At 42.0% G+C, this 144,179-nt stretch overlaps 1 protein-coding gene and 3 long non-coding RNA genes across 10 annotated transcripts; 2 read left to right on the top strand and 2 right to left on the bottom strand.

Annotated features, from left to right (window-relative positions):
• Positions 1-46,428: 46,428 nt before the first annotated feature.
• On the bottom strand, positions 46,429-67,533 carry LOC125752747 (uncharacterized). 4 transcript variants are annotated; one of them, XR_007402915.1, is made up of 7 exons: positions 67,504-67,533; positions 66,546-66,731; positions 65,073-65,206; positions 63,600-63,630; positions 49,562-50,029; positions 47,416-47,549; positions 46,429-47,309 (listed from the first exon to the last, which is right to left on the bottom strand). It is a non-coding gene; the product is annotated as an uncharacterized LOC125752747 (long non-coding RNA). The 4 variants fall into 4 exon arrangements; XR_007402916.1 differs by having other exon boundaries at positions 47,416-47,960; XR_007402914.1 differs by lacking the exons at positions 46,429-47,309; positions 47,416-47,549; positions 49,562-50,029 and adding an exon at positions 61,801-63,040.
• A 6,424-nt stretch (positions 67,534-73,957) lies between these two features.
• On the top strand, positions 73,958-79,866 carry LOC125752749 (uncharacterized). Of its 2 annotated transcripts, none has more exons than XR_007402918.1 (2): positions 73,958-76,609; positions 77,456-79,866. It is a non-coding gene; the product is annotated as an uncharacterized LOC125752749 (long non-coding RNA). The 2 variants fall into 2 exon arrangements; XR_007402919.1 differs by having other exon boundaries at positions 73,958-76,700; positions 77,456-79,165.
• Positions 78,843-102,366, bottom strand: CDC42EP3 (CDC42 effector protein 3). 3 transcript variants are annotated; one of them, XM_049095497.1, is made up of 3 exons: positions 102,187-102,324; positions 81,494-81,581; positions 78,843-80,837 (listed from the first exon to the last, which is right to left on the bottom strand). In XM_049095497.1, the coding sequence occupies exon 3, from the start codon at positions 80,599-80,601 to the stop codon at positions 79,840-79,842; it is 762 nt and encodes a 253-aa protein (XP_048951454.1). In that variant the 5' UTR covers positions 80,602-80,837; positions 81,494-81,581; positions 102,187-102,324; the 3' UTR covers positions 78,843-79,839. The 3 variants fall into 3 exon arrangements, with proteins under 3 accessions (XP_048951454.1, XP_035556446.1, XP_025309940.1); XM_035700553.2 differs by lacking the exon at positions 81,494-81,581 and having other exon boundaries at positions 102,261-102,366; XM_025454155.3 differs by lacking the exon at positions 81,494-81,581.
• Positions 85,083-89,852, top strand: LOC125752748 (uncharacterized). Its single transcript, XR_007402917.1, has 2 exons — positions 85,083-85,961; positions 87,601-89,852. It is a non-coding gene; the product is annotated as an uncharacterized LOC125752748 (long non-coding RNA).
• Positions 102,367-144,179: the final 41,813 nt, after the last annotated feature.

Raw genomic sequence — 144,179 nt, forward strand, 5'->3', positions numbered from 1 at the left:
ACATCTTACTGGTTCCCTTAATAACTAATGAATTAAATAAAATCTTTGACATGTATTTATTTTAAATTTGCATATCAGCGGGTTGTCCTTTAAACATTTGAAAACTATCCTTTAACAAATCATTGGTGACTTGGCAACGTTTCTTTAGTGCTACATAAAATCATAGCATGACCCAGTACTGATGGCATGTTAGATGTGATCAATTATGGATCACTGCCTCCAGGAGCCAGTTAAAGGAAGCTAGTGAGACTAAATCACAAGTGTTGTGGGCATGTCCATCTCAAATATCTTGATGAAGCTTTAATCTGGAAGTACTTTGGAGTCCGCATTTGTCATTATCTTGCCTGTCCAGCATCTGAAACCTGATTCCTATGTTTGGGAATTTCCTATCTCTGATATCTTATAGAACACTGAGCTACTTTCCCATAATAGCAGCCAAACATGACAACGACTTGTTTCCCCAGTCTCCTGGTATGTGACCCGCTGCTCTAGATTTTAAATTGGAGACTGTTGCTTCAAGGAAGCAAGATTTGCGGGAATCCTGTCTGGTGGTGGCAGTGGCCGTTGTAATGTGGAGTCCTCAGGGTGCCCATGGCTGAGGCAGGAGCACTGATGTAGGTGTCTTCCTCCATATAATAACTGTAAAGCAAATGGGATGTTGCACCCATGGGAAAATGTATACATTTACTTGATTCTCCAGCCTTCCTGACAATTCTTAAGCTGCCCTGTATCCTTAAAAAAATTGTTCTGGGGCAGCCTGGGTGGCTCAGCGGTTTAGCGCCGCCTTTGGCCCAGGGCATGATCCTGGAGACCGGGGGTCGAGTCCCACGTCGGGCTCCCTGCATGGAGACTGCTTCTCTGTCTGCCTGTGTCTCTGCCTCTCTCTCTCTCTCTGTGTCTCTCATGAATAAATAAATAAAATATTAAAAAAAATTGTTCTGCTTAAATTATTTGGAGCCCATTCCATTCGAAGTGCCCTGATGCCACCATATAGGGTCACCTTCCCAGTGAATTATACCATTAAAATTAAAAATGAGAAAAAAGAAGCTATATTTTTGGCAATTGGTGTATGTATCAAAGACACGTAACTGCATTTTGAACAGAGGAAACTAGCTCCTGTGATAAAATGCTGTGAGTTTCTTTTTTTTTTTTTTTTAAATTTTTATTTATTCATGATAGTTACAGAGAGAGAGAGAGGCAGAGACACAGGCAGAGGGAGAAGCAGTCTCCATGCACCGGGAGCCCGATGTGGGATTCGATCCAGGGTCTCCAGGATCGCGCCCTGGGCCAAAGGCAGGCGCCAAACCGCTGCGCCACCCAGGGATCCCATGCTGTGAGTTTCTATAGTCACTTTGCAGCTTACCACCTAGCTAAGAGGCTGTGGTTAGACACCACTAGCATATTTGACTGATTTAAACAATGCGTGCACACCCATTTATTGGACCACAGGCCAAAGTCCTGAAGTTTGGTTGAAATTGGAATTCTGCATTATTATGGAACAGGGATCTGGGGAAACATAAATAAACCCAAAACCCCCAGGATGACTCTATTACAAACAAATAACTTAGCTTTGTATTGCCATTCCTGGAAAAATAATAACTGGCTTCTAATAGGAAAATAGTTCTAGGAAGAACAGGCATTTAGAAAATACAATTTGTAAAGAGAACAGCAAGCATACATTTAAGAGACCACAAAACTCTCTGTATAATAAATACACTTTAATAAAAAAGGGCAAAATTAAATTATGCTAAAGGAATTAAGATGGTTTCTCGTTGCTACAATGACAGAAGCCATACTTATGGAGACACTGTTTATCTTTGTTTGCATATTAGTTTATATATTTCTGAACAAAAGAAAAAATACAACTACAGAGTATTTTTTTAAAATAAAAGTCAGCAGCAACTATAGATGTTTTTCATATTCAAGCATCTGTTCATCCAACATATTTTTCAAAAACTCTTTTTTTGGGTCTAGAAAAAGCATGGAAGGACTGCAACATGAATGAAACATGGTACATTTGAGCAACTGAAAACAGTTGTTGGAGCATAGAGAGCATTAAAGGGGCTGCGGACAAGCAACAACCAGATGAGACGGTCCTTTTAGATTGCATCAGAGAAATTAGACATTATATAATGTGCAAGGCACAGACATCGAAATGCTTTAAGACAGGAACCCAATCAGTTTTATGTTTTAGAAAGATCATATCTGCCACATTGTGAAGGGATTGGAGAAGCCAAAGGTGAGTACATCAGCATCAAGTGGGAGATGGTCCAGGAGCTCAGGGCAGGGGATGAAGGCAATAGTGGGAAGGATTCAAGAGAAAATTAAGCAGTGGAATTAACAGGAATGGATTAGTTATATGTGTTTATGGGGAGCCCATATTCTGATCTGATCAGTAAGGTAGTTGGTTGGTGATACCAATCTCACTTATAAATTACACAAGAAGAACAGAATTGGCAGTGGTGTAACTGATGAGTTCAGTGCTAGATATGTTAAATTCCAAGTGTCTGCCAGACATGTGAATAAGGATGTTCAAAAGGCTGTTGAATGTATGAATCACAGAGCAGAGATCTAGGCTGAAGACATGGGCTTTGAAATCATCAACTTCATCCAACAGATGGCTAAGTAAAGGGTTGTGCAGAAGAGAACCCTGAGGAACAAACATAGCTCTATGGACTTCACAAAGGAGACAAGCCAGGACTGGGGATGCTATAGAGGTGGAAGCAAGAGAGATTCAGGAAGGGGCATCAAGTAGGCCATGGACTGAGAAGTAGCCAATGGATTGACCAAACAGACTCTTGTCTGTGAGTTGTTGCTAGGGAAAAGAGTCATACTATCTATTATAACCAGGCAATTCTCCTTTTCTTCCTCCTGCTTACTTCCTTTTTCAGATCTCCTCCATCTTTTTTTCTGTCTTCCTGCTCATTTTCCTCCTTCTCCTCATTCTCTCTCACATTCTATGACTATGATTAATGGGATATTTAAATATTCAATGATGTTCATTACATTGTTTTTTGTAGCAGCATTTTCTCAAACATATCTAGGTCAGACTTTCCCATCTAAGAACTGGGACTGTTTGTTCATGAACTGGCCTCTGGGGGTAGGGGCAGAGGGAACTCCTGAATCACAGAAGAACTGGTAGGGAGAACAAGAGGTCTATTGCAAATTTTTAAATGTAGGGCAGATGGGAGCGATTCAAACGTTAGGTCTTTAGGGAGAATGGCTATTTAGTGTTGATCAGAGAGGATAGATGAAGGAAATAGAGGGGGAAATAGGTCAGATTAAGAGCCAGGCAACTGAATACATGCAAAAGAAAGGTAAACATTCAAGAATTCTTATTTTGAGAGCCAGGGAGAAAGTTAAGTTACGGCATTGCTAACCGGAAAAGCTTGAGCAATAAATGTCAGGCGGTAGCCATGGTTGGGTAGACACCAAGAACCCATGAACGTTCTCTCCCTAAGGGCACCAAATAAAACTCTCTTCTCACCTATTGGGGTTCCTGGGTGGCTCAGTCAGTTAAGCATCTGACTTTTGGTTTCGGCGCAGGTCATGTTTTCATGGGTCATGATCTCATGGATTGTAAGATCGAGTCCCATATTGGGCTCCATGAGGAGTCTGCTTGAGGAGTCTCTTTCTGCCCTCCCCCCTCATGCTCACATGCTCTCTTTCTAAAATAATAATTTAAAAAAATTCTATAAAAAATCACAATTCTCCTCTCACCTCATTTTCTATTTATTTATTCACTCATTTATTCAGCAAATACTCGTTGAAAATTTACAATGCATTAAGTAGTAGCAGATACACAGATGGAAAGACAATGTCCTTGGCTTCATGCTATTTAAGGCAGAAGTTGAAAGACTCATCAACCATCCTTCCTACTCACTGTGACAATGTCATAGGGGAGCTGGGTACAAGTTCTGCTGAGGTCCATGCTGTTAGGAAAGACTTCAGAAAGGAACAAACTTCTGTGGATCCTTCTTCAGTTTCAACTGGCCTCTGTGATTACTCTATCCTCTCTGCTGCCCTCTCACTGCGTCTTCAGCGGTAATGGGTCTTGGAATTTTTTTGTTAGTTTTTTTTTTTTTAAGATTTTATCTATTTATTTGAGAGAGAGAGGGAAAGCATGCATGAGCAGGGGGAGAGGCAGATGGAGAGGGAGGAGCAGACTCACTGCTGAGCAGGAAGTGAGTCCAATATGGAGTTCCATCCCAGGACCCTGGGATCACGACCTGAGCCGAAGGTAGATGCTTAACTGACTGAGCCACCCAGCACTCTATGGTAGTCTTTTTTGATCCCTCATTCAGAACCTCTCTTTTTGGTATTTTGTTCTAGTTCTCTGTTAGCAGGTTGCAAGTTCTGGTCTAGGAGCTCTCCTCTCTCTACTCACTTCTTGAACTATTTCATCCCATGAACTCATTGACTCAGTCACAGAGCAAACATTTCATTCTTTCTGTCTCTTTTCTTACTTATGGAAAAAAAAAAAAAGGATTCCTAATCTCCTTGTCCTGGGTCAAACCCGATGACACTGATGATAAAGCACTGGGAATAATAATGAAATAGATTGCCACTTTATGAACCAGAATAACATCCTGCTAGGAATGTCTTCCTGCAGATATAGAAAGTGAGAATATTGCTCTGAGAACTTTAAAAGTAAACATTCAAGTCTGCTGATAATGGGGCGTTTTAAGTTAGTGGAAATCATACTGAGGGAAACAAACCAGCGCAGTTAGAAAGCCAAATGAGTTTATTAAGTGTCTTGGAAGGGTGTATAAAAGGCATTATTGTAAATGAGCTCAGATGAAAACCTGGCAGATGGGGAGTATATGCCACTGCATGCTATCCCTTTGTTTCTCTACAGGGAGATCACATTATAAATCCCATCTAATGAGCAAATCAGCAAAAGAAAAGATAAAGTCCTTCCCTCAAAATAGAGCTTAAAAATTATATTAAACCATTAAAATAAAGGATATACTAGTGCATTTTAATCAATTATTTGCAATTAGCTTATATCTATCATCATATTGTAAAAACTGATTTCTGGTATTAATAAAGTGGATGCCTATGCATTTTTCCCCCCAGGAAAGTAAAAACAGATGGCCATAATGATAAGTACTATAAAATTACCAAGAGCTTTCTGTATCATCAAGGAGATTATTTTAAATGAGTAGAGGATGTTAAAATGGGTCTCTTCCTTCTTTAAACTGAGGCAACAATATGATAGACATTAGTCCCCAAAATGAGTGTGAAACACCTTGTCATATGCAGACTTTACAAAAGTAATATCCAAGAAGCAATTCTACAATTCTTGAAACTCTTCAGCACCCTAATTTACTTTGGGAAATAATAGGGTAGATAGAGAAGAGATAGGGGAGGGAAGGTTTTATCAGCAGATAAAGCCTGGGAGAGCATTGTTGCTCTTTGTGAGTTCCCATCTGTCTTCCTCACAGGAGAGATGGAAGTTGGAGGAACTATCTCCTAATCCGAGGTCTCAGGAGGGGAGACATCAGAGGGGCATTTGGAGAGTTTGTTGTACGTTGCTTGAGGGGAACGACAGTTAGACTAATGACCCAATGCCTGGCTCAAACTTATAGAAGCTAAGGAGCCCAGTGGCAGATACATAGAGGTGGTGGCTCTATTGCGGCATTTGTCAGGGTGGAGGAGGCATGAAGGTTGCCATGTGTAGGTCAGGCAGAGAGATGAACTGAAACTGTTTTAAGTCGGTGATAAGGCAGCTTTCAAAAATGGCCCTCAACTCCACTCCCTGGAATTCGTGCCCTTATGTAATCTCTTCCCCTTGAGTGTAGGTGAGACCTAGTGAACAGAGTATGACAAAAGTGATTAGATGTCTTTTCTGGCATTAGGTGACAGAAGACTGTGACTTCTGTCATGCTGGACTCCTGTTGCACTCTCAGGTTGTGTGCTTTGATGCAGTAAGCTGCCATGTTGGACAGGCCCACATGGCAAAGCTCTGAGGCAACCTCCAGCCAAAAGCCAGTGAAGAACGAAGGCCCTCTGAGGGAAACAGTCCAAGGAGTAGGTAGAAAGAGGAGAGCTTGTAGACCAGAATTTGCAACCTGCTACTAGATAACTGAAACAAAATATCAAACTGAGAGGTTCTGAAGGAGGACCCCAGAGTGAGCGAAGGGGTCATCAAGGAAGACACTTCCCTTCTTTTCCTTCCTCCATCTCTCACATCAGACTCCAGGCAATGATTTATTATTATTTTTGTTCTGTTTATGTGCCAAGAATATATTAAATTTTTTAAAGTTCAGGATATAATCTCATGAGATCTCTGATTATAATATTTAAAAATTAAAATATTAATAGGAAAAGGAAAGAGGATTTTTTGGGCAGTGAAAATACTCTGTATGATATTATAATGATGGATACATGTCATTACACATTTGTTCAGATCCACAGAATGTGCACCACCAAGAGTGAACCCTGTTGTAAGCTATGGACTCTGCATGACTATGATGTTTCAATGTAGGTTTACTCTCTGGCACAGGGTTTTGATAGTGGGGGAGGTTGTGACATGTAGAGCCAGGGGTGTATGGGAAATCTCTGTACCTTCTCAATTTTATTGTGAATCTAAAACTGCTGTAAAAATAAAGCCTATTTAAAAAATATTTTGTTTATTTGAGAGAGAAAGAGAGGGAGCATGCTCAAGATATATAGAGAAAACATGGGGGAGGGGTGTGGGGGAGAGGCCGAGGGAGAGACAGAAGCAGACTCCCCACTGAGCAGGATGAGGTCAAATGCCAGGACCCTGAGATCATGACCTGAGCCAAATGGAGATGCTTAACCAACTGAGCCACCCAGGTGCCCCAAGCCTATTTTTAAAAAAATTAAAGTAAAATAAAAATCTCTCCCTTCCTGGCCATATATGTGATGAATTGGTAAATATATAATAAGTTTGTAATATCCCCAGTTAACAGAGGGAAGCATTTGCTTATTTATATTTTAATTAGTAAATTGGCTTCTATTATCGAGCTCTTTTGTATTCAACAATGAAAGTAAAGAAAACTGAAGTCTCTTGAGAGAAAGAGAATGCTCAGAAGATAAACAGAACATAACTAGTCTGGCCAAATAGAGAAAAAAGAGAAAACATTTGCATACAAGGTACAGACAGTACTGTTTAATTAGGTGAGATGGTAAGCCAGCCAAATCCATTCTCTGCCCTGCTCTGTGCTCCAAGAGACTGGCCTCAGTGAACTGTATGTCCCAGAATTCCTTGCCTTCTGGTTTGTAGTGGGGTTTGGCCACTGGGGAAAAGTGTTACGAGGTTGAAGATTAGAGGACAGGAAGAGATAGGTTGAGGTATGTTCCTCTTGCCTTGGCACCAGTTCTGACAGTGGCCACTGTCTTCCATGGCCACAGATCTTACTGGGCTGCCTCCTCTTCTCGCTGCAGCTCTCACCACATTCTGGTAACAGTATTGTCCCCATTGTTCAGGTGCAGGGATGGTAACAGGTAACAGCTTCCTGTTATTGCTCATCTCTGGGTTCTCCAACAAACATCATGGTTCCTAAAGAATTCAATCAGTAAAACTGTCTTTCAAAATATCAGCAGAATGTACTGTTTGTTTCCTGCAAGAATCCTGTCCCAGGTAGGAGCGAACTACCTGCCTTAGAGGTCCAGAAACTTCAATGTAATCATTTGAACTTTCATCTGGGTCATTGTCCTTTTGCTTTCTACATTGTAGAATTATACAATCTGCTTAATTTTGCTACAGAATCATTTAACAAGGTAAGTGTCCACCTGACCTTCTTTCAGCACTTTGTGATTAGAGGAGCTTGTTTTCAGGTTTGGTCACCAGAGTGGATTCTGAGCTCTCCTCTTGAGCTGACATTTGCTATGCACAATACACCAAGGCCTTGAACCTGGCCTCTGACCTCCTAGGAATTGTTGGCAGTGGCTCCTTTTAATCTGTATATACCTAATTCTGCTGTGTTCAGGGACTTTTATGCTTTGAAGTCTGGATTCAGCAACCCTAAGCTGGTTGTAGAAATTAATAACAAGGAAAGAAAGTTGAAACCACAAAATCACCCTAGCCCAAATTTGCTAATGAAATTTCCTCAAAACACCAGTGTTAATTCAATCCTCACATGAAGGCCAGGGTGACAAATGAATCCTCTGTGTTGTGGAGTTGACAGGTTCAGACCTTATGGAAAAAGGAACTAGAGCCAGTCTCAAACCTGAGCCCTTTCCAAAAAGAAAGCTGTGTCTCCTGGCACAAAACCAAATTACTCAACCAGGATTTTGTCTTATTCGTTTCTATGGCATTTTGCCTAAGGTGAATGGCATACACACACACACACACACACGCACACACACACACACACACACACACACAATCTGTATTTGGTTAAAGTTTCAGATGAACAAAGGTTTAAATAGATAGAACAAAATCTATACTTATTCTAATCTGATAAATATGTAGCTGTTTGGGGCCCCTAGGTGGCTCAGTTGCTTAGGAGTCTGACTCTTGATTTTGGCTCAAATCATGATCTCAGGGTCCTGGGATTGAGCCTTACATTGGGCTCCCCACTCAGCAGGGAGTCTGCTTGTCCCTCTCCCTCTGCCCTTCCTCCAGCCTGTGCTCCCTCTCTATCAAATAAATAAAATCTTAAAAAAAAAAGAAGAATAAAAGTTTTTTTTAAAAATGAGAGACCCTACTTCCAAAACAATTTTGGTAGGTACTGGGCTTAGTCACCAATATTCTCTCTCCTCTTTAGAATTGCATTTCCTTCCTGTCTCTTTAAGGTTAAGCATTGCCACATGGCTTGTTTTGTCCCGTGAAATATGAAGGAAAGTGGCATGTGTCACTCTTGGGTGGAAGCTCTATGTATATGTGCCACATTCTATTTTCTTCTGCCATGACACCCAGCAAGGTTCTGATAATGGCTCCTCCACTGGCCCCAGTCCTAAGTGAGGAGGCGGGGGGACAGAGCCCCCAGCAGCCCAAGGTGTTATATAGAATGAATGAGCAACGCAACTTTGTTGTTTTAAGCTACTAACTTTCTGGAGTTTTTGTCTACTGTAACTGACCCCACCCTGATAGGGAAGTAGCAAGTTCTGAAAACTTTACTCCAAAGCATAAAAAATACAGTCCCACAGAAATACTAGATGGAGAATAGTATAATTGGAAGTCCCATTTCTAATCAAGGATTAAGCAGCAAATAAATATAACAATAATGCATACAACTTGCAGATGTTGTAGATATAAGCAATTTTATACGAGATATAGATGTAGATGTTTATAAAAATAAAAATGCAATAATTATTAACTTTAATTATAATTTAAAATAGTCCATCTAATGCAATGTGCACTGATTCTGTAAGATACCCACACTCTTATGTCATCAATTTTACCTAGCAGAAATGACTTCATTTTTGAAACCTGATTTCAGTGATGTTTTGCTTGCTTCCTCAAGCTTTGAATGGCTGTTTTGGAGATCAGGGGATGGTGATGGCAGGGAATGGAATTGATTCAGATGGTCCACATCTTTTTAAAAAGTTGATGACTTCTTTATTTGATGATAAATATGTATTCTATGATACATCATATGATAAATATGATGATAAATATGAATTCTAAAATCATTCAACCTTTGGGGCACCTGGGTGGCTCAGCAGTTGAGCATCTGCCTTCGGCTCAGAGCATGATCCCACGGTCCCAGGATGGAGGCGCCACATCAGGCTCCCTGCATGGAGCCTGCTTCTTCCTCTGCCTCTGTCTCTGCTTCTCTCTCTGTGTGTGTGTTTCTCATGAATAGATAAATAAAATCTTTAAAATTAAAAAAAAATCATTCAACCTTGGAAATATGCTCAAAATTGCTTTGTCTTTTTCAAAAAAAAAAAAGAAGAAAGAAAGAAAGAAAGAAAGAAGAAGAAGAAAAGAAAGAAAGAAAGAAAGAAAGAAAGAAAGAAAGAAAGAAAGAAAGAAAGAAAGAAAGAAGAAATCATAGCATCCAAATAGTTGCAGGCTTGCTGGAGCACTTTAGTTCTTTAGGCATTTACGGCAGGGGTTCTTGGCGTGAATTTGTCTGGCCCATTTGCTCATCAGGTTTGCTTTCCTCTTCTCTTGTTCCCATTAATGTAACTGGATTATATTTAAGGTGAAGAAATTGGACCAAGGAGTGAAGGCTGCATGGAAGCAGGGAGAGTGATAATTGTACCTCTTAGCTTGAAAGATAGCTGTGGACATTTGCTTCTTGATAAACATTTCTGGATCTTTTTAAAACTGTTTTTTAGAGCAATTTTAAGTTCACAACAGAATTAAGAGAAACATACAAGGATTTCCCACATACCTCTCCCGATGAGCACCCTTCCCACCATCAAAACCCTGCACTGGAGCGGCACGTTTGTTACAAACTGGTGAGCTTGCATTGACACGTCATAATCACGCAGAGACTAGAGTTTACATCAGGGCCCCCCTGGTGCTGTACATTCCGTGGTTTGGGACAAATGTATAAGGACATGTATCTATCACTATAGTGTCACATGGAGTATTTTCCCAGCCAGAAACAGCCTCTGCACTGTACCTATTCATTCTCTTACAAACTCTTGGCAACCACTGATCTTTTACTGTCTCTCTAGTTTTGCCTTTTAAACACTAGGTGACAGAGACTTTGCTCCTACAGCCTTTCAGGGTCCGTTCATTGTTCCAGCACCAGAGAGCTTTCAGAAAGTTACCAGTAACTTCAAAGGAGCCAAAAGGGAGTCCTGAGTGTTTTCCATGAAGTACTGGCTTTAACTTTCTATGGGTGGCCTATTCTAAACCTCTATGGGGACAAAGGTTAACTTTGGATCTTTTCCAAAAGAGCTGCCAAAAATGTTCCTGTCTAATGGAAAAGATAACCCAAGAGGTCTCTAGCCCCATAAGACACTGACTAGCTGTTTGTTTGTTTTTGTTTTTTTACATATAGCTAGCCTGTCAAATGTTTTTTGAACCAGTTCTAATGTCTTTCTGTTTACCTCATTAATTAACTAGTTAAATAAAACAGTTGACAAGTATTCTTTTTACATTTGCCCAAGAGCCATGATTTTACCTTTTTGAAAATTATGTTTTAACAGATCCTATCTCTGTTACAGGCACAAGGAGGGAAAGCATTGATAGGGCTCTGTGAATGGAAAGGTGGCTGAGCACAGACACTCAGCTCTTACTCGTATACTTTATTCTTCTGATGGGACCATGGACTGTTGTGTTATGAAAGCGGACAGCTCTCTCTAAAGGTGGCAGCTTTAATTGAAAAAGATGGGCTTTGGAAAGACACCAATAAATGGATTTTATAATCAGAGAAGGGTTATGGTCAGCAACCTGCTCAGCCCCAGCTCTTGTGGCTCTGTTAGATAGGAGTAACTGTAAATGAGTGAGCCCAAGTCAAATAAGGGGACCATGGCTTTGCACATCTGCTCTGTGTCCCCCCCTCACTGTGCTGGACGTGTATGCATGTTACGTACGTTACCCACATTTATGTGTGCTACTTGATAAAGTTTCCTTGTTCTACCTGGAGGGACCAACGGCTTTAAAGCCCTGAGAAAATAGGTCAAAGGAATATTAACTTGTAGGGTAGAAAGAAGGCAGAAGACAGACCTAAAAGTTCTATAAAGCCGGTAGATGCAAAAGGCCTGTGGTTTAGAGTCAGAAGTCAGCAGGGTCTGAGCATCTGAAGGAGTGGGAGACACATTTCTCTGTACCTGCCTAGCACAGTGTTTGGTACTTTGAAACATAACCATTCTTTTTTGATGAATAATTGGCTAGTTGCCCATGTGAAAGAGAAGGCTAGAAATGAGGACGAGCAGAGGTTTTCAAAGGAAAAATAATAGGAAAAATGTGGCTAAGGAAGTCTTCGGAGGCTGAGCAGAAGACAGGGAAGTGCTGGAAGGGAAGTGCTCAGAAGACTTGTCACCCGACCCAAGCTAAACCCTGTGTCCTTTTCGGGCTCTTGAAAGACCTTGGTGCTGAGAAGCGTCTGAGCTCCCGTCCATGACTCCGTTGATATGAACAGAATCTCGGAACTTCTCCCCAAGATGGAAACTGGAAATAACTCCACCTGCTTTAACTCCATCACAGAGAGGTTGAGGCCTAAGGAAACTGTGTGAAAGCGCTCCATGAGCTCCCAGCACTGCTTAGCTGGCATCACTTAGCTCGGGTCTAAGTATTTGTACACTCAGGCGGGGCAGCAAAGGTGGGGAGCCCGGCACCCCCAGCCCATCTTCATGTTGGACCATGCATGGCAGAAATGGAAAGCCCAAACCCTCGAGTCTCTTAGGACTGGAAGCAGTTTTCAAAGGATCAAATACATTCTAGTAACAGGGAAACTGAATTCCTTAAGAGCAGTTTGGGTGTCCCCCGATGGCAGCAGCTCCCCTAGGTTTCTGACTATTGTTGGATCAAGAAAGGTGTTTGTGAAGGGAATGTCAGCAGGGTTCTCCCCTCACCCAGGGGCTGTATCCACTCTCTGGGATCTGTTTTATTTGGATGGAGTTTGCTGATATTCTGTGACAACCAGTTCCGGATGTTTTATAAACAATTATCCCGACAGTTTGATGGACGAAGGTAACATTTGGGTATCATCTGCACAGGCAATGAAAGACAGATGATTGTTTTTGACAGAAAAAAAAAAAAAGCCACTGGCAATGGAAATGGAGAAGCCAGAGCCCTGAGGCTCACACTGCCTTAAGATATGTGGCCAGATCCAAACCCACTGGAGATGGCCCTACAGCCCGGGTGACAGTCCTGGTCTGGACACTGAACGGAGCCTCGGGGCACACAGCTTGTTTTAGAAAAGACTATGTTTATAGTAACTCATCTGAGAAATAAGGAGAAAGGAAAGCAAGTTCAGTTGAGGCAATAGTAGAAATCAACAGGCCAGCCTGGGACCTGGGATTCACTTGGACTCACTTTTTTTTTTTTTAAGTTTTAAGTCCTATTTAATTCCATAGTCAATGTTTTGTTTTAGTTTTTTGTTTAGTTTCAGAGGTAGAATTTACTGATTCATCAATTGCATGTAAGACCCAGTTCTCATTACATCAAGTGCCCTCCTTAAATACCCATCATGCAGTTACCCTGTCCCCCCCACCTCCCCTCCAGCAACCCTCAGTTTATTTCCTAGGTATCAGCATCTCTTATGGTTTGCCTCCCTCTCAATTTTCATCTTATTTTATTTTTCCTTCCCCTTCCTGATGTTCATCTGTTTTGTGTTTTAAATTCCACATATGAGTGAGATCATATGGTATTTGTCTTCCTCTGATTGATTTATTTCACTTCGTGTAATACCCTCTAGTTCTATCCACGACATTGCAAATGGCAAGATTTCATTCTTTTTGATGGTTGAGTAATATTCTATTGTGTATATAATTCGATAGTCAATTTAAAAATTCATATGTTATTCACATAACATAAACCTCACCTATCAAAAATGTACAATTCAGTGGTTTTTAGTATATTCACAGAATTGTGCAACCATCACTACTATCAAGCTCTGGAACACCTTTTTCATTCCCAAAGAAAACCTTGTACACATGAACAGTCATTCCCTATTCCTCCTTCTGCTCCAGCTTTTGGCATCCATGAATCTATTTGTTCTCTATGGATTTGCCTATTTTGGACATCTCATATTAACATAATCATGTAATATGTGGGCTTTTGTGTCTAGATTATTTTACTTAGTATCATATTTTTGAGGTTCATCCATGCTGTAGCATGTATCAATACTTCTTTGTTTTATGGCCAAATAATATTTTGTCATACGGATATACTGCATGTCAGTTATCCAAAGCAACATTATGACATTTGGGTTGTTTTTACTTTTTGGCTGTTATGAATAATGCCACTGTGAATTATCCATGTGCAGTTTTTTTGTGTAGATGTATGTGTTCAATTCTCTGAGGTATATACCTGGGAGGGACTTGTTGTATATGTGGTGACTCTATGTGTAACTTTTGGAGGAATCATACCTTATATTTTTAAATGAACCATGTAAATGTCTGTGTGTCTCCTCATCCTCTGTAAACTCTGAATTCTCTGGGAAGAGGGTAGTGCTAGTAGAGAAACATGTAAGTCAGGTGATTTGAGGAATGACATGAATGGGAGCTGCCCATTCAGAGGTCTGAGTCTCTGAAGGCAGCAGAAATGCTGGTTTCTCTTTAGAAGAAAAGCATATCCATGCTGTGGTTGAGGAGCAGGCACTCCTGATATTAGCCAGGACTGCCAGTGGGGATGGAGCTGATGATTTGACAGCTGGAGTGACTGGTTTCCCTATTTTCTTGTTCATATCAGGCCATCCAGTAAAATAAATTCACACCTACAGTGTACCCAGTACATTGTGAGATTGCTCTGAAGGGCACACATGGCCTTGGCTTGCTAGGACTTAATAGGTTAAACCAAGGGCCATGTCAAGTAAAAGCTTTTGAACAAATACCATATTATGTGGTATAGATTATAACTTACCAGGGAACAGAGCATTCAGTGTGGGCTGTGAATATATGTGGGGGCCCAAATTCATAGACTCCCCAGGGAAACTGACAAGAGAGTAAGTTGACTCCAGTTGTACATATGTAATTTATCTTGGGATGGAAGAGGCACCTACTTTGCTCCCTTTTCTGTCCCTAGACGTGGTCTGCCACAAAAGTTGTTAAGATCATGAACTCCGCTGCAGTAATGATAGTATTTGTTTTGATCACACGATAATCCTGAGCAAAAGGGCCTGGAAGACATATGGGCCTTGTTCTAATGTTCTACAAAGAGCAATGAGTCACCTGGGCAAGTCACCCAACTTTCTAGATTCTGGTCATAGTAAAGAGTGAGTCTTTCTGGACACCAGATGCCTTCATGATGTGATTTCTTTCTGGTATATGACTCAAGTGGAATGATTTTTAAAATTGCTGTGGACTGAACAGTCTTTCTGTTCTTGTCTGTAGCTAAATCTGGGTATATGGAACTGAAGCTGAATCAGTATTTTTTTCCACACTTAATGCAATTCAGCACAGCAGGATCTGGATGAAGTAAGAAATCAGGAAGCAAAGGAACCCAGGCTGAAAGTGAGAAAGGAAAGTTCTGGCTCAGTTTAAAGTTAAAGCAACACCAGGGGTAGACAAGGCAGTATGCTAATCAACATTTTGTTTGTGAATCAGAAACATAGATGTTTGGAGTAACAGCAATAGGAGGCATTTGAGCTGCTTCCGGGAGTTTGTTCCAAAGGTCAAATTTGAATTTCCTAGAAATCGCTGTTCCTATCATTTCCCTAAAGAACAAAGACAGTGAGGGTTTGACCTTCTAGTAACCAGTGATCAATTTAATCGTAGGTTAACAGGAGGGCAGCAGTTTTGTAAGAGGTGAAGAAAAAATACCAGAGTCTTTTGGATTTAATAACATAGTAACTTAGAGCAGATACAGTCTATATCAGTATTCAAGGGCAGATACATATGGTATAGAATATATTTTGGGGGTCAGTCAAATCCCACACACTTGAAAAATAAGTGAATTTGGCATAAATTTTTGAGAGGTGCAGAGTCATAGGGATGAGACTGCAGCATGGTGGAGATTGTGCTTGGGGCAGCTAGCAATCACTAGAATTTCAGATGCCTGTAAAATGAACCCACAGGTCTAGAAAGGCCTTTATTTATTTTTTAAAAAGATTTTATTTAAATATGGGGCTTCACATCAATCAGGCAGAAGAAGAGAGAGAAGCAAACTCACCACTGAGCAGAGAGCTTGACATGGGGCTCGATCCCAGGACCCTGAGATCATGATCTGAGCTGGAGGCAGCTGCTTAACTGACTGAGCCACATAGGCACCTCTAGAAAGGCCTTTAAAAATCAAACATAAGAGTTAGTATTTGATGAGAGTATATTATGTTATACCAGGCACTATTTTGAGTATTTCATATGTATGAATTCCTGTAATCCTCAGAAACAATCCCGTGGGCAAGATGGCAGCAAGTTACTCTCAGATATTTCAGAAAAAAAAAAATAATAAAGCAGAGGGTAAGAAAGAGAATGGAAGAGAAAATGGGGGAAATCCTCCAAGGGATAATCTGAATAAAAAATAATATGGGAGTGCCTGGGTGGCTCAGTCCATTAAGCCTCCAACTCTTGGTTTCTACTCCAGTCATGATCTCAGGGTCATGAGATTGAGGCCCTGTCAGGCTCTGTGCTCAGTGTGGAGTGTGCTTGTTTTTCTTTTCCTATCTCACTTCCTCCTTCTTCCTCCCCCCTCAACCCCCTTAAGTAAGTAAATGAATGAATGAATGAATGAATGAATGAATAAAATCTTAAAAAAAGAGAGTAATAGGATTTTTTTTGTTTGATTCCAGCAACTTTTCTGTAGGCTTTAAATGATCACAAAATACACATGTAGCAAGAACACCCCTCTGAAGAAAAGATATTATTATTATGAGATGAGAAAACAGAGGCACACAGAGGTTAAGTAATTTGCTCCTGGTCACCTGATACTACATAATGAAAAAACCAGGATTCCAGATTGTTAGGGAGACTGACAAAGTGAGGGACATAGAGAGATAGAAACATTGTTAGTTGTTCAAATGCTTGTTTGGGTCTTTGTTACTCCAGAAGCATAATAATGTTGACCTGGCAACCAAGCTCAGCATTGGGCGCTGGGGCCACCCAAGCAGAGATGAAGGCAGGAGTTGAGAGGAAACTTCCATATTTTCAAGTCCAATCCCCCCCAAAGTGTGGAGGAGCTCCTTTGGTTAGGGTACTGTTACCTGAGCAAGAGGAGATAAATATGGCAAGTGAGGGTAGGTATGGAGAAACATTTATAGCAACTTGACATTGCTGCTGTATCCAAACATTATCATTTTTCTGTAAATTCTTTGTTTTTTTTTCTCATTAATTCAAACATTTATTAAGTGCCTACTGCAGGCTCAATATTGAATGAGACTTAGGTTTGTTAAAGACTAATTTAGGGCAGCAATGATATAATGTCCTGTGTCAAATATGATAGCAATTTCAAATATATGAAGGTTTTTCTTTTCTACATTTTCTAATGTGTGTTTTTTTCACCAAGATATGCTTGAAATATAACATTATATTAGGTGTACAGCAGATTGATTCAATATATGTATATATTGCAAAATGATAGTTAACATCTATCACCATCAATAGTTACAGGTTTTGTTTTGTTTTTTTCCTTGTGATGAGAACTCTTTAGATCTACTCTCATTATCAGGCTTTGTTGAATTCAGGCTCTAGGCTTAGGGAGAGAGATCTTTCTAGAAGCATTGCTTTGAAACCTCCCTGCCTTCTCTGCTCACTCGCTTGTTGTAGCTTAGAACAGACTGATCACTGGTGAGAGTAAATAGGGATCCAAGTTATTAGGATTGTTTCCCAAGGATATAACACCTTTTTAATTCCAAAGTAGGTCATAAATTGTCCAGCTGTGCCTAAGGCACGTGGTTGCAAAGGGTGGAAGCCAACTGGCATTCTAAGTGGAACAAACGGAAAATTTTGGCTGTGGAAGCCAAAGGGAATTCTTCACCTTAATTAAGGGAAAAAACCTCTGCAATACTGAAAGTCTAGATGGAGAAGGCAAGACCTGGCTTCTGACTTCATTAAAATGAACCCTGCTTAATTAGAACCTAGCTAACACAAATTGGAAAGAACCAAGGCCTGAAGCCCATTGAAGTTGGTCCAGTTTGGGAATTAAAACCCCATAGTTCCAATCCTGCCCTTGAATATAGTCCTCCACTTTCTTGGGTTATAGGTAACAAATCTGAACCCCTTCCTAAAGGAGCAGGAGTAAGTTACCTGCTTCCTTCTGAGAATGAACTCTGGTGCCTTTGAAATATTACAGATAAAGGACAATTTTTATGGCAACTTCTCTAATTCAATAAATATAAGGCTTCACATCAACCACGAGCTTATTGAGAACGATTTTTGCTGTCTGCCTGCTTGCAAAAGTCAAATTAGTAAACTATGCAGGACAAAATGTTACTCAGGTCGGGTAACTTCATATTAATGAAATGTAAATAAATCCAGAGAAAGGGAGATTTTAGAAATGCAAATAAACATCCTTCATGTGATTTGTCTTCCCAAACAGTTTCTCAGATTCTCTTTTCTCTGTGGTCATGTCTCAAGTGCCTTTTAGTGATAACCCTGGACGCTCCACATTTCAGCACAATACAAATATCTCTCTTGTGTTCTTGTTTGCTATTTCTGTCAGAAACATGAAAGCCACATCAGCTAGATGGAAATCCTGGAGGGATTTAGGAAGAAAAGGTCAATTGTTTGACAATAAACATGGCAAATCCCATGTGATTAAATAAATGCTTATAAACGAAAAGCAAGAAGATTGTACTTTGAGTTGTTAACCGTGAAGCGAGGACCAGAAATGACTGGGCAGGCGACCTGCCGGTGGGGGGACTCGTATTCCAACACAGAATCCAAAAAATCTGGACAAAGCAGAGATCAAGAGACATGTGAGAGCTGACTTTCTATTACCGAAGTTGTTTTGTTCTTGGCTTAAGAAAATATATCTGGGATAATCTAGTTTTTATAAACTCCCACAAATGAAGTGGCTTTGGTTGTGTTGCCATTGTTGAAAGGGAATGACCCTTCTGTGTAACTTTGATGTGCAGTGCGAATTTGGGAAATGGAACTTAGATTTGTCTTTCAGCGCTGACAGGCTGGAGATGCCACTGGCCGGGCCCAGGTATCTGTCAGAAAAATCAGTTCTCTCTTGGTAGAGCACTCTCTGTCTCAGGATCATGTGAAATTCACCATATGATGCTCAGAAAACATGAGATCATCTTTACACAGTGAGAGGAGAGCTGGGACCTGATTTCATAGGTTTTCCCACAGATTTTGTTTTCCACTCCTGTCAGTCATATCTGAAAGGCTGACAGTTACCAGGGGCTGTGGCCAAGCATGAGGGAGAGCGTGTCATTGCTGGCTGTGCTGGCCATGGCAACGTGTCTGCCTCAGGGAAGATCCCGTGTGGACAAACAGAAAAATGTGTCAGAGGGTATGCAACTGAAGTAACCAAAGGCGAACGCTGGGGCCATCCATCAGAAGCTTCCAATGACCAATGATAGAGTATTTTCCCCGTCAACTTCCTCTTCGATAAGTTATTAAGTTGGCCAAGAAATAATTGATGGTGGCTTATCACTAGTTGCAATTTCTCAAAGTGTCTATGATGAAAAAGAACCCCCATTTCTGTGCTGAATTATATCTGGAAGTATGTCAATAACCAAGAGGAGTGTGCTAGTGGCAGCCGAGGCATCAAATACAAATGAGACATGTTTCTTATTTGCAAGAGAAGCTCAGCTAGTGGAAAAGATACGTAAACAAGTTCTTCCAATGCAGTAAGATGAGAGCTATAGTGAGCATATGGAGAAGGCGCCACAGGAACACAGAGTGTCAAATTGATTGTGTTTGGGAAAGTCTGAGGAAGTATCACAACAGAAGAGAATTTAGTTTCCTGGAAGGAGGAATAGAATTTACCAAAAAAGAAGGATCTAAGTAAAGAAATATATGAACTGTGAAGCAGGAAGTCAAGGGTGTGCTGAGCATTTTCAGTGTATAAGTGCAGAGCAGTTTCATTACCATGATTTCTGTGTGTCAAGTGGTCTATTCTTCCAATAAATTCAAGTTTAAAGACCACTGTCTCACTTTGGACTCAAAAATCTTTTTCTTAAAAAAGATGTTTATTTATTTATTCATTAGAGAGACAAAGGCAGAGGGAGAAGCAGGCTCTCCACAGGGAACATGAAGCAATACTCAATCCCAGGACCCCAGGATCACAACCTGAGCCAAAGGCAGACACTCAACCACTGAGCCACCAGGCGCCCCTGGACTCAAAAATCTAACTTGAAATGCAGTGGCCTCTTTGTTCTGTCTCAGACTGCCCCTTGGAAATGATGGACCCATTGTCCCACAAGTGGCATTATTGCTGGGGAGATGTCAAACCTCACAGAGGAGCCCCCAGAGCACTGTGCCCAGTCTTGAATAGGAGCAGAGAGAAGTGCCTCCTCCAGTGTAGCATCACATACAGGGAAAGATGGAGAGTGGCGGGGTGGTTGGTCAGCCAGGCCCAGGTCAACACAGAGAGGTAGGGTCTTGCGAGAAGCCAGATCCATGGTCATCAGCATCAGGGGCCAGCACACGAGACTAGGGTGGACTTCACTCCAGTAGATATCAGAGGAAGAGTCCCTCTGTGGGCCTCAGATTCCTCTTTTTGTAAAATGAGCTAGATTGACTAAATCAGTCATTGGCAAACTTTGTTTCTTCATGCGCTAGGATTCCATAAAGGTACCTCAGTGGCTGAAGATGAGAAAGAGCAAAGCCAAGTCAGAATGTCTGACCCTCCGCACCCTTACTCCAATGGGAGCATTTTGATTCCATTTGATTTCATATTGGCAATCCACAGAGGACATAATTTGAAAAGAGTATATATTACTGTGCAAAAAAATATTCAGTATCTTGGACTAGAGAGTCAAGTTCTGACTCTATAGCTCTAAGTCTCCCTTATTTCCTCTGCAATCCCATAAAACTTGATTTATGTCCCTCTGTAACACTTACCCAATTTTATTTTGAATTATTCTTTGAGTTCCAAAGAGGTGCACTTCTTTTTCTCTTATGAATTTTTTTGCTCCATAAAAACAAGTTCAGGGCTACTGGACTCTCCCTAGCCATACAGGCCTCCTTCCTGTGCCTCAAATTTGCCAAACTCATACCTTAGGGCTTTTGCACTTCTGGTTCCTTCTATGTGGAGTTGTTTCCCCGAATTCTCCCTAAAACTTGCTCTTTTGCTTCCTTTGGGTCCCTTCTCAAATGTGACCTTATCTGATGGCCTTTTCTGAACCCTTAATATTTAAAACAGAACCATATTCCCACACATACACACACACATGCACACACACACATGCATTCCAGGGGTTCTGTATTTTGTTTAATTTTTCTCCATAGCACTTTCCATCGCTTGCATATTATGTATTTCATGAGCTGTTTCAATTCTGTCTCATCCCACTAGAATGTAAATTCCAGGGGGTGGGGACTTTTTTCTGTTTTGGTCATTGCTCTGTCCCTGGAAGAGAGCCTGGCATGGAGTAACCACCCATTCACTGGAGGCATTTAACAGTTCCTGTGCAGCCAAGACCTCCTGTTTTATGAAGATAAGATCCCACCTGTAGTGATTTACAGTTTAGCTGGGTTTCTTTTTGCCACCTAACAAGACCCATCTAACAGTAACTAAGCAGAATGGGCAAAAAAAAAAAAAAAAAAAAGAGAGAGAGAGAGAGAGAGAGCATGGGGTATGGAGCTGAAAGTTGGATTTGGATCTGAACTGTGACACATGCTAGTGGGTTGCCTTTGGGTAACTGTTCAGAGGTTCAGTTTCCCTATTTGTAAAAAGAGGTAGTCATTTACCTGTCCTATGAGGTTGCTATGAGGATCACATCAAGTCCGATGTGTGAAAAGTGCTTTGTCATCTGTAAAGGACCATGTTAGGTGTGGCTTCAGAGGAGACAGTAGGCGACCTGAGCCCTGCATGGCCCTTGAGCCAAAACGAACACTGTGATTGCTGGTGCTCACATACGTTCTCTGGAAATGGAGTGAAGAGTATCTCTTTCTGTTTGAAGGTAATTAAAATTATCTATTTGAAACACCTTTTGACTTTATCACCCACCCTATAATTTTGGTGAAATGAATAAGAAAATACTCAGCAAAGAAAGTGTTTTTATTGACACTATATGGTTTTCAAATTAATAGTTTCTGCAAACAATCCCATTCAACCAGGAGAGTCTGTTAGTTTTTGGAAAGTCCCCTTTATTTTGGAATGTATGCTAATTTCTGCCTCTCCACATTTATACCATGTGCCTCAGCCTCTCAGATTCAAAGAAAAAAAAAAAAAGAATTCCATGTATTTGTGGAATGTATCTGACACTTAGCTTGAATTGCCTCCCCCAAGAAAGTATATTTATTACCATTGATACAAAATGCTTGAACATGAGGGAGGCAGTGTGTTAGGAGGTATGGGACACTGAAGAGAGAGTTAAGAACTAGAGATCCTGTCCAGTTCTATCACTGACTGGTTAAGTGGCCTTAGGCAGATTGCCATTTCCGTGGGCCTCAGTCTGTGTGTGTGTGTGTGTGTAACAGGGATGGGAGAATCACATGAAGCAACTACAGACTCTCAGGAAAGAGCTGTCCCTGCTTAGGAACAACCTTCCATGGGTGGTTTTGATTATGAGAAGGAGACCCACTGGGCACAGCTTGCCGGGACTAGGACTGCAGCACATAGGATTCCACTTCTCAACGTTAAAGAAGAGGGAGACATTGGTGAGGTGACCTGGAAGATAGAGATGCTAGAAGAGGAGTGGTGAGCAGTAGGAGGGAGCAGGAGAGAAGGCCCAGCAGAGTGGCCAGAGGCAGGGACTGAAAGAGAGGAGCACCCCTCAGAGGCTCTGAGTGTCAGGAAACACTAATGGACACTTAGCAGAGACACCGGGTAGATGCCCAGTGAGGAGACATTTTCTGGAAGGAGGGGAGCAGAACTACTGGCTTCCAGACACATGGGTCCTCGGAGCTCTCCGCTTTACACATGCACAGCCTCCCTTTTCTCCGCCCTGTGTCTGCTGGGTCTCTTCTTTCCTTAGCCTTCCTATGGCCCTCTCCTTACCATGGCCTTTTTATGAACACTTTTCAAGGGGAGGAGTGAATAATATTGGTCCTCCTGCCCAGATCCCCCAGCTTCCTTTTGGTTTTCCTTGACCATCTTTTAAAAAAAATTTTTTTTAAATATTTTATTTATTTATTCATGAGACACACACACACACACACACACACACACAGAGGCAGAGACATAGGCAGAGGGAGAAGCAGGCTCCCCACAAGGAGCCCGATGCCAGACTTGATCCCAGATTCTGGGATCAGGACCTGAGCCTAGGGCAGACGCTCTACCGCTCTACCGCTGAGCCACTCAGGTGTCCCGCTTGGCCATTTTCATGCACATTCCCTCCTTGTTTTGTTATGCCTCTGATTCTACTTGACAGCATTTGAAGCTCTTTGGAAATCTACCCTTGGTTCCACCAGAGCCAGTGCAGAGAGCCCTCAGCCCAAAGTGCCTGGAAATTTCTTCCCCACAGCCCTGCCCATGGCCCTTGAGCAAAGTGAGCAGGTGTGAAAGCCCAGCTCCCTTACCTCGGCTGGTCCTACTCAGAAGTGTAACTCACCCCCCAGAGGTCTCCTGGGGGATGGAAGCCCCCTCTGCAGAGCTTTCCCTGATACTGCAGCCTTGCTTGGCTTCCTCTCCTCCCTTCTCTGCCTCTCACTTTCTTGTCAGTCTCCTCTGGAAGCACTTTCTTAATAAGTCACTTGCTCACAAACCGTGAATCCTCATCTCAGGGAGCCCAGCCTAAAAACCCTGCCTATCTCCTAAAGTTAAGGTTTCTTTGAAAATTGGAGGAAAGTTTTGGGCACTTTTCCTAAAAGAAGGTGTACATATGCATGTAATCGGCTTGTCTTTGCTCCGTGATCTTGGAAGTGTAAGAAATGCCTCATCCTTAATTTTTCCAAATCCCATCTGACTCAGCCTTCCACCCACCAGGTGGTTGAGAAATCCAAGTTCAATTATTTGTGGGAGGGCGTTCTCATTCTTCCTCACTATTCACTTGAGACCATACAGGAAACCTGGACCAGAATATTGGGGGGAGCCTCAACATTTCAGCCCAATATTCTTGGGGTTTTTGCCCTCCACTCAGAGGTGCAGGTGATATTGTCTGGTTCTCCTCAGGGACCTGTGCTGAGCTCCTAGTCTGCAGCACTCACGTCCAGACTTTCTGGGTGCTTCTCCAGGAAACATGTTTCCCACCATTCTCATGTGAGATCCTGATGCCTCTGGTCTGCTCTTGTGAGCTTTGTCAGAAGAGCTTATATTGACAGCTGCTCCCCCAGTTCTATTCCCAGGTACTATCTCTTACTATCACTACTGATCCATCCCACCCCCCATCCACCTACCAGACTCTCCTTGCTTTTTCTCTTCCAGGTAATTCCCAGCTCTGTCTTCGGCCCTCAGTCAAGAAGTGGGTGGAAGTGATCTTTAGAGCAAAACTAGGTCCTAGGAATACTGAAAAAGGAAACTGGTCTATCTCTTTAGGAGAGGCAAGGGAGAAATCATCCTTTTATTCATTTCCATCAGACCAAAACTGATTAAGGCAGACTTTAATGACTCAGTTAAATATCCCCATTCACACACAATATTGCATACAACTTTAGGAGGTTCATAGTTCCCAGGACTCAGGGGTATAGACACCTGACCTAAAGGAAGCGTTGTATGAAAGCAAACTGTCCTCTGACAGTTTGACAGATCTGACAAATCTGACCTCTACCAGTCAGTGATGAGGATACTCTTGAATGAAACTCTTTCTCTTTGATCTAGAATCTCTATCTTATGGCGGTGACTTCTTGAACATCAAATGCCAAAGCTGCTTTAGCTGAAAGACAAAGTGAGGCAAGAATATCAGCAAATAGAATCTTTGGTTTCACCAAAGGACCCAATTAAGAAGCAAACACGGGAATGTTGAAATCAGGGTGTAGATGCTGGATTGGGGAGATTTGAGGGTCAATGCTCCCCCAAATCACTGGGCTCAGTGTCTAGAACATGATGTTGTGACTTTTTCTTTCTTTTTTTTTTTTAAGATTTTATTTGATTATTTGACAGAGAGAAAGAGAGCAAGCATAAGCAGGGGGAGCAGGAGAGGAAGAAGCAAGTTCACCTCTGGGCAGGGAGCCCAAAGCAGGGCTCAGTGCCAGGACCCCTGAATCATGACCTGAGCTGAAGGCAGATGCTTACCCGACTGAGCCACCCAGGTGCCCTTGGTGCCATTTTCTTACCATAGTTGGCATCATATTGCTATTGTCAAATCTATGTCAAAATGGTTGTCATTCAGAATTTTGGCTTATGAGACAATGACAAGCCTTGGGCAAAATATTTTGGCCAGGTGATGCCAATGGCAAAGGTTCCCAGTGGTCAGATAGAGGTTCAGGGACCATTACCTTCTCATGGATAGGGATCATATATATTTAGTCTTTATATACCTAGCAAATAGCATAAGTGGCACATTATTAATAAATAAATGTTAAGTTGATTTAGTTCATCCTGTATAAACTCTGTTCATTGGTTGCCATGAAGGATTACATTGATAAATTCTATACCTATCTCCCTTTGGAATGGGGGTATATCTTTACATTTGCACTTGATGTGCACCATCTTGAGGAAAATATATAAGGTCACATCTTCTTAAATATTCAAACTAAAATGACTTGAGTGCCTGTCCCATTATTACACAAATGTTTTTCATTACTTGAGTCCTTCCTGTATAAGATCTCCTCAGCTTACTTAATCCAGCCACAAGGCAGCTCCTCCCACCTTGTGCTGCTGCTGGAGGGGGAAGCAGAAACGAATGTCTCTGAGGGGATAGAAGACTCAGTCTGGGGGACCAGATACTCCAGAAAGAGCCACTGTTGCTGCTACTAGATTTTGTTTTTGTTTTTCAAAGATTTTATTTATTTCTTCATGAAAGACAGAGAGAGAGAGAGGCAGAGACATAAGCAGAGGGAGAAACAGGCTTCCCATGGGGACCCCGATGCAGAACTCAATCCCAGGACCTTGGGATCAAGCCCTGAGCCGAAGGCAGATGCTCAACCACTGAGCCACCCAGGCATCCTGCTGCTACCAGATTTGGAGACTTGTTATGTTGGAGGCTGAAATTGGGCAGTGTGCTGGGTTGCCTCCAGCCCCCTGGCTGCAGAGTACAATGTGAACATATCCCTCTCATGCTGTTGGTCCATCCAGAGTCTTACTCTTACTGTTCTTGAGTCCTTCCCAGGGTAAGAACTCAGATGTGCCCCTTGGGGCTGGACGACTTCATAACCACTCCTTGACCTTTAAAGTAAAGCAGCCATGGCATTAAAGGAGGAAGGGAAATATACGTCTATCTGGGAGTATGTGTTTATGACTCCTTTCATAGTGTGAAAACAGCCCATACCAGGCAGGTGAACCAAGCTTGCACGTGTTCTTTGTTGTCCTTCTTCTTTTGTGAGGCTGGGGTTTTTATTAGAAGCTACTCTTCCACAAGTGGGAGCAGAACTTGCTATAGAACAGCTTTTTTTCATTCAATCAACCAGAAAGGAAGAATAGCATATTAATATTCTTGTAGAAACCCTTACAAAATAAAATAATAGTAGTGATTGCTGCAAAAAGATGTCCTATTAGTCTTGGCATCAGGGGAACAGTTACAGGGGATTTTTTAGGTTTTGATAGAAAACAAAGTTATTTGAACTGAAATATATTTTTAAAATCTGACTCCAATTTTGATGAAATAGAAATGTATTTGCCACTCATGCTCTTCATATATCTGGGGCATGTAAAGAAATGATTGCAATCTGTTCAAGCATTGGTCATTGACTAATGTGAGGCCAAAGGTTATGCCTGAGTTCCTCCACCACAGGGAGGGTGCTTTGTAAATAACTATGTTGTACAAAACTTCTCCATTTAATTGTGATGTAACATCCACTTAAATAGGCACAGTGGTTGGGAAACTTTTAATATCATGCAAGCGAAATGTTGCTTTAAAAGAGATTTCCAAACATTTATTACATTTTGTTTGCTAGTGTCATTTCTCTTGAAGGATTTACTTGTTTATAGAAAACCTTTGCCAAAATAGACCAAGTGGTTCAAACAATAAAAAACAACAAACTGTTAAGAAAGACAGAAAACCAAACCAATGTAAGGAAATCAGTGGCATATATGCTAACCAAGAGGGCTAAGCCAATTATTGTGATTAAACATTAATTCTGACCCAAGGTTTCTGGTACATAGGGCAAAAAGGGTGGCATGATAAATTACATAATTTTTATCTGCTTAGATAATGTGTGCCAGTTCATGAAAGAGAACCTTTTTCTAGTAATACATTTAAAAAGGAATCTATGGTATGGAGGAAACTCAGACTGAAATTAGCTCTCTTAACACAATTTAAAAATTCTTCTTAAGGAAATTAAATATATTTTAGAGTCCATATCTTCTGTATCTTCTCACTCTGGTAACAAACCTTCAAATCTCAGTGGCCTAACCCATGAACGTATTTCTTGCTCACACTATGCTGTGATGCTACCAACATAGGTTTCCTGAGTCAGTCTCATATAGAAAAGAAACTCAAGGGCTAGACAGAAACTACTTCTATTTCGTAGCTACCAACTAGCTGTCCATCCTTTCCAGTGTACAGACAAGAGAGATAGAGGAGGAGAGCATAGAAGAGTGCATGAGAACTTTTAGAAACAAGGCCTAAAAGAGATACATCTTATTTTCAATTATATTCCATTGACCAGAACTCAGTCACATGATCCTAAGTTATTTGCAAGGGCAGCTGGAATATGTGCTACTCCCCTGTTCCCAGGAGGAGGGAATGGGATAGATGAGCATCTGGCCGATATCTGCCAAATTCATCTTAGGGCTTTTCTTCCTTTCATCTCTAAGTGTTTTGAAACACTTTAGTCCCTAGGGTTCCCAGGGACAAGGAAGTCTACCAATTACACAAATGTAAAGTAAGATTATTTATTAACATAATTTATAATGAAAAATGTATTTATCTGTTTCAATTAAATAAATACTATACATTAGGGCAATTTTTAAACACCATTCTTATAAATGATGTGGTTTTTATATACATGAAATAAACACAAACTTGACCTTTGAACAACATGTGTTTGAACTGTAAGGGTCCACTTACACATGAACTTTTTTTGATAAATACAGTAAGTATTATAAATGTATTTTCTCTTCCTTATGATTTTCTGAATAACATTTTGTTTTTTCTAGCTCACTTTATTGTAAGAACATTGTATACAGTACATATAACATACAAAATAAGTGTTAATAGACTGTTTATGTCATTGGTAAGTGTTCTAGTCAACAGTAGTTAAGTTTCGAGGAGCCAAAAGTTATATGCAAATTTTCAGCTGCATAGGATGGGGAGAGTAGGTACCTCCACCGTATACATAATATAATCATTAAATGAGGTGGCTCTGTGTCCTCTCCTCCTTCTCATCCGGAGTAGCTCTGATTTTAATTGATTATATATTAGGGTTCCAGATAAGACTGTTTCATACAAGAATTTCCCTTCTGAAAAAGAGGTTTGAAAAGTACTAAATTTGGACAGTTATTCCCATGGCTCAGAACACTTAAAGATCAGAACCTTCTTCCATTAGGATACAGAAGCCAGAAAGGATCTTCTCACAAAGAAGGAATGACCTGAGGCCAATAGATACAAGAGTTTTTCATAATATCCATATTACTCCTGCTGTGAGCCTGGAGTCAATAGCAGTTTGTGCTTCAGCTGATCTGAAACAACATGCTCAATGGAGCTTTGGAAAATTAATCAGCTTCCATTCGTGAACACTTGCATTTCCATGCTTCCATTTTATGAAGTTTCACACCCATACGTTTGGCTTTGAGGTTGACTTCATTCAGATCCATATTGAAAAGGCCTGACTTCCTACCACTGCCAGGATTTTCTTCAGCTCCAGGGATTTGTTTGGTTCTGTGCCATTTTATCCCAAGTTTTATTCCTTCCATCTGATTCAAATGTTTCATTACCAACTCATGGTTGTTCTTAACAAGAAGTAAAAGAAAAAAAAAAAGATAAAAAAGAAGAAGCAAAAATGGCACCTCAAAACAGGAAACATTCTGGTTTGAATTTCCTGTCAGATTTTGGGCAGGTTAGTTGGCAACTGGTGTTTGGACATATTTAAGATTTCAGACTAAATTTTACAGCTTTATTGCCTCCCTCTGGACCCCTGTTTGAGAACAATAAGAGGTTAGGTTTAGTTTGCTAACCCCACTTTCATTAGTCAGCTGCTTTTCTGGTGCACATGGAACATGCTTTACCTTCCTCATCTTGGGGCTCTGTAGTGGGACTGTGGCTGGGAAAGGACTCTGAATCTGCAGTAGCATTCTACTGTGGGGGCCAGATAGGGCTTGAGAAGGGAGAGCCTGATGTTCCAGCACACCGCCCCCATCCCCACCCACCTGGCAACCACTGCTTTTCTGTTGTCGGTGTTGTCTTCCTAAGCTTTTTATTTTAGAAGAGTTGCCAAGGGAGTGCAGAAACTCCTATATGCTCCACACACAGTTGCCCCCAGTGTTAGCAGCTTACATTATTATGGTACATTTTTCACCCTAATGAGCTGATAACAGATACATTATTATTATCTGAAGTTCAGACTTTATTTGAATTTCCTTCACTGTGACCTAATGTCCTTTTTCTGTTCCAGGATATGTCCTTCTGAATCCCATATGTTTTGTTGTCATGTCTTCTGTCTTCAGGATCCTCTTCGGTTTTGTGCCTGTGTGTGTGTGTGTGTGTGTGTGTGTGTGTGTTGGTGTTCTAGGTACACTAGATGTAATATGTAGGTCATAGTCCCCCAAATCAAAAACCACTGGTATAGAGCAAATTCTAGTTAGTGACTCCTGGAAACTCCTAACAATAATTGAAAGGACAATGTTAAAAAAATGACAAATACTAGAAGTATTTCTGATGCTGTTATGGTGAAATAAACAAAAAAAGACAAGAGATTGTTATATTTATAGAAAATGGAATAGTAAATAGAAGCTATCCTAGAGAGAGAGAGAATTCAAGTCTAATACTGTTCTGGTCTGTAGGGACCTATAGAGTTTTCAAAGCAAGCATTAATACGTTTCTGCTAGTGATGTTGATTCCTTTCAGGAATGCTGTTTGTCCTTAGTGACTCATAGCAGCCACTTTTACAGATTTTTTTTGAAGTGTCAGATGTGGTGAGTTGCCTGGGTCGAGAAAGAGTTTGGTACGTATATTTGGGCTTCACTGGCTGTTTCCCATGGGAAAGTGAGTTGATTAGATGAAAGATGAAAACCGTCCCGGTCAGCTGTTTTAGGCCATACACAAATGAAAGGAAGCCAGGGAGGCTGGGTGTGTACATTTGTTTTAATACTGAGTCCAGAGAATTTCATATGGATTTCCCGCCTTATCATCAGTGGAAGGCAAGGAGTGGGAAGAGTGAAGGTGATGAGAAATCTTAAAGTATTTCTTAGTGCTGATCATGTCATCCCAACAAATTTACTGCACTGCGGCTGTCCTTACAGGCTTTGGAAAAGTGGCAGAAGAAATAGAAGCAGAGACGGAGATGGGACGGATTCAGTGTTTCTGGTTACCTGGGAATGAAATCTCTATGGAGAAATCTCTCTGGAGAAATAGGACTTGACCAGGTGACTTGTCTTTTATGTTTTAAGCCAAAATGAACAGAATCCATACACTCACTTATTGCATGCAAATAAATAGGATTTCAGGGAGTGTTTTAGTTTTTAAAAATTAATTTCCTGCCTTTAGAATCATTGTTGGAAGGAATTTTCAGAGACTTTTAATCATTTTTTAAAAAGATTTATTTATTTATTTAAGAGAGAGAGAGAGAAAGAGTGTGAGCAGGGAGAGGAGCAAAGGGAGAGAGAATCTCAAGCAGGCTCCCAGCTGAGCACAGAGCCCTAGGTCAGATTCAATCCCACAATCCCCCCCACCCTAGATCATGACCTGAGCCAAAACCAAGAGTCAGAATCTTGACCGGCTGAGCAACCCAGGCACCCTAATCTTTCTTTCTACCTCCAGGTAGGTAACTCGGTGACAACCAGCTGTAGTGAGAAGTGATTTTTTACTTTGATTTCCTGGGTCTTTTTCCTAGGTCTTTTTAGTAACTAAAGTGAAGTCATACACATTACTTGGAAAAATTAAAACAGGGTAGCAATCACACCAAATTGTAGCAATTGCTTGACTAAATATTGATTGAAGAGTCTGTGGTTCCTTCAACTCATTTGTATTTATTTTCCCTGGCTTTTTCTCCACCTCACCCCTCATCTTTTGACTATTTCCATGAGTTATGAAAATTGAGAAAAATACAGTAAAATAGAAGGAAATTCACTCTACTACTTGCCAAGTGATCTGGTAGTTTGGTGGTCAGCAAGGGAAGGTGAAGGAATGCATCTATATTTGTTGGTTCTCTCTTGTTAAAATTATGAGGAGAAAGTTATTTCTGAGTTTGAGATATTTACCACCTCCTCCTATGAGTAAGAATGAACACACACACACACACACACACACACACACACACACACACACATCTCCAGTGGGGACGGACTTTGCCCTAACATCTCAGCATCTTAGCACCTCCTTGGCTTTTCATACTTTCCACTCATTAGAGATACTTTGCTAGTTCCAATCTGCTTAGGCTTGGTGTTTCTGTAGGGAAAGTAAATGGCAAAAGACCACATGACTGCCACGGGCAAGCACTGCTGATGGCCACAGCTGCTGCTTAAGGGGGAAAGCATGGGCTGGCTGGAAAGACAAGGCAGTGTGTGGGAGGAGAAGCTGGAGATGGGGAAAGGGAGAAAAAGCTCTGTCCTTTCCCCATAGCCTCTGTTTAGATCCTCCAGGAAGCAGAGGCCAAGAGGGGATTAGAAATATAATTTGCTTCTTGGAGAAAAATGCTTGCAAAGGAGAAAGGGGACAGGGAGCAGGAGGTGTTGGGGAAAGGTTAGGATCATGATGCAAGTCTGACATCCATGAAGGGAGAGCAGGAAGAAGAATTGGGGAAGTAGAGGAGCTCTGAGAAAGTCTTGGCGAGGCAGATGGGAAGCCCCAGTGTAGCAATTCCCACTACAGAAATTTCTCCTCTGGGCAGGAATGCCTGCCACCCTGCCCTACCCCATGCTCAGTCATTGGCTAGGAGCCGCTCTGGAAAAGCATGGCTTTGGGTCCCTGCAGCGGGTTCCTCTCAGAGCTTCAGGAGCTGCAGGTGAGCAGATAAACACACTTGTTACTGAGGAGTCTCTCTCTCTCTCTCTTTTTAAAGATTTTTATTTATTTATTCATAAGAGATAGAGAGAGATAGAGGCAGAGACTTAGGCAGAGGGAGAAGAAGGCTTCCTGTGGGGAGTCTGATGTGGGACTCAATCCCAGGACCCTGGGATCACGACCGGAACCAAAGGCAGATGCTCAACCACTGAGCCACCCAGGTGCCCCTGAGGAATCTGTCTAAAAGGGAGATCTGAGCTGGATCGTTCCGTAGCTACCACCTCATAGATCACATCAATATTGGAACTCAAATCAGGGAAGAATGGGTGAATTCCATCTGAAATATCTAGTCACCCTGCTATGTTGTGTGTTTGTGTGTGTGTGTGTGTGAGTGTGTTTTATTTTGTTTTGTTTTTGCTCCCAAGCATAGATGATTACAAGAATCATAAAACTGAGTTACAATGCCAAGAGTCTTCCTTTATCTGCTAAAATCCTCAGGCACTTTGCAAAAGTGAGCCTGACCCAATGCAGTTCCTCTCAGCTACCAGATGTGGTCCAAAAACCACCTCGAACAATTTGCAGCATGCTGACTCAACTTATGAGAGCCGGAAGCCTCTTGGCAGAATCGAGAACTATCTCACCTCTCAGATCTATACGGAAAGGGAAATCGATCCACGGATGTTTTCATTCTTTTTTTTTTTTCTTTCTTTTTGCGGTATTGCTTCTAAGTGCTGGAGGGTGTTGGCTTTTCTATGACTCAGAAGCATAAATGCTTTTCGAAAGTGAAGGATTGATTTTCAGTGTGGAAGAGAGTTAGTCTCTTTTTGCTTTACATTTTGAGAATTGCTTATGTGGAAGGAGTTGATCCAAAATATTACAGTGGGGGAACGAGGACAGGAACATATCTGAGCTGTAAGCCAGAGGGCAGTTCTGAACACCACTCTGTAGGTCAATTCAACTCTGCAAGGAGCTTTCCCAAGTCATTGGGCCTCTGAAGTGGCCCTATCACACAATCATCTGCTCATTCACTTTGACCAACATGTTCACAGCTCCTCTTCATGCTCTGGATCTCTGAATCCAGGTAATAAAATTATCTTCATGTGAGAGATACACTGGAGCCTGACAAGTCAAAGGGTCTAGGTGACATGAAATACCACCTTTGGATTAACAACAATTGGTCTCTCCAAGTTTCGATATATCCAGATACAAACTCCAGACATATTCCACAGTCGACCTCTCTGGGTGCAGCCCATGCAGGCACCCAAGGGATGTACGTGATGCCATGCTTAAGTGGAGAAGGGATGGTGCATGTGGGTTTGGTGAAGGCTAGAAATCTCTGTGGAGAACCTATTCTATATGTTAGGCCTCCTGATACCCCTCTAAATTGAGCTTCCTGGGAAAATCATACCCAGCAGAAAAGAAAGAAGAGCCAAGATCTACTTAATTTACTTCAAACCCACTCCTTGACTTTTCATATGCTGTTCTTATTTCCTTAGGATCAAGGTATATGGTCCTGTCCTTTGCTTGCTCCTGATTTAATGACAGTATGGTGGAATTCAATGGTTTACAATGGTTTTCAAAGTTACTTTTAGTAGTGGTGCTCTTGCTTCAAACAAAATATAAAATGAAAGTCAGGATCAAAGCTGAGAACTCTGAGACAGCCTGGCTTCTCCTTTAGGCATTTCCTCAAACCCTGAGTCTCTTTGGGAACATAGTTTGAAAGTCACTGTTAAAGTGGGAAGAGGTTTTGAGTAAGAGTTTTAGGTTTGGAGCAGAGATGATTCTAGTTTAAGTCCAGTGACTATCTCGTTTCCGTGACTTTGAGTAAATAGCAACAATAAGCAGTAATGGTAGGAAGGTAGCACTCTGTGAATGTCTATTAGTAGAATTAGAAAAGTTTGTTATTATAATGATGAATAATAATTATAAAGATCATTTATGTGCCAAGCATTGAGCTAAATTACTTAGCATGCATTATTTTCTTTCAATACAACAAACCTGAAAGGTTTAGGTAAAGCTACTAGAATGGAGAGGTTAAGTTGTTTGCCCAAAGCTAGATAGCGAGTGACAGGTAGAGAGTGGCCACAAACCCAGATATGTTTGATTTCAGAAGCAGGGCTCCAAGCCCCAGATATGTGCAGCTTCACAGACTCAAGAGTCCTAATCCGTAAAATATAAAGATTAGATTAAGTGATAATTAAGAGTTAAAAAAAAAACCCCACAAAAATGTCATCTCCATTACAGCTGTGAGCTGAGCTTTAAAAACAATAGAATTATAACCTCTACTGATTATAAAAATCTACTAGACTCCACCCTTACTCCTTTGTTTTTTTTAAAAAAGATTTTATTTATTCATGAGAGACACAGGAGAGAGAGAGAGAGAGAGAGAGAGAGAGAGGCAGACACAGGCAGAGGGAGAAGCAGGCTCCATGCAGGGAGCCTAACGTGAGACTTGATCCCAGGATCCTGGGATCACAACCTGAGTCAAAGGCAGACACTCAACCACTGAGTCAGTAAGGTAGGGGGTAAGGTGCCCCCCTACCTTACTACTTATCCTTCTTTATAGGATGATGGCATACTTCATCTTCCGTTATAAAGCCCCCTGGTGTGAAACCCACTACAATTCAGTTTACAAATTTTAACTGGCATCTCTGGGTACTTTACTCTCTCATCAGCACTCCTCCTGTTTTTCTTTATTTGCTTTGGCAGAGAATTTGGCATTTTCAGGACCTAACTGAAAGTCATGAGGTCATTATTCACATAATATTAGCTCAACGCAAGGGGTATATGGTGTTGTGGTTACTTTCCCAGCTTTGTCAACCGTAAGTCTCTAGAACTCATGGCATCCTTCTAGCAATGAATGAAGCCTAGGGCTAGATCTTGGTTTCTAGAGACCATGCTCCACCAAATGAGTACGTGGATGTAGTTATGACTTTGATATGTGCCGTCCAGTCCTGAGTATGTGGGGAAGGCATTGTGGCTAGTGGACAGAGCACACTGGGCATGGAGTTTAGCAGAATGATTTCATGTCTCATTAGCTCAGTGGACCTGGACTAGTCAGATCATTTATGGGTGTGGGAGGGTGGTCAGTATTTTTTATTGTGAAATGAGAGGGTTGAGCTTGCTTTTTGCGATCCATTCTTCATTCTGTAGCCAGAGAGATCTTACTGGAAGATGCATTTGAACCCTATCACTTCTTTGCTTCCCCCTGTTCACTAGCTTCCCATCGTTCCCAGAATAAAGCCCACCCTCTGTGACATGATAGAAAATGGTCCTTGGCCAACATTTTAGAGCAGTTTTTCTTCTGCTCTTGTGCTGTCTTCACTATGCATACCCTCTCCATTGGCCCCATGATACAAACTTCTTGACTAGTTGGGAGACCTTCTATGTGTTTTGCTCTCATATCTCTACATTTTGCTCAAACCATTCCTTATAATATGTACAATTGTTCCCCCTTCTCTTCTGAGCTAGATGTCATTTCCTCCACAATCCTTTCCTTGAGCAATCAAACTGAATTAAATGCTTCGCTCTGTGTCTCTCTAGCCTGGGTTCTGTGTTGTAATTTCTTGGGCTGTCCTGGTCTGCCCCACTAGTCCCTAAGCAACTAGAAACCATGCCTTTGTCATTGCTATATCCATAGGGCCCAACACAAGCCTAGCACCTCATAATAGACTCAGTATTTGTTTACTGAATGACTGATCACACTTATCTTCTCTGAACCTCATGTATCTCACAGATTGCAGTGAGGACTGTCCGAGGCAGGGGATAAGGAAGCGCTTTGTTGGCGGAATGGCTACTTCATGTGGGATGCCGTGGGAAGACCTGTCTTCTCTTTGGCAGGCAGCTCCCTCTATACCTAGCTTGGCAAACGGACCCACAGGCCAATCTAGCCCACCTCCTATTTTTGTGTCACTCGGGAGTTCAGAATGACTTTTAAATTTTTAAGTGGTTAGATGGAATCAAAAGAAGGATATTAGTCATGACACGTGGAAATTGTAGGAAATACAGATGTCAGGTCCATGAATAGTTTTATTGAGACACGGCCATGCTCCTTTGCTGAATACCATGGCCACGTTTGTGCTACAGCAGCAGAGCTGGTTAGCCAGGACACAGGCCTCGTGGCCACAAAGCCTAAAAGGTTTACCCTCCAGACTTTCATAGAAAAGGTGGGCCAGTCTTTACTCTGAACCTCAAACTTCTTCTGTCCCCTCATGACCCCACCCCTGCATTTCCCTTTGATGCCTTACCCTTAGAGACATTTGATATTTCCTCATGGATGTAGAGAGAAAGAGTTATTTCTTTATTTTTTAATAGTAAATTTATTTTTCATTGGTGTTCAATTTGCCAACATACAGAATAACACCCAGTGCGCATCCCATCAAGTGCCTCAGTGCCCGTCACCCATTCACCCCCACCCCCCGCCCTCCTCCCCTTCCACCACCCCTAGTTCGTTTTCCAGAGTTAGGAATCTTTATGTTCTGTCTACCTTTCTGATATTTCCCACACATTTCTTCTCCCTTCCCTTCTATTCCCTTTCACTATTATTTATATTCCCCAAATGAATGAGAACATATAATGTTTGTCCTTCTCCGATTGACTTACTTCACTCAGCATAATACCCTCCAGTTCCATCCACGTTGAAGCAAATGGTGGGTATTTGTCATTTCTAATAGCTGAGTAATATTCCATTGTGTACATAAACCACATCTTCTTTATCCATTCATCTTTCAATGGACACCGAGGCTCCTTCCACAGTTTGGCTATTGTGGCCATTGCTGCTATAAACATCGGGGTGCAGGTGTCCCTGCGTTTCATTGCATCTGTATCTTTGGGGTAAATCCCCAACAGTGCAATTGCTGGGTCGTAGGGCAGGTCTATTTTTAACTCTTTGAGGAACCTCCACACAGTTTTCCAGAGTGGCTGCACCAGTTCACATTCCCACCAACAGTGTAAGAGGGTTCCCTTTTCTCCGCATCCTCTCCAACATTTGTGGTTTCCTGCCTTGTTAATTTTCCCCATTCTCACTGGTGTGAGGTGGTATCTCATTGTGGTTTTGATTTGTATTTCCCTGATGGCAAGTGATGCAGAGCATTTTCTCATGTGTGTGTTGGCCATGTCTATGTCTTCCTCTGTGAGTTTTCTGTTCATGTCTTTCGCCCATTTCATGATTGGATTGTTTGTTTCTTTGGTGTTGAGTTTAATAAGTTCTTTATAGATCTTGGAAACTAGCCCTTTATCTGATATGTCATTTGCAAATATCTTCTCCCATTCTGTAGGTTGTCTTTGAGTTTTGTTGACTGTATCCTTTGCTGTGCAAAAGCTTCTTATCTTGATGAAGTCCCAATAGTTCATTTTTGCTTTTGTTTCTTTTGCCTTCGTGGAAGAATCTTGCAAGAAGTTACTGTGGCCGAGTTCAAAAAGGGTGTTGCCTGTGTTCTCCTCTAGGATTTTGATAGAATCTTGTCTCACATTTAGATCTTTCATCCATTTCAGTTTATCTTTGTGTATGGTGAAAGAGAGTGGTCTAGTTTCATTCTTCTGCATGTGGATGTCCAATTTTCCCAGCACCATTTATTGAAGAGATGGTCTTTGTTCCAGTGGATAGTCTTTCCTCCTTTATCGAATATTAGTTGACCATAAAGTTGAGGGTCCACTTCTGGATTCTCTATTCTGTTCCATTGATCTATGTGTCTGTTTTTGTGCCAGTAGCACACTGTCTTGATGACCACAGCTTTGTAGTACAACCTGAAATCTGGCATTGTGATGCCCCCAGCTATGGTTTTCTTTTTTAAAATTCCCCTGGCTATTCGGGGTCTTTTCTGATTCCACACAAATCTTAAAATAATTTGTTCTAACTCTCTGAAGAAAGTCCATAGAAAGAGTTATTTCTTACTTATCCCCCAAAAAACCCTAAGAATATCTACACAAAACATGGCAGATCATTTCCCCAAAGATATTTTATACTTGGGCATGTACAATGTGCCAAATTTAGGAGTAAAAATCACTGGGTCCCCCTGCAAACTATTTCATTACTCAGGTTATTTGTTAAAGGAAGGGCTACTTCTATTTTGCTCAGATTAAGATCGGAGTTTGAAATTTGTTCAATGTATATGTTTTTTTTTTTTTCCCCCTGCATGGGGCTTCCTTTTTATTTCACTTTGTAAGAGAAATCAATGGACAGAAAATATAAGCCAGAAGAATTCCCACTTGAAAAATGAGGGGCTGGGGGACTGCAGGGAGTGAGCTCTTAGATTCAGTTACATGGTTGGAAGTAAAAGGAGAGAGAAACGGAGACAGGGAAAGCAGCTAAGCAGTGCACTGGTCATCTAATGAGAAGTCAGGCAAGCTAGAAATCCTGTTTAGGAAACTGGGAGCTCAGGGAGATGAAAGGAGAATACCTCAGGAGTCAGTCGGGCTCTGTGAGGACATTTTTGTGGTAGTTAAATTGCTTCCTGCAGAATCTCCGAAACTGTTTGGCATCTGAGTCTCTCCTGTTCTGTCTCCCATCTGTGTGGTATAGCTGTGGTTGTACGTGAAAGAGAAAACTTAAAACACCCTGTTACTCAGAGGAACGTGGTGTACCACCTTCCAGAAAAGAATCCAGTGACTGCCTGGACTCCAAGCTGCATTCCTGAGCTCCTCTGAGGATGTAGTAAACAAGTTGCTGGGATCCAAAGATTCATGAAGAGAAGCTTCAACATTGTGAAATACTTTTGACATCTTGGTTGCTCCATTTGGCACCATACCATGTTTTGTGAGAAAACAAGTATTTTGACAATGTTAGGGACTGATCTAACCACTAAATCCACCACCTCCTCCTCTGTCTTTTAAACTACTCCAACAAAATAAGAAACCCCAACTAACACAATATTCTAGGATGGAAAACCAACTACTAAGGGTTAGAGGGGATGATATAAAGTGCTTATGTGAGCTTTTGGGTTCAGTGAATTCATAACATACCCCATGTGTGTAAATTCACAATTTGAACCTATAAACTGGACTTCTGACATTCTGAGTTGGTTTTGGGAAATAACTTCCACGAACCAATGTCTGCTACCAAGTATTTTTTTTAACTCTTCAATTTTGAGGGTTTTTACTTAATTTTGAGGATTAGCTTAACTTGCTTTGGATAATTCTATTATTATTATTCCTCCATTTTTGGGGTAATGCTTTTAAAGAAAAGTTTAAGTTATATCAACAAGAAACATGTGCTTCAATTTTGATCTGATATTGGTATTTCTCTTTATACTGACATGGTAACTTTTTGGTGCCCATAAACATTTTCCTTTTTGTGGGGAAGGGACTGGATTTATGGTGCAGAATTCCATTAACCCATTTTGGCACAAAGTATCTGGGAGATGCTTATTACATAGTACGCCTGTTCACTGGAAGAATTTCCTTGTGTTTATGTGCCCAGTTACAATGTAGTTTAATAAAATGGTCTTCCTCACATCAACTTTCCAGAACCTACTTTCTTCTTCCTGAAAATTTAAGTGAAGCAGCATGCATTTGGCTGATTATTAACTTGAAGTTTGTAGGCATTGCTTCTTTTTCCTCCTAAACTAGGGAAGGGCAAGCTTTTTTTTTTTTTTTTTTTTTTTAATCAAGAACCACAAAACCATGGAGGAAATATCAAATAAGACCTCAAAAAAGTAATAATGAAAAAAAAGTAAAAAGTAGCTTATCAATGTAATTTTTCTAATTTAAAAAATATAAAATGTACAAAAAATAACAGTCACTTATATTTTCACTTCCCTGTGATAAATATTTATCATCTTGGTGCATTTGAATGCTTTCTTTAAAATGCTATTATATTAATTTCTTTTTAAAAAGAAACTCATTATAAAGAAGTTGACATTTGAGAAAAGTATAAAGATGAAAATATTCACTCTAAATCCTACCAGCCCCACAAAATCATTATTAACATTGGACAAACATTATTTTAGAGTCTGTCTTTTTATGCATATATCTAGACAGACCAACTAGAAATTTTCATTATGATGAAGTCTTATTATAGGGGATACTTTAATGAAAAAAGTATATTACTTGAATTTAGTAGGAGAAAAACTGAAGGGATGGTTGAATTCAAATAAATGTTTCTATAGACAAGATACATTATTCCCTGAAAGTTCCCTCTCAGATTAAAACAAAGAAATTTAGTAAAACAATCAATTTAGTAAAACAATCATCAGAACAATGTTAAAGCATTTTTTCAAATTTAGCATTCTTGAACTATCTCCCATTGTTTCCCAAATGTTGTATTTTTATATTTTCTAGCAATACATTTACTTTTTTTCTGTAACCAGAGTTCTCTTAATTAAATTAGTTCCATATTTAGCTCAATATTTAAATGGACTTAATGCCTATCAGATTCTTTTAAAATATGGATTTATTATTTCTATGCTCTCTCTTTATTTTGATTTGTGTGGGATATCCCCCCACACACTCCTGGAAGTGCTTATGAATGCTGTATTCCCTGAATTCAGTAATGTTTGAGGAAGTGTGCTCACTGCTCTTTAGTCAAATAATGTCTCGGCTAGGTACTGTGTTCTTGAATCACACCTTCTTTTCTTCAAAACATTGTGAATATTATTCCATTGTCTTTGGCATTTACTGTTGTTACGGAGAAGTCTGATTTTTTTCCCCCAGTGTACATGATTTACTTTCCTGGCTGGTCACTTCAAGGGTTATTTCTTTGTATTTTAATTTTAATGATGCAATTGGGCTATATTCAGTGTATGGTGTTCTATATCAAAATTTTCTGGAAAATAGAGGATCCTCTCAAGCTACAGATTTAGGGTTTTTTCCCTCTTGGATTCAAGGAAGTTTTCTTGCATCATATATTTGAGTTCACTTTCTGTTTATTTGTTGGTTTTGCTACTCCAGGGACACCACTTATCCTTATGTTGGTTCATATTTGTCTGTCTTACATACATATTGTTAATTTCCAATTTTTTAAAAGATTTTATTTATTTATTCATGAGAGACACAGAGAGAGAGAGAGAGAGAGGCAGAGACATAGGCAGAGGGAGAGGCAGGCTTCCTGCAGGAAGCCTGATGTAGGACTCCATTCCAGGACCTTAGGATCATGCCCTGAGCCAAAGGCAGATGCTCAACTACTAAGCCACCTAGGCATTCCAATTTCCGAATATTTTGATCTCTTTTTTAAAACTTCATCATGAGTTGCTCATCTTTCTTCTCTGTCAGTATTTGATCTATAGTGTGAACTACTGTGCTTCTTCTTGTTTCTAAATTATTTGTCAATTCCTTAATGCTGTTGTTGGAAGACTAGTTATTTCCTTGGGCCTGTAGTCACTCTTTTCATCTTGGTAGGGTTATTGTTATTATCAAGACTTTGAGTCCCTCTTTTATCCAGACCACATACTTATCAAGTTATTCTATAGTGTAAGACAATTTTCCTTCTGATCCTTTATGTTCTTATTTGTCTTTATTTTGCTTTCTTTTTTCCATACCATATAATACTGAAATAATTGCCATGCCATTTCTTTTTACCATGTTCATATTTGGTATGGTATTGTATCATCTAGTCACTGAAGATGCCTTCCTGATTTTTTTCACATTATTTATAACTAATTTGTTTGTTCTTCCCAGCAGTAGCTTGATGGATGAGTTTTCTTGTGTTCTACACAGTCTTTTATAACTCAAGAGAATAACAACAGGAGAGAGCCCAGCTGGGATATTTACAGTCTTTGTTAGATAACCTAGCCCCTGCTCATTGTGTTGGGATTTTGTTAATGGTCCTGTGTCGAGGTCTACTTGATGGGTGTGCTACTTTCCAGTGGGAATGTAGCCTTGGCCCTTAGACTGGACAGCCAGTACCTATTCCACTTCCTTTTCCCCTAATAGCCTCCCTATGCCCAGAACTCAGATTGAAAAGGGAAAAGATAATGACTGAGTTGGATTCTTTCCATGTTTGATTTGATCAATTCAGCAGTACAAGTTGTGGGAATTTGGGCCAGGGTAAAAGCAGAGCTGTGCTACCTCTCTGTCTCACTTTGTAATCATCTGTCTTTCCTTATTTACCAGTTTTTAAAATTAATAATATCAACTTAACCCCTTTTTCTTGCTTTGTGGCTGTTAGTAATTTTCCCCTTAGTTTTTAATATTTTGTTTTTGTTTTTTCTTTCTCTCATTTTGTTAGATACTGGAAGGGAAATACTATGATTTAATTGTAATCTATATCCTTAAAGCTAAAATAGGATATAGAAAAATTATATTCTAGAAATAGAACAGATGATTCAATGTAAATTGCATATCATACGCAGTTAAAATGGAGGAAGTTGGGAAGAGATATATGATGAGAATTAAGAACTATAGTGGAGGGAACCCAAAAGAATAGAAGAATAATAGAAAAGAGGGGTGAGGGAATAAAGGAAGAGAGAAATTGAGTTGGTTCTGATGATGGTAAAGCAGTGATATACTGCATTGGTGGGTGATATTGTCTTTTTGGACTGAGGGCATTGGGAAGGTATTATTACTCTGCTTTGAAATTTTGGTATACTTTTCAACTTCTGAAAAATGGTCCTCTCTGTTCTGGGAAACAGCTTCGCTGTTTTTATTCTCAAACTCTAAAGTTTGTGTTTAAAATAAAGTCTCATTTTCCTAAGTAACTTTGAAATCTTAACAGATAAAAAAAAAGAAATCTTAACAGATGTTTGAAGCAATAACTGGGGTTTTTTAATTTATGTAATCTGACCACTGTTGACCAATGTGCAAACTATCCCGAGAGCCCCAGTCATCCTGTGTCACAGACCGTAGCATAGTACCGTATGGTACTAAGAAAGCAGAGAAATCTGAACAATGGGATGGAGAAAAGAGTTATAGGGATAAAAATCAGAATCAGGGACAGAATAGCCTGGGTCCAGACACTGGATGAAGGCAAGGTTGAGGATGGAAACACAAAGTCTTCACAAACATCTACTAAGGGATGTTGTAGAAACTGCATAAAGTAGGAAGTCAAGTGTCCAGGTAAAAGTCAGCAATCAGGAGAGCCACAGAGAGGAGGAGCAAAGTAGACAGGAAGTTAGGGTTCATTAACCAGTATTGGAAGCTGAGGTGATTGTTATTCTGTCTTGACTGTGGGAGGAGCTCATTGTGAGACTAGAAACCTGCAATGCTAAGAAGTGATAATTCTGGCTCAGGAGACAGAAACAGAGAGGGAGAGAGAGAGAGAGAGAGAGAGAGAGAGAGAGAACATGCATATCTTGTCCCTTTGACAACACCAAACTGTCTAGTTGACATATTTCTCTTTTGACATTGTAGGTCTGCCTCAAGATTGCATTAATTTTGAGTCAGCAATTGCTACTATTTGATTTTTTTAATTTGTCTTTTTCAAATTTAACTTTTGAATTGATTTTAAAATTTGATTGAAGTAAAAATAACATAAATAATTCTTTTTAAAATATGCAATTTGATGGATCTCAATAGATGTATACCTATGAAACCACCAACATGATCAAGATACTGTACTTTCTGTCAAGATAAGCAACACATTTCCACTTCCTTGGCAATCCCTCTCTCTGCATCCTTCTTAACTCATTTTATTCAGCTTTACTGAGGTACAATTGACAAATAACATTTTAAGATATTTAAAGTGTGCAACATGGTGATTTGATAATACTACGGTATGTCTTGTGGAAGGAATTCCACCAACGAATTAACACTTTAATCACTCCACATATTTACCACTTTTCTTGGTCAATTTTTTCTGTCAGTGGACTCTCAGGTTGTTTCCATACCTTAGGTATTATACATAGTGTTATGATGAATGTAGAAGAAATACAGACATCTCTGACACTTCATCGTTTTTGAGAGAGAAGCTGGCTGAGGGGGAGCAAAAAAGAAAAAGAACAAGAACAAGAAAAAAAAAAAAAGCATAAGCCCTCCAGTCTTAGATCTTCAGAAAGGATGCAGAGCTAGGGTTGCCAGATAAAATATATGCAATATTTGGGATATACTTATTCTAAAAATGTGTTAATTGCATACCTGAAATTCAAAAATAACTGGGTATCCTGTATTTTACTTGCCAAATCTGTCAACTCAATGCTAGGTTGAAAGGATTAAGGAACTAGAGTATGGAATATGTAAAGACAGAGTATCTTTATAGATTTAGATGCAGTTATAAATATAGATATAGATAGAGAAGAGTTTGTTTTTCAGGAACTGCACTTATAGACCAAGGTTGTGCATAGAGATGACTCAAACTGAGTCTTCGGGGGCTATCTTGTAAATTTTGAATTTGTGTGGGCATCTTGCCATCCCTTTTTTATGAAGTTATGCTGTTATCTATTAAAAATTTCCCCACATCATCTGTAGCAGATTTATGCTAGAAAAGAACATTAGCGTGAGTTTGGAAAACAAGCTAGAGGACTGATCTCCACTGCCACAGGCTGATGAGTGCAAATCGTTTTACCAGCTCAGGACTCTTTCGTGAAGACTAATGATTGAGTAACTTGGAGTAGACTTTCCCCATCAAAATTCACTATCACCTGAGTTCTTCTGTTGTGTCCATATCTGTTTTGGTAACAGAAGGCTGGGAAAACAGCTCCAGGATTTCTGAAGCTCTTATCACTCGCCACAACTTTCTGCAAGCAGATGTAACCAAGGAACCCAATGGGGTGTTCCGAGCAGAACTTACAGTGGGAGCAAACGGATGTTTTGAAAGGCACTTCTGCCTTTATCAGGGACTGTAGAAGCCACCAGCCCTGCAAAGGTCCAGATCTTAATTTAAGTGTTACTGCAAATCAGATAATATTTTTAAGTGCACTTTTAAGAAAACGTTCCAGGAATTCTTTTGTGAAGCAGAGAATCCTTTTGTAAGGATTCTTATTGCTCCAAATTTGGGAGAATACAAAGAGATAGAATTTCAATGGTCTGCCAAAATCAAGTTAGTGTCTGAATCAGGAATAAATAGTGTAATTGGCCCATTAGTGAGGGAACTGACTTGATTAGGAAAAAAAATTGGTGCCCTGAGTAGAAACATTTACTAGAAGGCAGTTTCTAATATCAGCAGATTATCTCCAGCCTGGGCTAACTTTATCATCATATTTCACTGAGGACCAGTGAAGACCTTTGAGGACCCAGAGAATTGGGCATCAGCAAATTGATGGCTTCTGTAAGCGACAAGAATTTAGAGCAGTGATTTTCGACCTGTTGCTGCACATTGGAATCACTTGTAGAGTCTTTAAAAACTCGATGCCCTGGGGCTTTTATTTTTTTTTAAGATTTATTCATTTATCAGAGAGAGAGAGAGAGAATGCAGATGATTGAGCAGGGTGGATGATTGAGCAGGGGAGGGGCGGAGAGGGAGAGAGAGTCTTATGCAGACTCCATGCTTAGTGCAGAGCCCGATCAGGGCTTGATCTCTCAACCCACAAGATGCTCTTTCATGGGGAAAAATATTAAATATTTAGGTAGGTAATTTCACAGTCTGTAGGGCATGTTTCCTATTTATAAGTGATTTTTAAATGAGAACTCAGGGTAGGGATGGGAAGGTACTAATTCAGGTCATAGGTAGAGGCAGGTTGGCTCTTGCTGACTTTCTGAGAAGGTGGCAGGAGCTGCTTTTCTCAGCGGTAGCTGGATCTCATGGAATTAGTAGATGGAGCAGCTTCTCATGCAAGTATATTCCCCAGAATTCCCTGGATTGGATAAGAGACCAGCTGGACTGACATTGGACTGTGTCGGGTCCTGATGGAAATGTAAAATCTAGCAGCTATTCTGGAATTGATGCTTCTAAAGAAAGAGTGCATTTGGCTGTGATGCTACCTTTGTACTCCTAAAGAACACTCCTTGAAAAGATCAAAATTGATCCTGAGCATTCAACAAACTGTTTTCCAGAAGGCTCCTGAGGATGGACACTTCCTGGAGGCACTCCACTAATCTGTTGAAAGAAGGACTCATCATAATCCTCCCTCCCTCACTTCATAAACTGGATTTTCCCCAAAGCCTGTTTGAAATATTTTTCATGAATTTCAAATGAGACTTCAAGGCTATCTCTTTCTGTATCCATGCAGTACCATTGAAACTTCCATTTATAGCATGGAACAGGAGCCCCATCACAGACCCCTGCCCTTGCCTTTAGCCTCTGAAGGTCTTTTTTTTCTTCCTTAAGGAGAAGGACCATGTTTTACGTATCCTCTGTATCCTCCGCGGGTCTTAGAAAACCAAACACCTAGTTCTCCATAATCGGTTGCTTTTCTTGATGTTTCTCTGTTTATCTTAGCTGCCAGGAAGCTCAGACTTAAATATGAGTTTAATTATAGTAACAATCTGTTTGCTGATATAATTAATTCTGCAGATCTTATATATGGTTTCCTTTATTTTTATTATTTGCATTTCAATTTTTAAAGAATATAGGATATAAATTTCTTAAAAATAATAGGTTTTGTTTATTCAATTGAGATTTCTCTTTTGTACCAAACTACATTTGATGTTCTATATATTTCTAAAACTCTGTATGGTTGAAAGTAGGGGTTCTTATTCTGGGATATATAAATATAAATATAAACATGCTTCCAAGGAGTCTATATACTTTACATATATACAATATAATTCTTCATATATATAACACATAAATATATAATACCTTATATATAATACTATATATACACATATACATATACATCATATGTATGTGCACATTTTTGGATGAAGAGTGTCTCTAAGCTTTTGATAATTTATCCAAAGGATTTGTGACTCTTCTTGCCCACTCTTCCACTTTCAAATTAAAAATTATGGATTTTAAGTGGCCTGGAAATAAATATCCAGTAATAAAAATCCACACAGCTCTACCCTCAAGTCTTTCTTCCCAGTCCATAAACACCATCATTCATTCTTGGCTTCTCCCAGGAACTGTTCTTCTGAACAAGCAAATAAATGAATATTATAGATCCAGTTCAAAGAAAGATACAACCAGCTGCTTTTAGACCCCAAAGGAAGCCTACAGTTGGATTTTTACCAGAGAGGGGTCAGGGAAGGCAGGAGAACCCTATTGAGTGAGGCCATGCAGAGAGTGGATTTGCCTCACTCCTCCTTCCCTTCTAGGCTTCCCTGGGCACAGAGGTGCCTTCTGACTGTGCCAGATTGCACACAGGGGCAGATGGGCAGCAATAGGCCAGTGGTGGCAAAGGGCTCCTAAGGCTCAAGAAGCTGAGCATCCAGTTTCAGGAATCAAATCTACCAAAGAATCAAGGAGCCACAGTAGCAGTGTTTTTTCCATCCTGGCTAGGAGGCTGTTCAAGGGCCCAGATGGCATTTTCCATACCAAGTCTCCTTGCTTCTCCAGCTCCCCCATGGGGATAGAAGGGAGCGTGGGTTCCTCTTCCACCAGAGAAGCCTGGCTCTGCTCTAATAGTAGGACTTAGGTAGGGCAGCAGGTACACACTGACTCCTGTTCACTGTAGGAGGAACTGGGCTCTTCTACCACTTTTGCTCCCTCCATTTCTCCTGCCAAGGAGGAAGGGTAATTTGTCTGGTTAGGGAACTTGAGAGCAACCCCTGAGAATTAGGGGCTCAACCCTCTCCTTTCCCCACTAGCTTAGAGACCACCTACCCTAGAGGTTACCACGGCAGATTCCTTCATGGGAGCCTTGGGGGTAGTCCAGAGCTGCTGTGGATGGCTTAAGTTGGAGGTGTGATACTGGCACAGTTATTTGGTCCCCACCTCTAAGCCACGGTCTCCAACAGCTTTATGAGGAAGAAAAGTGATATTTTGAACTCCATCTGCCTGCCTTTAATGTTTATCTCTCTCTACTGGTTCTATATGAGCAGTTAAGAGAGGGATGCTTTGTAGTAATTCTCTAAAGTTCCAATAGTAACTTTTAAAACAATTCTTTATTTATTCATGAGAGACACAAAAGCAGAGACATAGGCAGAGGGAGAAGCAGACTCTGCGAGGAGCCTGATGTGGGACTCAATCCCAAGACCCCGGAATCCCAACCTAAGCCCAAGGCAGATGCTCAACCACTGAGCCACCTAGGTGCCCCTATAGCTACTTTTGAAGGAAGGCTTTAGAAAAGCTTGAAACTTTCTGATCTCAGGTGGTTAGCAGTCCAGGGGGGTCAACCAGATGGCCTTATGGTCAGTAAGCAAGAGAACCTGGAGAAATGAGGGAATAGAGGTGAAGCAGGTAAAGCACTGGTCACCCTACTCTGCAACCATGCCATGGGACCTTGCCAACTTGGTCTTCTCATTGAGGTGCCTCTCCATTCCACTCTCCCAAGCTAGACTGATTCTGAGAGATGCTAACCAAAGGCTGGCTGTATCAATGAACACAGAATTGATGCATCAAACACATGGAATTTGATCTGGTGTGATCACATATTTTTTCATGGCTGCTCTAGCAAACTTGTTGGGTCCTTTCTCCTGACTCCCACCTTTGGGTGAAATGTCACATAGATGTATCATCTGTTTTGGTTATTATTAGATAGTAATTAAAAACTTAAAACATATCTTATTAGTAATATAAATGTGTCCAGGACATAGAACACTCACAACTAGGGCAGAAGCTCTACCATCCTCTGCACGGGTTGCTTTAGCCTGGAAACATGCATGAGATGGGGGAGGGAGGCATGCCTGCCTTCTTCTGTGTTTCCTGCAGAGCATGTCTATGATTCCCCTCCAAGTCACTGTGCTGCCTCGGATTTAGGGACGAGGAAGAGGAGAAATGGAGGAAAGTTTTGGTTTGGTGACCCATGTGTGATCTGACCCCAGTCTCCTGTGCTCTCCTCCAGCCAATGCTCCTCAAGAGATTTTCCTGTGGGTTCCCTCGAACTACAGCTTCTTGCCTTTTTCCACTGTGGTCACCCTGCCCTCTCCTGAAAGTACTCCTGGGTTGGATCATTTCTTAAATGATCCAAATTGACATTCCCACCACGAATTCTACATCTGGGAACCGTATACCTGCAGCTTGGCATTTTATCTGCGAGAGCTTCAGCTAACATTCTCTTCCAGGTGGTAGCAGAGGCTCAGTGGCCCAGGTGCAGATGCAGGGAGTGGGGCTTAGAGGAGGTTGGAGGTATGGGGGTGCACAGAAACCTTGCTCCCTTTCAGCCTGTGGCAGCCTCTCCTTCCTACTTCTGTTGCCTGGTCATCGGCTGGCCGCTTATCACTTGCTTCCCTTAGGCCTTTGCCCTGTCACATTGTCTGTTCCCTTTCCATAGAATCTTGGCTTCTTGGTGGCACCAGCCTTTCTGGCTTGTTTCCTCCCCCACCCTCCCCCCACCCCCGTTCCAACTCCACCTCCTGTCTTTCCCTTGCTATGTTGAAAGCATCTGGAGCACCTCGTAATATGAATTAAGCTGAGGTTCTCTGGACAATCTGCATCTGAGGACATTGACTTGAGCTTCAGGAAGTTCCCCTGAGCTAATCTGCAGACAGGAGAAGGGGTCTGTTTGGAGGAGTGAGCAAGGCCAGGAGAACAGATGGTACCAGGCTGATAGGAGGAGGGGGAGCTGCCCTGGAGAAATGCAATGGGCCTGCCAGGAACCCACAGGAACCAGCAAAGTGCCCGATTGCCTTAAGGTGGGACAGAATGACAGAGTGGGGGAAACTGGCCCCGATCTACTTCAAAAGCAGTAAAAGATTCAGAACCAAATGACACTGCTGTGCATATGAGCTCAATAGTCCCTCCCAGTCCTGGGACCCGTTTCCAGCAACCACCTCTGAAGTTTCTAAATTGCTCAGAAAATAGTACTCACCTGAAACACATTCCATCTTTGCTTATCAGCAGACCTGTGCTGCCAGCAAAAGTAACACTATGTTCTCCTCTAAAACTGTGCAGGGTGATGGGCCGTGGCACAGATGTTTGAGGTTTATGGCTGCTCCTGGTCAAGCCCGATTTCCTTTAAAATAACATCTTTTAGGCGCCTTCTGATACGCATTTGCTAGAGGCCTTTCTCCTTTAACACAGACTCAGGCCCCCTTCCTGTTGGTGAGGTGGTTCTAGGAAATCTTGGATTTTTGTAAAGTCCCGGCTTTTGGTTGAGGCTGAAACTAGGCCGACTGCTGTCGTGGTACAAGGAGTGGTGAAGCCCCCCTGAACCTGGTGTTGCTGTGTTTCCTCTGATGAACTCCTCACTCCTGGTAAAAAGGCAATGCCTGTGCTTTCTCCCATGGCTTGGATTCCTGGAGCCAAATCAGGTTTGCTGGGCTTAGCATTATCTCTTCTACCCCGAGTAAAAGAAAAACAAGGACAGGTGGTTGCATAAAGGCCCCGGTGAGTAAATCTAAAGCACCTGTGAAAACTCAGCATCAATATTTTCTTTAAAGGAAAAGAGTGTACACAAGAGCAGGTCATTTGACTCAGTTGCCATAGCAGGGATGCCCCAGATAGCAATGGCTGGCTTCTGCAGCCACACTGTGTCCTTAGGGTCCCCAAGCTGGGCAGTGCCCTTTGCCAACTCGTTATTACCAAGACATCTCAGTATTTCAAACAAAATTGCTATGTTTCTGTTTGCACCTCAAGGAAAACAACGATGATATCACTAACATATTTTTAAATGCTTGCTGTGCTGCTCGCACCAAACTAAATATTTTACATAGATGATTTTGTTCAATCCTTGCAACAGCCGTAAGGAATAACCCCTATTATTTTCATGCAGAGATAAGGAAACAGGCTTAGAGAGAATTAATTTGCCCACAGTCAGAGTTTGTAATTGATTCAACCTCTGGCTGTTGATTCAACCTCATGACACCACAATCCATGTCATGCCATCTTCGTGAGTTGAGTAAAACTCAACTCCTAAATTTGTTTTCTTTTTACTTCCTGGGTGTTTCAGTTATTTGTCAATAATGATTTATTCTCTCTCACAATGCTAGGGACAGTTCTGCTCTCAATGGCAGTGGGTGCTCAGTGGGGGCACCTCCATTCCACTCTATATGGTGTCTGCAGGTGGTGTCTCTGCCTCCAGGGCATGTCCGTGTGGTGTCTCTCCATCAGGACAGCCTAGGCTTCTCATGATTCGGCTAGTGGGATCCCAGGGAGCTTTCCAAGAAAACACACCTCATCCCCTAAAAGTTTATCAGACCTCTGCTCTACCATACTTGTTAAGGCCTCATTGGCCCAATCAAGTCACATGATCAAGCTAAGTTTTTTATGTAGGAGGAGACTCTACAAGGGGATGAATACCACTGGGTGTCCTTTCTTGAGGATGCCACAATGTGACATCCTACCACACCAGGAATAATAGTAATAGTAGCTCTGTGTTATTTACTGAGCACTTATCACGTGCCAGTCAATGTGATATCTTTCATCATCGTGGTAGCACAACCTTATCAACCTGGTACATTTATTGTCAGGTGACAGGAAAGGAAACTGAGGCTCAGAGACTCTAAGTGACCTGACCAATGACAAGAGTGAATTTAAACACTGGCCATTCTATTTATAAGGTCCTAACACAAGAGAGAGGAGGGTGGTGTATAGAAAATGAAAAAAGAAAAAAAGGGAAGGGAGTATATTGAATATAACAATAGGCCTTGGAATTTGGAAAGAAAAAATAAAAGTGCTGGGTGCTCTCGTGTGTATGGGGCTTCTTGTCCCCAGGCAGCCATTCTACCATTGGCAATCATTCTTTCTAATTCTGGCATTTGGGATGGAGAAGTCAGCTTGAGTGGGTATAATTAGGCTAACCAAAATGTGAAAGAATATAATGCAACTTTTCTTTTCATCAGCCTCTTGTTTTAGTCCTTGGCAAAAAGAGTCCGTCTTTCCTCTGGCTGTGTTTTCCAAAAGTTCTCCCCCGAACAATTTGGGAAGCAGAGGGCTGGAGAAAGAATGGGGAGTGGAGGGAGCTATACCCTGTAATAATGCAGATTTCAAAACATAGCTTAGATTTTTGGAAAATCCCTTCATGAGCATGAAAAGTGCAACGACTCATGTTCGGTTGCTTCTGCCAGCTGAAAACCACCATGACACTTGAGTGTGGTTGCAAATGTTCTCTCCTTCCCCACCAGCGTCCAGGGCTGTGTTCCAGGCGATGAACACAGTGTTTGGCCTGTCTCAGGGCTGAGGGTGTATGAAGCATGGGTATTGTTGGGTGAGCCTGGTTGGAAGGGCCATACTTAAAAGCAAGAGAATCATGTGGAAAGATTAATGGAAACTTATATTAAAATATGATACCTCCAAAAATAATTTCTTGCAAGCAGCAAGAATTAATACATTATGAAACAAACAGAACTTTCACTATTAACCTCAGGGAAGAAAAAAAGAGAGAGAGTGGCTGGCTCAGTGGAAAATACCGCCTGTGATTTTTTTTTTTTTTTTTTTTTGGCCTTTTCCATGCTAGATGGCACTAATTGATTGAAGGGCTTGGTTGTTTGGAGGGAGGTGGGGTGCCCTAAAGGGAAAGAATAAAATTAGACCGTGTGATTTTTGATCTATTGTTGGGGGGCGTGTCTTTATTTCATTTTCAACCCTAAGTCTCATTACTTAGCTATTGTTTTGATCTTAGAGGTAATTTTTAATTTTAGGTCGATTGCTTGGTTTTTCTGCCTGTTGGCACTTGGAGGAAAAGCTGACTAATGGTCTGCCAAATCCCTGGGATGGGTGTTGACAGATCTGAGTGACATTTGCATGGCATTTCCTTATGTCCTCTCCCCCCACCCTGCGCCCTAGTGGCAGTAGTTTACTGGTACAAAAATCCTAGAAAATAGCATCTCTTAACCAATTTCTTTCAAAGGGAAGCCCATAGAGAAAGGACTCATTTTATCTGAGCAAATAACAAATTCCTACAGAAGCTTGTAATCGCTATCAACTCTCCCCCTCCAGTCCCCAAAAATAGACCTTGTGGTGTGACATGAGGACAGCAAATGATTCATACGTGAGTTTGTAATTCATTTTAGAAATAAAGCTAAGCCCATAAAGTACAGTCCAGGAAAAATAGGAAGACTGAATAGCTTTAAGGACACATCAGATACTTGGGCCAAAATTAAAATATTTGGTATAACTTAAAATAGATCTATATTTATTTTTTGAAACATAATGTGCAATTAAAGTTTCCTCTGTCTATTGAATAATTGCTTAAAAATAGTTTTGTGGTATTGATGGAGCGACTTCTAATTTATGTCAGGGCTGGATGCTCTGATCTCATCAGTGGTTCTGTGAAGAAAGTTTTTCACATAATACTGTTGACAGATGTCAAAACAGAGGCTGGGAGGTTTTGTCATTTTCCTTAGGTTACATGGGTCGTAAGTGATAGAGCTAGGACTTGAACTTGGGTATTATGGCTGTAAAGCTTATTCTCTTCCCATTAAATTGCTCTGAGTTTTGCTCTACAAGGCTTTGTAGCAACAGTAAGCATGGACCCGCTCACCTGCTATCTGGATGGTGGAAAGAGTTTTGGGGCCCAGAATTAAGAGCTAGATTAGATGGATGCCTGGATGGCTCAGTAGTTTACCGTCTGCCTTCAGTTCAAGGCATGATTCCTGGGTCCTGGGATTGATTCCCACATCCCACATCCGGCTCCTCGCAGGGAGCCTGCTTCTCTCTCTGCCTATGTCTCTGCCTCTCTCTGTGTGTCTCTCATGAATAAAAAAATAAACAAACAAACAAAATCTTTTTAAAAATAAATAAAATCTTTTTTAAAAAAGAGCTAGATTGGAGTCTCACCAGATAGGACTTAGCTGAGGGACTTGAAGCACATCACTAAACCTCTCCCAAACCTCAGTTTGATCATCTGTAAATTGAGGGGAGATCTTCATCTACAGGGCTGTTGTGAGAACAAGGATCATGAATGTAAAAATTCTTGGTAGATGGTAAAGTGTTGTATAAAAGCACACCATTGTTATTTATTTATTAAGCACAGACTATATCTGGTAAGGCCAGAGCTATGAGAAATTCAGAAGACTTTTTTTATGGTCCATCCTGACATCTGCTCCTTACTTACTTCTTTCCCATCTGTTCTAGAAGCTCCATGCCCTAGTCACATTGAACTTTAGTTTTTCATACATAACTTCCTCTCTCTGTGCTTTTATATATTTTAATCTTCCTGCCTACAATGCCCTTCCTCTAGGAGCTCTTACACATCCTGCAGAGGCCCTTTCTAACTCTTCTGGGTAGAGTTCATTTTTACTCTTCTGGGTTCCCATAAACTGTGTTCACATCTCTATTAGAATACTTCCTGCAGCATATTGTAAGTCATCTGGTGGTATATCTGCTTCTGTCCCTTCCTAAGCCATAAGCTCCTCAAGGGCAGGTGCTGCCATGTGGATTAGGTGTGCTTGGCACATAGGACACACCCAAAGGCTTGCTTGCTGAATGAATGGTTAGAGATGTAAGAATTACTGCCCTCACCCGCACAAACATCGCAGTCTCACTGAGGGACAAATACACAAGAAAATTGAGTGAAGCATGCTGGACAATGGATTATATGATACAGTATGTACAACCCTTAGCAGTGCTTAAATTCTGATGAACAGGAGATTATTTAAACCTAAGGTAACTAGGGAAAGTTTCAACAGCGTGTGGAATTAGTTAATGATATGAAATGAGTGGAGAAACATTAAATCCACCAGAATTTCTGTAGGGAGGAATTGGTTTGGAAGCCAAGCTGTCATAGACACTAAGTACTGCTGGGTATCTAAGGGATCTGCTTGGGGGCAGGACTGTCCTGCAAGAGAAAGGGGGTTTACCTGAAGTCCCAGGGAGATTAGGGATGACAAAGGGGAGGGGAGGATGGAGGTGAAATGAGGACTACAGCTGAAGACCACATGCCAACAAATCTCCATAAGATTGCCTAAATCCTAAAGAGCTCAAACAGAATAGATGATTCTTTTATCATGGAAACGATGGATAGATTTGAACCAGAGACTTTCCATCTGAATATTGGGACAGGGAGGCAAAGAGAAAAGCAAAGCATAGGCACTTCTAGAAGCATGACAAGGACTTCTGAGGGTCCAAGGAAATAGATTTGGGATTTGGGCCAGGTTCAACCAAATCTCTAAGAAATAGAGCCAGGGAGGTGCAGAGGGAGGGGAAAGTTGACATCCAGATGATCATATAAAATGAATTGTTCCTCCAAAGCAAAGAATGGGCCATAAAGTGTTGCAAGGAATCATGCATGTTAAAGCAAAATGATACTTCAATCTTCTTTATAGACATTGCTGTAGCCACTGGTCCTTAGACCCGTAGTGCATAAGTGTCAGTCCTCCAACCATGCTGATGATAGAGGAAGAATTTTCATCTGTCTGGCTAAGTGAGGAAAAATGGCAATGGGAGTCAGTCACTTGTAACATAAATTCATTTAATTTCAAGATGTCCTTACATGGCAAAATTAAAATGTGTCAACTTTATGCCCATCTCCTACATTTCTTTTTTATTTTTTAAAGATTTTACCTATTTCTGTGAGAGAGAATGAGCATGAGTCAGGAGAAGGACAGACAGAGAAGCAGACTCCCCACTTAGAAGGGAGCCTGATGCAGGACTCAATACCAGGACCCTGAGATCATGACCTGAGCCAAAGGCAGATGCTTAACCAGTTGAGCCACCCAGGTGCCCCATCTCTTACATTTCTGGGAAAATTAACTGGTGTAGAAAATCCAAAAGTGTAGGTACCACTTCTCTTAATGTGACTGACTCTTAGTGTAATTTTAATTAACTAGTGTGTCCTGAATAAAATGGTAGGAAGGAGACTGATTTTCATCTCCAAAATCCACTACTCCTGATCTTGATTGATGCTGTTTAAGATGATGCTTTTTTTTGAGTCACAACATCCAGAAACTCTTCAAAGTAAAACGTGTGAGCAGAGGAATGGCCATGAGGTGAAGGCTGTCTGCATATTAACAGGGTTTAATTCTCCAAAAGTAAATCCTGCACCTAGTAAAAACAATACCTGGCATTGTATTATTCCAAGGCAGTGTTTATGTAATGATTACATATTTTTACTTACATAATTATGAAATGCACCGTTATTATGCTGCACAGTAATTGACCACAAATGGCACACATTTCATGTATATGGTTATAATTCCTGTAACTTTCATAACAGGTCCACCTTCACAGGCATACAGGTTGTGCAGTCCCACAGGACCCCATTCTTAGGAGGGCCTGCACTTGATTTAATGATCTGAGGGCGCTGTCTCAAAATTGCTAATAATTTCTGAACAAGAGGCCCCACATTTTCCCTTTACACTGACTGCAAATTATGGAGCCCTCTGGCACTGGCCTCTGCCTTATTCTCGAGGCTAAGCTCAGATGGCTTTAAGTCTTATTAAGGCTATATGTACTAGAGGGATGGGCACAACAATCTGGGTTATCTGATCTTTTGCAGTGATTGTCATTGCAGAAAGATATTATGCCCTAAATATCTCCCCATGGTCTAAAATCCCATATGATAGAGACTATTGAGGTTAATACAGACCAATTCCCCTAGAAGGGTTCAGGGGTAGGATGGGGAACCCCTCTTCTATGCCTGCTCTGGTGTTACCCTTGTGCGGGAGGTGGGCTCTGCTGGGAGAAAAACAGAGAGGGTAATTCACAGTAGTCTAGTGGCCAACAAAGGGCATTTGGCAGATCAAAAATAATTGGTGGGCGTCAATTGTTGCTGTGAGATATGTACTGTAACCCATCTGGCTCCCTCCAACTCTTCTATAACACCTTTAGTAGAGGGGTCATTGCTCCTTATAGTTTTGTGTTAGTGGCTTTCTTTGGAGAACTCAGAAAAAGGTAAGTTCTGAATCCAAGTTGATTCAACATAAAAATAAGGATTGTTCATGTGGGCTCAGGTACCAGAAGACAGAGACAGTGGGCAACTAGCTTCTGGGTGGGTGGCCTTAGTGAGAATTTTAGTTCTGCCATAACCTTCCCCATGAGGTCAGGAGAATAAGTGTCCTGAATAAGGTGTCCTGAATAAGTGTCCTGAATAAGTGTCCTGAATAAGGAGAATAAGGTCCTGAATTTGTGGGGAGGGGAACAGAGGGCATTCTTTGCACTTACGAGCAGAGTGAAGCCCAGGTGAATCTGTCAGCTTTGGGGATTGTCTTTGCCCAGGCTCTTTATAAGATTTTTGTGTTTAAAGGTAAAATGTTTTGTTTAATTCATATGGTAGATGTCAGACATCATCGGAAATAGTACTTTTGTCATTCATTATGTTATCACTTTAATTATTTTTTCAAAATTCCTTCTTTTTTTTTTTTCTCTCTCTCTCTGTCTTTATTCCTCTACACTACCCAAAAGTACACTCACAGCTTGACCATTGCTATGAAGTTAACTTAAGACAGAAGGTACATTGCCAGCCACAGGCCAGAACACTGGGCAGGCATGAAGGAAAGAAATATTTTGGCAGCAATAGAGCTTGAGAAGCCAATATTTTTTACCATAACTTACAGTAAATATTTACAAATTCAGGCTCATGTGGGTGTTCAGGGTTTTAGTGAAAAGCGATCTCATGCACTGATATTTACTTTGAATGTGTTCTCCTCTTTTCAGTAACCATGACTAATTCCCCTTTTCACAGACAGTAGAGAGTAAGTTGGCTCTCATTCTAGCAAAACACACACATGCATCCCAAACAATTTATTATGCATATTCTGGTAGCCGGTACATAGAATGCAGGCGTAAGAAAACAAAGGCAACCCCTAAGATCCTAGTACCAATCAGTAAAGGAACTGAGGAAGCACTGTTGCTACAGGGCCTGAATCACTGTTCCACTGATTTTTACTTGGATTTTGCTAGGAAAGAAAAGAATCTGTAAATTCTGAGTGTGATGCAGCCAAAGAACTAAGTCCAGTAAAGATCCTTACTGCATATTATTGTTGAAGCTGTGAGAGAGGTGAGGGTAATATGACAAGATCCTTGCCTTCAAGAAAATTATGTTTGTAAAGAAAACACACCAACAATGCAAAGTTACGTGACTGTAAAAGACATGAATGACACCTGAAGATAACCACACAAGACAGGGGTGATTACTTTATAAGTGGTATTCATGGAGTTGTTTCTGAGGGGAAGAGATTATTTGGGATTGGCAAGAAAGGAAAGCCTCTCAGGAGGAGGTAGATTTGAGGTGAGTATTGAAAAGGGACATTCCAGCATGAGGCCTGAGTAGAACAACAGAGGTGGCCAAAGATCCGGGCCTAGGAAAGAAGGACAAATAAGCCAATCTGGCTGAGAGACTTTCAGCTGGTGAATAATCTGAGAGAGCACTGGAAATAGCCTGTGTGTTGGGCTATTGAGGGCCTTGACCTTTGGGGTAGGAGACTCACGATGCACCACGAAAACCTTGCTCTGAAATGGTAACCATCTCTGGAATCCACATTTCCCTCAGGTCTTCAGGGCCTTCTTTCCCTTTTTGCTTTTCCCTTGAAGCCAAGAGTCCATTCCCATGGGCTAGGCCTATCCCTCCTGACCCCACTGGTCCGAGTCTGATGCAAGTCTAGGCATGGCAGGTGAGTGTGCTAGGCCATGTGAGAGCTCCTTAAAACTCATTGCTATTGCAACCAGGGAGGTCACTTTAGAAAATGGAGCGAATATTGTTGAAGCCCCAGAGGAAACGTCCTCTGTGTGCACAGTAGACACGGAGAGGGCTTCTCCTCCTCATGACCCCTAGAACCCACTCACCTGGGCCCTGATCCAAGAGCCTGAGAAGTAGGTGTACAATTGGGAATTTACTCAAAGGACAGGTAATGCATAAAGTTCCAGCACAGTCCCTGAAAAAGGCTTATGAATGCAGACCTGATAATGCATTGTTATAAGACAAGGAAAAGCATAGACTTTGTGGCGATGTCTTCAGACCTAAGTGATTCTGGCGAGTAATTATGAAGCAGGAGAATGACTGTATAAACTGCAGACTAAACATTTAAGCCCTGTGTGTGGGGCCAACTGACAAGCGGAGGTAATTAATAGGCAGTTACAATGTGGAAGATTCCAGAAAATAGTTTTGTCATTTGAAATTCATGGTCTCTGACAGAGGAATATTAGTAAGAAGAATGTTGTTGGATCAAGTAATCTTGAGAGGAGGGGCATTCTCTGATCACTTTTGGAAAGAATCCCTGGTGGTGTTTGGTTTCGTCTGTCCCTTGGTGAAAGACTGTTCTCCTGGAGCATTCCGGTTGGTGAGCGCGCGGCTCAAGGAGATGTCACAAGCAACAGGTACAGCTGTACAAGCAAGCCGCTGGGAGGATTAGACACTTGTTAGTTTTTATGAAGTTAGGTGTCTGGTCTCTGTTTCTTTGCCTTCCAGAGGCGCTTCCTGGCAGAGAGTTACAATGATGCCTCACAGCAAAGCGCAGGCCGGCAGCATCTGCTCTGGAGCTCTGCAGACTACAGCTGGCCCTGAGCGCGGCTGGCTTATTCTCTGGCTCAGGAGCTGCTGTGGTGATGGTGGGTGGGCCTCAGCCAAACGGGACCCTCCAACCTCTATTCCCCTCTTCTGCTTCAGATGCGCTGATTGTTAGGCGTGACAGGGATTCCTGCCTGCATTTGTGTCACAGGGGAAGGGAAGGGAGCTTTTTGGAGAGCGGGGAACTCAGTCTCCAGAACTGAGTTTTGCAAAACCATGAAGCTGACTACTTCTTTTTCTCCTGTATCCTTTTGGGACCCTTTCCTGCTGACCAGCCTAACCTCACTGCTCACGGATACTTTGTCCTAGTCTCTAGATATCCAATTTAATCTTCTTTTGCAATACCATCAAAGTTTTCTTTTACTGTTATGTACCCCACCTTCCAGAAGGACCCCCAGCCCCATCTCTTCAGGGCTAATCCTAGAAGAAGCAAACGGATTGATTAATTCACACTAATGACTGATGCCTTGGAGGGTTGAAAAATTAAGGTGATTATTCACCATAGATCTTTTAAAGCCAGGTGGTTAAGAATATTTCGTAACTATCCTTTCACATGTATTATCCTGTTTATCCATGTAAAGCAGATATTTACTATCTCACTTTTACAGAAGGGGAAACTGAGGCTCAAAATAGTCAAGTAACCTAATTAAATATAGAGTCTAGGCAAAGCTTGAACTGAGATTTCTGGCTCTAAGAGAACTGTTCATTCCCTCACACTTCCCTGGCTGAACAACAGATGAAAATATATTTTGATAGTTAATTCTTTTGAACTCTTAGGATGACTAATAGGTTAATCTCTAAAAACCAGCAATCTAAGGGGGCACAATGAGTTGAATCATGTCTCCATCAGATTCATATGTTAAAGCCCCTAACTTCCAATCTGTTAGTACTTAGATATGGGAGCTTTGGGAGGTGGCCAGTTTTAGATGAGGTCATGAAGGTGGGGTGCTTAGGACAGGATTAGTGCCCTTTTAGGAAGAGCCATCAGGAAGCTTACTCTTTTTTTCTCTCTCAGTCTCATGATAGTCTCATGAGAACCCAGTGCTGCTGGCACCCTGATCTCAGACTTCTAGCCCCCAGAACTATGATAAAATAAATTCCTGTTGTTCAAGTCACACATTCAATGGTATCTTGTTAAGGCAGCCCAAACTGACACTGGGATTGTCATGCCAACACGTAGCCATGTGCCCATATCTGCTGTTTGTTTAGCAAATGTCTACGTGATGAACCCAAGAAACCAGAGAAGAATGAGGAGGAAAACAAAAAAGCAAGAAACTAAAAAAGCCTGAGAAATTGGTTTCTTTTTTACTAGGTTTTCCTAAAATTGTGTTTTGCTACAAAGCCCTGAGTACAGACCACTTACTATAAAATAATCCATAATTTCTCTCAGCCCAGTGATATCAGCTTGGACGTTTCCTTTAGAAAAGCTTTCCCTGATTGGGCTTAATATTCCCAATTGTATTAGTTATAAAAAATAATTGCAAAGACCAAGCCCAGTCATTTAAAGTAATTATCCAAAAAAAAAAAAAAATAATAAATAAATAAATAAATAAATAAAGTAATTATCCCTCTCTCTCTGTCCCATTGCTCATGCTCTCTCTCTCTCTCAAATTAAATAAATAAATAAATAAATAATAGATAAATAAATAAATAAATAAATAAATAAATAAATAAATAAAGTCATTCTCTTCTTGACCTAGTTGATTCCATTTGGCCCTCTAGATGAAAGAAGTGCCCTCAAATGAGCTTTATTCTTTGGAAGTTACTTTCAATGATGCCAAAGCCACACATCTGGTGAATGGCAGATGGGAAAGTTTCCCTTGGTATGAGTCAAATGGGGATGATTCACATCACCCAAGGGTGATGTCATCACAGTTCAAGATCAGCTGAAACTTGCTTGGGCAAAGGGATATTCATTGTCTCTCTTAACCAAACCAGGAGAGGACAGGTTTGTGGCTTGACTTTGGAGGTGACTGGGTGAAGACTCCATCATAGGAAGCCTCTGTCCTTCGAACCCTGGCTCCTGCTATTTGCTACTCAGTGATTCCATTCTTTCTGACAAATGTCCTCCTGGCAGCTGGAAATAAGACCAGCAGAAGCAGTTCACTGCTTGGATCCAGAGCTCACCTCCAAACTCAGCTGGCATTGATGGTAGCTATTTTAAAACATATGACTAGAATAGAGGAAGGGATCATTTCCCAAAGTTAAGAAATGCTGTTTACAAAAAAAAGTACAGGAAGGGGGCTGTGTAGATTCCAAATAGATGATCCTATAAATGGTGATAAAGCTGATTATGCATTACATGTGTCCCTCCTTCCGTCTCTTTCTCTCTCCCTTCCTTCCTTCCTTCCTTCCTTCCTTCCTTCCTTCCTTCCTTCCTTCCTTCCTTCCTTCCTTCTTTCCTTCCTTCCTTCCACCCTCCACCTTCCTTCCTTCCTCCCTTCCTTTCTTCCTCTCTTCCTCCCTTACTAGCTCTTCCTTCCTTTTGTCATTGACCATTAACGATTGAACTGAATCTCCTGTCCAGCCCCAGTCCTCTCCCTGGAGGTCTGGTTGGGACTGAAAATTCCAATCCTCTAATTACTCAGTTGTTTCTCCTGACTACCAGACTCCATCCTTAGGTGTGGTCCCAATGTCATTTCATTAACATAACAAAAGACATATTTATTGCTCTCACTACTTAAGAAATTCCAAGGGGTTTAGGAGCTGGGAGCCAGGAACTACGGACAAAGATCAAATATATAAGAAATACATATTTCATTTTATTATTTGAGAATAATTGACATACAGTGTTACATTAGTTTCAGGTGTACAACATAGTGATTCAGCAAGTTTATACATTGTACTGTGCTCATCATCTGTCACCATATAGCATTACTACAGTATCATTGACTATATTCCCTATGCTGTATCTCTTATTCCTGTGACTTATTCATTCAATAACTGGAAGCCTATATCTCCCTCCCCTTCACCCATTTTGCTCAAAACCTACCCCCTCCCATCTGGCAATTATCAGTTTGTTCTCTGTATTTGTATGTCTGATTGTGCTTTCTGTTTGTTTATTCATTTGTTGTTGTTGTTTTAGATTCCACTTGTGAGTGAAATCATATGGTATTTGTCTTTCTCTAACTTATTTTACCTAGCAAGATAGCCTCTAGGTCTATTCATCTTGTCTCAATGCATGATCTCATTCCTTTTGATGGCTGCATAATATTCCATTGTATGTATGTGCCATATCTTCCTTATCCATTTGTTTATCAATGGAAACTTAGTTTGCTTCCATATCCTGTCTACTGTAAATAATGCTGTTATGAACATAGGAGTGCCTATATCTTTTTGAATTCGGATTTTTGTTGTCTTTGAGTAAATATCCAATAATGGAATAACTGGATCATATGGTATTTCTATTTTTAATTTCCCAAGAAACTTCCATACTATTTTCTACAGTGGCTATACCAATTTATATTCCCAATGGTGCACAAGAGTTCCTTTCTCTCCACATCCTCACCAACACTTGTAATGTCTTGTCTTTTTGAGTTTAGCCATTCTAATAGGCATAATGTGATGTTTCATTGTGGTTTGATATGCATTTCTCTGATTATTATTGGCTGAGCATCTTTTCATATGTCTGTTGGCCAACTGTAGGTAGGTCTTTGAAAAAATGTCTACTTGAATCCTCTGCCAATTTTTAAATAGGATTCTTTCTTTATTTTTTTGGTGTTCAATTATAGAAGTTCTTTATATATTTTGGGTATTAATTAATCCCTTATCAGATATATCATTTGCAAACATCTCCCATTCAGTAAGTTGTCTTTTCATTTTGTTGATGCATTCCATGTGTTTTTAAATTGTAGGTTTCAAGGAAAAATTTGATTTGTAGTATCTAAAATTCCCAGTTTTATGTTACTGAAGAAAAATGGATGAAAAAAATTTATTTTAAATACATAATAAATCCACACTTAAGAGATATCAACTCATTTTTGTAATTATTGCAGCATAGTTAGGATACAATGTTATATTGGTTTCAAGTGTGTGCAACATAGTGATTAGATAACTATATACATTAGTCAGTGCTCACATGATAAGTATACTCACCATCTGTCACCATACAATGTTATTACAATATCATTGACTATATTCCCTGTGCTGTACTTTTCATCTCTGTGACTTATTTATTTTGTAACTGGAAATTTGCACCTCTTTAATCTCTTTCACCTATATTACCCAACGCACCCCTCCCAATCTCTTCTTGGGCAACCACCAGTTTGTTCTCTGTATTTAAGAGTCTGGTTTTTTGTTTGTTTGTTTGTTTGGATTCCATATATAAGTGAAATCATATGGTACCAGCTCATTTTGACTCACACATTTCAAAGACAATGTCAGTTTTCAGATGGCAAATAACTCTAGAAAGTTTTTAAAAATAATAGTAATGAAGAGGAATTAAAAAAATTAATTATATACTCACCTATTATTTTCCCCAAGTATATACAATATAACTGTAAAATAATGAGACAAAAAAAAGTGACAGGCATACTAAAACCTTACACTAACAAGTTTAGAATGTAGTCATTCTGTTGGTATAATAATAACAGTTAATATTTATTGATTGTTTTTTAAGTGTGGGCAACTTTTATAAAACTTTTATTGGCATTATCTGAATTAATACTCAGAGCAAGTAGTTGGCAAAGTAAGCCCTATGTGGGCCAAAGCCAGACTACCGTCTGTGTTTGTATAGTCTTATTGAGACCCTGTAATGTCCATTCACTTATGCATTGTCTACAACTACTTTCACACTAGAAAACAAATAATTTCAACAGAGACTGTATGAACTGCCTAAGGAATTATAATCTGTTCCTTTATAGAACAAGTCAGCTGATCCTTGGAAAACAACCCTGTGAAGTAAATACTATTATCCCCATTTTTTTTTTTTAAATTTATGATAGTCACAGAGAGAGAGAGAGAGAGGCAGAGACATAGGCAGAGGGAGAAGCAGGCTCCATGCACTGGGAGCCCAACGTGGGATTTGATCCCGGGTCTCCAGGATCGTGCCCTGGGCCAAAGGCAGGCGCCAAACTGCTGCGCCATGCAGGGATTCCCCTATTATCCCCATTTGACTCCAAGGTCACATACTGGTATTTTCAGGGTGGTGAGTCAAACCCAAATCTGTCTGAATATTACGTTATAATCTTTTTAGATATTTCTACAGCAGAGAACACAGGCCCTAGAGCCAGACTATTTGGATTCAAATGAGACTCCACCACTTAGAAGCTGCAAATTGGTCATTTTGTTTAACTGCCCTGTGTTTTAGATTTCTCCACAACTCTTCAGGTTGTTAATAGATGTTGCCGGTCATCATTGACATCAGCACAGCCCTTGGACCCCAGCATGCGTGTTCCAGGCCCTGTACTTCAGGGCCTCCCATGCTTTGGAGTGACTTTCTCAACATTTTCAAAGTTTTCCTCAGGTATCTGGGAAAAACTGGGATGGCTATATTATCTGGTCAGGATCCTAGGATCAATATCCTTATGGATTCTTGTTCCCATTTCTCCCTCTTGGGGGGTTCTTTGATCTTTACTCCCTATACACCATGTGGAATCAACCAGATGCCCCAAAGAGCTCCAGGACTCTTATCTATGGGATCATTCTGGGAGGGTGGCCTGACAAGCAATTGCTACCAGCATAGCCCAGTCTGTCTTTGTTGAGACTTCACGAGATTGAACCACCATACAAGGGCAGACACACTGATTTTGATAACTTTCAAGTAGGAGACACCAGTTCAGGGCTCCAGAGTACCCATGGCATACTGCCAACTCTTGGGCTGCCACATGTTGCGTGTATGTGTCAGCTCTCACTCCCCATGTTCCAATATATAGCAGCCTCTGGTCTGTAGCACCCCAGGATAGTAAACATGGCAGCATACATCCTTAATTTTGCTCACCTCTCATCATAGGCACCAGAATGGTCAAATCTCCTCCCTGAGTGGTCCTCCAGAGGTGGCTATGTCATTCTCTTCTGACAGCTTTTAAGCCATTGCTCTGTAATGGCAGCAGACTCTTCTGATGGATGCCCTCTCTAGGTGCCAATCAATGTGTTGACAATGAAATCTTGTTTTAGCCGTTTTGGTGAGAGACAGATATTCCTTGCACAAATGGGACTACTCTTCTTTGTCTACTCACAACTCCTTCTCCCCCCCTCCCCTCCCACTGGTGGTGGAAAGCAGAGGTGGTGTCAGCATTAAAAGAAATCACATTCTAGGAATTCAGTGATTACCCAAAGGAGTTCAGGAGAAGATAAGGTTAGAAAAATGTGCTGTTCTATGTCTATTGTATACAGTTTTAAATAGTGAATTTCACATGATGAGAAAGTAAATTAACATTTGATATTTCCCTTCATACTCCGGGTGAGACTGCCAGAGTACAGTCATTATTCTCAAAGCCAGTTGAGAGTCACTGGGAACTGAGATTCATGTGTGGCAAGATAGATGGGGCATCATGAGTGATGATAGATCAGCATTAAATAAAGGGTCCTAGGGAAATGCAAAGGCAAGAAGATCTATGTTGTTTCAATACAAACATATTCTGAAGAACCATGGTGTGAGTGATAACGATGCTGTTACCCTTTCCTCCCAGTGGGAAAAGTGAAATTAGCACATCTAATGCTAAAGAACAGAAATAGATGGTTCTGGCATCTGCACAGGAAACACTGGTACTTAGGCACTATAAATAATCCTCACACACGCTGACTGGACAAGAAACAAATATGAATAATAATCTGTTATTCTAAATCTCCATTGATAAACCTTATGTGTCACATAGGTCCACCATTTTGTATACATTTTAAAAATCAAATTGTTTGTATACACAGGAGCCCCACAAAAATATATTTATCCAGGGACCCATAGTCTAGGGACAGTCCTGCCTACGATCACCTTATTTTCTTTCCAATTAAGTCACTCTTGATTCCATTTGTAGTTTCTCTTACATCTTTTCAGGTTTGTGCTTTCCTGTATATATTCTGCTCATTTAAGCTGCTCTTTCTTGTCTCCCTTGGAAAAATCAACTTAGGCTTTGTAGTATTGTGTACTCCTTGCTTTCTTTTCAAGCAATTTGCCACCCTGTCCCTCTGTCTCTTTGATCATCTGCCTTCGCCTGTCAGCCGTTCTCTGTCTCTCTTTGTCACACACACTCGCACGCACGCTCTACCCGTACACACCACATCATGCAGGCATGCACACAACTAATGAACATAATGCTTTGATGTGTAGGCAGTGCCATGAACTTACAGTGGTTAGTACTCTGCATTGTGATGTGCAGGCAGCATATTTTTATGGGATTTGTTCTTGCTTTAGGAACTGTGAAACTCATGAAATAAAGGGCTTCTATTTGATACAGGAGAGTCCAGGGTTACTTACCCTCATCCTCAGCTCTAGCGTTGGGACAATGAGGTCATCCATAGCATGCTAAGAATGCCAAGATGTCAGGATGGCACAAATGGGAATTCTTTTAGATGCCCTGTTGTGTGCTTCAGTCTGTGGTTAGAAGTTGGCTCTGTAAATCTTTACTGGCCTGTGGATCAAGTGTCCTGTGACTTGTGACAGCTGCAGTGTTGGGGGAGATAAGGGATGCTATGTGTAATTCATGGCTGTGTCTACATTTTCACTATAGAAAGCTAGTGAACTAAAATCACATTTCGTGGCATTTAAAGATATTTGGATAGTCCAAGATCCAAATTTTGCTTCTTACCAGGAGACAATACAATCAATTTTACACATTGTTTCTCTTTGTTATTATGGATAATTTATATGTCTTTATTCCTAGCACTCTCTGGCTGTCCTAGAAACAGCCAATGCCACCAATTAGGACATAAAATCAGTTGCTGCTGACTCCCTGTCCTATTATGTGTTCATGCATCAGCAGGGAAGGGCACTTGAAATGCATTTGCTTCAGCACATTTAGATAATGTATGGTAAAGGTGACAGCTTTTTTTTTTTCTTTTTTGCCAACTTGCACATTAGTGTCTCTTAAGTGGCAGATTAAAATTTTCATAAAGCACTAACGCTGATTAAAAATGTTTGTTTAGGCTTGTTCCGGACTGTAAGTGCCCACAGGCTCCAAATCACATTCTTGTCCTTCTTTAAACCAACAACATTTTAAAACCTTGCTATAATGGTTCTGTCTTATTGTAGCAAACAATAATACGTTTTTATAGGGCTATATCCCTTTATACGATAGATAACAAAAATGTGTAAATATGAAAAAACAATCCATTTTTCCACTTGCGGAAACATTTGCAAGTATATATATTCTTTTAAAAGTCTTAGTTCTGCTAATCTATAGCTCATTTTAATACAATAGAGACATGCATCATACCTTGTTTTCTTTTTCTCAGAAACTCTTTTTTTTTTTTTTTTTTTTTTTTTCTCAGAAACTCTTTTTCAGAATTTATGGCATGGCTCTCATCTAGTTAAGGTTCCTGATAAGTCTTAACTTTCTGTGGAATAATAATAAAAAAATTCTTTGTCAAGCATTGATTTTAGTTGTCTACTTCTTATCCATTTATTCATTCTTTCATCTTTTCCTTCATTGAACAATAGCTCCTGCACCTGGCCAGGGGTCAAGTGTGAGGATGGTATCATCTCTTCACAAAGATGGACTCAGCTAGAATATTGTGGAAGTCCTGCAGAAAGAGGCCTGTCCAAAGTGCGATGGGTCAAGAAGGAGAGAGTGGCTGACCAGCAGGGTTTCTCACTCAGGCATCACAGAAAAGGTGCCAGTGGGTTTGGAATAGAGGAGGAGCTCCTGCCAAGGCACAGAGGCTGAGAGTTTTGGTATTTGGGGAGGTCTGTGGTAGTTGATATGACAGAAGCCAGGAGTATAAGTGAGGTTGGTTCATCACATCTTCAAAGAGAAGATAGGTGGGTGCCTAAGACCTCAAATCCTGTGCTAGACCCTGTTACCAGTCCCCAGCAAAGGGATATGCTGTTACCTACCATCCAGGGCTTTAGCCCTCACACCAATCTGGCCCCCCATACCTGTGGGATGAGCCTTGTGGGACATGTAAGGACCCCCTGCCTCCTCTAATCTCAAGACCAGTAGCCGGTGAGAGATGTCCCTGGCTTCTTTCTACTGGACTCGACCTGGTTCCTGATTGACTCTCTAGGACAGGGAAGAAAGATGATGCTTCTCTACAATCATGAGACCCCAGACACGTTTATCCCACCAGCATCTAGGAAGGAAAGAGAAGTGATCTAAATTTTAAGAAAGTTGAACTTCAAAGATATTTATTTATTTACTTATTTATTTATTTATTTATTTATTTGAAAGAGAAAGAGTACATGAGCAGGGGGGAGGGGCAAAGGGGGAGGAGACAGAAGAAATTGCAAGCAGATTCTGCGCTGAGTGCAGAGCCCACCAAGGAGCTCGATCTCATTACTCCTAGATCTTGACCTGAGCTAAAACCAAAAGTTGGAGGCTTAACTTACTGAACCACCCAGGTGCTGTAAGGAAGTTGAGCTTTAAAGGAAGAACTTCTGAATGAAGAACTACCCCTCACCCTCAGAAGCCAGGATGTTTGTCTTCTAAACTTAACCCTTAGCAGCATAGATCCAATTTTTACCTCCTTGAATATGGCTTAGGGTGTTGTGGAGGGGGGTAAGCATTAGACTTTGATTTGTGAAATTTGGGTTTTTATGTACAGGTTCGGCTACTCACACAGTGAGTTCACGGAGAGCCTTACATGCCTGCTTAGGAGTTTGGACTTTATATGGTAAGAGGGAGTCTCTGAAGGTTGTTAACTTGCAACTTTATGGGTTTAGATTTTCATTTGAAGAAGTCTAAAAGATTTTTTTTAATATTAAAAAACACTTTGAAAACTTGCCACCAGCAAAATAACATGAAACCATTGACAAGGGTCAATATGAAAACAGGGAAATCGTTAGGAGCTGTTGCTATAACAGAAGCAAGGGAAGATGAGGAACCGAACAAAGTTAGTGGCTATAAGAATGGAGAAAAGAGGTTGGATGTGAGAATTATTAAAAGGGTGGAAGGAGAGGATTGTAGGAAGGAGTCAACTCCCATATTTTTGTCTTGAGCAGCTAGATGGCTGGTGGTATCATTCACTAGGGTGGGAGAAGGGGAGGAAAGCATATTGTTAGTGATGGTGAGCTCCGTGTGTTTGCAGGACAAACAAGTGGAGGTGTGCAGTGCTCAGGTGGGTATTCAGGTATGAAGCCCAACTGGGCAGGAGATATAAACCTGGGAGTCATCAGTAAGTAGCTGGTAGTTGAAGCTATTCCATAAACAGAGGGACAAAGAGAAGGACAGGATGACCCCCAGGGGAACAGTAGCGACAGTGTGACTGATCGATCTAGCACAGCCACTAACTCAGGAAAGGAATGGTGAGCCCTGGCCCTGCTGGGGCGACCTGCTCCTCCTAGGGAATCCCAAGGAGGCTGGACAAATTGAAAGCATAGCTCCTGGCTGGACTCACTAATGCTACTGCCAAACAAACTCAGATAAACTCACTGCAAGAGAAGCCAATAACTCAAGAGGTGAGGGTTTGGAAAGGAGAAAGGGAGAAATTTATTTCAGGTGTCAGCAGCCCGGGGAGGTGGCAGGAGCAAGTTTTAACCACAAATCTCTGCCTGCAAGATGGACACTTCTCTAGAGTTTTATAGGAGAGGTTCAGGGGGGTAATTGCAAAAGAACAGGCAGAGAGTGCTCTAGAGGGCAGTAGGTGTTCAACTCATGATCTTGAGCAGAGAAGCAGACGTGTGGTGTGTGGGCTTCTAGGCATTGTGTTGCTTTCAGAACTTTACTGGTCTGGTGGTCAGAATGTTCTGGTCATTGCAAAACATTAATTGTCTCAAGAAAACTCAATGAGAAATAAGCACAGTGACTTTTAGGGCACAAGTGAAGCGGTCTTGTCTATTTCTGGTTTTGGCTGTTGAGCTCTATAGTGCTCACTGAAGACTCACTGAAGAAGGCTCACTGAAGACAGGGCAGGTCACGGAAGAGGGACCAGAAAGGACCCAGAGTGGAATGGAGGGAGTAGGGAGGAGGACAATCAGGGGTCCAGTTGAGTCAAACGCTGCAGAAAAGGAAGGGAGGTGGGAACAGGAAACACCTGTGACTTTAGGAACAGAGTTCATTGGTGACTGGGTTGAAGCCGCTTGGGTGGAGTGTGGTGGTGGAAGCCACAGGAGAGGGCTTCAGTGACCATGAAGTGAGGAATGGAGACAAGAGTGCAAACTACCCTCTTGAGGCTGTGAGAATGAATCACAGGTTTGAGGTGGGGCTGATTGGTTTTCAGAGTGAGAATTTAGCATACTCTCCAACCCACTTTCTCCAGTGGTCAATAACATCGATGAGCTGTTTCGGCCATGGGCAGTCACAGGCAGACTCCGTTCTGCTTCTCCTGTCATCAGATGGAAGGCTTTTTGCTCTTTTCTTCAACTCACTGTGCTCAACTCCTGGGCTCCCTTTCCTGATATGGCTCCCTGAACCCTGTTACAGGTGAAGGGTTTGTGTGTCCCTACTGCCCCTACCACCACATAGCAATCAGGCCTCCCTTGGTGTGGCATTCAGTTATCTCTCTAGAGCTACCTTTCTCTTTCATCTGCTTGTGCCATACATGGGTCTCAGGTCTTAGAGTCCTATGAAGAGCTCAGGGTGGTCGTATAGTCAGAGGAGCCAGTGGGATGACAAATTCTCTGGGGTGGGACTTCCCATAGTGCCACTCTTGGGTGTTCACAGGTTACCAGGGTGTGAGGCATTGAACCCATGGCACCTGTGGTAGGTGGGGCCTGCTCAGCTGTATAGTCCTTTCATTTCCCCAGGATGTCCTTTAAATGCCTCCATCTCCTTTGTGTGCCATGATGTGGGGAGCACTGCGTCGAAGGGCTCCACCTCCAGCACACCGGCTGTCTCTTTGCCAGTGGAGGGTAGTTACCATTCCCTCACGTCACCCCTCAGTTTCAGTGAGCTCTCTGGCCTCTTCCTAGATTTGGTCTCTGCAGAGAAGCAAAGGGAGGTCTATTTAAGTTTGCCTGCATCTGGGTGGGGAGGAAGGAGGAACAAGGAACACGTCTTTGGCAAAGAGCTACTGAAGAGTATGTCCCTATCAACAACTGAGTGCCCCTCTGAGGTCTTCTCTGCTTTCCTTTTGTTGTTGTCTGGATGACAGGGATAATCTGGCCCCTGCCCACATCAAATACTGCCTAGGCTGGAAACAAGCCTCAAAACATGTTTTAAATCCTTCATTTCTCTCCATCTCTCCCAGATCTGCCCACCAAGCATACACTTGACTTACATTACATAGCAACAATCAATTGTGAGTGACAGTGACCCTCCTGAAGGTAGCAGACTTGGCCCCCATGGGCCCAGGAATCACACCTGTGTCTGATTAGACACTGTGTTACCCATCTAAACATGTGGCACATGAAAGCAGCTTTCTCTCGTGCACTTGTAGGGGGATGCTTCCTGGAAATGGTAATGCAGGACCAGACTTTGTTCCTACTGATCTCCTGCCTGGAATGTTCTCTCCTCACCCTTGCTCACTGCCAGCCAGAGCACCACTAAATCAGTATAAAATCCTAGTCTTACGGTGGAGACTGAGGTCCAGGGAGGTGGGGTTATCTTGGCCTTATCCCCTTAAAGAAGCAGTCTTAAAGGCTGTCTTCTTTGTTAACTCTCTATTGGTCTGCTTGGACCACCATAACAAAATGCCATATACTGGGTGGCTTAAACAACAGGAAATAATGTTCTCACTGTTCTGGAGGCTTAAAAGTCCAAGATCAGGGTGCTGGTGGGGTTGTTTTCTCTGAAGGCCTCTCTTCTTGCCTTGCAGATGGTATCTTCTTGTTGTGTCTTCACATGGCCTTTGCCCTGTGTATGGGGTGGGGGGAGAGGTGGTGGGGGAAGAGATCTTTCTCTCATCCTCTTCTTGTAAATCTTCCAGCCCCAGCAGGCTAGTATCCATCCTTATGGCCTCATTTAACCTTAATTATCTAGCCAAGACCCTATTTTTCAAATAGTCACACGGGGATTAAGACTTCAACATATGAATTTAAGGGGAAACACAACTCAGTCCATAGCATTCTCTGTCCTTAACATACTCCATTTTTCTGTCTTCTGTCCAGTGCTTCAGTATTACATTCATTTCCTACGCTGCTTTAACAAATTACTACCAACTTGGTGGCCTAAACAACAGAAATGTTTTCTCTTACAGTTCTAGAGGCTAGGAATGAAAGTATCCCTGGGCTGAAATCAAACAGTCAGCAGGATCACACTCCTTCTGGATGCTCTAAGGTCTAAGGGAGACTCTGTTCCATGACTCTTCCAGCTTGTGCTGCCAACTAGCATTTCTTGACTTGTGGTCATACCACCCCAATCTCTGTCTCTGTAGTCACATTGTTTCTTCTTCTTCTGTATGTCAAATTTTCATCTCTTTCTTATAAGGACAATTTTGATTGCATTTAGGGACCACCTGGATAATCCAGGCTAACTCCCCATCTCAAGACCCTTAACTTAATCATATCTGTAAAGATCCCTTTTCCAAATAAGGTAACATTTTCAGTGATTAGGGTTCCAGGGATTAGGACTGGATATCTTTGTGGTAATTATTCAGCCTACCTCAGATATAGGAACATTTGGTGTTTTCATAGGGGAGTCCATCTAGAGATGAGCCCTTGTTGGAAGGGCAAGAGACCCAATCATGTCTTTCTTGAGCATGTCCAGGCGAGGTCACACCCTACAAAGCATCCTCCAGACAGCTGGCTCTGTCGTCTCCCACGGCATTCTCATAGGATCGAAGGGAGGGCTGGGAACTGGGATCCGGGGGCTGGGGAGTCTCCCTGGAGAGGAAACACTCAGATGATCAGGTGTAGGAAGGAGGGTGTCTTCTCTGAAACCTCATTTCACAACTGCTTAGAAGGGTGGGCTATTTCACTTGTTGCACTTTGTTTACCTCTGGTTCAAGTAATCTCTGAGAGTGAGGTCTCCATCAGGAAGACCCTGCTTCCTCTCCTCTTACACAATAGAGTCTGCCCCCCAACCCCCCCCCCCGCCCCGCCTCAGTTCTCCTTTCAGGACACAATTTTCCCTCTCAATTACCTAAAACACCTGATCAGTTTTCAATGTGCTTATGAAGTCCAGAGAGCCAACTGTGTTGAAAATTAGCAATTTTAATAACAGTGAAGCCACCACTTTATTATTATTTTAAAGAAGGGGATTACTGCAGAGTGAATCTTCACAAACAGTGCTTTATTTGGTCACAGGACCAAATGGTCCGCTATGAGGGTGGGAGAACTTTATTGGTTGCTAATCTAATACCTCAGCTTGTGTTTGTCTGCTTTTCCTCCTGGCCATTTATGGAAAAAAAAATCTGAGACCAGAACACTATAAATGTTTTCCTTCTTGTTTCTAGTCCCATCCCAATTTCATTTTCATGCAATGAGAGTAGGGGTTAGAAGATAATTAGCAATTTTCTTATCCTACTTTTAACAACGCCTCTGCTTACTTTACAAAGAGATGTTTGAACGTTACTGCTTACTCTGAAAAATTCAATATGTAATTTTAATGTTTCAGGCTTTTCAAAATTTCATTGTGTTTCTGGAGCATTGCTAATGGTTTACCTCAGAATGCAGAAAAACTATTATGAAGGAGAGTTTACGAGAAAATCATAATCTCCTTAAGGAAGCCATGCTAAAATGCCAGTGTTTAGGGCAAGAGGGGAAAGGCAGAGGGAAGATCAGACAGTGATTCAGAAATATCAACTCTTGGCATCAAGACATTAATGTCTTGTATCCTGTAGGGTGAATGGAAACATGTAACTCACTGAGAGCTTTACTTTAATCTCTTCCTGTACTATCTAATTTTGTGTTGATTCAAAATTAGATTTAATTGCAGTGGTTGCATTTACTCCTCTGGCACCAGGGAGACCAGCCAACTATAACCTTTATTATCTCTTCTGGTGAAGGCCACATTTGGTGAAAGGTAAGTATCTTGGAAAAGCTTATCTCCCCAACCCCCTTTTATTAGATTTCAGGCAAAATTCTGCATTAAGTGAACTCATTCTTCATGCTTTACCAGGTTTCTCTTAACTCTTTGTCTCCCTTGCCCCAGCCCATTTGCTAGAGGCTTGTGTTCCTGGGGTAGATGTCTGATAAGCAAGTTCACATCCCATTGTTAAAGGGTTTAAGCTGCTGATTCTCCAGGGAATATTCTAAGGGGACCCCATGCCTAGCATAATGTCTTATCCAAAAGAACCCATCTCCATTGGTGGATTTTCTGGCGTGGGGTAGCTACATAAAGGAGAAATTGTTTTGATCAGGATTATCTTTCTGGGGCCACTCAAGTTCTTCCTACTTGACTTACAAACAACTCTGGTCATGGGTACAGAGACAACACATCCTTTGGGGATTTGAATTCACATTTCTTGTGACTCAAATTAAAGACAGAATTTTCCATGGAAACACTACCTCAAGGGTGTCTTTGTTCAAGACCCAAATGTAATGGAAAGATCTTCCCACTTCCCACTGGTGGTTATTTGTGGTGTAAATGTTGGGGACTTGATGCTGTGCTTAGATGACGCTTTTCTTGATGTGCCTTGTAGGATAAGGGCTAATCCAATGAGTGGATGCCATCATTCCTGAGGGGGGAGTGGCCCAGAAGTCACCACTGGGAAGAGACACATACTCAGGCAGGAAGGCGGAGTCTGGAAGTCCAGGACTCCTGCCTGTTTCTGAACCTCATTTTGTGAATGTGGACTTCAAGGAATTTGTGAGAACGTCAAGGGCTATTTGCTTCTGCTCCATTGAGCTTGTTTTCCTTTCAGCTGAGACTCTTCAATGGCATTTAGACTTTTCTTTCTATTTTCCAAGGACCTTTATCCCTTAATCTTGGGGATGTTCAATCAGAAATTGCAACCCAGCTGGGAAAAGATGGTTGAGGGGGGGCTTGAAGAAGCAACCCGGAGGTTCTGCTGGTGGGAGAGCTGCCTAAGTTGGTTCAGTCCAGGGAGTGTCCTTGCTTCATCTGGTGCTGTTTCAGGAGATTCTTTGCGCCTCTTGCTTTTTCTATCATCATGAGTGACTTTAACTGAATACTCATTGGCTTCACAATTGAAGTGTCCCCAGGCTGGCCTTTGGGTTAACTGGACATGAACTTTCATCTTTCATAAGATGGTGGCTTATTGTAGATAAATTTTTAACCTTAGGAGCCAACTGTTCAGTAATCTCAAAGTCTTCTTACTGCACTGGGAGACCATTCTCAGGCATGGATGCAATTCTTTCAGGCACACGAGCATTTTCTACTTCAATCCCTGTTCCTGGACTGTTTTGAGTAGAAAACTTCCTAGGATGTTAATGTATTCTTCCTCCTGAGTATTCTTCACCTCCTGAAAAACAAATCTCACTATTTGGGGCCTTTTCTTCCATGAAGCCATCCAGGTCTTTCCCTCCCCAGAACTCAGAGGTCTTTTTTTCCCAATGATCTTTTGGCAGTGAATCACATATGCCTTATTGACTTACTCCAGTAATTGTTTTATGGCAAGCATAATACTCACTTTACTTATTTTGATGTATGGCAGGCATCTCTGTCTGTGCAAGGAGACTCTGGAATATTAACTGTATTCAGCAAAGTGGCTTCAATTTGGGCAGATGTTTTCATGTATCTATCACCAGTATTTATCTACTTTCTATAAAAGAAATTTGGCTGAACTTCAAAGTATAATTATTGATCTCTCTTGGAAGCCAATGGAAGTGAATTCACTATCAGATTTTTTTTTAAATACAAATGGAGGACAATTAAATGCAGTACATTACAGTTGTCCCACTTTATCCACAGGGGATACATTTCAAGAACCCCTGCGGATGCCTAAAACCACAGATAGTACCAAACTCTATGTATACTGTTTTCCTGTACATCCATACTTTAGTTTGTAAATTAAGCAGAGTACAATTAACAACAATAATAAAAGAGAGCAATTATAACAATATACTGTAATAAAAGTTATGTGAATGTGGTCTCTCTCAAAATACCTTGTGTTATAGTTACTCTTCTTGGGATGTTTGGTGATAAAATGCCTACATAATGAGATGAAGTAAGGTGAGTAGGCATTGTGACACATGGCATTAGGCTACTATTGACCTTCTGGCAATTGGTCAGGAGGATCATCTGCTTCCAGTCCGGATGGCTGTGAGTAACTGAAACCACAGATAACGGGGACTATTGTAGTGAAACAGACTTCCCTGTGTTATACATCTCTTCAGAGAACAAGCATGGTTCCCATTCTTCCACGTGACTTTCTTTGCAGCATTTTACCACAAAATGATGACTCTCTTACAACTCAAGTAAGAAATGTTTAGGCCTATTTCTTAATAATCACTTGCTCCAAGAATAAGAATTCCACATTCTCAGATGAAAGACTGGATGGATGAAATCGTGTGCTATCCCAACAAAGCATGCAGCTTTCCAGGTATCATCAGATGAAACAAATATGTCAATCAAGCAACCAATGAGGGAGATCATCTTCTTCCCTAGAAAATAATTATATTGCTTAGCCATATGTAAGTTAATGTCTGAATATCATTCTGGGTATTGTGACATTTTCAAGTCCCATACAGCCAAATAAACCAGAAGGCTACCTATCTGAGTCAATGCTGGCGTATCATTTAGCATATGGAAACTTATTTTGCTGGATCTGGCCCTAAAGTATGGGTGGAGACACAGGGCGACGGCCAATAACCTAATTATGTATATGGTTTATTGACTTGTCCAAAAGAAAATAAGTCAATCATTCATATTAGTCCGGTAAACTAATTCTGAAGTCTGAGGATTTTATTAGAACTGATAAATTAGGTACTAGGTTGGCAATGGTTTCCCAAAGAGAAACTCTTATTGGGGAGAAACCATCACGTCAACTTGTTTTATTGTTTGTATGTTTCACGGCAAAATGATTCAGTCTCACTAGGTTTCACATTAAGAGGAGTGGAGCCATCCCAGAATGTATATTTAGTTGTCTGTTTAAGAACACTTATCAAGTTAATGGATTCATGACTTCCTCCATTCCATGACTTCAAGTATTTCGTGGGTCAGGAGACTTGAAAAATTTAACTTTGAATAATATAAAAAAGACTGTGATTCTGGAGATCTGAGTTTCTGTTTTACCGGTTTAGTCTACTGTGTTTGTTGACAGTGAGCTAACTCACTAAAATGTGCTAAGTAATGACTTTATATCCATGAAGAGCTAAGTTACCCTGATGTTTTGATTTTTTTAACCAAATAATTTGAGGCAAAAATAATATATTGTGTCCTTTGTTAGGTCTCATTGCCCAAGGAAAAGATTACCTTCAAGAATCTTGCCTACAACATAAAGGGTCTTACTTTGACTAACTGCAAGATCTCCTTTCTGGTTGTTGGATCACAGATGGCTCCCCATTCTGAGTTTGCAAATAAAGTGCATCTTGATAAGTTAGGTTAAAAGTGGTAGAATGTTCGTAGATGAGAACATCAATTCAGCTCTCAGCAGGTGCAAGTTCAAAGTGCCTTTTTGCCGAAAGCCACCACCAGCTCTGCACCTGCTCCTTGGAGAAGGAACCAAGTATTAGGAGGGTTGCCATGGGAGAAATGACTTAACAAAATCATAAGCCGGATATGGCTGTTTCCTCTCTAGTAGGCGCATGTGTGCCCTCTCTGTTACACCCAACCCAGGAGACTGCATGTGAAAGTTGTCACAGAAAGAATAAAGGCTAAATATCTGCGAGGATGCACTGTTACTTTGAGTCTATCAGACAAACCCAAGCAGAGGAAATGTGCACAAATTCTGCTTCACCTAATAATCTTTTCCTTGAGGTCATGCTGCAGGTGAAGAGTAAACAGAATAAATCTGACTGATAATGAAATGAGGAAAGTGTTGAAAGGGTCTGGCTGACAGAAAATGAGCACTGGAAAATCACAGGATAGAATTGCAGCTGGGAAGTCAAGGCAGGTACTCTGGTGCTCCAGGGAAACTGGTTTCCTCTTCTACTTGGTCCTGTGTTTCTCTCCAAGTTCAGAGGTTGTTCCAGATGATTGGATGATACAATTGTCCCAAATCAGGTGGGACAATCACTGACGTGTTTGGGTGAGGAAGTAACTTCAGGGATACAGAATTCTAGGAGAAGCGAAAGTTATTATGTCCAAGTGTTTGACTTTGAAGGGGGCAGGGGTTGTTGACAGCAGGACAGGAAGTGCTGTGTACATTTCCTGTTCTTGTTTCCTTAGCCGACATCCTTGGGCATCTCTCCTCCTTGGCGAGGCGGTGGGGGAGGGGGAAGTGTTCTCTACTGCCCTGTTTTTAGTTTTCTTAATCTTGTTTAGGACACCCGCAGCAAGGAAACATCTGTCCAACAGGGATGGGTCTAGGGTTGCAAGAGTGCTATACAGTGTGTTAAAGTAAGGTTAAGAGATTCACAGAAATGAGTTTTGAGAGGCTGGCATCAGTGTTGACTTCAAACAGAAATCTGACCTCACATGTCATGTTTATTCTTCCTAACACTGAAGGGCTTCAGGAATCTCACACCTTTGGGAAATAATCAAAATTACAGAGTGGATGGCAATCACCTCTTATTATAAAGGCTCACGTACACTTTAGAAAAGCAATTTTTCTAGTCGTGGACTTAAGGAAAATATTACTATTCTCTTATGTTTTTATTACTATAAACAAGCAATTTCATTTCAACATTTACTCTTTATTGTGTTGCATGAAGTACCTATGTAATGCAAGTATGTACTGTACTAAAATACCTATATTTCCAAATAACATTATATGGTGTAGCCCACAGTCTCTGCAGAAGCATCATGAGTAGCCTGTGCCTTTATACTTTACAATCCATTGCTGGGTGCTGTGAAAAGTATGCTGACAGATGAAGAAAAAGAAATAAAGCTAAGTATGAATACACTTTTCCAAACATATACATACACAGCTTACAATGGAGCCCCAATGGTAACAAGTCATATGACAACATTGGATGTAATATCTATAAAATGTAGACTCTGCAATAAAAAGCCAAAGGCACATAAAAATATATTTTAACTTTAAAAATAACTTAGTTACAGTAATACTTTGCTTGTGTCTTACCAACATGTAGCTGACAGTCAAAATTTCGCGATATAGATATAATATATAGGGATATATAAGAGCTACAAGAAAATCCCCCAAACCCATAAGGTTGTTCAAATGTGAAAACAGAGAACAGTTTTAACACGGAAGAATTTGCTACTGTGAGCCCAAATAATGTAATATAGAAAAGAGTCTAGAAAAAAAGGCCTAGGCGTTAAATAAATGGACTTCTTCTTGCTCAGAAAATGCTGGAGTACTGCCAAGTTCTTTAATGTGATTTGTGCAGCCCTTCATAGCTAGTGCCAAATCCTGGCCAAGCCAGAGTTCTCACATGTCTGGAAACAAACAACAAAAGAAGTGAGCTGAACATATGCAAAACCTGCCGAAAGTGGGTTCTGACCCACTCCCTTCCTTTCTGCCAGGATAGTTTGTTTTTGCAAACAGGGCATTAACAGGTACAAAAAATACTTCATTGGAACATTATTTTAGAAAACCCATCACACACAACTGCAAACATAGCCGGGGAAGCTCTTGTCTTCGACTGCGGTTAGTTTTGTTTTTATTTTTTGATACCTTTTTACCCCACAGGCCAAGAGTTGGCGCTGTTACTTATTTTTATCCATGACATTCAGCACCTCATCCAAAAACGAGGGCCCCAGGTCGAGCTGCAGGGAGAGGAGGGAACCTGTGAGATCAGAGAGGGACTCCTCTGACTTGGTCTTCTTGACGAGCTCGCACGCGGCCGAATGCTCAAACATGTCCTCGGCCGACCAGTCGGGGTACTGTTCCGAGAGGCTGGAGGAGTGGCTGTCCCTGCCCTGGCTGGACTGTGACGCCGACCCGCTGGAACCCCACGAGACGTCGCCCTGGTGGCCCGTCCCATTCTCCAACAGGCTGCTTTTCTCCGGAGCCTTTTCCTCCACGACGGGCTCACAGCTAAGCCGGGGCAGCTTTGCTGGCCCAAAGGACTCCTGTTTGGAATTAAATGTCACTGGCGACAGCAGGGGCAACATGAGTGCTTGGGACCCCCCAATGGTAGGTAGGGAGATGGCGTTTTTGAGCACTGGGGAGGGCGTTTCCGTGAACATGGAGTCGGACGTGCTGTTGGCCCGGAAGAACTCGCTGTGCCCCGGAAACTGACCTGCGCGCGCTTTCTCCTGGTTTCCGGGCAACAGCTCGTAGTTCCCTTGCAGGAAGGAGATGTCACCAAAGACGTCGTGCTGGCCCTCTTTGCCGATGTGGATGGTGTGGCGGAAGTCTCCAAGCGGGGGGCTAATCATATCGGGGGACAAAATGTCCCTCAGTTTAAATTTCTTGCCTTTTTTGTTATTGGCAGCTTTTAGGTAAATTGGGGTCTTGGCTGGCATTTTGAAATTTGAGGACGTCTACTGTGCCAAAGGGAGAAGGGCCACTTTCTTCACGAATGCTGCGTTTCCAGAATTCCTTTTTTGATAAAATCTGTCACATCATTTTTCTCAAGTAGCTTCCAGAAGTGGCTCTGCAAGGACACTGGGGTTTAAGACGCCTTCCTGACGCTATAGCCAAGTGGGGCGTCCTGGAGAGCCAGGTACATCATCCAACCCCTTCCACGTTGGGGAGAAATCTGGAAAGGAAACCAAAGTGGGTTATAGTTAGCTGGCCAGTCAGGGTTTACCGGGGCCACCTTCTTCACAAGAGCGTGCAAAAATGGCATGACCAGTTCTATCTAGAGCCAAGCTTTATTATTATCTTTTCCCTCTATTGAGTGGGATAAAAACTTTCATTGTAGGGTCTTTTTTTTTTTTTTTTTCATTGTAGGGTCTTTTATGAAGGGTCCACTAATCTTAGTCTTATTTAGGGGGAGAAAAGAAAAAAAAGGAAAGAAAGAGATTTAAAAACCTCCTACCTATGACGTCAGCACTGTCTAAACATGGCCATGGACACAATTTCCTGCACGTGTCTGAGACTTTTGATTTTTCCTCTATTAGAAGAACTGCTGTCAGCACGTGACCAGATTGATTTCAGCTCCTTACATGCAAGTGGATTTGCTTTAAAAATGTGTTTTCGCTTTCGTTTGGCGTTCACACCAGCAAAACTGATAATATTTTGTTGTTGAGTTCCGTGTCTAAGTAAAATTAATGCAACAGAGTAAACAGTCCTATGGAAAGGGGCTGGAAATATTTACTAAGTGACAGGGGTCAACAAAGTCTTAGCGAACTGCATTCTTACAAATGAGAAAAGAGGGATTCGTGATTCAGAAAATCACCCTTTCTCAATCACCTGTGGCCAGTAAATAGAAGGGCTGCAGCTGGAATCAAGTTGTGGCACAGAGAACTGGGCTGTAAAGGGTTTCAGGACTTGAGGCATTCTGAGATGGAAAGAAAGGAACAAAACGGTTTCTTTGCAAAGAAAACAAAACAAAACAAAACAGTGTGATCATCTGTAACAGATTGGGCTTCACTTGGGAACTTTGGAACTTTTACTGATAAAGCTTGTATCCTCTCCCTGGTCGTATGCCTCTCCCCTGGGGGAGGCAGAAGCTCAAGGTAACCTCCATGATGTAGCTCCTGAAGTTAACGCCTTTGGAAGCACAACCTGGGACCCGCTTCTAAGGTACAGAATATGGCAAAGGATGGGATACCCCCCACCCCTGCCCCGACTCCTGCCATGGTCAGGTTACATTACAAAAGAAGCCATCTTAGCAGACTGGAGAAAGACTCCTTTTACTGGCCTTGAAAAGGTAAGCTGCCATGCTGAGGGAGGGCCAACAGAGAGGATTCTGCCAACAACCTGAGGGACCTGGAAGTGGATTTTCCCCCCAGCTGAGCCTCTGATGAGACTGCAGCCCTGACAGCTGGCTCACAGCCCAATGAGATCCTGGTGCTAAGCCCTGCCTGGACTCCCACCCCACAGAAACTGGAGGACAGTAACTAGGTGGTTTTATAAGCCACGAAGTTTGTGGTAATGTGTTACCAGCATGGAAAACTCGCACGTGCTACTTATACCATCAGAAGTGCTAAGCTAGGCAGCGTGGGGCTCCAGGTTCTCATCTTACAGATGAGAAACTCTTCTCTTAAAAATAAGCTTCTAGGGGATCCCTGGGTGGCTCAGCGGTTTGGCGCCTGCCCTTGGCCCAGGGTGCAATCCTGGAGTCCCGGGATCGAGTCCCACGTCGGGCTCCCGGCATGGAGCCTGCTTCTCCCTCCTCCTGTGTGTCTCTCTCTCTCTATCACAAATAAATAAATTAAAAAAAAAAAAAAAAAAAAAAGCTTCTAACGCTTCAGTCACATCAGCTGACGTGGGGAAGTTAAAACCTTTCCCGCTGCGGGAATTCCTGAGATGGCTTGACGGAGACCTCTCCCATCGGGCTCTCTCCCACTGGCAGCCGAGCAAATAAATAAATAAATGCTCTGAGGGCTGAGTCGGGTGGCGGCTTGAAGAGAGTCAACCACGTTGGCTCTGTAGCAGCTGGAGGCTGTATGTATTTGTTCCATACTTCTCTCCTTCTGGCGAGAGTTTTAAATTCATCTCCCCATGGCAGGTGGGAAGAACTGTGCCCCGGCACCCACCAACCAGGTACCAACTAGCTCTGTTTGAGAAGTGGCTTGCACCCAGGCCCGACAAGGAAGAGAACAATGAGCCGGAGGAGAGCTAGAGCTTCGTGTGTGGGGAGGAGGCCCAGGCCGCCTGAGGGAGTTTGCACCCAGAGGGAGCTAACTTTGAAGCTGCCACCCAGGACCACACACTTGCCATCTCTCTTTCTCTTTGGTCCCAGCTAAGGCCCTGGCTCAAACAGGCTCCTTGAGGTGCTGCTGCTGTGGCCGCATAAAGGTGCCCTGAAGTTTTGCTTCCTATGTGAAGTTAGGATCCCACGGCGACATTGTGTTACTAACAGAGATGCTTGATAACGAAGAAGGGGAAATCCTGGTGTAAAGAGCCAGGCCAGTAGGTCCGGATGTTCTCTCAATTTTAACTCAAATTTGGGTCTGGTGGCAGTCACAAGTGTTACAAATCCAAAACCTAGGAGCCCAACATCAGAACTTCCTGTTAAGTGTATAACAGCCAGTTACACCCTTAACCAGCTACTCAGGGTGGCAGGTCCGCCTTCCTGCGCCTCTGGGCACAGCACAGTGGAGGACAGCCTGCAGGAGACATCAAGACACGGAGCCCACAGAAGGAGGGACAGCTGCCTTCTGGACTGGTGTCCACAGCACACTCAGCCAGGAGGACAGCTGCCATGGAAAGATACAGTGTGCCCACAGCAGCTCAGGGGCAGGGGAGGGCTGCTCGTGCTCAGCTGGTGGAGCCAGGGTTAGAGGAGGCCAAGAGGCAGGGCACTTCAAACTATGCAGAAAAAGAAAAATGCCATGAAGATGCAGCCAGAGGCCGGTTCTCTGCCCTGCTGGCTGGATCACTCACACACATAGCCCTTCACTTGAACACTGGGTGAGCTGGAGAGAAGGGAGAGGAAGCACTTGCACCCGGAAGGCTCAGGGGAGGAACACCCAGCCCCTCCTCCCTGCCTGCCTGGCCACGGCCACTGCAGGCCCTTCGCCAGAGGCTGGCTTGGCCTGGTCGCCTGGTCAAAGCTGGGTTTTAGGTCAGTGGCATGGACACAAAGGTGGAAAGGAAGTGTCAAAAAGGAATGAAAAGGGCTAGTGAGTGAAAGCTCCATAAGCTGCAGGCAGGGAGTCTGGAGTGCAAGAAGAGAGAAGATACCGTAAAAGGCATTTTTCTTTCTCTAAATATTTACATAGTGTTTACTGCCTGACAGGGATGTAGGCTTCTAGGACTTTGCAAATAATAATTTGTATTGAATTTCTACTATGTGCCAGTGCTATGAGCTCCCAAATACTCTAGAAATTTGTTTTTTTTTAAAAGGAATTTTGGACAAAAATGTCAGTTTTACAACTTTAGATGAATTGCTATTTGCGATGTAATGCTGGGGAGTGGAGCTCTGACCCCAGGCCTCTATCCTATCTATCCTCTTCCAGCTCAGGGGCAACTGTGCTTGATCCCACAAATAATCTAATAGGGAGGATTTCTTACATTGGCTGCTTCCTCCCCTCCTTTTTAGATATTTTGGGCTCCTGGGCTCATGAGCTGATGTACATCAGTGCCCCTTTCCCTTTCTGGCCTATTTTTTCCACATCTTCTCTCCCATTGTCAGTGCAGAGACCTAATGGGCAGTTTCTCCACTGGTAACGATGTGGTGTGTCCTGGGGAGGGGACATGCATGCTCCTGGGAACCACCAACACTGAATATTACTGAGAGCATCTCTGCCTTCTGGGCCCTGTTCCCACCTTGGATGCACACTAGCTCATGCATGAGAACCCACGAGGCTGCTACTATTAAAATCTCCATTTTACAAATGAGTCACTGAGGTACACAAGATGAGCCCTGAGTCACTTTGCCAAGGCTACATGGCTATAAAACACTAAGCTAAGTGGCCGGTCTCCAGAGTCTAAGGTCCCAACACTTAATGAGCACACTGGCCGGAAGTTCAGTCAGCTCCCAAATTAAGAAGGGGGTACATTCCAAAGCCTGTTCGAGATACAAATGTGTGATAACACATGGGGCTGATAAGGGTGGGGTCAGGCTTTGCACATACCAATGGTGGGAGCCCCAACAGACCCCACCCAGGTAGAAGGTGGCTTGGTAAGATCTATCAAAGCTGCAGGGCACCTGCATGCCTCAACTGATTAAGTGTCTGCCTTTGACTCATGATCCTGGGATCCTGGGATCGAGTCCTGCCTGCACTGAGCTCTTTCTTCTCCTTCAGTGGGGAGCCTTCTTCTCCCTCTCCCTCTGACTGCTGCTCCCCCTGCTTGTGCTCTGTCAAATAAAATCTTTAATTAAAAAAAAAAAAACAACCCAAACTGCAAATCCTAGGCCTTCAACACCGGAATTCCACTTTCAGATTTATCTAACTTACATAGATGGGAAAGAATACATGTACGAGATTGTCAATCTAGGAACTTAAAATAGTCTGGAGTTGGAAACAACCTAATTGTCCACTGACAGAGGACTGGTTACACCAAATTAAGGTGCATCCAGTACAAATGAATATTATACAGGTCTTCAAAAGGATGAAGCAGCTCTTTGTATGCTAATATAGAAAGAACTCAAGATATCTACCTTTAAAGGAAAACCAGAGAGCTGCTGAAGTGCATAGATATACTTGTCTCGGCTTGTATGTCTGTAAAATCTCTCTGGAAGCATACACAGGAAACTAATAATGGTGTGGCCCACAGGGAAGAGTGATGGAATATGACAGGCAAGGGCGGGAGAGAAACTTCTCGCTATTATGATTTTGGGTTTTTGAACCATGTGAATGAATTAGCAATTAGCTATTTAAAAAAATGTGCTGCTTAGGGCTCAGGCTGCACCTTGGAGCTAATCATATATATATAGGTCCCAAAATGCCTACTGAATCTGAGTTATTGGATCATAATGCAAACACTTCTGTGGAGGTTGTGTCCAAAAGCCAAAATCTAGGGTGGCAGCGTGTGGATGTGACCTCATAAAAGGCCTGACCTTATCTCAACGGAGCGTGGCCAAAGGACAGATCACCTCTTCCTGCAGGGACCAGGCATTCATGTAAGAGGCAGCACACTGGTGTTATCTTGCAGAATGAACAAGATCTCACAAAAGAAGGATTTTTCATCAGAAATGAGAAAAAGCAAGAGGCAAGAGACATAAGGATGCAGCAAGTGTCCATTTGGAAGGAAGCAAGGGCAAGAAGAGGTACTGGGGCGTACAGCTCCTGTTCAATGGTGGCTAGTGATGCACTGCTCTATGATGGGACGGTCCTACATGCCCAACACGAAATCCTGTTCCTGCTCACCATTTTCGGAAAAGGAGACCTGGGCTCTAGGAGGCTGCTGGCAGCTGACCCATGTGGCAGTAGACGGAGCAAGGATGAATCCCAGTGGGAAAGCCCGAGTTAGGGTGACACCTGAGAGGCTTTGCCTTCTGCCTCAAAGGAAGCGGGGATTGCTTGTTGTAGGATGGGGTGGGAGAGAGGAAGGAAGGGCTAATCGGCCAGCTGTGAACTCCTCAACCAGAATCAGTGAGCTGGCCCTCTAGGGTGTCCCACAGGCCAAATGAAGAGAATTGCTAGCCTTTCCCTATCAGTCCCGACCCTCCCAACCACCATGAACACTTAGTACAGAACCACCCACAGGATGCTGCCCACCCACACCTGGGGATTCTCCTGGGATTGCCATCATTCCTCAACTCCCACTGTCTTCCTCAAATCCAAAGACAGAAAGTGAGAGAAAAGGCAGAAAGGCAAGAAGGAAAAAGAGAGGAAGATGGAAAGAAATCTTCCCATGTGTAGCCTTTTCACAAAAACCCTCCTCTGGACCCTGAAATCTGAATGTTCAATGATTGATAATCCCTTTCTCTGAGTTCTTGGATCACTCTTTACTGCTCCCCCCCCCCCCTTAGATGACACTTGAGATAATATTCATCTGGGAAATTAGAGCCCTTAGAAAACAAAGGTCCTAGTCCCTGGGCACTGGAAGAGGACAGATTTGCCAACAAAAGAGGTCAAACTTGTCACCTCTATCAAGGTGAGAGAGAATGTCTGGCAGATGTGGAGGCATGGAGTCCAGCTGCAAATGCACAGGCCCCCACTTAAATGGATTTATGAGAGATCCAAGGGTGCCAGGATACAAAAGGACTTGAGGCGAAGTTGAAGTCATGGTCTTGATAAGAATAGCAGAGTGTCAGCCCGTCCTTCCGGCACTAGACTAGCCCATTCCATTTTCTGGTAACTGAATGAAACATAAGTGATAGTGATAATAGAAATCATCCCAGCAGTGATAATTCAATGAAAAAAAACCCCCAAACCTGAAGCGGCCCTTTGATTCATTTCCTTACCATCCTTTTGGTAAACAGAATGATGCCCAAAAAACCAAAGCAGGGCAGGGGCCAGGAGATGGGGAAAAACAGGGTTTGTTAAGAAGTGACACATGAAAAAATCAGTTCCTGAATCACTTAAGAGTTGACTGGACTGGCAACTCATCTGAAAAGAACAAAGAGGTTTAGATTTTTAAAATTCCATTTATTTTAAGAAAGGAATGTTTGGTTTGTCTACTAATTGTTTTTAGAGTAATTCTTAGTGGAGAGAGAGGGTAAAAAAGTTCTTGCATCCTGCAAAAAAGGTTGCAGTGCTAATTTGAAACACACATGTACAAAAACAGGGACAGGTAGGGGGGTGGGGAAGGAAGCTATCCCAAGGGACCTTTGGGCTTTTTCCTTTCTTCTACTTTCGGGAAGTGATTATGTGTGCAGACTTCCCCTTTCTTGCTTAGCTGTCACATCCTTTAAGGACATTCTAGCTTCTGATCACTTTTCGCTTTGCCTCCCTTCTTCCTAGCATTCAGACACAGCACTGCCACACCACCTGGGCCCCAAGCAAAAATATGAAATGGGTCCTCCTTCAAGTCTGAACGATCAGCCCCAGGGACGGATGGTGATTCAGTTAAGAACCTCCCTGCTCCCAACCATCTTTGGGGTATTTCTCTCTGCTGCCAACAAGAATATAACTCTACTGTAATAAGCCCTGGAAAACTGTATTTGACCTTGGACTCCACACAATATTTATTCATTGATTTTTTAAAAGATTTCTTATTTTAGAGAAAGCTGGGGGGAGGGGCAGAAGGCGAGGGAGAGAAGGTCCCAAGCAGACTCCGCACTGAGTGAGAAGCCCAACACGGGGTTGGGTCTCAGGACCCTGAGATCTCGACCTGAGATGAAACCAAGAGTCAGACACTCAACTGAATGAGCCACCCAGGAGCCCCTGAACTCCACACTTTAGAAGGAAGAAAGGTTACTTGAAACATGTTTCTGTATGTTCTGAGGAGTCCAACATGGAGACAAAGAACTTGATCATGACATGTGAGAAGCTGAAGGAGGGGAGCAGCTGAAAGAAAACTCAGATGGAGGGAAAACAAATCTTTAGGAATCTGAAGGATTAATTTAACTTGTTCTCTGAGGCCCTAGGATTACTGGGCAGAAGCTATAAGGATGTAAATTTTGGCTTCTCCAAAGGAGAAGTGGCTCCACAGTGGCTGTGGGATGTGTGACCAAGTCTGAGGACGTGGCAGGGAGCAGCCCTGATCCTAAGCTGCCTCTGGGGGCACGGCGGTCGGTGTTTTGTCCCTGCTCATTCTCAGTCTCCAAACCGGGAAAACTATCACCGCTCATTTCTTCATGGACTCCTGTCACATTCACCTGTGAAAACGCTTACACACTTTACCTAGAAGACTTTCCATTTGAAGATGGCCATGTTATTACTAATTGAGGGACAACGAGCCAAACTTCTGGATCAGAAACAGTAAAGTTACCACAGTGTAGGCACTCATGCCAGTCCTTTTGCAAACCTCTGTAAGACAGCTTCTCTGAATCAGACAAAGAATTTGAAATTCATGGAAAAAAATAAAGTCATAGCGTTAAGAAGTTTCACATTGAACTTCAATCAATATCTATGATGGAAAAAAATGTTACCAGAGAACACCCAATAAACAGCATCCTGAGGGGATGCTTTTCATATTTTTAGTCCATTTACTCCACCCAGGAGAAGATAAGAAGATGCCATTTCTATTTTTAGATTCTTATCCTCTCCCCTATCATCCAAACTGAGGAGGACATAGCTAGATGCTACAGACTGTGAAACTCTATGAGCTCCACCCCCAGCTGCTCAACTTTCATGAAAATGAACTTATAGCCAGACTGAGCAGGCTCTATTTTGTGGACCCACTCAAAAAGTCTAATGCATCTCACCTTCGCTTATTTATAAATGGACTTCTCTTCTCGTTTATGATTCAGCAACAGCTTGTATTTATTTTGCTTTTACGACCTGCTTTGTAGAAACCCACAAAACACCATATGGGAGATTCACTACTAATTTGTGTACACACCTCACATTTATAGGATCTAATTGAACTGGTTGAAAGATTTTTTAGAAGCAAAATTGGAAGACGGCACATCAACCTCACAAGTCTGCACTTTTGAAGATAGGCCATCAAACACCCTTTCTCCCTATTAAACTTGGTTATTGGGGAGGACTCGATATGGGAATGGATTCCTGGCAGTTGGAGCAAGGCAGGAGGACAGGTTCTCTCAAGATGCCTAGCTCACTTATCACTAGTTTTACATGGAGCACAGTGTCAGGCTTCATCCGATGGACCAAGGTAGACACTGTAGTTTGGTGGATGTGAATCAAATGACCCCATTACCATGAACTGCCTGCATGGTTCCATAACTAATGCATCCCACCTGATCTGCGAAGCTCAACGACATTATCAATACTGAAAGAGAACTTGACCCCAGAGTTTCGGCCTCTTGATTACTCTATTTCCCTAACAGGGTGAAAGGACAGATATAGGATTTTCCATGTCATTCTCTCAGCCTGCTCGGACCCTTGATAATCATTCATTTTCACCGGATGGGCTGAAACATGGCTTCTCCACATCATACCAGCACTGGGTGTATTTGGAAGCTGGCAGTGGCCATTCCCTTCTCCACCCACTTCCAAGGCAGGCTCTCCTGTGTTATTTGTACATAAATAGCTGTACACAAATATTTGTTCAATAAATGAATGAACATTCCCCTCCCCCCACCACACCAGATTGAGTGCTCTTCTATGGACACTAATTGGTTCTTCTCTTTTTGCCTCCCACTACACAGAGCACACGGTAAACATTAAGTCAAGAAGTTTTAAAATCCATAACCCCTGCTACCCTTCCCTCATGAATGATGAGGTGGTCTGCTCCCAGGTGCCAACAACCAGTCCAAGCCTATAGGGGATCCTCTAGGAAGCAGCAAGTTTGAAATGCCTGTTTCTCAAAGGAATTTATACTTGTGATAGGAGTGGCTAACCTCTGAGTGTTTGCCATGGACCAGGTAGGTATCAGAACACATCTCTTAGGAAGCAATCTTAGACTATGCCCATATAACAGCTAAAGCCGTGGAGGAGCTAGAATTTTTGCCACCATCGGGCTCCAAAGTCTGTGCTCTTCATTGCTGCTGGTTGGCTAATGTGACGATTTGCATGCAAGTGAGTTTATTTTATTTTATTTTTTAAATTTTTATTTATTTATGATAGTCACACAGAGAGAGAGAGAGGCAGAGACACAGGCAGAGAGAGAAGCAGGCTCCATGCACCGGGAGCCTGACGTGGGATTCGATCCCGGATCTCCAGGATCACGCCCTGGGCCAAAGGCAGGCGCCAAACCGCTGCGCCACCCAGGGATCCCTGCAAGTGAGTTTAGAATGGGATGGCCACTGCAGGTTACCTGCCTTGAGGTCTGACAGGATGAAGAAGAAATGATACACTGTGATCTCAACACTAACAAGAGGCAGGGATAATAACTTCTTCACCTTGTCGGGAGCCAAGAATGAATAAAATGGTCCTAGACAGCAGCCAATAGAATTTTGTCAAAAAGAATCTCAAAAGGAATTTGACTTGATGTAAAAAAACAAACAAACAAAAGATTAAAATTTTGCAGTAATAAAAGCCCCCTGAGGCTCAGGGAAAAAAAACAAACATCCTGTTCTAGAAAATAGTGTTCAGTGCTGTTAATTCTTTTCCCAGAGGAAGCACGTGCACCGGGCCGCACAAAACCACCATGTGGCTTTCACTGGGGACAATGGCTCCCTTCCCTCACTGGGGACACTTCACTTCCCCCGTAGCTTTCTGAAACTAAGAACCCTGTGTTCCTTACATGGAATGTCCTCCCACCTTCTTACCATCAACCCCTACTCATAACATCCCCCAAGGTCCGCTTTTAGTCACTTCCTTCCCAGAGAAATTCTCTAACTCCCCTCACGCAATCCAGGCTCAGTACTGCACTGGCCAAGGTTTTCTTAGGACTCCTATGTTATTATTTTTTTGTTTTCTGGTTTTGTGATTTTATGTCTGTTATCTCCAAGTAGGTGCTAAGCTCAGTAAGAATAATATAGACAAAGGTACTATGAGTAAAAGCTACTGTTGATAAAAATCTCTTCTTTACGACAGATCCCCTACAGAGCCTCCTCCTGGCCTATGAATACCAGAAGGCCTCATATTTTATTGAATAAAAGCCCTTTGAGTACTCCCTCCATCCATCCGCTAGACCCCAGGTCTGCAAATTATAGTCAACGTGCCAAATCCAGACCTTGGCCTGTTTGTGTAAATAAAGTTTTATTAGAACACATGCATGCCGATTCATTTATACATTGTCTATAGTTCAGTAGTTCTCAACTGAGGGTGCTATAACATCCCCCACCCAGGTGTCATTTGGCAATGTACAGAGATATTTTTGATTCTCATGACTGGGGGGTGCTGGTGCTATTGACATATAATGGGTGGGGCTAGCGGTGATGCTAAACATTCTACAATGCACAGGACAGCCCTCCAAACAAACAATTGTATGGCTCTAATTCTCAGTAGTGCTGGGGTTGGGAAACCCTAGCAGAGATGCTTTCAAATGACAAGGTCAGAGTTGAGTAGTTATGACAGACTATGTGACCTTCTAGGTCTAAAATATGAACTTACCCCTCAGCGAAAGTCTGAGCCCCTACCTTAGATATGGCATTTCCACAGGGTTGGATGGTTGTTGTCGATCCCCCCAACCCTCAACAATTCCCCCTGTAATCACAACCATGCACGTGGCTTCAACTTTCCCCTCTAACAATAACTTCCACATCAGTGTCTTTAGCCCACATAACTTAACTCTCAAGTTAACTACTCAAGGTAGCTCTGTAGACCAGGGCCAGCCGATGACAAGATTTTAAAGAAATCAAAAGTGAGCTACTGGAAACCTTTGACAATGCTGTAACAATCAACACGGCCAGTGGATTTTTCTCCTTGGATAGGCTCCCGACAAGTTTGGGAGCTGTGTAGCATTTGGCTCACAGGGGAGCTGGTTGTGTGCCCAAGGGCTTACTGTGCACACTAGTATCAGTAGACAGTGGACTGGAAATTAGAAAATACATACTAAAAAAAACCCTGCTCCTTCACAAATAGCATCAGGCTTTTCTCCCCTAGTTTTTTAGACTTCACCTGGCTCCCCCCAGGCACTTCCTGTTCAACCCAGCCCACAGGCTGTACCATCTTTCCTCCTGCCTACCCTGGTATAGGCCTCCTGTACTGTCCTCTCAGTAAAGGGCAGGAAGTCACCCAACTCCAAAACCCGGTTGTCACCCCTACTTCTTCCCCTGCCGTGTTCTTCACATCAAGGCCCACTGATATCTCCCATCGCCAATCCCACTGTCTCAGCCTTTTCTAGCCCTCGAGATCACTCTCCAGCATAAGGGTATTGGCCTCCCCATCTGTCTCCTGCCTCCAACCTTGTCTCCTAGAGTTAGCCAGCTACTGTGCCCAAGTGACCTAATCACTCTCAGTCTTCAACCCAGGCCCACCCAACAGCCTGGTTATAAAATGACTCCTGTGAGGCTGGGTTTTGCAGTCTGGGTCCTGCCCACCCCTGCAGCTCATATTTCCCACTAGCTCCCCATGGCCTCTCTTATACCTTGCTTATACCTCAAACCCACCAAATGTCACATTATACTGTAATCACTACTGAGTCTCCTACGAGGCTGCCTTCTTTGGGAGAGAGACAACTAGATTTAATTCAGAGTTGGCACTGAACAAATGTTTGTTGAATGAACAAATAGGAGAGTTTGAAAGAGACTGCCTTGCACTTCCTTCCCTGCCCAGCCTGCTGAAAATGCATGATGGAGTCTTTCTATGAGTCCTACGGGAAAATAAATAAATAAAATCATTAAACAATGGAGCAGTGGCCTCTTGTGCAAAGGCTTTCTTTCCTTGTTTCCACCTGTAAGACATTTTAACCTTTCTCTATCCATGTAGGCTAAGAATCTCACAGCCTATCACTGCAAGCCCCAGTAATTCTGCAGGCTTTTAGAGATCTTTGGGATTAAGGCAAAGAATATTTGTTATCATGCTGTTTGAGAGGGAAAGGGCTTCTATCCTTGACTGCAATGTGCAAATAGCGTCTCAGAGAAACGGGCAAGACTCAAGAATAAATTGACAATATGTTTCCCTGAATGCAGACTCGCTAGTTATATGGAGGCCCTGGAGAAACTATGAGCTCGCTCTCCTGACCTTTCTTTTCAAAAGGAAATGGGTTAAGGGGGAAAATTTGGATCATTTGGCCCAAGAGGTACAAAGAAACCTGACAAAAGTATGATGGACATTCTACAGGAAAGGATTGCTTTAAGTATTAACTGGGACTAGCACAGAGAGCACATAAGAAAAATACTTATTGAATGAATGAATATCCTGGCAAACAAAACAGCAGACAGGGCTCTCTCACTGTGGTTCTAGCCTGAGGGGAGAAGACAGCTGGCCTAAAACTTGCTGCCAAGCTTGCATGATCCTTCTAGAACTCCAGACACACATGGGTGCCAGCTATCTGCTCTGGAAATTGAGACAATTACTCCAAGCCTGCTTCTCTTACAGGTGCCTACCAGAGCTGAGTGCTGCACAACACAAACCATCATCTTCATACCAAATGAAAAGCCAGAGCATCCCCTGAAATTCAAATGAAGTAGGCGAAGCATGCTATTGACAAAAAACCAACTTTCATTTTCTCCTTAAATGCTATCCGCAGCAGTCAGCAATAAAATGGTTTGTGTGTCCACCCTGTGAACCATCTCCACCACTGGAAGGGGTCCCCACCACCAGCCTGCTCCGAGGATCATTTCTTCCTCTGATGTGGGGCTGGCCTCTCCTATAAGCGTACAAGCAAGCGTCCTTTCCTCTCCAGAGGCAACTTCTCTCTGTCTTGAGAACAAGTGGGGACTTCCTGGAGTTGGGAAAATGGATCAAGCGCGTTACTGATCAGATAAAGAAAACTGCTCAGGGCCTCTAGCTATTTTCTTTAAATGTCTGGTAAACTGTCAGGTGAGAGGGAATCTGGAGGGTCCCAAGGAAAGAACAAGGCATGTGATGCAAGTTCATAGCGAGGCCAGGTGGGGCTGTGTCTGAGGAAGGAGTCTAAAACAACTCGAGTTAATCAGCTTGAAGAAAGGGAGAGGCTTTCCCCGCTGAGTCTGAGATCTGGAGTCAGGATTCCAGGGGTGGGGGGCGGGGGGAGGACGCATTCCTGCCCGGGGAAGTTAGGGTAGCTGGCCCGGAGGCCACACTCCTAACTTAAAGGAGCCGTCCCTGGCCAGGGTGTGCCAGCTACGCTGACATACAGGCTGACATACAGGCTGAGACAATCAGAGACTTGTGTGTGAGATTTATCTGTCCTCAGTATTACAGATGAGGTACTTTACGACAGGGGTTCTTCACGGCGTAGGGCCAACTTCTACCCCTCCTTTCCTCCTCTTTCACAAAAAAAAAGAAAGAAAGAAAGAAAGAAGAAAGAAAGAAAGAAAGAAAGAAAGAAAGAAAGAAAGAAAGAAAGATCTAAAATCTGTTAATATACCAGGTTTATATTTTCTTTCTTTGCTTTGGGTAGAAAAAAGAAGTTTGAGGGAGACTGGGCCAAGAAGGAGGACTCGTGTTTTCTGTCATTCAACTCTTGGGGCCTGAGTTTCATCTTGTCAGAACGAGAGGGTGGCCTGAAACAAGGACCCCTTCCATCTATGAGATGTTGTTAGGGTCTGTGATTCTATGTCTGCAGAAACATCTGGTGTCCAGGGAATTTTAAGGAAAAAAAAAATACTTTTTAAGAAAGTTCACTAAGACTGCCCTTAGAGTCAAAATACTGGTTACCAGCTTATAAAATGTTCATCATCTATTCCCATCCTTCTCGGTACCAAATTAAGGGTGCAAAGCAATGCCAGTAATTTTCTCTGGGAGCCTCAGCGTACTTATCCACACAGTGGGGACAGTAGTAATGTCTTCTCGGGAGGAGAAAACACACGTACCGCTTGACAAAGTTCCTTTAGGCTGTGAGCTGGCAAATCAGCAACTATTACTAATTATTCCAAGAAACTAGAGCAAGACAGGCTGCAGGTTCACTGTTGGGATGTTTCTCCAATCTTATTTCCTTGGGATCTGGTCATGTACGTAACCTGATTGTTTAAGTAGTGTGAAAGCCCCCCAGATGTGTTGGTTCCAAGCATAATTCCTCATTCTGAGAAAAAACTGGACTTGGAAAGAAGTCCCGGACCGTTTCCCTCCCCACGCTGCCCCAGGGACTTGCCAGGCAGCATCCACCTGGCTGGCAAGGGAAGCCCCACCTGCCCCCTCAGGGCAGGCCACGGCCAGAGGTTTCCCCACCAGGAAGACAGAACAAAATCCACCCGTGAACAGAAACTTCATACTAAACTTACAGGAAGCCAAAAAAATCAACATTACTGTGGAAGACACTGCACTCTGAAGCCATCTGAGGGCAAGAAAACACTTTGCAATTTGGTGCTATGACACGCACACACTGGCACAGGTGGCTCGAGCTGACGGACGCAGTGAGAAGTGGGCTTCGGAGAGAGAGGCTGCCTTTGTCCAGCCCCTGGTTGGGATCAGAGGCTCCCACACAAGGACCTTACTCGCCTCAGTCCTGGGCTGACACAGGGCACGAGCAGCCACCATGGCACCTGGGCGCGAGAGAGCTCTGGCACAGGTGGAGCTCCCCCGCCAAGAAGACTCACAGGAAGATCTGGTGCCAGCCTGCTTCTCAGAGCACCTTGCATCATCCTCACCACCAGACCGAAGGACCCGAGGTGCCTCCCTGGGGATGTGAACAGTCTGTAGCCTGGGAAAGGGTAACTTGACTAGAGCAGGATTTGAATGTGCTGCTAAGTGAAAATGACTTCTGGCCTGACAACACGAAGAGAAGACCATGCCATAGGCAGAATCATGTCACAGGCTAGGACGAGACTGTCTACTTTTCCGTTAGGTCTGCTGGAAGAAGATGAAAGCTGATATAAAAAAAATAATAATAAAAAAATAAAAAAATAAAATAAAATAAAGTAAAGTAAAGTAAAAGAAAAGAAAAGAAAAGAAAGCTGATATAAACTAAGCTCAGTCCCTACTTTCAAGGAGCCGGCAATAAATGATCTTTTACATGCAGTTAAGTATTAGAATTCAAAATATAAGACACTGTGGAAATGCCTCTGCTACAAGGGGAGAAGGAGTAAGAGACTGACAGCAGTCCAGAGCTAGAGAAGAGTCTGGAAAAAGTCCATCTGCTTCCTCTGCACCCACATCCCTCCCCTTCCCCTGCTTCACAGATGAAGGGGCACAGCCAACCCAGAGAAGGGTCGGGGTGTGCCTTGTGACACAGCCGCTCAGTCAAGGGCTTAGAGCCTTGTCTCCTGCTGTGTTAAAATCAATGTTATGTGTCTGAACTGACCCTTGGCAAAAAAAAAAAAAAAAAAAAGTTAAGAAAGTAAATTAATTAAAAGGGAAAGAAATCAAATATGTTCTAAATAGCAAAGCCACATTAAGCCAAAAAAGCCTTGTTTAAAAAATGTGTGTAGCCAAAATGATTATAATGAATTTGAACAGAACAGGTCTTTTTCAACTAAACACACAGTGATTTATCATTGGTGTGATGTGTCCACAAATATGACCTTCGAGCTGTCACCAGAACATGACAGATTCCCGAACGTGTAAGCTGTCTAAATAGAGACTTGACTTTGAAGTTCTCTGCCTTGCACACTGGCTCAGGTTGCTTTGCTGCAGATCTGCACTGGTCTGTTTTTTAACCCAGGGTTTTATACTATTAGTAGTTAAGAGTGCTATGCTGATAGATGTCACTGATCTGGGCTCCCTGGATGCTACAGCTAGAGGTGATCCAGCACCAAACGCCTCACTGAAGAGATGAGAGAAAGACCCTAAAGTCCATTACACCTGGATCAGTGCTAAGACCAGAACCGATTGTCTCACATCCAGGACCTTTGTGATGGTTTCCTTCGGTTTTGCATTAATTTAATCAAATACCAAAATGACAGGGGTGCTTACATCTTCTAGTGTGTTTTTGTGGCTGGCTCTAACCCTATGGTTCTCTAATCTCTTCATCCTTGGGTTTCTTCTGCTCTGGAGGGCAGGCTGCAGTGTGTGGCTTCTGTCTCTGGCTCAATTACTCCCAGAGTGTGTTTCCTGCCAGACTAACCCCACCAGCTGCTCTGTGGGCTAATGATTTGAGAGACTCTGGACATCGTCTCCCTGTGGAGATTCACCGAACACAGTGACATATTAAATGGTCTGGAAAGTCCTGCAGAAAGGGACCTTAATCAAACTAGTTTCCCATAGAATCCTTTTCTGATGCTATTCCTACCTCAGGGTAGAGTTATGTGGTGCTATACTAGCTCACTGCAGATGTATTACCACTGCAACAGGGTTTAACAAAGAACCAAAAGCTAGAAGGTGAATAATGACTTTTTCATATGCAAACAAAACCCAAATCACTGAAAGCAAGTTCTTCTGATCTCAAATTTGAGACTCAAGGATTCTACTATTAATCCATGACGTGGGTGAACAATAAGGATTCATCAAATACTAATTTGGAACTCACTAGCTTTCAAATTCATCAGTTTGCTTGGCTATTCAGAAACAGAACTATTAAACTATCAAGATTCATATTATAAAACTGTGGTTTCATTTTAAAAATGGCTTTTCCACCAGAGGTACTGTCGAACTCAGCCCATCATCATGAGACACTGGTGAACTTGGCATTGAAGAAATGTATCAAGGCCAAGGAAGGCATTCTTTTCTTTTCTTTTTTTTTTTTTTAAAGAAAAGAAACATACCAGACTATTGCTGTAAAACTATTTGGCTATTTATATTATTTATTCTGGTTTGTGGGGGTACTGTTTTGTTTTGTAACCTTTAAACGGGGCAGGAGAAGGGCAGATTCCAAATGGAGGCGGACAGCTCAAAGGCTACTGCTCTTGGTTTTGAGTTAACCTGAGTTATTCTGGGCCACACTTTCCAGAACCCCTACTTCGGTCTGAGCAGCCTCCCCCAGCTAATCACAATCCCACAAGTCCAAGACAGCGGAGGCCAGGCCAGCCCCCACGGGTTATCCAGGGCACCTCTGGTAGGTTTCCCAGGCCTCCTTGCTCTATCTGTCATACCAGAAGCTTATCTGGCAGGACCCTGGGCATGTGCAGTGGAACTGTAATGAGGCCTGACTTCCACCAAGGACAGAACCTTCCTGCCCAGCTTATTGGCGGCTCCTGCCACTTGCTTAGCACCTCCTGAAGCAGTGTCTTTATGAAACACGAATTAAAGTCCACTAGTGCCAGGGGATGACAGGACCAGGCCCTGTGGATGTGGTCACTGGCCTGAAGGAGGTGAGCATCCAGCCTGGTTACGGGACACCTGCAAGCCCTGGTTCTTCAAAACTTGAATGCAAGGATGTGGTCCACACTGCACTCCACTTCATCCCTGGCCCCGGAAATTCTCTGCTCCTGGATGTTGCAGGGTTCTTTTTTTCCTCTTCATTTCTTAGTCCTACGTTTTCATGTAGCAAATCTCTTCATTTATGGTATAAATGAAACGCTCAGGTTAATTCTAGCAGTTTGAAGCTGGGTCCACTGCAGAAGAAGACTGTTGCTATACCTGTGAGATTAAACTATTTTCAAAAATGAAACCATTCATATGGTATTCCCCTGGGCTGGCAATTACTGCCATCTTCCTTTGAATAGAGAGTACTACGAAATGAGTTCTCTGCCAGAAGCCAAAAACCCTCAGAAGAGTCAGATTTAAGAGCCTCCTTGCCCCTTCTCCCTAGTGGTGGGGGTGTGGTATTTAGTACAAGGTCAATTAGACCTGAATTCAAACCTAATTCTGCTACTTACTCAGCTGTGTGGCCTTGGCCAAGTCACTAAACATTTCTGAGGCTGCGTTCTCATCCTGAACATAACAATACTATCTACCTCAAAGAGTAGTTATGGATATTAAGCAAGAGAGCCAGTATTAAGCACCTAGGAAAAAAAATGAAAGCATCAACCTTTTTTGTGCTTATTCTGGACCGGGTACTTGTCAGTGCATTACATTTTTTTTTTAATTCATTTCACTCTCATTGTAATATTATTACCTCTATTTTATAATTGTTAAACTGAGGTATGCAATAAGTAATTTGCTCCAAGTCGCACAGGTATTAAGTGCCAGAGACAGGCTATAAGCCCAGGGCAGCCTGACTCAGTGAGGCTTCTTAACCTCAGGGTTTTCTCCTCATCTCCCTACCCTAAAGAGGTGCTGACATTCATGCAGGATTAGCCACTCCTGCATGCCAATTAAATTGCATATGCATATTTAGGTAGGTTCCTTTTACTGTAATTTTGGTCAAGTACAGAACAGGTCTGCCCTCAGCTTCCACATCTATAAAAAGAGGATATTAACAGTTTTCCTTCACAGCATGATTGCTAGAAATAGATGAGTTAAATCGAGGTAAAGGGCTGAACAGAGTGCTTGGCATTTACAACAGGCCCCATGTAGGAAGTGCCTTTATCATCCAAAGTCCTGAACAATGTGATGTAATAGCAGAATTCACTTGGTAAAGGAGATTTTGTACCTGGCTATCCTTGTTCTCTGGCAAATGTATGGCATTTAAAAATAGACCGAAGTTCTTATTTAATCAATAAGTAATCAGGTCCACAGGATTCTGGTTAGAAAGAAATTAGGCCAGGCTGAAATGAAATTAGACCAAAAATAAGAATTTTAATAATTAAAAGGAAAACATCAGAGCAGTCTTTCTGGAGGGTGCCTTCAGATTATGAATTGTACTGTACCCATTGGACAAATGCTATGGCTACTGGGCACGGAGCTTGTGAAAAATTTATGGCCTGGTAAAAATCTTTGGGTGATATAGGTTAAAACAACTTTATCCCCACTGCCATTGAATACCATGAATTCTAGAAGCAAAAAAGGGCAGCTTTTGTGAACATGTTGGACATAAAACAATACACCACATTAAAGGAAAAGCTGGACAGCAGATAGACAAACTAGCTCATGTGAGCACTCCAGCAATAATTTTTAGGGCTTTGTATTTACTTCTCTTGCACATTTAGATTTGCAATGAAAAGCAAAAGAAAGAAAGAAAGAGCAACACTCCTTACTTTAGCTGTCTTTACATGTTACATTCAGATAGAAAACAGAATTTCACTGCTCAGATTTGGAGGGAAGGGGGAGCTCATCTTATTTCACGTCTGTAGCTGCTGCCACAGCCACAGCACCATGTTCCAATCATGGAATTCATAATGTAAATCTCTTGCAGATGATACCACTGGAAAACAGAAACTGCCATGGATCCAGAAACACATCCAAATTTCTGTAAAGTTCTTATCTGAGAGCCCAGAGGCTGGTACTCAGTGTTTTTCGTTCAGTGAGTGAGGCCCATTGGGAAATCTACATTCTTTGGGAGACTTAAGAAGAACTTTCAACCATTCTTTGACTATAAAATACCTGCTATCCCTTCTTCCACATGTGACAATGCTGAACATTTCACAACTGCCCCAACTTATCTCTTGAACGTTTAAATCTATACTGAAAAGGGTTTGTGTCACACACATACAGTCTAGCTTATTCTTTAACTGTCAATCAGAGCCCATACAAATTACAGGTGGTGTCAAAGAGAAGACCTCTAGAACCGTCCAGAAAAAAAAGGAGAAGTTGCATTTCTTGGTTGTTAGACACAAGATCTTTCCTAAGTTAGAACATTATAGGGAATCTTTTAAATCACCTTAGGGATACCCCTGGGGCATCATCACAGCTTCACGTTGAGCCTTTTGTCTCCCTGTGATGTGGGGGGGGGGGGGGGGGAGTCTCCAAGACTGGCTTTGCTATTCAAATACAGACATCTGCTGCACTCCTAATTCCTCCTTCTCTTTAAAAGGCAGCACCCCCAAGAAACTCTTGAATATTGTGAGGCCTAAAAGTTGGGGGTGGGGAGGAAATCTTTGTCTCCCTAACACATTCATCAATTCCCTCCTCCTTCCCAGCACCTCCCTCCCCAGAACCCCCTACACCCTCAGGACACATAAGCAGCGACTCCCCCAAATACACAAGGGCTGGAAAGATTCATGTTGCAATACCCTCCTGACATTCCTCTTCCCGCCCTCATTTTAATTCACTCACTTTTCTTTTTTTTTTTTTTCTTTTTAAACAAAATGTAATTACTTGACTGTCAGCCTGGGCTGCACTCTGGGGCTTTTACTCTTTTCAACACAGCTGCGCTTCGGGCTTTGATGCTGCTGTCCACGCAGCTTGTCCCAGCCACAGCCTGGCTCTCGGTAATTCAACATTCAAGTGCATATTTATTTTTAAACTGACCTCTCCTAGACTGTACAGTATAAAGGAGGTCCTGCCAAAAAATATGCTACTTTCTATTTATAAGATGAAACACATGCCTCCCAAAGTCGAGAGGAGGATGGAGTACAATAATTCATAACAAAAAAATGACTGGCCAGATCCATTCGTCCTCACATGTCTGATACTTGTCTGTGTCAAGACAGTTTCAAGGAGAAAGAAAAAAAAAAAAAATCTTGAAAACGGTTCAGCTGTTCAGAAACCACAAAAAAAAAAAAAAAAAAAAAATTAAACAGCCAGACCTGCAGGTTGGATGGAGCTGCAGCCAGTGCCCCCGTGTCAAGGGGGGCGAGGGCACCCGGCGGGCACTGCCCCGGCAGAGCGGCACGGGGCACCCATGTGCGGCCCTGGTGCCCACCCACGACGGGAGCGGAGCGGCGGCCATGTGCGGTTTGTTCTCCGATGGAAAAACGCAATCCGCGCCCAGAATGGCTGTCAATAGCTCGGCGGGTGCAGTGCAGCCGTGCAGCCCCGCCCTGGAAAGCGGTGGCCGCGGACGGAGGGGCCCCGCGTCTCGGCCGCGCCGCCCGAACCCCTCCCGGTTTGCTTTAGGTCCCCTGGGGTCCCTGAGACACCAGCCGGGAAGGCGACGCGCTCGGAGCGCCCCGCGCACGCCGGAAGCGGCCACCACCGCGGATCCGAGCCGCTCTCGGGCAAGGAGGAAGGCGCCCCGGGCAGGCAGCAACTCACCGGCCACCCCGACGATCCCAGCCGCGGCCCCAGAGCGGGACCCGCGCAGCCCCGGCCCGCGGACCCGGCCGCACCTCGCAGCGCCGGGCACGGGGAGTGGGCGAGAGGGCGCCCGAGGCGGCGGGCGTCCAGGCTCTGCCCCCGCTGCAGCCCCGCCGCCCGCCTCCGAGCCCACGCCGGGGCCGCCGCCGCCGCCGCCGCCGCCGCCGCCGCCAGGGAAGGTGCGAGCCCGACTGTGCGCGCGGCGACCGGCCGCGGAGCTGAACCTGCGAAGGGCGGGGCGCTCGGGGCGGGGCCGGCGGCGCGGGGGGCGGGCCGGGGCGGGCCGGGCCGGAGGGCGCGCGCGGCCGCGGTACCTGCGCGGGGGCCGGGCGGGGCGCGCGGGGGTCGGTCGCCGCACGCCCGCGCGCCCCCGAGTACAAGGGGCGCCCATTGTTACCGCGCTGGCGCCGCCCGCAGGGGGGCCGCTTGGGCCCGAGCAGCGGCGCCCCGCTCCCTTGGCACAAAGGGAGGTCGCGGGACGCTTGCTGCAAAGAGCGCCCCCGGGGTGCTGGCTCCCCGGTGCCCGAGGACAAAGGGGCCCCGCCCGCGCCCGGACACCTGCACTACACCTCGCGCCCACCCCTCCCGGTCCGCACGGGCCAGTCGGGCGCGGCGGGCGGGGGACCCTGGAGGAGGCGCGGCCACCCGACCGCGCGGACCCTGCCCAGCCCCGGGGCCCCCGGCCACCCGGGCCCCCGGCTCCAGGGGCAGGTCGTGTTTTGTCGGTTTCTCGCTCGCTCCCTTTGGAGCTGCTGCCAAAACCCGGAGAGCGGATTGGGCGTCCCGGCGACGCCCGGGGCTGCCCGCTGAGCGAGGGGGCCCGCGAACCGCCGACGCCGCAGGTTTTTCCAGCCCGGGGGAGGGGCTTCCTCTCCCGCGGGGTCCCCAAAGAGACCGGCCTGAAGCCGGGGCCGGCGGGTGGCGGCTGTCCCCGACGCGCGGCGCAAGTGGCGCAGCTGCCGGCCCGGGAGCCTAGAATTGGGCCCCGGGAGGCACCTGCGCCCGCCGGTCATCCCGGCGCCCGCCGCGGCGCGCCCCGCCCCTCCGCCCGCAGGCTCGCCCTGGACCCGGTTAATTAATTTTCTTAATCCGTCTCCGTCTTCCTTCTCGAGTCCTCCGCCTGGGTTAACGAGTAGGCGACAGGAAAGGGCGGTGTTTTCCGGCTGCGAGGTCCCAGCCCGCACGGGCGGCCCGGGGAGGCGGCTGGAGCCCCCCGGGGTGGAGGGGGGTTGGAGGGGAGTCGGAGGGGAGTCGGGCGCTCCGGGCCTGGCCCGGGCCCTGGGACTCTCGGGTTGGACGGAAATCCTGGCACAAAGCAGATACCCTGCAGAGGCCCTTGACTTTCCCGAGCGCGGTCAGCTTCAGGTCCTCGCCGCGACGCGCACCCCCGCCCCCCGCCCCCCGCCCCGCGCACCCCACCCCCTCGGGTCTGCAACCTTAGAGGATGCACCGTGAGCCGCGTTGGAAGCCCTGGGCTGCGTTAAGGTGAAGGGAAAAGGGAAAAGGAAAGGCAAACTGCTCTGGAAAGCAGAAGGCTTGGGTGGAGTGGTAAAACCCTCAAAGAAAATAATAGTTGGCAGGTCAGATGGCCGTGAGGCTGGAAGTCAAATACAAAACTCAGCTGAAGAGATGTTAGAAATCTGACCAGCAAAACAGTCGTGGAAGATAAGAGACCCAGCGTTGTTTCTTTTCTTCAAATGACAACTACTCCAAAGTTTCCTTTGGCAGATACCTGGATTTTACTCCAGATTCCTCGGAGTTTTACTTGGTTCATATTTCAAAATATATGTTCCATTTGGCACTAATGTATATATTTTATGTATGGATTTATTGAAAAATATTAAATGTTACTGGCCTACTTAGATAAAGGGATTTTTATAAATATTTATGCATAGCTTTCATTGCATGTGGTATTTTTATAAGTACAAATAATATGTGTATATATTTATTAAGTACCACATGAAAAATTCCTTTTGCACACACAAAGGCATTCTTTACACATATGTCTTACGTGTAAAATTTCTTTTTCATTCGCTCTATAGTTGGCTGCTGGTAAAAACACTTTATTTCCACATGACTAAGTAAATAGCTTCTTTTACAGCTTGTGCAAATATAGAACGGCAGGTTGTTTGGGATAGCTATTTCATTCCAAAACCCCATTTTCACTTTTCTACATCATTCCTCACCTTCTAGAAACTTTCCCTCTCTGCTCTTCCTAAGATGTCATTTCTGAGCTCTAAACAATTTATCCAGAACCTGCCCCTTCTAGGGCTGCTGGTGCTGATTTGATTTATCTTGGTCTCTTTGATGCTTCTCATTATTTATTTGTACCAGCCGTCTTCCTGATACTGAACATCCTCAGGGTGAGTCCCCTTAGATATACAGTGAATTATTCTTCCAAATGAGTGCATTTCATATACTAACTCTGAAGGCTTTTAGGTTTGGTGGATTTTTATTTCATTTATGGGGAGAGAAGAAGTTTGAGGAAGATTTTAGAGGTTCTAGAATTCTGCTCTGCATTACGGAAAAGTTTAGCCTTGAAAACTTGAGGGAATAACCTTAGAAGCCTAAGAGACTAAGAAAGTGGACATACAGAAGATGTTCTAATCAGGCTAAATTAATGCACTCATATCTGTAGAGCAAGCATCTGGCAGGCCCGATGGTGGGTATTTTTCTTAGTCCCAACCGTAGGAGAAGAGCCAAGAACTGTCAGCAGTACCCTTGCTGTCCAGAAACCTGCAGTCTACTTGAGGGGCAGAGCAACATGCCATTGTATGCAGGCAAGTGCTGGCTAGAATTATTCTAGCATTTTGCCACCTAGTGTGGCCGTGGGACCCTGGGAAGAGCAGCACCAAGCCTCAGTCCAGGGCTACTGAATTGTAGTCTTCATCGTAATGAAACGTAGAGGGTTCGTGTGCACATTTGATGTTTGAGAAGCACTGGGCAAGAGTAGTGGTTCTCAATCTTTTTAAATCAGAGATCCATTTAAAAATCTCATGGGACTTAGGAATACCCTTGTCCAAGAAACACATGCACTTCCCTACACACCGGTGCTTCAGCATTCAACTTCCTAGTTCCTCTGAACATCAGTCTATGGGTGGTGAGCAAGCCCTCCGTAAAAGCCTCCAGTCACAGACCCAGAAGAGCCTGTCACCATCGGCATCCTTACAGGAAGCAGAGCTTAAATTATGCTTTGGAATATGGGAGAAATTAAATAGGGAGAGGAATCACGAAGGGCATTTCAGGCAGGAGAAACGTAGAGAGAAATGGGCCCAAGACATAAAAGACTAAACATGCATTTTTTTTTTCTATGCAATAAGGTGAAATTTAATGAGACTGTTTGGTAGCCATCTCTCCTTGCAATTTATTTTCATTGTTTGAACCTCCAGAAAATGAAACTGGCCTCAGTGGCCCTTTCACTTCGGGAACACCAGGAACGCTATGACATATGGTTTCCTGTAAGACCTCATTTCCGATTACTAGCCATCCCTCTCACTCACTGCACATGGCCTTCAGGCTTTTACAGGAACTCCAGCAGTGCCTGGGGCACTCCATCTGCTTGGACACTTCTTCCCCAGATAACCAAATGATCCATTAAGGTCTTTATTCAAATGAGACTTCAGGGGAGAGATTTTTTCACTAAAACAGCATCTCTACCACATTCTCATCCTGGGCTTAAAGCAAGAAGAATTTCATTACCTGACATTACATTATATTTATTTATAGAGTCATTTATGGCCTGTGTCCTCTGATGTGTGGACTTTGTTCTTGCATCTCTTATACCTAAAACGGGACCTGGCACATAGTAGGTACTCAACAAATATTTACCGAATAAATGAGTACAACCAGTAATGAATGTAAAAGCCATGTTCACAAACTCCATAGCTCCAGAAATAACAATATATTAAACATTCCTGAAATATGCCACACATATGTTGAGACCAAATTTTTGACCACTTTTCTTTAGTATAGCTGAACAAGAAATTCTAAACACATGGAACATTTTAAGATCTAAAATTCAAACACTGAAAAGTAAGGCTTACAAAAAATGTCTTTATAGTCCATGTATAATGCATAACTATTTCTCTTCTAGCAAAGCTGAAACACACTCTTGTGTACTCAGCTGGGGCTTTCCTCCAAAATGCCACATTCAGACTGAATTTGTGTGTGTATGTTCTCGATTATCCCCCTAAGTTCGAGTTAAGGCAAAACGTAAGAGAAGTTGGAAGGTTAGAACATTCTGAACAAGAATGTCCCTGTGGCTGAAGGATTCCCCTCCTTGTTCCCCAATTAGAATTTCACCCGTCCTGGAAATAAAGCTAACCAAGGCTAATGAATTTGGTTGAACAATTGGTGAAAGTTAAGGGATTTGCAAGCCAGTGATTTCCTTGTAAATAAAGAACCTCAGGTCACATCATTTCGCCTAATCAAATGCAGCAGGAAATGGTATATGGGGAGACTACATCAGCATGCAGACCGCAGGCCTAGTATGTAGCTCTGGGCAGGTTAGACAGTCACTCGCAGACCCTGCCAAATCCTAGGACTGTCTTGGCATTTGAATTAGTTTTTAAACTCAGACAGCACCAATTTTATTTGTGGATAAGGCCTTCAAATATAGATGCATATTTGATTGTTGCCTGGAAACCCGTGGCCAATAAAAGCCTTAACCTTACATTAATATCGCCTTCCTCGCTTTACAAAACCCTTTATGTTCATCTGGTTTCTTCCTCTTCTTCGGTTGTTTTGTTCACGTCTGGTAGGGAAAGGCCCTTATGGTTAACTCACATTTAGCCTGGTCCCAGAAGGGACTAGAGGCAATTTAAAAGGCTCATGTATATGAGTCATTCCTGTTGTACTCTTTGGGATGTTCTCTTTCTCCAGATAGCTGTATGCCTCCCTCCTTAGCTTTTATCAGGCCTCTGCTCAGATGGCAGCTTCCTGGACATTCTATATCAAATGTCACCTGTGGGCCTTTTTATCTCTTTACTGCCTTTATTCTTCACTTATCATTTAACATATTGTGTATTTATTTGTGGGTTGTCTCCTTCGCCCCATGCCCAACATACCATATATTTATTTGTTAATTACCTCCTCCACCCCGCACCACTCTACTATCAGCTCCATGAGGGCAGTAAGTTTGCCTAATTTACTCACTGCTTCATCCCAACAATCTGATTAGTGCTTGGCACATGGTAGAGACTTACTCAATATTTGTTGAACAAATGAATGATTGACTCCTCAGTGCTTAGTACAGATACGTGGCACACAATATTGGATAAAACAGTATTTTCATGAATGAATTTGAGGAAGGTCTGTGATTCATTCAAGGTCATGCAAATAGTGATACTTTTGATTTATAAAGATTTCAATCCCAACTAATTCTTTATCTGCAGCTTCCTCATTTGCATACCTGCTAGCAAGTCCTAACTCTGTATTGTCAAAGTTTCTTTGTTCATCCAATTTCTACTTGCCCAAATGAACATTACAGAGCTATTTCAGTAATTATAAGATGAGCAGGAAATGCAGTTGATCATTTAAGTTAATGTTCTGGGTTAGCGAGAAACAAGATGAAAACACACAGGGGAAGAGAGAGGTCACAGTGACATCCCCCCATTTCTCCTGCTCCCCCAAGTGATTCATACATGGGCATGGAACCACATGTACCCATGTACCCCTCCCCAACCCATGAATCAAACTTACACCTACCTGACAGGTGCAAAATGTCTTCACTGTCTCTCCTTGTCTCACGTTACTCAGTGTTACAAGTCCCTGTGCACAACAGATAGACTATCTTCTGAGGGGCTTACCACAGGTCACTGAATTTGGAGTCTCACAACGAAAACCAGGAAATGTGCAGTGGGGGAAACACCTGGGATTGTCCTTACATTTACTTCACAGAGAATGTTCCACAGGGCTGTTTGAAAACCAAATCTGACAATAGTCTCCTACTCTCAGGTCCTCAAAGTCACTTGGGCTCAGGGCTGCAGCCCACCCTGCTGAGGAGTATATCAGACTCTCGAGGACACCTCTCCCTCCTCCTCCGGGGCTGCTCTCCTTAGCCTATGTCATCAACTCTCTAGAAACAATGGTTGCGGTATTTTCCTCAAGAAAGATAAGAGATAGGCAGGCACTGGCCTTGAGAGTGCTTTAAGTAGCCTGAATTCTGACTGAACAGGTTGCAGCAGGAGGGGAGGGGGGCCATTTCACACATTCAACACATTTATTAGGTACCCCTCTGTGCCAAGGAATCAGGCCAATAATGCTGGCACTCCTCTCAGGCTGACCTATATTTCTCTCTTCTTTCCAAACCTGCTTGACTAATGTGGAAACTGTATTCCAGAGTCCTTCATCATAATCCTCCAGGGACATCTAGGGGGCCCTGACTGTGGTCAGGTCATTTGTCTGAGCAGAAGGCCATATTAGGTAAATTAGGCACCCACCTCAGAGTTAACACTTGGTGATACCATGCTTTGCACCTTAACCCAGAAACACTGAGATTTACGTAAACAAGAGCCCAAAGGTAGGTATCCCATTCATGGCACAATATTAATATCTGTGTTCCTGCCGTGGCCTAAGACTTCTTTTTAGGCTTGTAAGGTTTTTTAAGGTCCTATCTTCAAGTTGCTTCTGTGTGTCTGTCTAGAAAGCAAAGTTTTTAGCACATTCATTCCATAAATCTGCTTGCTAGTAAATATGATCTGACATTCTTATTGTCATTCAACTTGTATTTGTTGAACACCAGAGTGTAAGGCACTGGGACATGTTGTAAAGGATGCAAAGAAGAATATGCTTCCTTCATGTAAGCTGTTTAAAATTTATAGGGATGATAAAACAAGTGCACAAGTAACTATAATACAGACAAGATATGATAAATTTCATCAACTCCCTGATATTTTCCAAATGCCAAAGGAGGACACATACTCTGATATGTTATCTGAAATAGGACAACATGTATCTCAAGTGAGACCATCTGGGTTATCTGGGATGGATGACCAAGTAAGATTGATTTCACTGTACATATGTGGTTTCAAAGTTTCTCCCTTTTTAAAAGGACGCTGATGTTTCTGACAGGCGAAAATGCAGCTGTTCTGGAACCCTTCTTCTCTGGGCCTTCCACCCTCTCATCAAGGAACTTCTTGAAATTCCTTCCCAACTCTCCTGGGCTCCAAAAAACACATTAGAAACCATGGAAAGATGATCAGTAAGTAGAGAGATTGCTTCTGGTCGGAGTGATTAGGATGGCCTGGTGGAGGAGGCATTTGAAATAGGCGTTAGGATAGGGTGATCATTGGACTTTCCATTATGTAGGGCTCAGGCATGAGGTCTGACTACAGCTGTATGGGTACTGAGATCTTTACCACCCAGTAAATGACCACTGCAGAGGTTGTCAGTGAGGATCCAACACTTGATTTGTGAGTTTCGTGGTGGTGAAGTGTCTGAGGTTCACCTCTGGCCTCCTCTGGCCTTCTGTTCTTCATTCTTTGTCATCCTTCTTTCTAACCCACTATAAGAGACTTTCTGTTGTTCCTTTGTAAGCTTAGAGCCCCAGCTCTTCTGGATATTTATTTTTTGCCAGCAGGAGCACTGACAGTAGATTCTAGCATTTTTTCCTTTAGCAACGGACTCCAGCAGCACATACCCAGGTCACTGTAATGACGGGTGAACACTGACATCCTTAGAGAGTGCAACACTTTCTTCCAAGGAGGGCAGGCTTGGGAGGGAGAATTTTCTCAGAAGCCATAGAACCAATGAACTAGAATCCTAATCCTTTAGCGCGGCATTTTGGCTAATCAAAGTTTTAAACCACCTTGGAGTATAGTTAACATTGCTTGGGAGGTGAGCTGCTTCCTGTGAGATTCATGCTGTCCTGAAATACCTAAAAATTAGGATTAACATGGAGGAATGACCAAGTCAGAGACATCATTCTCTTCCTTCATTGCTTTATTATTCCTTGTCAGGTGAATGACCTGGTTAGTGGTGAAAGAAAACAGAGTTTATGGAAGACCCAAAGATGGAGCTCACATTCAGATTTACAAATATGTGAGGGTTGCACTAGAAATTCAATTCAATTAAGACATGTATTTGTTGAGTTATTTCCTTTATTTTCTAGTCTTAGTGGAACAGCAAAATTGAGCAGAAAGTACAGAGTTTCCATATACTCTCTGCCTCCACACACACAACAGCCTCCCCCACTACGAACATCCTGGATCAGAGTGCTATGTTTGTTACAACCAAAGAACCTATATTGACAGTTATTATCACCCAAAGCTCATAGTTTATGTTAGGGTTCATCCCTGATGTTGTACATCCTATGAGCGTGGACAAATGCATTGCCTTGCTTCTGTTTTACCCCTGGTGTGAGCACACAATGCTTTCAATACACTGAGTCTGCAACACTGAAAGACATGTTTTTTTTTTTTTTAAGATTTTATGTATTTATTCATGAGAGACACACAGAGAGAGGCAGAGACACAGGCAGAGGAAGAAGCTGGCTCCCTGCGAGGAATCTGATATGGAACTTGATCCCAGAACCCAGGGATCACGACCTGAACCAAAGGCAGATGCTAAGACACTGAGCCACCCAGGTGCCCCTAAAAGACCTATTTTGACAGAAAGCCACCTAAGAAGATTTTGAAACATTTCCTGTCACCAGGTGACCAGGAAAAGCTTTCCTTCTCCCATTTGTCTCAACCTCAAAGCAAACAGTTCTCCAAAAGGGTGCTGCAGATGTGTCTGGTTGATTAAAAGAACATCAGAATTTCATGAGACTTTAGACAATCACTAGTTCTGCCCTCCCATTTTATAGCAGAGGAAATGGAAGACAAGAAAAAGTTAGTGATTTTCTCAAGATCATCCAGTTAGTTAGTGGCAGAGATTGCTAGTCTAGAAAGGTTTTTGTTTGTGTGTTTACTTGTTTCTAAATAATTTTGCTTCTTTTTTGAAAAAGATGCTCATCTCTGCACAGATTAGAATGGGAAAGTGCCCTGAATTATGTCTCTGGGAGGGAGGGCCATGGCATCAAGGTGAAAAGCATGTGTTCTGAAGTCAGACAACTAGGTCCCCCGCTGTCCATTAGCTAGCTGTGGGACCTTGGGGCCAAGGCTTACACTTTCTAAGTCTTTGTTCTTTATCTGTAAGAATGGTGGGTGGGTGGGGAGGTCATCCTAGAGCACATTTTGAGAGTAGGTATGAAGATTAATTGAAATAGTTCTTACGAATGTGATTGGCACATTCTCAAATCTCAAAAATGTGTTCAGATCTATTCTACCTATCAGGTAGGAGGATTGTCTCTGTGTCCCTGGGACCTGGCACAATTCCTATCACAGAATCTGGGTGCAACAAGTGTGTGTTGAGTGAATGAAGCATCAGCAGTGGCCTAGGATAAACAATAGCACAAAAAGCTGGGAAAAGAAAAAGAAACATAGGAGTAAATATATGGATTAGGGAGATCTGTAAATGTTTAGATTCTTAGGCAAGTGGAAAGATTTGAGAAATGTTAAATGGCAGTAAAAGAGCCAGAAGAATTCCCCACCTCCAGGGTCACATGCACCCACACAACAGGTGTACTTGACATGCCTTGCAAAGCATGAAGTTTGAAACAGGTGTGCAGGGATCATCACTGCCAAAAGCAACCTCATCTTACTAGGATCTGAAGAGGGAAAGGCTGCCCTAAACATCCAGAGAGGCTCAGCCCTCAGGAACCAGGGAGGTCAAGGGGGAGGGGGTGGGAGTCTCAGGCAGTGGGGGTGAAAATAGACCTAACAATAAAGACTCTGCAAGATGGGGTGTATTAAGCATGCCTTTTTATTCTTGTCAACACTTTTCAGCACACAGAGTGAACCTTAATTATGCAAATTTAAAAATCATTTAGGAGGTTATAGGATCCCAGGATGGAATGCAAAATATGACAAAAGAATGTAACTGTGTTATAAATGCATGGACCATCAGGAAAGAGAGGGTGGGGAAAGTGCTGACCTAAGTAACTTTGGAAATAAATGGAGTTAGAAAAAAAAAAAAGGCAAAAGGAATTGTACATAAACACTCCGGTTTATAAAATTATGTTCTACTGAAGTTAAGGGCTAATAATGATGTAAACATAGTACACTAGAATTGAGCAATTAGGTAATGGATAGTTGATGGTGAGAGCCAGGTTTCTCATTGGAAGGGAGAGGATGCAGATGAGCAAGGGAAGAAGGCTAGAATGATCCATGTGGTACTAGGTTACAGTTGGAGACATCAGTATGACCCATATTTAGCTTAACATAGATATAGAGAGTTACCTTTAGAAATATTTACAGGTATATACGTGTATATATACATGCATATTCTTCAGTCAGCCAGGAGGGCCTAAAAGCAATAACACATCCAGCACATCCAGATCATGATCTCCAACACCATTCTCCAATAAAAGAACCAGAGCTCCTTGGAGCCATGCCTAATTCTAGGATGGGAGCAGGAAATATACAAGATAAGCCTGGAGCATCTAGTAGTTCCAAAAGTAAAGAAGTACACGGTAGAACACAGGGACCCAGGAGTCGACCAAAAGAACTCTCAATGGCCAAAGCTGGAACAATCTGAGCAACAACAACATCAAAAAAGGTAATACTGGGTTTTAATTCAAAGGGTAAAATAAACATCCATGAATCCATACTGATGTAGATAAATGATTGAATAAATAAATGGGGTACAATAGATAGATGGCCCCTGCAGAATTCCAAATAATTTATATAAATTTTTTTCTGTCGATGAGGTAGAGCATTAACTCTCCACTCCTTAATTGTGGGCTGCACAGAGTGATTTCTTTTAAAGAATACAATACACAAGGGTCGGGGGAAAGTAACTACGATGGAGAAACCTGACAAACACTACCTTAGCCAGGAGGTCAAGGTCAACATCAACAGTCACAGAATCATGTTGACAGTATGCAGCCTTGATATGATGTGATGAGAACGGTACTTCATCTCTGTGGTCTTCCTCCCCAAAAACTCATAGTCAGAGTCAAATTATGAGAAAAACGTAAGACAATTCCTAATTGAGGGATATTCTACAAAATATCTGGCCAGTATTTCTTGAAAATGTCAAGGTCAAAAACAAGGAATGATTTAGAAACTGTAAAAAGAGCCTAGGAAACATGACAACTAAATGCAATGTGTTGTGCTGGATGGAATCCTAGAACAGGAAAAAAAAAAAAAAAAAAAAAAACTAGGTAAAAAGTAAAGAAATCTGAGTATTTTATTCAGACTTGAGTTAAAAATATTATGTATAGATATTGGTTCATGGACTGTCACAAATGTCCCATATTCATGGAAGACATTAACAGGGAAATGGTATATGGAAACTCTGTATGATCTTTGCAATTTCTCTGTAAGTCTAGAACTATTTTAAAATTAAAAGGTTTATTTTTAAAAAGTTCTAAGAGGAGGATCTGGGCATAATCATTTTGCTTAAAGTTGGTTTCCGTCTTTCACTTATTATTCTTTAATTTAGAGCTTAGAAATTTAACTTTTGAAATAATAAAATGGATAAATTTTAATTCATTATACGTAGCTGAAAATCTTTCAGAAAATTGGAAGTAAACAAACCAGTATAAACAGGAGTTTATATGTGTAAAAAAGTATAAAACTCTATTTTTTCTGGACTGTTGATAAGTTCATCATTGCACTATTGATGTGCATTATTGAAATGAATATATAAAAGTTAATTTTACATTCAGCTATACTCCATATTGGTATCGCCTTAGGTATACAAAATACTGCTGACTTTGGAACACGGCTTAGAAATGGATGTCTTGAGAGAATCCTGGTGAACATGAATACTTAGGTATCAATAAATAGGTGAGTGGATATCTTGAAACTTTGACAAGAAACTCCTGTTCACTTTTGAACACTGGCAAATGTATCTCTGCCAGTTTTTGGAATTTCCTAGAAATTGTATAGACTCTAGTGCCCATCATGTCTAAGATGGGCAGCTCAGACATTCTGAAGTCTTTGAAGGTCTCTGGTGGCCCTAACTGTCTGAAAGAAGGGCAGAATGGCAGAGAAATTAACCTCTCCGCACAGCAAGTAGCTGAAGGATTTCTCTTGTAAGTACTAACCCTAGCACCACCTCTTTCCCTCGCCATTCCCAAACACAAATTCTGTGGTTTCTGTTAATTCAACATACATTTAGAGAACAGTATGTGTGAGGACAGTGCCAGAAAGTGTGAATAGCACAAAGTTGCTTTAAACATGAATCTCTCTGGTCTTCCCTCAAGGAACAGAAAATCCAATAGAGGAGATAACATTTGCATAAATAGTGAAATAAGAGGGGTGCCCAGGTGGCTCAGTTGGTTAAGCGTCTGCCTTCGGCTCACATCATAATTTCCAGGTCCTGGGATTTAGCCCTGCATCAGGCTTCCTGCTCAGCAGGGTGTCTACTCTCTCTCTGTCTCTCTCCTCCCTCCCCCTCCCACCCCTCATTCTCTCTTTCTCTCTCCAATAAATAAAAATCTTTTAAAAAATGAAACAAGATAGACAGTGAGCATTGCAAAATATTATTACTGAATAGATAGAATTATTCCATTTTTTTCCCTCCTGCCTAGTAAAACCTGTGGAATCCTATAAGACTATTTACTTCTCAGCTATACTTCTGGTTTAAGCCCTCATCACATCTCACTTGGAGCTTTCATCCGAGCCCTGTCTCCAGATTCAATTAGTCTCCAGGTCAAATAGATTGGACCACCTCATGCAGCTTCTCATAGTCATAAGGATAAAATACAAAGTACTTAGATGGCTAAAAAACCCTTCTGTCATGCACTGGTCCTTGCCTTCTTCTCCAACCTCCTCTTCGAAACTAATAGTTTCGAAGGTTCCAAACATACTGACTTACTTGTATTCAGAACTGCTGTCTTCCTTCACCTCTCTGGGCTGTTGCTTCTTTCTGGAATGCCCTTCCCTCTGCCTTCCATCTGAAGAGCACCTCTATAGTCTTGGAGGCTCACTTCCTCTGTCAAATGCTCTCGAGTCCTATCGTCTGGACTATTGTCCCTCCTCTGTGTTACTATATATCCTTGCCCATGGCTCTGTCTCATTTCTAATCTCCTGCAATATTCCTCCCTACCCATATACTCTTACTCATTCTTCTAAACTCTTCTTTGGTAGCCCTTCTCCCAGAACTAATCTCCCCTTGCTCCAGTGACTCATTCAGGTTTTATCCCTCTATTATGATACTGAGTTTCATCTGATATGCATTTCAACAGACGTTCCCTTATCAATGGGGTATACATACCAAGACCCCTAGTGGATGCCTGAAACCATGCATAGTATTAAGCCCTATCTATACTATATTTTTTTCCTGTACATACATATCTATGATAAAGTTTAATTTACAGATTAGACATAGTAGGAGATTAGCAACAATAATAATAATAAATAGAACAACTACAACAATATACTATAATAAAAGTTGTGCAAATATGGTCTCTCTCAAAATATGTCACGTACTGTATCCACCCTTCTTCTTGTGATGATGTGAGATGATAACATGCCCACATGGTGAAATAAAGTGAGGTGAATGGCGTAGGCATTGTGATGTAGCATTAGGCTACTGTTGACCTTCTGACCATATGTCAGAAGGAGGATCATCTGCTCCCAAAGTGCGGTTAACCAAGAGTATTTAGATTCAGAAAGTGGACCCTCAACTAAGAGGGACTACTGTAGTCACTGGCATGTTTGGTCTGGCTTCTCCACCTGATTGCTAACCATTTCAGAATAGGCAGTTCTTCATCTTTTAGTTTAGCACAATGCCTGGCACAACACCTATTTATTAAGTTAATCACCCTTTCTGTGGTTACTGGGGCCTCTAGGCAACCAAGCATCTCAAGGCTGATGCAGAGGCTACCCTAGTTGGCCACATTTCTGGATATTCTGAGAGGTAGGCTATGCCAGTTTTTATACAACTTAACGAGCCTCCAACAACCTGGAAATGGAAATTACAGCCTGTTTATGTGTCTTCTCTAGATACCTGTTCTGCAGCCATGACCAAACAGGAATAAATCCAAACCAGAGTCTGAAACGTAAAAAGGCTACTTGTCAACTCCAGCATTGTTTTCTGCTGGAGCTAGCAGAGCAGCCTCGGCTGCACATTCCTGGGACATGAATAATATCAGTTGTGATTACACTTCAGTATCTCATCCATCACCAGCCTCTGAATGCTGAATATAACCTAATTAGGAAATGTGAAGGTCCCTTTGCTGGGGATGAGTGCTGGGGAAACACAGGTCCACATACCTCTCCCAAAGATGGGGCTCCTCAAGGCTTACACATAGGTTTTGATCCTGCAGGGCTCAAGGGCCGACCTCACCCATACATCCACATTCCTCACATAATCGCCAGTAAGCTAAGATCGTGACACCTTGGATTTCACCCTCTATTACACTCCTCCTTAAATGCATTGCAAAGGGCATATATCAGGACTGATAAATCAGTCACCTTCAAGTGGATAGTAAGATGTTAACTAAGTAATTAACTCTCTCTGCCTAACAAATTTTTTTGTTTATTACTTTTGCCTGGGCTCCAATAGGAGCTCTGAATTTGTTGACCATTGACTTCTCATCTTTTTTTTTAAAGATTTTATTTATTCATGAGAGATACACAAAGAGAGGCAGAGACATAGGCAAAGGGAGAAGCAGACTCCCAGCAGGGAGCCTGATGCCAGACTCGATCCCAGGATCCCTGGATCACGACCAACTGCTAAGCCACCCAGGTGCCCCTCAACTTCTTGTCTTTAATTGGATTCTTTGAAGTGGGTCTGTCTTCCTCTACACAGCTTTTAAAATGCATGCAGAGGACTGCCTTCTCTCTTCCAAAGTTCCAAGAGCAGAGGACTGAGGATGTCTGCAGGCTTAATTGTGAAGGATGAGACACCATCCTTAAAATTCCTTTGCATATGAGAAAAAGCACAGGCTCTTCTTTGCACAAAAAGCGGCAGCATCTGAATTCCCACTTGGTATGCGTAGACTTTAACTTGTATTCAGTATTCAATCCTCTGTCCACACACTCATCTGCTACTCATTGAGCATCTGCTGTGGTGCCAATCTGCCTCACCCCCATGGTGCCCTGGCACTCAGCATTTACAAGGTAACTGACAGGAGCAAAGGAAAGGCCTGTGGCCACAAGGCAGTGAGATGGATTCACCTGCTCTGAGAGTGAGTGCCCAGCCAAACACACAGAACCTCAGCTGACTCAACTATGGGATAAGTCAGCCTTCATTCTACTGGAAAATGTTTTTTCCTCTGCCAACTCAATGCACATTCCTATAGCCAATACCTAGCCCTGGTAATGTGTGAGCTTCAATGTCATGCACCAAGGTTCTTTTGTTGCTGGGCATGGGGTCTCAGAGATGACCTCTAGAATTCTTTATTTGCCTTGAATCATGGTTAAGCCACTCTAGAATGTCATGATAGTTTGCTACCTCTTTCCAAGTATCCCCTGGCTCCCCTCATTTCATATAACTGGACTTCTCTTGGATTCCTGTTCTGGGTTTCTAGTCTACCTTCATATAAGGTTGAATACTAGGTTCTCTTCCCAAAGGATTTAACCTGGCTTTGGTAAAGACCTCCAGGAAATACTGAGATGGTGATTACCACACACTCAATTTTGCTCACCAGGCTTTGACCACAAGGCAGGACAGCCTGTTCCTTTCGCCTTCTGACCAGACGGTTGCCTGAATCATGTCTGGGCATTGCTTAATTCCCTTGGTTGCCATGTCCTACTGACTTGTTTGAATTTCTGTAGTCACCATAGTCCCCACTTGTCTCAGCAACTCCATTCTTGCTCACAACTTGTCCTGTTGCCATACCTTCTGAAGAATCATGAAATTCGATAGGCAAGATATTGTTATTGTTACTGCTCTTGCTTTAATGTTAGGGAAACCAGGGCTCACATGGATTAAGTGACTTAGCCAACTAGATGTCTAATACATAGTAATCTTCACCTAGTCCTCTGTCTCTAAATAGTTTGCTCTTTGCCCAAATCTGCGCTATTTGCTCTAAAATCTTGAGTTATTTTGAAAATTAGATGTGATAAAAAGGTACAGATATATAGAAATAAATATTTTATTGTTCCTTTCATCAGCAAATGGGCTTCCTCCAGTTTTAGCAATGCATTTTTGGAAGGGAGGGTCTTTAAAACAGAAAAGATGCTGCTTCCTGGATCAGATATAGTGCAAGTAGAAGGGAAATCACCATAATGTTTATAGATGCCAGGTGTGTGCCAGTCACATTCCAAAAATTCATTTGTGGTTATTTAGAATGGAGGCCTCATTTTCTCAAACTGATAACATTATAAATGGTGGTTAGATTCTTGGGTTATCCCACAAAGGCTGTTTCATTAGTAATGCAGCTGGGGTACATTTCTAGTTCATAAGGTAGCTGAAGTAATGCATATATTATGCCATTGCAACACTATCGACAAAGCCCTGATTAATCAAGTCATGTTTATTTTGAGCCCTGTAGAACTGTCTACTGACAGCAGTACTGATTCTGTCACCATTGGCTCTGCAGTGGTTGGGAAATTTCCTGAATTTTAATAGCTGAGAGAGCTGGTGTGTCAGGTGAGGAGTGAGAAGGTATTCTAGAGAGGTCGGGTGGCTTGAAAAAAATGTGCAGCTATGGAAGAGAGAAAGGGCAGGAAAAGAGGAAGTCTAGGAACAAAAAAAGATGTGAGCAGAGTAGTTGGAAGAAATCAGAGTTATGTGAGGATGGGAAGTAAAATCTGACACAGAAATGGGAATTTATAAAAGGACTCAGAATGTGGATTTAGGAAGTGAAGGATTTATTTATTTAAAGAGATTTTATTTGTTTACTTGACAGAGAGAGAGGGAGAGAGAGAGAGAGAGAGAGAGCACAAGCAGGGGGAGCAGCATGCAGGCAGAGAGAGAGAAGCAAGCTCCCTGCTGAACAGGAAACCTACCAGCAGGACCCTGGGATCATGACCTGAGCCAAAGGCAGACACTTAACCTACTGAACCACCCAGGCACCCCAGGAGGTGAGGGATTTAAAATGTGAGAAACAGAAGATGTTTGGGCAGAAGATGGTTCTAAATGGCTTTGGATAGCGTCAGCTCAGATTTAGAGAAATGTTTTAAAGAGAAGCTATACTGACAAAACTCATTTAACTTGACTCTAACTAGGCATCACTAGTGGGTTACCAGATTAGCCATGGATTGTCACTCTGGGGGGACAGGGTACAACCCAGGAAGGACATGAGGTCTGAGAACTGATGGGAAAGAGCCTTGCAGTGAAGCTAAATGTTACTCTACACCAGTAAATAGAAAAAAAAAAAAAGCAATCCTGTAGAGAGGAAGCAGATGGTTTTGGTGGAATATGCATCTCTATGTTCATTTTTTCCCTATTTCCAATACTAGCATGGGAAGAAATCTTGACTAGAATAGGATTTGGTACAAGGTAAAGAAAAACTATGGAGTAGCTATTAGGTTGATGACTTGCTTATTCTCAAAGATGCTATAATGGGCTCCTTGGTTGGTTGGTTGGTTGGTTGGTTGGTTGGTTGGTTGGTTAGTTGGTTTGCAAAGGGAAAAGCCTAGAAAAGGTCTGGAAGCAGGAGAATAGAAACAGGGGATTGACAACTCTTTATCAATAATGTAAAAATGCACTTCCTTTGTGACCTAGGGCAAGTGGTTCAGATCCTGTTGCCTTTATAGAAATTTTTTTCTCCTTTAAAATGGGTTTTGACAACATTTATTCTGTCAGTGTGCATGTTGTTTGACTGGAGGTGGAAAGTGTTGCTCCACATTGAATAACTCAACCTTTGGGGGCAGAGACTGATGTGACTATGATGTCTCATGGATTGCCCTTATTGGACTGGAAGAACATATTCTAGGATGAAACTGACCTTCTTCTTCTTCTTTTTTTTATTTATTCATGAGAGACACAGAAAGAAGGCAGTGACATAGGTAGAGGGAGAAGCAGGCTCCTCACAGGGAGCCCGATGTGAGACTCAGTCCTGGAACTCCGGGATCATACCCTGGGCCCAAGGCAGACGCTCAACTAATGAGCCACCCAGGCATCCCAGGACTGACCTTCTAAAGTAGAGGGATAAGTTTTCATAGAGGAAGGTAGAGGTTTGCAACATGATGGGTTTAAGAATTTTCTTTCTCAAATAAAAAATCTTAAAAAAAAAAGGCGGGGGGGGGGCAGCTCACATGGCTCAGTGGTTTAGCACTGCCTTCAGCCCAGGATGTGATCCTGGAGACCCAAGATCGAGTCCCACCTCGGGCTCCCTGCGTGGAGCCTGCTTCTCCCTCTGCCTGTGTCTCTGCTTCTTTCTCTCTCTGTGTCTCCCATGAATAAGTAAATTAAAAATCTTAAAAAAAAAAAAAAAAGAATTTTCTATTTCTGGGGGAAGAAAAGGGAACCAAGGCTAGGAATCAGGGAACCCAAGGAGAGGATCTGTGTAAAGGATTTAATTTGAGTTTTTTTTTTTTTCCATAGACCATGGGAACAATGATGTTCCTGGTCATTTTTAATATAAAAATGATAATTATCTCCATCTCCAAACCCCTGATCAAGTCCAACAGCCTTGTGTTGTTAATGGAATGGCATGAATCAAAGAATGTGATTGTAGAGGAAATTGCAACATTTTGCTGAGGTCAATGTAATGGCATCAGAGTTCTAGGGAGGAGACAGTGCCTCAGAGATCTAAGTGGTGAACTATCAGTGAGTATGTAGAGGCTCAAGGTGTAGCTGACAGAGGCAGCTAGACTATTTCAAGAGCAGGTAAAAATTCGAATGAACTTTAATGGGGGCAGTGCCCGCTGGGAATTACACAAATCAAAAAATGGAGGGTTTTCCATCTCCCCTTCCATTAAGATGTTGATAGGGCAGATTCCTCAGGATCTCAGATGACTGAATGCCTATGCAGCTGAGGATTTCCCAGAAATACTCTGCGTGTATTCTAGAAGGGTTAAAGATGAATGGAGAAAATAGTATCCAAGCGGGATCCACCAGAGGAAACCTAACAGAAGCCAGTGGGGAAGCCAAGTCAGGAAATTGTTCCACCTCATTGGTCACTGGGATGAGATAGAAAAATGCAGTCATAAAGATGTAGGATTTTGGTAGGACTAGGAATTGCCATTCCTATCTGCTATTTAGGGATACTATTTATTGCTTCCTATTAATTAAACTTGTATTAAAATAATCTTGTGATGACACTGTTGGAAAGAGAAACACCTGTTCTTTAAGCCAATACTAAGCAGATTGGGGTTATTGGTAGAATATTCCAGTAAAAGCAGTATTCTGTGAAACTAGAGAACATGTGGGAGAATGTCTGTGGTGGGTGTTACACTTAGATGAGGAATTTTTCAGGAGCCTGGAGGTCCCAAAGGATTTATTTTTGAGATAGGATAGCTGCAGAAATAATAGTTAACAGTTTCGGGTGTGGGAAGAGGAAACAGAGCCTGAGGTAGTGTTGTCACTGCAAAATTAGAACGAGGTTTTGGCAGTGCTTCCAGCCATATCACATCATCAGGCAGGAGGAGACCTGGGGAAGGGAACAACTGAGAATTGTGCCTCAATTGTATCACATTTGAAACGTTGATTTCAATTCCTGTTTGCATTTTGCTCCATTTGTTCTTCCAGCCTTTGAAACTGGAGTAATTTATCTACACCCAGGACTTCAGCCCCATCAAAATCTCTTCTTGTTCTGTCTGGGGACTGGAACCTAATCCAGTCCCGGAGGCCTTAGTTGAGATGCTGGTTCATTGCCTTGGGGGGCTTTTCCTCATCTCTAGCTCCCACAAATGCCACTGTTTAAAGGGCTCTTATTTCATGTTCCTTCTAGAATCCCACATCCCAATTTTTCTGCAAAATGCTGTCATTTAAAGTCTTTACACAATGTATTTAATGTATTAAATAAACTCCTATAGTTTTGTTCTAATACTCACCTTTCATAGTTTGTCTTCATTATTGTCAAGAGAACCACTTGGCTTTTCCTGGTACCCTAAACAAAAACTTGGAGCTTATTGATGTCTAATATCCAATCCCTTATCAATTTTGTTAATTCCTTTTTACATAAAGTTCTACAGATTTAGCCCCTTTAATTAGACTTTAACAAAGACCTAGATACTTTGTATGTTTCCTGTCTCAGTCTTGTATATTATATCTTACAATCAGCAGTTAGCTGAACCTTGAAACAAGATGTTCCAGTTTCCAGTTTCTACATGCCTCTGGATTCAGTTCATTCATCCATTCCATTTTTTTCCCCAATATTGTTGACCTACTTATGCCAGCCTGGTCACTTGGAAATAAAGAAATATGATCTCTTATAACAACGTGTGTCTGTAAAGCAAATCATCTAATACGTGACCAGTAAATAGAAGAATAATATCAGAATAAGGCAGAACTCATGTTGGTTTATGTGCTTTCCATAGAGTAACATTTGGCCATTCATTCATTGTCTTTACACGAAGGAGAAACATTACCTTCTGCAGCCAGCTCTCATCAAATTCACCCCGTTCTGACTCTTTTCCCTGCTCTTTCCACATTCTCTAGACATGTAGGTATTTGGTTTGTATCTTATTAATTTACATTTGTAGAAAGGTTTTCTTTTACAAACTATGTATTGCCAAATATTGCAGATGTGTATCATCAGATCAGATTGTAAACCCATGGGGACACAGGCTCATAGGCTATCTTAGTTTTGCCTCTTCCCAGATCACCTAGGCCAGTTATTTTGTATAAGCCAGAGTAGTCACGTGAGAGAGTGATTCTACATGAAAGTGAATTTGAGGCATTTCAAGAAGTTGCAGCATATCTAAACAGCAGAGGTCAAGAATGCTAGGTAAATAGGATATAAATATTTAGTAGGCATTTTATTGCTGAATGAGTAAGTGAATGCCTACATGCATGAAGGCCACTGGGACTTGGCAAATTCTTTTTCAGTGGAAATTATTTTGGTGCATCAAATATTTATTAAGCACCTAATATGTTCCTGTCACTTTGCTAGATCCACAGATGGAAACGTAAAAATAAAATGTATTAAAAAATGTAAAAAATGCAGAGCTTTGACCTGCAGGAAAATAGATACAGGAGAAAGATGCATGCACACTCACATGGCTAATACAAACCAGGCAGAGGATGCTGGGAGAGCACAGGGAGGGTTACTGAGCCTGGCATGATCTCTCAGGAAATGGTTCCTGGGTAAGATGAAACCAATCAAAGCTTAGTGTGTAAGAGACAACGAGGCAAAGTAGAGGGTAGAGTGAGGAAGGGCATTTGAAGCTAGGGGAACCACAGGAAGAAAAGCACAGGATTATATTAGCATGGTAAGTGCAGCAAAGCACAAGTCATTTAGAGCACAAAACAGGAGGGAGCAATTTAGGGGAGGTAAGAATGAAGAGGTAGGCAGGGACAGATCAAGGAGGGCCTATTTTCCCTGAGAGGTAGCTCAGCTTGGGAGAGTCACTGCACCAGTATAGACAAAGAAGTAACATGGTCAGCTCTCTGGCAGCTGGGGTGGAGGATGGTCTTGGGTGAAATAAAAACAGGAAAGAAATATGACCATCTAGGCGGGAGATGATGCCTTAAACTAGACTTTAGAGTAAATAAAAACAAGGAATAGGTTAGAAAACTAGTTAGCAGGAAAAGTGGTCAGGGTTTGGTGAACAATAGAATGTGGAAGATAAAAGAGAACAGTGAGTCTGGTGGATCCCCAGGTTCCTGGCTTGGGTGACGGGGTAACTGCTGTGTCATTGTGTCATGGAGGTGTGGGGAAGAGAATGAATAATACAGGGAAAATGACAGGTTCAACTTTGTCTTTGTTGAGTTTGAGGTATCCAATGGGATATTCAGGAGGATATAGGGCTCTTTCAATTGGAGAAAGCTACTTGGGAGAGCTATGTCCTCAAGGGAGAGCCCAGTTTCAGTTAAGATCAGGAAGTGGAGGAGCATCTGTGAAGAGTCTGAAGACACAGGATGGTTGAGTTATCATGAAATGGAATTCCAGAGGGCACTGTTGAAAGCTATAGGGCAGGAGGCAGAGAGGAGTGGTGGGACAGACACAGGAGGCTTAGAGTTCCATGAGATGAGTGTGTGAGAAGGTTAAGGGAGCATCCATGGCATTTTGTTTGGTGACCAAAGATGACATAATATTCAGGCTTGGTGGAGTCAGCTGGCCTTAGGAATCCTCCATGGAATTTGGGATTTAAGGCAGGGCAATGTTTGGGTTTGGCCTTGGGCAGCCCCAATCAGGGGTGATGAATAGTGGTGGTGATTTTAGCTTCATGTAACAGTGATGCCACTGTAGTCTGCGATGGTGGCCTCCAGAGTACAGCCTTCATGAACTTTACAAGCCCTGTGATGAGTAGAAGCCAGACTGGTAAAAGATGACTCCAGCATATCTATTTATGCAATTTTATCTAGAAGTATACATCAACCAGGAATTTAGCCAGAAGATACTCATTTAATAGTCAGAATATTTCAAATTTTCTTCTATGTCAGTAATGGGGAAAAGTGGGGAAAAATAAAAGAGGTTAAAAAAACATATAATACTAAGAACCATGTAAGTTAAATCATCTCAACTCCTGCTTTGTTACTCAGAAATGTTTTCAGTTATTTGCAAGAGTAAAATGAGTTTCCTCATACATTCCAACTTCTAGTGACCTCTCAGGCCTTCTGATTTTTGCATGTGTGCTCCTAATATGGATATTGCGGATGGATATTTGACTAACTACAAGCTACAACAACAGATAAATGTTCCAAAATAGACATTTTAGCACAGGAGTAACATGTTAGTAGGGGCCACAGCATCAGGAATTTAAGAGGTGAATCTTCTGGAATGTTCCACGGCTTTGTCCTGCATGTAATGTCTTTCAATGGCCTCCCATAGTCCCCTGTATCAAAGTCTTAGCATTTCTTCCAGTCTTTCAGGGCCTGCGATAATCTGGCTTTAATCTCATCCATCAAGTGGGAATAATAACAGCTGCCCTATTTATCCCACAGGTTTTTGATCAAAATAAAGGAAACAATACATGTGAAAGTGATTTGAAAGATATAAAAGCTGTATGTGTTTAAAAGGTAGTTTCTTTATGACTATGTTTTTTGCGTTATTCTCCTTCCTTTAGTACCAGGATTTCCTGTCCTTAAACCACAGGCTCCCCAATACCTGGCGCAATATTTCTCTAATGCACAACCTCACTCAACCTCTACTGCTGACCAGCACCACCACCGCTTGAATATTCACCTTCTATCTTGGACTTCAAAACAACGGTTTTTAATGACCAGCATATCCTTGCCCTCAAGGACTGGCTTGTCTACTTCAGACTCATCTTCAGTCTCCTTCCCCATGTTTCTGAACCTACAGTAATAAATCTTCAACTTCCTAAAACAAACAAACAAACAAACAAACAAACAAAAAAACCCAAAACCAAAACCAAACAAACCAAACAAGCAATGATCTCCTCTGGCCTCTGCTATCTCAGCATATTCTGCTTCCACCCAAGTTGTGAATCTGAATTATTCTGTTTTGTGAAACAAGCGTTGTTAGTGTGAATATTGGGGGTCTGAATCTAACAAAGAAACCATCTCCCCCAAAGGTACTGGAATCATCAAGTCCTGCGTAAGAGTTAAAGTCTAAGAAGAAGCAGGGACCAGTGAAAGGCAGCCATCTCAATAGATGAAGAGAATCAACATCTATTGAGAGCTGGGCTATGGAGGCTAGATTCAGAAGGCTCTGGAGGCCAGGGTGAGGAACAGAGGGTGGACCACTGCCTGGGACAGGCATTGTTGGTGAGCTGGCTCTGGCATATTCTTTGACGTGGTGCTAGGGTACACTGCTGGCTGCATGACAAAGGCCAGGGCTGGGCACACACCTGGCTTGAGAATCACTGTCCCCTAGTCAGCAACAGCTTCACTGTCTATGGAGAAAGTCCTTAACCTGGTGTGAGTGTTGTTTCAGGTATCACGAGCTTGGGGATTGAAATGTTCACATTTCCTTTAATGGCTGATTTTTATGACGATATGGTTGATGGCAGGCAGTTGCGCTGGCCCCCAAGTCCTCTGCCCCTTGGAGCCAAGCGCCTCCTTCTCAACCTCAGCCCTACTCTTCAAATTCTTTTCTGTCTCTCATCTTCTCAGAGGGAATCATGGGAGAATGGCCTCAAAAGATACAGTCATGCTTTCTCCTGGATTCAGTTTCATTCCAGGGATGCTTTACATTACAGTTTAGCTTCAATTTGGCCACGGAGTGAAACATGTTATGGCCATAGTTTCTGGCTCTCTCAGCCATTTCTTTAAACCTGCTCATAATCATAGACCCTTAGACTGGAAAGCACCTTAGAGATCATTGAGTCAGACTTCCCTGGTATTTTTAAATAAAGAGAAAGGTTCAGTGACTCTCCTAAATGACACTGACTTAGGGATAGTTAGTATTGGTGTTCAGGTTTCCTGGTTTCCAGCTCAAAATGCCTTCCCTATACCACCCAGTGTCTTCTTAATTAGGTAGCAGGTAATTTAAAAGAATTTTTTGAAAAATGCAAGATTTAGTTTTATGAAGTAACAGTCCTTTCATTTGTCCGTTTTGTAAGATTTCATTTTCATATATTAGGCTCCTAATGATAGGATACCTACATATCTGATTGAGATAAAATGTTTTGCTTTTGAATGATCTCAAAGGAATATAGTTCTTTTGGCTCTGCTCTCTACTGTCTAAGTATGAGTCTCAGAGACTACGAGAGCAGACTTTAGAGTTACTCCAGAGTAGAATTGTGGGGTCACAGGCTGGGAGGCAAGAGCTGTGAGTGAGAAGGTTTACTTTCTTATAAAGTGCCCCCTCCACTGACCTAAGGGTCACACGAAGCAGGTGCTCTGTCCCGGTCTCCCCCATGTTGCCCACGGCTCACACAGTGCCCAGGTCAGAACAACGGCTTGAGAAGTGCATGCTGGACAAAGAGGAATGAGGGAAAGAAAGTTTCTTTTTCCTCAACCAATGATGTTTCTGAAAATGAACATAAAAGATGGTCAGGGATAACTGAGTTGGTGAGTGGAGAGATGAGGGTGAAGAAAGGAGATACTTCTGTTTTAGTTCTCTGTTACTGGGTAACAAACTACCTCAAAACTTAGTAGCTCCATACAAGAATAATTTATTATTTCTTATTATGCTGTGGTTTGATTGGGCTCAGTTGGGAGGTCCTTCTGCTACATACGGCATCGGCTAGGGTCACTCACAAGGTTGCACTCAGTGGGGAGTTCTACCCAAAATGGCCTTTCATCCTCTGGGAGCATCCCATCCTCTTTTGGTGGAGCCTTGTATTATTCAATACTCAAGTCTGAGTTTCTTAAGTAGTGGCTGGAACCAGGAGGGCAAGGGTAGAACTGCCAGCTCTTGAGGCCCAAGCCTAGAAATGGCAAGGTGTCACTTCCAGTACATGGTATGGATCAAAGCAGGTCACAAGGTCAGCCCAGCTCAGCAGGAGGGAAAACAGAGTCCATTCCTTAATTGAAGTGGTGGCATGCACAGACAGGAACAGAATTGTTGCAGCAAACTACACCAGGAAAGGAGAAAAGCTGTCAATACTCAGTGCCTTGGCTGGCTAAGGCACCCGGAGATGTGTGTAATGCACACCCCCAGACAATAGTCCATCTTGAAGGCAAATGTAGCTGTCCAAGGCTATGAAAGAGGCACAAAAATTGAAATAGGATTTGCTCAGATTACCGATAAGGCTGCTATGTATGCTTTATCACCTGAAGTCTCTGACTTAAGAAATGCCTTACCCTGAACACTGTTGTCTACACCCAATGGGTTTTTTTTTTTCAAGATGTGAGCTCTGAGGGCAAGAGTCTAATAAAGATATTCGGCTACTGCAACTTTTCTTCAGAGCGTGCTTAGGGCTTTAAATGAAAGCAGTAAATTTTCTTCTTCAGCAATAATAAGAAAAGCCTCGAACCATTTATGTAACATAATTCAGAAGTTATAGGATGGTTTACAGTGAAGCATTTTTATGAGCAATCAAACGCAACAGTCAAACGATTTTTCCTTATTCCAGCTTGAAAATGCTAAGACTTCCAGCCACACTGTGAACCAAGGTCAAAAGGAAAGGAAACAGAACACACAGGGAGGGAATCGAGAGGCAAACTCTGCTCTTCACTAGCTTGTGGCCAGGGCCACTTACCCGTCTGCTCCCTGCCTCTGTTTCTATATTTTTCAAGTGGGGATGATAAAGTGGACTTTGCCTTGGCTGGTCCTGCCCCTGTTGGCCACAGCCCTGCCATCATAATAGATGTGAATAGTCTGAGTACTGAGAAGTGTTCTGAATTTTGCTATTTGGTCTCAGGGAAAGACTGGATAGATACAGAGTATCCGTCAATATCTAAGGTGAATATTGTTGGGTTTTTTTGTAGAGGCTTTATTACTATTATCATCTCTAATTATGAAAGTTATCCATGAACGTGGGCTAATTGCAAGAAGTTCAGACCCATATAAGGCAAAAACAAAGACAAAACCAAAACCAAAACCAAACAATAACCCAAAACACCTTTTCTTTACAGCCCACCTTTCACCCCACCCTGTCTCCCCAGAGCTAACCACAGTTATACTTGATGTGTATCTTCTAGATTTTTGCATACTTAAAAAAAATCCATAAAGAGGTATGCAATTTGACGTAAATAGTATTAATTATTACGAACTCCCATACCATTTGCACACAGCTTCTTCAGAAGTCAATGAAATCTTTTCCATCTTTCCTAATTAAAATCTTGACCAAAACCTTCACACCGAGTCACTACAGACTCTTTGTAAACCTCATGCATACACATTGCGTTTCTCACTTTCATTACTTCCTGGAATACATTTTATTTTACTGTATCCTATGCCTCTTTGTAAGAGTGCTTAAAAACCTCAGGTAATAAGATTTGAAATACAAAAAGAACTTGTCAAATGTTGGTTGCTTCTGCTTCTTCTTCCTTATCCTTGATCACTTTGCCTTTTTTCTAAACAAACCCTCAAGCTGATAGGAACAAGAGACTTCCCTCTCCACTTGCGTCCGTCCACTGTTTCCCTGGGTCATTCCAAGTTCAGGGAGAGACTTTTACCTCAGATAACCCCTTTCTCACACACAGATCCACATCTACCTTTGCATTCCTCCAGCATTCTTTCAGAGTTACCTCAGGAAAATCTCCACTCTTCGCCCCTCCCTGATTCACTCGGGCTGAAACTGAAAAACGCAGCCCTGCATTGGGGTTGTACTAGTGATTCGTCTACAGGGATACAAACATGTGTTTGCTCATTTACTTGTGCTAAAATATTTCTCACGTGCCTACAGATAGGATCACCCATGTATGCAAACATGGACCTAAGGGCCTGACCCGGTTTAAGGGATCATAGGTGGCTTCTCTGAAAGAAGAAGGGGGCCTCAACTGGGAATCTGAGAGATGAAGTGTAGGAGGAGGTAACTAGGCCACAGTGTGTGGGGGGAATGGGGGTGGGGTGGGGTGGGAGTGTAGGGGGTACATTTGCATTTTGAAACAATACCTCTGACTTGTGGGGAAAACAAGTTGAAGACCTGCAAACGTGTTTCATGGAAAACAGTTTCAAAAGACTCAAGTAAGAATAGTGTTTTATGAGGATTAGCAAGATTCTGGTAATCTTGAAACAACACAGATGTTCCCTTTAAAATCTTAAAAAATGTTCATTTATCACCTAATCCTCTGACGATTAAATCCATTTCAAGTATTTAAGTGTTATTTAAGATAAAAATTGGAAGAACTTTCTTCTCAATGATGACGATTCATATTATACCCAGAAAGTTTCTACTGTATTGTGTGTAACTTCTGATGGTCCTGCCACTGTCCTTGCTCTGGAAGGTGGAGGGAAAGAAGGTCCAGGTGAGGCCTGGCAAGGAGGAGGTTCCCAGAGGACCTCCAGGAGGCACCCAGTGCAGCTTACCTCGGCATACCTACCTGGGCCAGGATGTAGTTTAGGTCTTCAAGTCCCCAAACTTGATTCATTACCTTCCTGCCCTTACTGCTCTAGTTTCTCCCAATTTTGTTTGAAATAATTTATTCATGATCCAGATTTTCACATGATCATACTTAATCAATAATTTCTCAGGAACCATTTGTTGAGGAGGCAGTAATCAAAATATATCAATGCGGTATGAGCCAGAATCCTCAAAGCACCCGCTTTGGCAGTGTCAGAGGCATAAAAAATCAGGAACATATTTCATTCTTGTCCTCAACAAAAGGCTCGACAGAGCAATATTAACAATCATGGAGACAAACAGACGCTTGCAAACATAGATCAGCTCTTGGCATTTAAGGATTGTCTCTGAGGACAGGATTCTGCATTCTAAAAATTTCATGATTCTGATTTAATCCACACATTTAAAAATATTTTAAACCCCACTGAAGAATATTGAGAATGGGTGCTGTCCAGGTAGCTTCGTTAAAATATATCTTCACTCATCTTTGTTTTATTGGATATTGATTTCTATTTTATTCAAGTTTTAAACTATGGCTTAATGTATTTCTACCCCTTTTTTTCCTTTGCTGTGGTATTTCTGGACTTCACCTTCCAGGATGCTTGGATAATTTGTGATGGGTTATTTGAAAATTTCAAAAATAAAGGAAAGAGTTTAGGTGAGTGAATTGTTCTGCTTGGAAATGCATTCTTGGTTGAATTTGGAAAACGATAAGGAAAAAGAAAAACAGTGAAGATGGTAAAGCAAGAAAGGAAACAAGACACTATGGATAAGCAACAAACAGTTTCATTTACAGAGAGAAACAGATAACTTATGTCCTTTCTGTAGAAGGCCACCAACTGGAAATTAATCCATTTCTAGGTTTTTTTTTTAAGATTTTATTTATTTATTCATGAGAGACCAGAGAGAGAGAGAGAGAGAGGCAGAGACACAGGGAGAGGGAGAAGCGGGCTCCATGCAGGGAGCCCAATATGGGACTTGGCCCCGGGTCTCCAGGATCACACCCTGGGCTGAAGGCAGGACTAAACTGCTGAGCCACCCAGGCTGCCTATTTCTAGTCTTTCCAACCACTGATATGGCTAGTCCAAACTGGAGACAAAAATTAGATTGAAGCCATTACACACAAGAAATCATAGTCTGAGTGTCTCATTGAAACATGGAACAAGGGATCCCTGGGTGGCTCAGCAGTTTAGCGCCTGCCTTCTGCCCAGGGCATGATCCTGGGGTGCGAGGATCGAGTCCTACATTGGGTTCCCTGCATGGAGCCTGCTTCTCCCTCTGCCTGTGTGTGTCTCTGCCTCACTCTCTTTCTGTGTTTCTCGTAAATAAATAAATAAAATCTTTAAAAAAATAAAAAAAGAAAGGAACATGGAACAGAAATGAGAGACAGTGGGGTTAAGCAACATTGGCTTAGGAGATTTAGATCAATAGATGATTATATAATATACCTATAGATGTGCGCATATATATATGAATATGTATATATGTACATACAATCATCTATCAGTCTAAATGTATACATATATATGTATGTAAAATTATCTCTGTCTCCACATCTATACTTACATCACATAGTAAACATTCAATGGCTAGATCCTTTTGTTATTCCCATGGTTCTTGAGGTAAGATTGTATTGGAGTTGTTGAGAACTGTTGAATAATGATCCCTCAAAGATGCACATGTCCTAGTCCTTGGAGCCTGTGCATGTTACATTTTATGGCCAAAGAGGCTTTGCAGACATGATCAAATTAAAGATGTTGAGATATGGAGATGATCTTGAATTACCAAGAGGTTTGATATAAACACAAGGGTCTTTATAAGAGGGTTGTAGAAGGGGTCAGTGTCAGAGAGAAGGTGATATGACTGAAGCTAAAGGACAGAGAGAGATTTGAAGATGCCAGCTTCAAAGTTGGAGAAAGGGGGCCATGAGCCAAAAGATGTTGGCCGCCTTTGAAAACTGGAAGGACCAGGAAACAGATTCTCTCCTGGGGCCTTCAGAAGGAACATAGCCTTGTGGATCCATTGTAGGCTTATTACCTCCAGAACTGTAAGATAATATGTGTTTTAAACCACTAAGTTTGTGATAATTTGTTATGTCAGCAATAGAAAACAAATGCAGTTGTGGTTGGAAAGGACCTACTGGAGCTTCCCCCAGTCCCATCTGTGGTGAGTCACTGCCCCAGTTCTACAGGAGCTAGAGCTTTGAGGGGACACCTGAAGGCAGTCAGAGACAGGTTCCCCAGGTCTGTTCTCAGAGATTTCAGACAAGTATTTTGTCCTCTACATCACCTGCATACAAACTGTACCTGGTCCTAAACTCCCTTTTCAGCAGACCTGGGCTTTGGTAGGAGCTCAGGGGAGCCAAAGAAGAGAAGGAGAAGCAAGAGTCCGCCCACACACATTGCAAATGGTGAATTGCTGGCTGTGGTTTTCCTGGAAGGCTCTTAAATGGCTTTCAGAGCATTCTTTGTTGAGCCCCTACATTCTTTGGCAGCACTTTCGTGACCCATGGGGTGTGGCCAACAAGCCACATCCTCTCGGGTGTTTTGCGGGCTGCTTTGCTGCGTGGCATAGGGACCCTGGCTTGACAGACCTGCTTCCCCCTAAACCTATTTCTCAAGAAATGTTTGGCCCTTTTCTGTTTATCCTTGAGATGAACAAATCTCTCCAATCTTCCACTATGAAAAGGAGTTTGTCTTAAGTTTTAGGAAATGTTATTTTGATGTCTTACACCTGCTAAATATCACCCCAAGCCCCAAAGACCAAAAGTAAAAGGCAACATCCCTCTCTCCTCAAGCAATGATTCAGCCACTGTGTTCAGACAAGAGACCATTATCCTATTCCATAATGTCTTGCTCACTCCTATCCACAGCCTTAGTCAGTGCGTTATTAAAGCACTTGTTCCAACATTCTGGAATCTTTGACTCCCTCTCCTCCAAATCCATGTGTTCTTCAGTGCTGGGAGCATGTCTAACAGTATCTGTTATGCCTAAAGATTAGCATGATACTTGGCACATAATAAGTTGTTGATAATGTTTGTTGGATGGATGAACTTCATCCTGTGTAGTTATTTATGTACGTGTTACCCACCAGATGTAGTCACTTTTTTAAAAATTAAGGTATAGTTTTTATATGTAATCCACCAAAAAATATTAAATATTCTCTTCAGTGATTTTGACAATTGAGTACATCATGACAATTGAACTCACCAAACAAAACATAATGATTGTTTAGGTATTTTTTTTTCCCACTGTGGATGAATTTTGCTTATTTTGGACTTCATATAAATGGAATCATACAATATATATATATCTTTTTGGTTAGCTTCTTTTGCTTAGCATAGCCAGAAGTCTTAAGATTTGTCAACCTGTTGTATCATCAGTGTTTGTTGTTATTTTATTCTGGTTACAATTCCAGGTTATGAAATTATCACATTATGTTTATCTATTTCCCTATTTTTAAAAAATTTTATTTATTTATTCATGAGAGAGAGAGAGAGAGGCAGAGACACAGACAGAGGGAGAAGCAGGCTCCATGCAGGGAGGCTGATGTGGGACTCGATCCCGGGTCTCCAGGATCACGCCCTGGGCTGAAGGCAGGCGCTAAACCGCTGAGCCACCCGGGGATCCCTATCTATTTCCCTATTGATGAACATTTGGTCTATTTCTAATTTAGGGCTATTGTGAGTAAAGCTTCTCTGAATGTTGTTCTACAGATCATTTTGTAGACATATGTTTTCATTTCTTTTGAGAAATATTGAGTATGGAATTTCTAAGTCATAGTATAGTTGTGGAAGATAATTTTTGTTTGTTTGTTTGTTCATCTAAATTTATCAAAGTAGATTTTATAAGAAACTGAGAAACTGTTTTCCTGAGTTGTACCACTCTCCATTCCTACTAACAATGTGTGAGGGTTCCAGTTTCTCCACAACCCTGTCAACCTTTGGTATTGTCATACTTTATATTTTAGCTATTTTAATGAGTATAAAATGACAGCTCATTGTGGTTTTAATTTGCATATTAGTGATGATTAATGATGTTGAAAAAACATTTCATAAGCTTATTGGTCTACTTATATCTTCTTTTGTGAAATGGCTGCTCAAATCTTTTGCCCATACTAAATAATTACAATTGTCTTGTTACTGGTTTAGAGGAGTTCTTTATATAAACTGAGTATAAACCTTTTGTCAGGTATATGGACTGGCTTTCCTATTCATTTTCTTAATGGTGTTTTGATAGGCAGAAGTTTTTATTACTTAGTGCTTTTTGTGTACTTTCTAAGTATTCTTCACCTACCCCAACATGGCAAAGATATTATGTTTTCTTATTTTTTAAAGATTTATTTATTTATTTATTTATTTATTTATTTATTTTTTAAAGATTTTATTTTTTGAATTTTTATTTATTTATGATAGTCACAGAGAGAGAGAGAGAGGCAGAGACACAGGCAGAGGGAGAAGCAGGCTCCATGCACCGGGAGCCCGACGTGGGATTCGATCCTGCGTCTCCAGGATCGCTCCCTGGGCCAAAGGCAGGCGCCAAACCACTGCGCCACCCAGGGTTCCCTATTTATTTATTATTTTTTTTTTTGAGAGAGAGAGAGAGAGAGAAAGTACACACATGAGCAAGGGGTGGGGGACAAAGGGAGAAAGAGAGAGAGAATCTCAAGCAGACGTCCCTCTGAGTGAGGAGCCTAATGCAGGACTTGGTCTCACAACTCTGAGATATCATGACCAGAGGTGAAATCAAGAGTCTGATGCTTAACCAACTGAGCTACCCGGACACCTTTATTTTATGTTTTCTATTAGAAACTTTATTGCTCAAGGTTATATTTTGTTCTATGATTCATTTCAAACTAATCTCATTGTATGGGGTGACATTAAAGTCAGGTTTATTTTTGTTTTTCATATGGCTATACAGTTTCCAGCAGCATTTGTTAACAAGTCTTCCTTTCTTTATTGCATTACCTAGTCATTTTTACCACACATATAGAGTCAAAAATCAATTGACTCTATATGTGTAGTTTATTTCTGCATTCTGTTCTTTTGGTATTTGCCTATCCTCATGTCAGTACCACAATGTCTTGATTCATATAGTGTTATGTTCAGTACTGAAGCCCCAGGTATTATCAGTCTTTTTTTTTTAAAGGTTTTATTTATTTATTCATGAGAGATATATATAGAGAGAAGCAGAGACACAGGCAGAGGGAGAAGCAGGCTTCACGCAGGGAGTCTGACGTGGGACTCGATCCCGGGACTCCAGGATCACGCCGCCGAAGGCAGGCACCAAACCGCTGAGCCACCCAGGGATCCCTATTATCAGTCTTTGAACTGTGTTCTATTTTGAAATTATTTTGGCATTTCCATAAAGGTTTTAGACCCAACTTGTCAATTTCTCTTTAAAAAGTCTCTTGTAATTTTGATAAAGATTGTATTAAATCCATAAATCTTGGAGAATCAATGTTTTAACATTAAGTCTTCCAATCCATAAACATATTATGTCTCTCCATTTTGTCTAATCTTTTTTTTTAACAACAGTGTTTTTATAGTTTCTTTTGTAAAGGAATTGTGTATCTTTTATTATATTTTTTCTAAGTATTTCATATTTTTGATATTGTTGCAAATGGTATTTTTTATTTCACTTAAATTTTGTTGTTTATTTTTTAAAAATTGTTTATTGCTGGTATATTGAAATAGACTTGAGTTTAAAAATGAATCGAGTTACTTGAATCAACAGAGGACTATTTATTTATTTATTTATTTATTTATTTATTTATTTATATATATTCTGATATCTATTTTGGTAAATTATATCATTCAAATTACTCTTCTATTTTATCTAATATTAACCTAAAGTTGTTTATAATGGTCTCTTATTTTCTTTTGCATAATTGTAGGATCTGTAGGCATGCCCTCTTTTTTCATTCCAAATGCTGGGGATAATATTTTATCTGTTTTACTTGATTAGTCTTGCCTGGAGTTTTATTACTGTTCTGAAAAAGAATCATTGACCTTATTATTTGTTGATTTTCTATTTCATTGATTGCCCTTCTCACCTTCAATTTTTTTTTTCTACTTTGCTCTTTATTTGTTCTTTCCAGCTTCTTAATGTGGAGGCTTAGATCATTTTTTCTATATCTTCCTTTTCTTCTGAGAAATTTAAAAGCATAATTTCCCTCTAAATACTTCTTTAGCTATATTACACAACTTTTGATATGTTGTGTGTTCATTATCATTCAATTCAAAATATTTTCTAATTTTCTCTATGATTTCTCCTTTGACCATAGGTTATTTAAACATGTATTATTTAACTTTCAAATATTTGGAACTTTTTCAAATAGCTTATTAATTTTTATATTAATAACACTATTGTCATAAAATGTACCTGTGATTTCAATCCTTTTAATTTTAACAAATCTTGTTCTATGGCTCAGCGTATTTTGTCTATCTTGTTTACTGGCTCATGTGCAGTTCAACAGCAATCCTGCTATTGTTGGGAGAAGTGTTCTATAAATGTCAATTAGGTCGAGTTTGCTCATAGTGTTGTTCAAACCTTTAAAAACTTTGCTCTTTTTTTTTTTCCTATTTTTTCAATCAGTTACTGAAAAAATGATGCTAAAATATTTAAACATGATTTTAGACTTATCTTTTCCTCCCATTTCCCCCATCTTCTCTATCTGGTTTTGCTTCACATATTTTGAAGCTATTTCTTTTTCCTCTCTGTCTCATCATTTTTCTTTCCTTGTTTTCTGCCACCTTCTGGGTGATTTACTTATTTTTAAATACTCCACTTAAACTTCTGTGTTGACCTCTAAGTTCTGCCTCTTTGTAATACCTTAGTGATTTTTTAAAAGTTATTGTAGATCTTACAATACATATCTTTGAATTATCATAATCTATCTTCAATAATACCTTCATAGTGTAAGAAACTTTCAACTGCATAATTTTGTTTAGACTCCTTCCTACCCTTTGTGATATTGTTTTATTATTTTACTTCTACTTATGTGATAAACTTCATAATAAATAGTTTTGCTTTGGTCAATAATCTTTTACATATATTTATGATGTATCATAAATATATATATCTCACCTACATATCTATATAAATATATATCACTAAGGGGCACCTGGGTGGCTCAGTTGGTTGGGTGTCTGTCTTTGGCTCAGGTCGTGATCCCAGGGTCCTAGGATTGGGCTCCATGTTGGGCTCCCTGCTCAGCAGAATCTGCTTCTCTCTCTGCCTCTGTCCCTCTCCTTGCTCATGTTTTCTCTCTCGATATATCTCTGTCTCAAATGAATAAATAAAATCTTTTGAAATATATATTTTAATATATTTATATATTATATATACTAATTTATATATAATATATAATTATATATCATATATATCTTATATATCTTTTATATATGATATATCTTATATATAATATATCTTATATATAAGGTAAATATATAATATTATATATTATATAATATTAGCAAAACCATATAATAAATATATTATATATTATATATATAAGATTCTTTTGTGTTTACCTGGGTATTTACCCTGTCTGTGTTCCTCATTCTTTTGTTTTCTTCTTCTTAATTATTTCTTGTAGTGTAAGTCTGATTAGAGATGAATCCTCTCAATTTATGCCTTTCTGAAAATGTCTTTTATCTTACTGTAATTTGTGAAAGATGTTTTTATGAAATTCAAGGCTGACAGTTTTCTCCTTTCAACACTAAAATGCCATTCCATACTCTCTGGGGTCTACTATGTCTCTGAGAAGTCAGCCTTCACTTATATTGCTTCTCTCCAACATGTAATGTGTCTTTTATTCTCTGGTTGCTTTTAGAATTTGCATTTCATCTTTGTTTTTCAGCAATTTGACTATGATATGCCTAGGTTTGGTTCAGTGCTCTCACCACTTCCCAGCAAACAGCATTTTCTGAAGATGGCAAACCTGGCCCATTCCTGCAAGAGGGCAGTGAAACAGCCATCTGTGTCTTTGATCTTGGGATACTAGTTTAACTGGGATATTTTCAATTTAATGGGTTCCTTGGCCATTATCACTCTTGATTTGTTTTGTCATTGTTAGCATAGGAGAAGAGAGGTCAGAAGTACTGGCATTGGTTTATGATTATTCTACCAATCAATCATGTTATGTCTCATAATTCATCTTTTATTGCAAGTGAGAAACTCTAGCTTTTTTAAATACATTTTTTTATTTAATAAATATTTATTGAGTGCTATTCAGAAACCTTTCTAGAGCTGGGCCTACAGTCATGAGCAAAACCAGATATAAACTCTAACCTTGTGGAACTTTTACTCCAGAGAGGGAGACTGGCTTCAGTAGTTACCAAAAATGAATTTGAAAATGACTTCTTTCATTTTCTGATGTCACTGGCCGGACTGAACTAATCTTATATTCTATGGATACCATATGAGGCCCTAAAGACGATTTACTCTATTGCCATTATAAAAATTAAGGGCCACAATTGAATGCATGTGTTCTCTAGAATCAGTATTGGTCTAAATTTTTAAACAGTTCATTGTTATGCTTTATAATGTGAATTCAAATCTGTAACAGGAAACTTACCACATTTCATTTAATCTAAGACACTGCCTATTGTAAACCCATTATTTTATATACTGCTATGAAAGCAAAAATTTGTCAATTAAACTGACATGTTAACACATTTAAGACATAACCTGATACCAGAGATACTGAAATGTGAACAAGATAATTCAGTGTCCCCAAAAAGAGACCTCTGGACAAAAATCACAAGCATCACTTGGGAAATTGTAAGGAATACAAATTATTCAGCTTCACCCCAGATTTGGGATGGACACAATCTGAGCTTAACAAACTCTCAAAGTTATTCTGAAGCGTGATAAAGTTTCAAAATCACCAGAAGAGCACATCTTGGCATCTTTGAAATATGACATTTCAAAAAGCTTTTGTAGATTCATTCATTCAGCAAACACTCCCTCTAAACCTATTACATGCAAGGCATCACTCTGGATACACGATACAGATACAAATTTGAACTAGACCATTGCCAACCAGAGATTATAGCCTCGAAGCAGGTTCACCATTCAAGAACTAAGAGATCAGAACCAATATGATGAGTACTGTGGCTGAAGTGCCCTCAATAGGCTGGGGAGGCCCAGGGGAGGAAGAGGAACTTCTGACTTAAATTCTGGGGAAGATTTTATGATGGAGGTGGCATTTGAAACTGGACCTTGAAGGAGGTGCAGGATTTTACATTTCAGAATGGAAGTAAATGAGAAGTTATGTTCCACAGATGGTTTTTTTTCTTCCCAATGTCCTTACTCTTCTGCATATTCTTGAAAAAGTTACAAATTAATTAGAAAGGCATATTCTGAAGAAATATGCGTGATGATGATCATGCCAATCCCCTCTCTGGACTCTCTGGAGACATGTTCACCACCAGCACTCTGGTGCCAACAGAAATTCCAGTAAATGCCAAGGGAAAAGGCAGGCCTGAGCAGTTCCTTTTGGCAGCTTATAATGCCCATGATGGAAATGTTGTTGATAAGTAGACAAGGTCCCAGAGCAAGCAGTTTTTATGGAAGCACAAGAAACCAAGCAGTGGCAATAGAAGTATTGCCTGATTTTGCTGTCATGGAGGCTCTTGAGCTAAGCTCACTTATACTGTACCCACCAATTTTTTGAACATATAAAATTTAAAAGCACAAAACATTTGTGCTGAAGAAACAAGTTTAAAGTTACAAAGATAGGGATGCCTGGGTGGCTCAGCAGTTGAGCTTTGGCTCAGGGTGTGATCCTGAGTCCAAGGATCGAGTCCCACAACAGGCTCCCTAAGTGGAGCCTGCTTCTCTCTCAGCCTATGCCACTGCCTCTTTCTGTGTGTTTCTCATGAATAAATAAATACAATCTTTAAAAAAATAAAGTAACAAAGATAAAGGAAAACTATTTTTTTAAAACCCCAGCAGCAGGGTGATGGCCAACCTGGGCTGTTGTGCACTCTGTAAATTAATTTAATGCCTTCCATTGTTTTCAGCAGCAGAGCACTGTGTATCATGGTTGTGCTCCTCACATCTTTGTGTGGAAGAGGGACAGACAGCCTTTGCACTCACTAGGGCCAACAAACAGCCCTAAACCACACAAATACTCACCCAAGAAGTGTTTCAGCCACTTCTCTTCAACAGGAAGAGGATTGTTAGTGTGAGAACTGCAAAAGGTGTCCAGAGTTAGAGCAGTTTCCCAAGGGTTCCCAAGAACAGTCCCACACACAGACCCATTTCCAGCTCCTGAGTTTTGGAGACAAAAGGAATCATTCCTTTGGCCACAAACACTTCTTGTTTTTTCATTTCAGTTGGGCATTAGGCCCTGATTCTCCATCTCTCATTTCTTTTGCCAGTGTGATAGACGTATGTGATATATTCTTTCCTTGACAGGCATAGGATTCAAAATGCACAGGTAGGCTCTAAGGGCTGCTAGAGGCTCTTGGAAGATCAGTTGCCATCTTGTGTCTCTTGGTAAACCCTCCTGATGCATCACTGAGATACAGTCAGCCTCTTCTACCCGCTATTCCAACGTGTTGGGAACTCTAAAGAGTCCTTATGTTGGATAACAGAGTCACCAGGGACCCAGAACAGTAGGAGGGGCAAACTGAACACAAGCCTTCTTGTCTGAAACTAGATCATAATTTGAAAAGTCACAGATTTTATGTTTCTCAGCTTGTGCTGTCATTCTCAACTCACTAAGAATAACTGTCCGAAGGCCAGTTGATGTTTTTGAGCTATAGGCGCCACAGAAATTACCATAAGATGTTCTCACATTGCTTGCTTCTGCCTGCTAAAATGCACTGGATAAGATAGCATGAGATATCAGCATGGGCATACTATTGTCATCTTGGGGGAAATAGAGGCAAGCAAGGGTCTGTAATCACAGTTTTGGATATTCATGGAAAAGTATATGTTCATAAAATATCCCAGCCAAATTGAGTGCATTGCTTTTTTTAAAAAAAAATCATTGAGACAACAGATATTTCACAAAAAAGAAATCAAATGTCTTATAAGGAAGGCATTATTAACTAGTATTACATTGATTTGAGGTTGGACTGAGGCCTTACTTGTAAGGCCTCTCTAGGTTTCCATGGGGGTAGTAGAAGATGCTTGCCATAATTGGTTAAAAGCTTGGAATTTGCATTCAGATAGGGTTGGGCTTGAATCCCAGCCCTTCTCTTTACTTGGAACTTGGAAAAGCTGCTTCACTTCATCTGTAAAATGCAGATGATAATGTCTAGCTTGACATTATCAAGGGTTGTTAGACTTGTTCCCAAGGAATGAGTATGTTAATGTTCGTAAGCACAGTACCTGGATGTAGTACATTCTCACAGAAGAATATTTTAGAAATTTCCTACACCTATAACATGGGTTCCCTAATAGGCAGAAGACCTCTTTTCCTAGTTGGCAGACAGTAGGCTATCAAATCATCCTCCATGTAAAATTTACAGTGAGGAAGGAGTGGGAGAAGTAGGATAGACAGTCAAAAGCAGAGTAGATATCACAGGGCATTCTCTGTCTACCAAAGGAAGTCATTCTCCATAATGCTGATGCAGGAAACAGGACAAAGTTAATCATCACTGCCCACAGAAGGTCAGATGCGTGACCATCATTGACAAGCTCCCAGTCACAAATTCCTGTTTGTCACGAAAGCATCACTGAGTGGATGCTCTGTGAAGAAACTCCGAAGTCACTCCAAAGGCAAAAAGCAAGTTGAACAGTTGGCCACTATGAGGAGGAGGTAAAGGGGATAAGACCATGTGCTCACAAAGTAAGGACGAACACAAACTTTCTAAACCGCTCATCTGGTTTGGATTTCTAAAACTGGCATCTGAGCACATCATTTGGCACAAAATTGCATGGCATTAAAGTTTTCATATGGATCTTGAAAGTACATTTAAAAACTAATTGCAACGTGGGAAACCACTATTGGCTTTGGCTAGCTGACCATTAATTCTTCGTTACAAGAGTGACAGCTGACAATGGCACCTACCTCGCCCTTGTTTCCCACTCTCTAAGAGAGGACAATCACCATGCATTTCTCTGCCCAGAGAAGCATTTTTCTGATCAGATATATATTTTAAAATCACAAAATTTGGCAAGCCCTTGAGTTATCTTATTCTTTTTAGGCTCACCACTGGGTCAGCAAGACTTCTAGGCCAATGCATCTTTTTTCGGGTGAGAGCCCAGAATTGAGTATACAAGCAAATACACATAAATAAAACAACCATGTGCCTCTTTTGGGCATCTGATTTGGCCTATAAGAGTAGACTCAAAAATAACTAGATGCTTAATTACACATCCAAATTTAGTCTATGAATTTGCATGTGTAAGTAATCAGGGAAGTATTTGCTTAGAAATGTGTTCCATTTCCTCTGTTCTCTCTAAATCAAATTACTGAGCAGCAGATCTGATTCTGAAATATTTTTAAAAACTGTTCTAGAGCCCCACCACTTTAGGCTGTGATCCTGGGGGACCTCATAACCCAACTGGGTTAGGCATAATGAGAACTCTTTTTAAGGAGGCTACCAATGACATTCAAGGACATGGACCAAACTAGGTCAAGTGACTTAGGATGCAAGTCCTTTTTGTACTCACTGTTTACCCCAACAGGAACCAGATCTCATCTATGCTGGTTTTGCTCTCCTTTTGATGACCATAGTAAGGACATTCAGTAGGCACACAGGAAGAGCATTATGAAGGATCAGGGACAGAGCCTGGCATAGTACTACCTACCTCCATTTATTCATTCTAGAGGGAGGCTTCATGAACATGACAATACTCTGTGATAGATGTTCTTAACATTGGTGGGACAGGTTGAACTTTTGGTTCCAATTCCTCATTTTCCTGTAGCATTAGTAACATACATTCACCCTTTCCAGGGTTTTATAGGTGGAGTGTACTTTCCTGGACCTTGCTTTGGCCACTGGGATAGAGTCAGGGGCTTGAAGTGGGCTTGCTCAGTTGGGCTTGAGTTTTTGAGTTTATGCATCACCATGAGAGATGCATACTCTGGTGGACCTGTGCCCCTCAGAATGAGACATGGAGCAAGAGCTCTCCCAGCCATCCCGCAGATGGGTGAATGGTAAGTAAATACTCTTTGTTGTATTCCACTGAGATTTTGTGACTGTTTATGTACAGGGCAAAAGTTGACTGATACACTGTGTCTAATGCAGGCAAATCTACAAGAGACTTCAAAATTAGCCTTGAAGATCCTGAGGAGGCTCCTGAGAGATGGTGGTGACCAAACTGAGACCTGAGGGGGGTACATGGTCTGTATGGGAGGATGAAGATGAAGAGGGCTGGTGGGGGGAGGTAGAAGGAAAGGCAGACAGAAGGAATGGAGGTATGAAAGAGCATGGTTTGTTTTCTGGGTTACAGGTAGGTAATGTTGGCCTCAGTGGGTGAAAGAGCCCATAAACCTGCCTAGGGTTCTCCTAAAGGGATAAGAGCCTCAATTCAGCAGCCTACTTGCAGACACTTTCATGGGACACTGACAGCTCTACCATCACTGAGTATTTCTTTGCCAGGAGTTTCCTGAGAGAAAAGCTACTGGGAGGAAAGCTTCTCGTCATTTTAAACTGTAACCATTTCCTATTATCTATTTTGCAAGTTAAAGTCAAATTGATGAGGAGTCTGGTTAAAGACTAAAGTTTGGCATGTATGCTACATACAATCCCGATGTATGGTATACATGCTTTCTATGTCACATATAGTATTCTAACTGGATTTTTGGATAACACCTTCTGTTTATCAGATGGCTTTTCTTGAAGACCTATCACTTTTGTTTTCAGGATATATATTCCAGGATCATAGAATTTTAGAATTGGTACACACTGTAGGTTTTCTAATGTAATTTTCCTAGAGGTATCAGAGAGGGGAAGCAAGCAGCTAGATATCACACAGCAAATTTTTGGCAGGGCTGGATCAGGCAAGAGTTTTTACC

Source organism: Canis lupus, chromosome 17, assembly GCF_003254725.2.
Source record: "Canis lupus dingo isolate Sandy chromosome 17, ASM325472v2, whole genome shotgun sequence".
Taxonomy (NCBI): domain Eukaryota; kingdom Metazoa; phylum Chordata; class Mammalia; order Carnivora; family Canidae; genus Canis; species Canis lupus.

What these genes read in the sequence shown, in the direction of transcription:
- CDC42EP3 (XM_035700553.2), bottom strand. Translation starts at nt 80,601, where the DNA reads ATGCCAGCCAAGACCCCAATTTACCTAAAAGCTGCCAATAACAAAAAA.